We start from the raw sequence: 144,179 nt of genomic DNA on the forward strand, positions 1-144,179 counted from the left end.
AGTGGAGAGAGGAGGGTGCAGTGGAACCTTGGGTCTCCAACGTAATTTGTTCCGGAGGACTGTTTGAAAAATCAGATCACACCTGAGTGACCTGTGACTGATCACATGGGCATCAGCATGAAGCGGTTGTCGCGTTAAGAAGTGAATTGTCCGAGATGGGAAGATGTTCGAGAACCAAGGTTTGACTGTTTCAGGCAGAGGAAACAATACAGGCAAAGGCTAGGAGATGACAGAAGGACCGAATCTTCAGTGAAAGTGGTTCTGGGCAGGACGTGGAGAAGAGCACAGGTGGGAGGCAGGTGCTGAGCCACAGCCGACATCTTGTTATAGCTGTGTGCACGCTGTGAAGCACTGGGGTGTTATTCAACGAAGAACCGCTGCGAGATTTTTAAGCAGGAAACTAACATGACTTGCATTTTAAAACGATCAATTTTGGAGAATGAATTCAAGTGGGTCACATCTAAAGGGAGATAGTTAAGTGCTTGAATCAGTGCAGTGAACAGTGGGGAAGGGTGGGTGAACCAGAGATATTTGAGGAGTCAAGGGTGAAGCCTGGGTTTCTGGTGAGGACCACCCGGTGGAGGCGGCATCTTTAGTCCCGAGGAGAAATAGGAGGCTGATGCACTTTGGATCAACTGTCCTAACGGCCAGGGAGGGGCCAGGGAGGAAACGGGGATGCCCAGGGGTGGGCGTGCACGCCCCCTCACACGAAAGGTATGGCAAAGATGTGGGCTGGGAGTCCTCGGCACAAGGCCAGCGAGGGAGGGTGTGTGACAGGCAAAATTGCTTGGGGAGTGCGCGGGATGAGAAAACCCAAGGCCAAATTCTGAGAAGGCTGGAGTTAAAAAGCAGTCAGAAGGACTGGGACCCGCCAAGTCGCCCACGAATCCCTGCACAAGGAAAGGCTCAATAAAAGATAAACATTTCTTCAATCTGTTGAAGAGAGGGAAGGTTAGGGACAGGAGGGACAGACTGGCCGTGGACGCCAAGGAGAGAGTACTTTTAGAAGGCAGAGCCGGCAGGCACTTATCCACAGATGGGGAGGAGAAAGGTGATTGCAGAACTCAGCCCAGCCCAAGAAATCAATTTCCTTCCCCCTGTGCATCCCAGGAGCCTTCAGCTCTGAAGCCAGTGTGCCGCAAGGACGTCCTCTGGGTTAAGTCATCGCGGCCGTTCTGTTTCGTCTACTGAATGTCCATTCTAGCTCCAATCCTGTCCTCATATGTGACCTATTTCACCTCGGATTTCTTTGCTTCTTGGTCATCTCCCCGTGCTACGTATATCCTAGGAAATCTGCCGGAAAAACCCTTCAGAAAGTCTCATCACGGTCTGATCCAAGTGGCCATTTTACTTCATAGCCTGCGTTTTTAAAAGCTAGAACCTTGAGATTTAAGGCCAAAATATAAATTCTAAATTGCACTGCACACCAGAAACTAGTAATTGCCTGCTCCCTGAAGTTCAGTTGATTATTCTGGAAGAAATTTAGTAACTTTGGCCTGAAGCCAGTGAATGTATGACCTCTCCCAGACGACTCAATTTCGGACAGTGACGTCGTTGAGAGACTTCTGTTTTTCAAACATTTCATATATTAAGGGAAATGTTAGAGATAACTCTGTCTGAAATGCAAGCAATGTTAGGAGCTTGTAACAGGAAGGACATAGCTAATTAGTGTCTAGGAAATGAGATAATATCTTTTATAGAATCATCTGATATTGAGGAAACAGGGAATTTACAAAGGATAGGATGCAATGAAATTAACCAATGAGTGAGCCTTTGGGATCACTAACCCCCAGACCTGGACCTCACAATAAAGCTGTGGTAGATGAAGGTATTAGGGCTGATCTACCCAAGAGTTTGTTACTTTTAATAATTTTTCTTTTCAGACTCAACAGGCTATATCCTAAATTAAGCAGCCAAAGAATCAAGGTTGGTGCAAAGAACCATTCATGCATCGATGTTAGAAAACGACCTACTTTTATACGATTGAAGACTAAGGCACAAAAACCCTGCGACCACCTCCCACCCCCATCTAGTTCTCACTGCCGTGTCCCCCTAAGTCAGGGAGAGCCAAGCACATGAGAAGAGCTGTTACCAGAGTAACAACTGTGCCTGCTTATTTCAAAAGCTCAGTATCTAAGAAAGGGCTGGTCATACAGAAATCAAATGTGTGCTTGTCAAATCTCATCACATGGTGTACCCTTCACATTTCTGCATTTTATTACATTTAAATTATACTTCAATTTTTTAAAAAAACATGAAAAAAAAGGTGGAAAAGGACAAAGAAAAAATACAGTATCAGATTCTGTAGCTAAACAAAACTAAATAATTTACGTCTATTGTCCTTAACAAGGTCAGAAGCAGGAAACAATAAGCAAAGCTTATTTAAAAAAAAAAATGTGTCTGAACTACTTAAACTGACTACATTTCCCTCAGATCAACTAAGGGACTTCACTCCAGGATTTAGCTCTGGGTTTAGGCATTTCATGGTGTGCATGTGGGGAAGGGTATTAGATCCATTTATTTAAAATCCAGGCTGAAAAACAAACAAACAAACAAACAATCAATCCATGTCCATCTGGAGATTTTAGCGTATTTATTTGAAAACCAAGTTCTGTGAAAGAGTACACAAAACAGTCCCCCATCTCCTCCTCAACCAGGGATTCGGAGATGAGGCTCTCCAGCCAGTGCAGGCGCAATGGTACATGCAGTGAATAGCGGGTCTCCACACGAGCTTCCCCACAGGCGTTTCCAGCAGGAGCCTGGACAACCTCCTTCAGGTGAGCACTGAGATCCTGGGGGAGGGGAGAAGGAAAGGGGAGCCATGGTCATTCTTTCTTTAAAAATCATTTTTTTCTTTTAAACGACTAGCTGTTGAAGCCTAAAACTAGCCCCTAACCCTGCCTATGTGGTACTAATATGCCAGTTTCTGCTAAGATAGACTCCAGTTTTCCAACTTCTATTGGACTGAATGTTCTGTCCTTTTGAAAACTAACAAGAATCTCATTTCAGCTAAACACGGTTTTGCCATCGGGTAGTAAGTGCCTTGAGAGACTTCATCGGAAGGGTTCAGGGAGGCGCTGTGCAAGGCCGGACGGGCTCAGAGGAGTCAGTTCTGCAGAGGCTGAGCGCTCAAGGTTCGAACGCTGCCATGTGCTGGCTGGGGAAGCTCAGGAACCCACCAAGGTGTCCTGAAAAGAGAAATTCTCTCAAAGGGAATTTTCAAGAACAAGTTCAGACAGCAAGGAAGTCAGTATAAACCACCCTCTCTCTAAGGTCCAAACTGTCTCTCAGAGGCTTGAAAATGTTTTCCTACTAAAATGGCAGGGCTCCTGTCTTAATATATACATGTGACCTTCCTGTGAAAGCTCTCATTAATTGCTAGTCACTGTGTAACGCTTACGGTGCTAGATTTGCAACCTTACATTTAAATGTATTTTTCTTTTGTAATAAATACTGTCCTTACTTTAAAAAGTTGAACAAATTCATATTTGTCTGACAATGTATTGCTATTAGGGTGGAATTAGGGAGCCTTGATTATACATTTTTAAAAATTTATTTAAAACACTTAAAAAGATTTTATTTATTTTTTACAGAGAGAAGGAAGGGAGAAAGAGTGGCAGAGAAACACTGTTCAGTTGCCGCTCAAACACCTTCAACCAAGGACTGGCCTGCAACCCAGGCATGTGCTGTGACCAGGAATTGAACCAGAGACCTTTCAGTTCGTGGGATGGTACCCAACCCACTGAGCCAAGACAGTCAGGGTTGTTTATACTTTTATATGAATCTTCAAATATGTGAGGACCATTCAAAAAATGGGGGGAATATGAATGACAGTTTTATGAAATTAGGTCATTTCAATCTTTTGCATCTGAAGACCACCCCTTTCAATATTATTACAATACTGGCATTAATAATAATCTTTTTCAACTGGACAAAGCTTTGTGTTATAGTCTAATTGACTCCAAAGCACCTATATGCACTGTTAACTTTTTTTGTTTTTTTTAAAGATTTTATTTATTTACTTTTAGAGAGATGGGAAGAGAGGGAAAAAGAGAAGGAGAGAAATGTCAGTGTGTGAAAGATAACGTCGATCAGTTGCCACTCACATGTCCTCAGCTGGGGACCTGGCCCGCAACCCAGGCATGTGCCCTGACTGGGAATCAAACTGGAAACCCTTCTGTTTGCAGCCCGGCACTCAGTCCACTGAGCCACACCAGCCAGGGCTGCACAGTGTTGTATATATATTAGTTGTTCAATAGTTTCACCAAATAAATGAACGTTAAGGCTTTTAGTGCCAAAAGTATTGCCAAAGGAAAGGAAGAGAAGAATCACCGAGAAGTCTGGACCTGTGCTACTCTAAGTGTGATCTATGGACCAGCGCTGGTGCACAAACCGTAACTGATCTACAGCAAGGAGCTTTCATCAAAATGTAAATCAACTCCATTGTTGAGCAAACTGTCAGTTTAGCTGACTTCTTCTGGGTGAGCAGGAAGCAAGGCTTTTTTTGATAAAAGCAGCACTGAGCAGGTTTACATTCTGAAGCAAGCTCTCTACTTCCCCACAGACCTATAAAAAATGTTTGCAGAGTGGCTACTTTCAACAGCAATGGTAGTTCACTATAGGGTGGATTCTAAGTAGAGAGAAAAAGAAATTGGTGGTTACAATTTCAAGAAAAGATTTAAAAAAAAAAAAGGAGGTAGTTTTAATCCTGTTTAGGTAAATAGGGACTGAACACAAAAGAAAGGGAAAAAGTGAGACAATGTCCCCGCATAAAACATTTGTGAAGAACTGACAGACAATATTCACACACACACCTGTGGTCCTTAATCGTCAATATACTCAAATGGTTCTGGGGGCTCTGGCTCTTGCTCTTCCTCCTCGATTTTCGGGCCATGGGCTGCCACGGGTTCCACCAGCTCTTCAATGTCCTCACTGGTGTCCTTCAGAATGATGATGCCTCCGATGGAGAGCTGTCAACACAGAGCAGGGCACAGAGGCTTGAGCCCCGCTCACACCCCAGATTGCTCCGAATCTAGAGCGCATGTTGTGAAAGGGCACCTGAAGGCTGCCTGAATAATTTGGAAGCAAAGAGTTGGGATAAAACTACACTGTACTAGGTGAGCCAGGAAACCTGGGCGCTTGTGCCTGTGTGACACCTCACTGCTGACTTCACCCGACTGCTCAACTGTAAGAGGCTAAGAGCTTCCTGCCCTATTCTTTCAGGTTAGCCTGAGGCCTGAACGTCAGTGTGCATTACAGAGAATAAAGGTAACTGTCATCTATAAGGAGTATTTGCAAACTTAATCCAGTGGCTCAATGGATCAATCCAGTGGTTCAGGGCAGAATAAGTAGACTGTTCTAGTCTGGACAACGCATCCCAATTTAAGACCAGTATTTCCCAGGACAAGCCTCAGTCTGACTGCAGGGAGAAATGTTTCCTGTCCAAATACAGTACTCTAACACCACATTCTAGTACCACGCCTTGCTACTCTACTGTGCCTGCAGCATCATTATCACTTGGGAGCTTGTTAGAAATGCATGAAACTTGGCCCTAACCTGTATCCACAGAATCTGCATTTTATAAGTTCTCTAGGTGATTTGTATGTATATTAATATTTGATAGCACACCAGTCTAACAGATACTTTATTATTTGTGAGAAAACCATTATTTGGGCACAAAATACAATCTACAAATGAAAAGCCAATTTTTCTCCAGCAATTTCACGATGACAGAGAGAACAACATAAATACAACAGACATCTGAGTGTTTTTCACTTTAATCTACAAATCCTTGCGATGTACAACAATGCAGAGCTTATTAAGCCTTATCCCAAGCATATTAGCAGAAGGTAGATTCACACACTGAACTCTGGTGTGCTAATCTTATTCTGTTTGCTTGCCTGTGTGAAAGGAAATGGAAGGCTGCTCTCTGTAATTGAATCAGACAACAGTGGCAAGGCACATCTGGAAAAAACATATTTCTACCAAAGCACATTACTGGGAAGAAAAAGAAGCATAAGAACATTAGTTAAATGATTCTCATATGTATAAGCATCTCTGCAGTTCAACCTAATCTGATTTTTACTCATCAGAACTCTGCCCTGCCACGCTATACAACTGGTGTGCCTTCATGAATTTCTAAACTAGTTTACTTTTTGCAACGTAGACGTATCAAAGTGTATTAACTTAGAACTTTTGCCCTTAAAAAGTGTGCTTTTTTCCAAAGAGGAGTCGTTTTATGACTGGCCTCTACCTTCCCCACCAACAGGCATCCAAGAACGCACAGTGAGGACGCGCGGCCACTGCCCTCACCCTTTGTGGCCTGAGAGTTTATTCAAACCTTCTCGAGGACCAAATGGAAATGGATGTTTTACTAAACGTGAGAAAATACCCATGTTCACTACGGTTTGGAAGCATGGCTTCCAGTTATAACTGTGCTATTTCATGCTTAAGTTAAATGAAATAATTGAACTCAAATCTTGCAATATAATCAACATTTGAAAAGAACTTTTTATAGCTATGTGGTTTATCCTAGTAACAAATTCTTAGTTTTTATCTGTGAATGTCTTAATTTCACCTTCATTCTTGAAGAATAAATTTGTTGGATACAGAATTCTTGGTTCATAGTCTTTTCTCTTAGAACTTTGAATATGTCACCCTACTGCTTTCTGGCCGCGATGGTTTCTGACGGCAAATCAGCTGTTATCTTACTGAGGACCCAGGTACATGATGAGCTGCTTCTCTTTTGCTGCTCTCAAGTTTCCCTCTCTGTCTTTTAACAATTTGATTATGATGATGTGTCTCTGTGCGGATCTCTGTGAGTTTACTCAAACTTGGATTCACTGAGTGTCTTGGATATGTACATTAATATTATTCATACAATTTGGGAAGTTTTCAGCCATTATTACTTCAAATATTCTTTTATCCTTTTCTTTTTGGGACCATATTATCCCATTCTGTGATTGTCGGTATGCTGGATAGTCTTCTACAGGTCTGAGGCTCTGTCCATTTTCCTTCATCTTTTTGGTGTTAGTCATGTATGTGTACACACACACACACACGGCAACTCTTAGAAATCAGACCCTGCCCTATCTCTAGGGTATGCTGTTTTGTTTTGTGATTTTTCTGAACTACTTCTACAAAGTCTGTATTTTCTGGCATATGTGATTACTAAAGTCTCCACTCAGTTACTCAGTGTCAGCTAATGATTGGACAGGGATTTTCTTAAACACCTGGAACCAAAAAGTCTCCCAATCTTTGCTGAAGGAATATATGTGTTGAGGTAACAACTTCAACAGTCAGCCAGGCAATCGGCAACTCTTCCTTCACCTTCACTTTTTGCTTGCACAGAGGCAGTCTTTTGACTCATAAATGAACAAGCTACCTGTTTAGTTCCTTGTCCTGTTGCAACTTCCTCTGACTTAATTTTGAGCAAAGGCTCAACAATCATTTAATTTCTAACTAAGATATACTAGTTTCCTCTTATGGCTTCACAACATTAAGTATATATACTTTGCTATCCTTTTTTTTTTTTTAAAGATTTTATTTATTTTTAGAGAGAGAGAGGAAGGGAGGGAGAAAGGGAGAGTAACATCAGTTGGTTGCCTTTACATGCCCCCAGCCAGGGACCTGGCGCACAACCTAGGCCGGTGCCCTGATTGGGAATCGAACTGGTGACACTGAGCCACACCAGTCAGGATTACTTTACTATCTTTAATTCTTCATAATTGTTGAAAACACTGGGTGTGTTGTGTGCTTCAGGTATCCACTAGCTGTATACTTCTGTATCTGTTCTGGATATATGTAGCCCACTTCACTGTCAAGGGCAGTTTCCAGATGCTGTTTGAATACTTTCTCTGTAAACATGCCACTTAGATGAACTGGGTTGCAGATTAGACAGTGACCACATTTAAGGTGTCCAATGCTCATACTATCCATTCATTCATTCAACACTGCAGACCACGCAGTGTTAGGTGCTAGCAATGCAGGATTAACAGGAGGTGGGAGGAGATCTATTCTCTCCCTCCTGGCCTGACTGCCTGCTACTTAGAGATGTCTGGTGACCTGTCACCACTACCAAGTAATATTTACTAAGGATTACCATGTGCCAGACATTGTTTTAGGTGCTCTACCTATAACAATCTATTTAATCTTTACAACATTTTTAGAAGGTAGGTACTATCACCATCCCAATTTTACAAATGAGGAAAGTAAAACATGAAGAGATTAAATGACTTGTCTCAGCTACATAGTTAATAAATGGCAGAGCTGGAATACAGACTCAGTTCGGCCCAATTCCAGTTCTTTACCACTAAATACAGCTACTTTCTGTTCCTTGTCCTCGTGTCTTCCAACTGATAATATAGTCAGGTAAAACCCTGGCTCAGAACTCTACATAAGAGTTGCTTTCTACTTACTACCATCAGGGACCACCTTCAAGTTGATGAGAATGGGTTTACTTTTCTGTAAGGAACTAGAAATCTCATCTATGACATTTATGCCCAGGACCTAGATGTACTAAATGTGCCTACTAATGGCTCTCTAGTTTTCTAGGTGTAAGAACCTGGAAAATAAGATGTCATCATGCCCAAACGTCTGATCATTTCTTTCTAACATAAAACATTCTTAGAATCAATTAAATGACACGACAATCCTTTTATAATTATAAAATTCAATGCTCTTAGTGATTGTGTATTAACTGTATTGCCTTAGTTAATCTCTGCCACATTCCTATGAGTTAGGGATGACAATATTTACTTTAAAGTAGAGGAAATTGAGGCGAAGAAGCTCAGTACCTGACCTGAAGTCACACAGGCTGTCAGTAGAATCGGAATTCAAATTCAGGACGCCTGGCTCTCGAGTCCATGCTCCTAATCAGGACCCTGTATTAGCAACTTCTATGGCGTAAGCCTCTGGTAGACGAGGGGTGTTTAAAGGGTTACACAAGAATTGTCAAATGGGAATGGAAGGAAATGTTCTTTCGCTAACAAATTTATTAGGCCAAAGAGCTTTTTCGAATGCTTTGGAGATTTGTCCTTTTCTATCACCACTATACTGTCCTATGAATTCATGTTCCTTGGGTCCACAGCAGCCAAGGGCCACTGGTAACTTACGGGTTTGAACGGCTGGTATCTGCAGGTCTCTGGCATGGTCAGGACCTTCAGCTGGGCAGGCATAACTCGGGCGGGGTTATCCAGTAACTGGAAGTTTGGCTCAGGTTCTTTTTTCTTTTCTTTTTCTTCCTTTTTCTCTGCTTCATCCTAGAAAATATTTAAAAATATCCTAATAAAGGTTCACTTCTGTTCCATATCTCTAAATAATATTTGATAAATTCACTGAGCAACTATTAGGTACAAAAGGTAGTTACGATTAGATATTACAGAGGTACAACTAAAGTAATATCAGACTCGAAGGAGGGAGAGGATAACTCTGCTTGGGGGTAAGAATGATATTTAACTTGGTTTAAAAGGATTAGGAGGTTTTTATACCAGCAGAGATCAGGAAAAAAAGGTCTATTTAATAAATGACCCATTTTAGTTGTCATTTCTTCCAAGAACTCCTTCCTGATTTGTACTATGAAATATTCTATTCTTCCCATGAATGGACATAATTTCTAAAGTCTCTTACAATTAAAATTTTATGAGTCTTTATGTTGGGAACAGTTTAATTATTTAAAGGAAGCCAAGAGCAAGATATAATAATGTTTAAACTAAGGAAGAATCTGGACCATACAGATAAATCAACTCATATGACTACCAAGTTATACCTACCACTTCCATTTTCTCTTCCTCTTTTTTTTCTTTTTCTTTTTCCTTCTTTTTAGCCTTGGCAGTAATAGATAACACGGCCGTGGAAACCTAGAGGAAGTGAACAGGGTAAATCATGGCGACCCCTTATCTACACACAAATACAAATGTACAAGCCCAAAGATAACTCAGTCCTATAATAATATTGTTTTCTGGCAGTAAGCGTCATGAAAAGCAAAATAATTGAGGAATAAGTCATGACATTTATTCATGTAATTACTACTATGGGCCTCAGGAGAAGCTTTACTTCCAGAGGTTTGTGCCCAGTATGACTCTAATTTTTTTTGATCTGCAGCTTACCTTGGACGTGGATTTGCTACCATGAGCTTCTGAGATAGAGATTTGGGTGCTGTACCCTTTCTTACTTTACAGGGAAAGCACTGGAAAACATAAATTTTCTCCAAATTTGGTTGTAAAGATATTCTCACTGGACTGGATGCCCTAAACTGGTACCATACAGTGGGTGAGGGATTAGCTGGGAATTACTCTCCTTGATGGGTCAAACTGAAATCAAAGGTGAACCAGGACTGAAAGGCTGGGCAGTATTTTAACCTGACCTTGTTTCAGACCCAAAAGGGAAGGAGCTGAAACAAGATGTTGTCAACAAAAGATATTCATCACCCATCATTCTCAAATTAGGTCAATTACATAATTATCTCTATGTACAAAAAAATTTACAGAAAAAAATCAACAACTAGCTAATATGGAACATTATCTTGAGAGAAGGAACTATTTTCCTAAACATAAGTTATCCTAAATGGTAATTTTACTGAGAAAACTTCAGGGGTAAGTGCAGCTCTCTTTTACTAATATGTGAGGACACATATCCACGAGTATTCTCATACACTGTCGGTAGGAGTACAAATTGATTACATCCATTTAGAAAGGAAATTTAGTTAATACTTATAAAAATAATGTGCATTGCTTTTGGCCAAGCAATTCCACATCTAAGGTCCTAACCTATAGATATACTTGTACAAGTGCACAAATATATGTGTATGAAGGCTCTTGTTCCAGTTTCATTTTTAACAGTGATGAATTAGATATAACCTTGAATGTCCACCAGATAGGGCACTAGTAAGAAAAATCATGGTACAGACACAAAAAGATGCCTTTGCAGCTTCAGAAAAAACATGATCCACATACATGGAAAGTTTTAAAGAGAAATTTTTTAAGTAAAAACAATAAGAAACAAAACAGTAGAAAATAATCCTATTTGTGGTATGAAAAGTATTGATAAATACAGAGAAAACATCAGGAAGAATTCACAAATTGTGATTCTTGCAACATGGCAAGTGAATGACCAGGAGAGAAAAAAGGCTTTTACTTTATCCTCTTGTGTAATGCTAGATTTTACCATAAATATTACTTTAAGAATATTTAATTTAAAATATAGGAAGAAGTCTGGCAGGTTGGAAGGGTGTAAAAAAGAGGTCCGGGCCGCCTTGAGGCCTGGCGTAGGAGAGGGCCCCCCGGGAAGCCTGCCTGAGGACGGCGGCAGAGCAGGTGGGGATGTGTGGGGCCCTGCCCAGCCCCCTGGATTCGGATTCACGAGAGATGCTTGGAGCTGGACTGTCACTGGGAATGCTGGTCTGCAGACCTCTGCTTTCCTGAAAGACGACCTCTGGTAAGATGGTGGCATAGGCAGACGTGGCTCCCCTCTTTGCACGACCACAACAAAATTACAGCGAAAATATAGAACAGCCATTGCTTAGAACCTCCAAAAATCAGGTTGAAGGGGAGTCTGAGAACTATGGAATTAAAGAAACCTCATCCATCCAGACTGGTAGGAGGGGCACAGACACGGAACGGGCTGGTTCCATATCCATATGTGGTGGATAAAAATTCAGGAGGGGTATCCTGGGAGCAAGGGGCCCAAGTCACCCAGCTCAAGGTTCCAGTGGCAGGAAGGTAAGTTCCCACAACTTCTGGCTGCAAAAACCAGCAGGGATTGAGTCCATGGAAGAAACAGCTGGAGTCCCAAGCAGCTCCTCTTGAAGAACCCACACACGGACTCACCTACTCAGACTCACTCCCTCTTGAGCTCCAGCACCAGGGCAGCAGCTTGAAAAGCACCAGTGGCAGAGAGGGAGAAACTGAAGTGTCCGGCATCAAGGCAAGCAGAGGCCATTGTCCCTTTTTGGACCGTCCCCTTACAGAGCACATCCAAGCTGCTTTTCCATATGAATGGCTGGTCTTAGATCCTGTTTCACAACTTCCTATTATCCTCTCAAACAAGCAGCAGCTGGCCTCAGTGAGCCCCAGGCCCAGAACTAGCAGCCAAGATTCATAGCTTGGCTTTGCCTGGAAGTCTTCAAAGCCCAGCACAAGTAGCAGCCATCTTAGATTGCTCTATAACTCAGGGTGGGTGGCTCCGCGCAAAACACAGGTGGGGGCAGATCTTGGCCTGCACCACCTGGAAGACCCCAGGGCCAGCGCACCCAGTGGACAGCTACAGACCACTTCGGAGCACCACCACCCTGCCCCTGCACAGCTGATCCTCCACGGCGGGTAGAGGTTGGTGGTCAGCGGTCCCAGCCAATCCTTGCAGCTGACTGGCCTGGATGAATCCCTGCCACTGGTCTGCCAACAGCAACCAGGGCTCAATACAAGAGCGGGGTGCACTCAGCCCACACAAAGGGCACACTTTGAGTACCCAGCTTGGGAGACAGGGGAGGCTGTGCCACTGGAAACTACAGGACACCTACTGCATTAGGCCACACCACCAAGACAGTGATTCACAGCAGCTCTACCTAATACATAGAAACAAACACAGGGAGGCTGCCAAAACAAGGAGACAAAGAAACATGGCCCAAATGAAAGAACAGATCAAACTCCAGAGAAAGAACCGAACAAAATGGAGATGAGCCATCTATCAGATGCAGAGCTCAAAGCACTGGTTATAAGGATGCTCAAGGAACTTAGTGAGGACCTCAACAGCATAAAAAGGATCCAGTCAGAAATGAAGGCTATACTAACTGAAATAAAGAACAATTTACAGGGAAAGAACTGTAGAGTGGATGGAGCCAAGAATCAAATCAATGATATGGAACATAAGGAAGCAAAAAACCACCAACCAGAACAAGAATGAAAAAGAATAAAAGAAAAATGAGGATAGTGTAAGCAATCTGTGGGTCAACTTTAAGCAATCCAACATCAACTTCATAGGGGTTCCAGGAGAGGAGAAAGAGCAAGAAATTGGAAATCTATTTGAAAAAATAATAAAAGAAAACTTCCCTAATTTGGTGAAGGAAATAGAGATGCAAGTCCAGGAAGCACAGAGAGTCCCAAACAAGATGGTCACAAAGAGGACCACACCAAGACACATCATAATTAAAATGCCAAAGGCTACAGATAAAGAGATAGGAGGCGGGTGTGGGGAAATAGGTGAAGAGGTGAGGGGATTCAGAAGTATAAAGAGGTAGTTACAGGACAGCCATGGGGATGTAAAGTAAGTGTAGGAAATGGAGCAGCCAAAGAACTTACACGCATGACCCGTGGACATGAACAAAGGTGGGGTATTGCCTGAGGGAGTGGGGGTTGCTGGGTGGGGGGCGGGAAAGGGGGAAAAATCAGGATTGCTATGATAGCATAATCAATAAAATATAATTTAAAAATATTTAAAACAAACTCAAGTAAAACACTAAGTAGCTCCTATATATAAGTACAAATGTTGTTCACAGAACAAAGAGCATACCTTTTCCTTTTCTTTTTCTTTTGGTACTTCCAGAGGGGCAGGATATGCAAATGTCGATGGTTTACAGTTTGATTTATACTGAACTTTCGGCATCTGAAGAAATAAAAGAATTCCCCTCCTCCATTAAAATAATCGAAATCAAGATTTAAGTATTATATGCTCTTAACAAGCACACAAATAAAAAGGGATCCAGGCTACATGTTTAGTTACAGTGCTATTCAATTATGTCATCAATTCCTCCCTTAAAGGCATTTGTTTTCTTTCAGTGATTAGTTTTGAAGTGTTTTACACAACTACCTGGAGTTCTCTATACTTTCCTGAAGCTCTGTGCCTTTGAATAAGCATCCCTTTATCTCATCTTTACTGACCATGCACCTTGCTCAGTGAATTAAGCCCCACTTATGGTGTGAGCATCAGATCAACTAATACCTGTTTTGTAAAGTGTTATGTGATTATCTAGTCTGCATATCTTAACTTCCATTTCACTTCCTTGTACCACACTAAAAATCTACACTAGTTTGTATACAGTTTCCACACCATGTAATCACACCTTACAAGAGGCTAACATGAGCCTAATGGAAAAGTCTGCTTCACATCACTTATTTGACCAGGTTTAAAGTTCTCTTGCCTGAATTTTTGTTTATCCAGTTTGTACTGATAAAAAATGGTCATGAGCATCATATGTACTAGGACAAGAAATCCTATCTTTCCATCCGACTTTCATTGTAAAGAATGGAGACAGATCATAGAGCTGTGGGCCAAAGAAAAAAGTCCCTGAAGATTCTGTAAGATGTTTAACCACAATGTTAAAGGTTAGGGATTGGGAAACCAAGATTATTGTTTTGAGAGCTAAAACTGCTAAGTATTCACACATGTGAATACTTTAACACCTAAACACTTAAAGGAAAATTTGTTGAACAGCTATACTTTAAAAGAAAAAAATCAATTTCATAAAATACTCAATTTTTATCAGCCACTGCTTTTTTTTGCCTAAAAATTTTCCACTCTAAAAACTTAGAACATTTTAACAACAGTGATGGCCAGATTTAAAAGTTACTTAAAGGTAAAAAGGCCTCTGAGAGGAGGGAAGAGCAGGATGGCGACGGAAGAGCCCGAGGGCTGAGGAAGGCCTCAGCGCAAGCCCCGGAACAGTCATGAAAAAAGGGGTGGAGGATAGGGGAGGTATCACCTTAAGTCCTTGTTGTAAGTCACTAGTTTCTGTCAGATTCCTGGGACCTCACTGTTGGTCTTGTTTTCTGCCACTACCAAAGGGACATCCTCCTATTTTTTTTCCCTTTAGTAATAATCCTTTCTTCCACCAAATACTCTAGCATCAATTAACTCTGAAACATGTCCTTGTTGCAAACCTTCATTCCTTGTTAAGATTTAGTTTAGGTCCTTTTTGTTGCTTGCCCAGATGATTGCAATAGCATTGTAAGAGATTTCCACTTATACCAAAATGATGTTTCTAGAATGCAAAACCCATCATATTATTTATCTACATGAAATCTTCAGCTGCTCCCAGATTTTTAGTATTAAATAAAGTTCATCAGAGTGATCTATAAAGCCTTTTCATATTTTATATTCTGCCCCATCCTCTCTCAATTGATTTACCTAAGGTTACGAAATTAGTAAGAAAAACTTGATTTTGAAAACTTCTACTCAATAAGATGGTAACTCAATTTGAAGGGGAAATACTTTCTTGTACAATAAAGAACTGGATGCTAACTCACTTTTAAAATTTTATGAAAACACTCTTGAGCAGATGGTGAACAGAATATGGTGAGGAAGATACACCATAAAACTCAGGTCTCACAAGCATACCTTTAAGTCCTTGTTTAGGCCAATGACACAGGTAGGTGTATAGGCCAATGACAGGAAGTGTGAAAGAGGAAACCAGAACCAGAACTGGGTAAAGACAAGGACGCCAACCACAGAAGGCATGTGGGTGTGCCCAGTTCTGGACTGCAAGGAGATTGTGACATTATGACCACCTGTAGAAAAAGAGAGAAACCATGAACATGAATCCAACAGGGCAATAAAAAAGGTTTTTACGTACTGCACTAGGGAAGCGCTCGGTGATTATTTGAAGAGTACAGTTCATAAAGTCTAACACAGAGTTGCTGGAACTAGTTAGCCATTGAGCTATACAGGGTCTCCAAAACTAGAAGTGCTGTATCTCAACTGGATTCAGGGTAAATCTAGATCTTTCTATAAGGTAGGCATTTTTCAAAAACTAAGCTTGAAGGCATCGAAACTGTATATGCTAAATTAAATACTAATCTTTATTATACATTGGCTATTAATGTACTAATACAAAGTAAAGACCCTGGCCAGGTGGCTCAGTTGGAGCATTGTCCTGATTACGCCATGGCTGTGGATCCGGTCTCCAGCTGGGGCCCATACAGGAAGTAACCAATGAATGCATAAATGGGTGGGACAACAAGTCAATGTTTTTCTCTCTTCCTCTCTCTTTAAAACCAATTAACTAAAAGTTTTTAAAAATTTTAAAAATAAAATTTTAACACACATCATATTTGCAAGCAATAGCAAAGAGGCGAGAGGTAGATACTGTTTGCTTAGCTTTACTTTTCCTGCTTTAGTCATGTCTAAATGCAGAGAGCTCCAATACTAACTAGCTTTGTGACACTGGACAAATCACTTTCCCTCTATTATTATTTTTTATTTGTTGATTTTAGAGAGAGAGAAAGGAAAGGGGGGAGGAAAGAAAATGGGAGGAAGAGAGGAGAGAGAGAGAGAGAGAGAGAGAGAGTAAGAAACATCGCTTTGTTGTTTCACTTTTTTATTTATGTATTCATTGGTGGTTTCTTGTATGTGCCCTGACCTAGGATCAAACCCAAAACCTTGGCGTATCAGGACAATGCTCTAACCAACTGAGCTACCCAGCCAGGGCCCACTTTCTCTCTAAAAGTCTTTTTCTCCATTGGCAAAATGCAGGTTTGAACTTGAGTACTGGAACTACAACACTACCACTAATCAAAGAAATTTTTAATCTCCATTTCCTGATTCAATGGAAAAAAAAATTTTTTTTGAGAAAGCACAATACCTTAAAAAAAAGAAATCAGAGCTAATTCTAGTTAATCTGAAGTTTGGTCTGTAGAGAGGGCATGTGGCTTGGAACCTGACCTGTTGAGCTACCTATAGCCATGTGCTCTAGATTATCCCTTGAAGGAGTACAAAGAAAGTTTGAAAGCTAGTGAACAAGAGCTAAGATCCAAGCATCAGTTAGACAGCTGGATCTTCACTGGGCTTTTGTAACACTGAGATACTAGGAAGCTATTAGGGGTTGCAAACTGGAATGCCTTTAGGAACCAGTCAGGTAAACAAATGAGAAAACCTGCGCTGGAAGCAGTAAGGATGGAAGCAAACTGGAAAGTTCAACTCCTATTTAAAGAGGCCATGTTACTAGGGGTATAAATCTAGGGTCGCCAGGTAATTGTTTTTAAAAATAGATTTGAATCTGGATTTTATCCAAAATTTTGCAAACTCTGCTAGGCAGACAAAACAAAATGTGTTTAAGTCAGATCTGGCCCATGGGCAGCTATGTTGTAGCCTCTGGTCTACATGGTAGCATTGTTAGTGCTGAACCCCAGAACGCTGAGACACAAATACTTTAGTTCATATAATACAGCCTCTAAAAATGGGACTTGTCACCCTGGCTGGTAAAGCTCATTGCCCACCTGGGAACTGAAAGGTCACTGGTTCAATTCCTGGTCAGGGCATAATGCTGGGTTGCAGGCCAGGTCCCCAATTGATATTTTTCTCCCTTTATTTCTTCCTCCCTTCCCCACTCTCTAAAAATAAGTAAATAAGTAAGTAAGTAAATAAATATGTGTGTATTTTTTTTAGAAAGGGATTTGTGTGTGCCCAGTCACCTAATTTGAATTCCAGTTCTGGGTCCCCGTGGCTCACATTTTACTTCTCCTAATCCCAGTGTCTCACAGATGCCTTCGCGTTTTGCTTGGAGTCAGAAAGTGAGTACTGACTTCGCTAAACCAGAAAGCATTTGAAGTTTTTATAAGAGTTGGAGGTCTCTCCTCTAACCAAATTATCTAGATTTTCTTAATGCTCCACCACAGATATTTAAGATTTTACTGGAAAAATAATCAGGTAAACTTTAATTTTGTTTTCCAACAGGAATGATTTATATACACTTACTGTCTGCTGCACTCTTCCCGACTCTAACCCCCAAATTCACCAAATGCTTACTATATCCTGAGAATTTTGAACAAAATACTGAAAGAAAAAAAAAAAAAACTCCCAAGGAGCCTCCAGTCTGGAGAGAGAGCCTGAACTGGGATCATTGAAACAAGGCCTGAAAGTATCAGGGAAGACATGATAAACGCGGGCACTGCTGGGAACAGGGCGCCGCGCACGGGACCTAACCCATGGTGATGCCTGCGTGGGAGAGGAGGAGAGGGAGGAAAGGCTTCGTAGAGAATGTGATACTTGATCTGACTTTTGAAGCTAAATTTCCTTTTCTTCAGACTTAGAAACTAAACTAGCTTCTTGTTCTAATAGTGTGAGATTTACTATAAAAGGGAAAGTTTACACTATTGATAATGTTTACACAGTTCTAGAAACTTCATTCGTAAACCTTAATTTTGTTTTCTCCCTGAAGAGACCAAATCACTGAGTGAGTTCTAATAACTTCACTCACTCCTTTGCGGTTGTCCTGTCCAGGCTTTGTTACCACTAACTTCCAAGAGACAGACTGCAGGGCGCACATTTTTCTCACGCAGCTGTAGCGCTGCTTCGTAGCGGAGGGGAGGGGAGGGAAGGGTAGTAACAAAGGACAAAGGGATAAGAGAATAATTTTACGCTCATAACAGTGAACACAACCGTACAGACTTTTATGTATTAAACACTGAAACACCAAAGGTAAAAACTATTATAAATAAAAAGACAAATAGAGCGGAAGCATCATACTTGACTGGTTCAAGACAAATCAAACAGACACAAAAAAGTGGCAGGAGAGGGGCTGAAAGGAGGGGAAAGAGAGAGGATTTCCAGTAAAGATAGCAGAATACAGCTAATACATGGAATTCTCTTCCCCCAATTCTAACAAAAACTTTAATATAGTAAAAATCAGCAAACACTGTTGTTTACTACATGAACAAGTATAAAGCTGTAGTCTAAAACCGCAAACTTCAAAAAGTGGCAGCTAGAAGGAAAAAAAGGTTGTGGAATAGTTAAATGTTACCCCTAAATTTTACTTAAAAACTGATTATCAAAAGTAGCCAATCTGAAAAGGCTACATGCTGTATGATTCTAATTATATAACATCTTAGAAAAGGGAAATTAAAGCTATACAGATAGTAAAATGATGGCGGTTGCCGGGGGACTGCGGGGAGGGAGCGGGGGAAGGGATGGAAAGGTGGAGCACACAGAATTTTTAGGGCAGTGAAATTATTCTGTACAACGCTGTACTGGTGGATACGTGTCATTACGCATTTGTCAAAACCCACAGAGAGCGAAGGCAAACGTAAACTAGGGACTGATAAAATACAGTCATGTAGGTGTGAACTCTTTGTACAGGTACATAGCAAAAAGCAGCAGCAATTAAAAATGGTGAGTACTGAATCTATTTAAATATAAAACTAGGACTAAACTGTGAGAACTATGACTTCACAAGAGAATGTAAATGTTATAAACCATGAAAGCATAATATAAAAAAATACTGGACGGTGATGAAGAACGAGCAGGGAGAAATAATGGCATTTGGATGTCTGTGTTGTTTATTCATGGGAGAGAATTAATTTCATCGAAAGCTGAAATGGTTTACCTCTGTCTAAAGCATCTATGAAATATATTTTCCTTATTTAAATTTAGCAGCATGAAACTTTTTAAATTAAAAAAGAGAAAAACAAGTTGTACTTAACACTAAAATTTAAGCAGAAAACTCTCAACTTCTTGGAAAATTAAAACAAAAAAAAACTCCAGTTATGGATTAAAAGAGAAGAATATTTGCCTCAAAAAGTTAAAAAGAAAAAGCAAATAAAAGGTTTAAGCAAAAATAAAGAATGTAGAGTAACAAGAGTAGCCATCGGTATGTAAAATAGAAATCTCTAGCAAATCTAATCAAGAAAAAGATAAAATAAACCAATTAGAGAGTAATTAATAAGTCTTTTAAGGGAGATAATCAAAATTATAAAACAAGGACAATGAATATGGTTAAAAAACATTCAGCAAGTAGAAAACCTGAAAAGATTTAATAAAACAAACAAAAAAAAACTTAGCAAAAAGATATTTTCCCGATCTCCTTCACTAAAAATGATACACACACACACTTCTAGTTGATCAAGAAAAGAATGACTGGCATAAATATGGCTGACAATGTTTTTATGAAAAGACATACAGATGGCTAATAAACTTGAGGAAATGTTTATCTGATAATAGAACTACTATGAAAACCTTGAGATACTATTCTTCATCTCAGATTAGCAAAGATTAATTAAAAAATTATATTTCACATGGCTAAGGTACAATAAGAAATGGAACCACATACTTGTACAATGAAATAGGTGTGCTCAGTCTCTTATGCCCTAATGAGCTGTCACCAATAATGACAGTTAAGGAATATGTCAAATGAACCCCAAGTCTATTCTGTAGCAGTGAAGTGTGAATTCTGGAGCCTGATGGCATAGTGTGCTATGCATTTATTAGGCAAATATTACATGTATCTTAAAGTTTTCAATATCAACTTGTTTAAAACTGATATATACTAAGAATTAAAAAAAAAAACAACAAACCCAGCCAATACTGACTGACTACTTTACTAAGTGAAAGGCACTGTTCTAATTGCTTTACATGTATTTTTAATTCTCACAACACTACGAGGCAGACCTGACAAGAGAGCAGACACGGAGAGAGGACGTGACTTCTCAAGGTTACACAGCCAGCACTGGACGGCACTGGGGTTCCAACGCTCACAGCAGGCACTCTACTAAATTAGTTCTATAAACTGCAGGCACCAGGTTTTCTCCAGGAATAATTTTCCCCAGACTCCATTTTAACCACATCATACAGTTAACACTTAAAAACATTTACCTGCATCCAGTATTCCCTGGGCCAGAATAGCGCCAAACTTGGCCATGACATCATCATGTTTATCGTTGATGACTTTGGAATACAGTTGTCTGAACTGATTCACCTGAAGGAATAAGAAAAAGAATTACAGACTAACTCTATTCATTTGCTATGTCATTTTAGAGCAGAGCAAATAGGTTGCTCAAGTGGCAATGAAACTTGAGTTCTGAATTTCACAACAAAGAGAGGGCTATGGACCATATTTGAAAGCAACACAGTTCCAAGGTTGAAATCACGGTGTTAGGACTCTTCTGGTGTTGGAGCAGCAGTTTGGTCTTCAACCCTCATTCCACAGCAAATGACGCAGGCTCAGAGGAATGCTGAATACAACTTCATGTGGCATCGCTGTTAGTGAGCAGGCTTAAACAGCTCAAGGGAACAGTAAGGCTTTCATTGCACTGTGAATTACAGCTATTCTGTTTACCATCAACCTCACAGACTTTTTAATAGCATGGTCCTACAGGTCTACCCTAAAGTAAACTACACTTGAGTGAAGTTGTGTGAAGTACGTTTTGGATTAAGTGTGTTCACAGATAGAGTAAAAATGTATTATGTGTACACATTAATTTTTGAGGACATGTCACATTACTCTTAATGAAAAGGAACACATTCAAATCAAGCATGTGCTGACTCATTTAGGATGGGATTACTGGTAATTTTTGTTTGCTTCTTTATTCTTTTCTGCATTTTCTAAAACATGTATTTATATGAGGCCTCTCCGGAAAGTATCCAGCCACGTACTACGGAAAATAGAGATACTGAAGAAGATACAAGATACAAGAAACAGTGTACATAGGACAAGGATGCCTCAGTCCCCGTCAAAGGAGAGCACCTTGGGACCTCACACAGTTCTCCCAACCGCTATCAGCTGCCCTGTTGTATTTTCCTGAGTCTCACTGGCAGTCTGAAATCTCCTCCCTTCCAAAGGCCATTTTAGCTTTGGGGAAACCAGAGGTCGCAGGGCACCAAATCTGGGCTCTAACAGGTCTAAATCACCTGGATGACTTAATATTTTGCCACAACTCTGCACAAGAAGTGATACACGAGCAGGTGTGCTGTCATGATGAAGTTGCCAGTCACCAGTTGCCCATAGTTGTGGCCTTCTGAGTCACCTGAACAGTTTCCACGAACTGTCCACGAAGGAATGTTCAAGCTTAATGCAGCACTAGATGCAGATCTGTTGCTCTCCTGGCTCAGTCATTTTGAATGTGACGGTCACACAGTACACATGCTCACTCAAGGGCATCTACTGCACCCACTGACTAGTACAGTGAAGTTGTCATTGTTCATGTATATGGTTTCTTCTAGGCTGCCAGGATACATCGATATCACCACACAAACCATTTTCGTTATATTAACAATGGTGGGACTTTTTTCTGGACAGACCACGTGCGTGCACGTGTGTAAAATGTAATGTATACAAGGTATTTCATAGTTCAATAAGCATAGCTGTCTTACTATATAGAGGCAGTATCCTACCAGTCCTCCCATTATCTCTGCAACCTAAATGCTAACAAAATTATATTCTTTAAATGTGGTTCTCATTTTTATTCATAGGCAGCAACAGAATGTGATGGAAAAACGATGAACTAACTGCCACTATCTAGCATATAAGCATTAGTAAGCTACTCACTTCTCTAGGTCTTACTTTTTCTAACTGTAAAACCCAACCTGATTAGATCATCACAAAATTCCCTCCTAGTTTTAAAAATCCTAAATTTTGATGCTTTTATTCTGGTTCAACTGGTCAAATTCCTTTGATTCTGAACTTATTTTAGATGAACACTTACATTTCCTTATATAGGATGGAAATTTTATGTTGTAAAAGTTTATAAAGTATTTCAAGAACTTACAAAAAGGAATAGTGGACAAAGCATTGTATGTACAGTATAAGGAAGACTTTAAATATAAAATTGCACCCAAAACAACAGTAAAACACCCAGTAAAACAGAAAGATGGATTAAGAAATGAAAAGCAGCCCTGGCTAGTTTGGCTCAGAGGATTGAGCGCTAACATGTGAACCAAAGGGTTACCGGTTCGATTCCTAGTCAGGGCACACGTCTGGGTTGTGGGCCAGGTCCCATAGGGGGCGCACGAGAGGCAATCACACATGGATGTTTCTCTCCCTCTTTCTCTCTCCTTTCCTCTCTCTAAAAATAAATAAAATCTTAAAAAAAAAAATACATAACGGGCCTATCTAATTCATATTAAGTATGCTACTTTAAAAAGCTAATTTTAATCATTTAAAATTTTTCTTCACATTTTATTACTTATGTAGCAGTAACTTAATTCTCATGATTCTTCATAAAGAATTATTTTTGTAGGTTATAATAGTTTCTTAAATTTGGAAGTGAACTTCGAGATTACCTGGTATACTTCCTGTTTTACAAATGTGAAAATGTAAGTAAAATAGGTGAAATGATGGCTTCCTCGCCATCACAACAACTCACTGCAGTCATGGCTAGGATCATGATTTTCTGAGTCAATTTCATTGTTATAAATAGTATGCCCCTCACATAAAACAAAGTTGAATTTGCAGGAGAAAATCATATTAATTTCCCATTTTATATTATAATAATCATCTCACAGAAGAGGCAAATTTTAGGCAACTTTATGAACCATGCATTCTGCTGCATGATTATCTAAAATCTACCTTCTCCAAATTCATGCATTTTAAATATTCATCCTGTTTCTAAATCTATACCTTATGCTGTTGGCAAAAGAAATACACTCTTGGACGTAGAGAGAAAAGAAACGATGGGGAGAAGGGAGTCAAGTTTCTTGGAGTCATTTCTGCTGGCACTTGTCACCTGGCTATGTCTCCTCTTTTCTATATTTTAAACAAGATTTTATTTATTTATTTTTAGAGAGAGGGGATGGGAGGGACAAAGAGAGGAAGAGAAACATTGATGTGTGAGAGAAACATTGATCGGCTGCCTCCTGCACCGCCCCCAGTAGGGGACCTGGCTCACAACCAGGGGTGTGCCCAGACTGGGAGTCGAACCGGTGACCTTTCAGTTCACAGGCCGGTATCCAACCCTCGGAGCCACACCAGCCAGGGTTCCTCTTTTCTATTTTTTCCTGTTTTCCTGAATATAGAACTGTAGCTTCACATGAGGGATCAACTTTCAAGTTTTTCCCCCGCTCCTTTTTTTCTATTACATCTGCTCTTATGACTTGAGCTTCAGGTCTCATTCCTTCCATAAAATCCTTGAGGCCACATGAATTTTGAAATCCGGAATTCAGAAAGCTAACATGGTGAGTACACTATATTTTACTCAACACTCACAGTGGAGTGTGAAGGCAATATCTCATAATCAAACAAATTAATATTTCTGAAGCAACAAAATTCTTGAATGCCAAACACTAAATGGAATAAATTAATTTGTATTGGGTCAGGCTTTACAGCCAAGTGAATACTTAAAAAATAAGCAAATCTTTTAATTTTCAGAGCTTTTGGATTTTGGAATTGTCAATAAAGAGCTATGCAGTTACACTTTTTTTTAAAGGTCTCTGCTTATTTGACTTTTTTATTTATTTACTTTTAGAGAGAGGGGAAGGAAGGGAGAGAAATGTTGATGTGTGATACACCGATCAGTCACCTCCCGCATACCCCCAATTGGGGATCTGGCCCACAACCCAGGCATAGGCCCTGACTGGGAATCGAACTGGTGACCTTTTGGTTTGCAGACTGGCAGTCAATCCACTGAGCCACACCAGCCAGGGCTGCACTTGTAAAATTTCTTTGTGTCTAGTTTCCAAATTGCTTTCTTCAGTTCTGAATCTTTTGCTACACTCATGTCCAATGGATTTGCTATCATCTCAAATGTTGTCAACACCCCTAAAATGAAAATTCTTTATTTTTCAATATTTCTGTCTATGCTTTCATGATTTCCCTATTATCAATAGCCCAAATAATGTTTTTAGCTCCCTTCTCAGTTTTATTAGTAGTATATACCTATAGCCCTTTCTTTATATTACTACTGACACTATTAGAATCCAAGTCCCTCTCTTACGGGCAATAGTATGGTATTACTTACAGATGTGGTATGCTATAAAATATCACCATATGACAGCAAAATTTCACGCTCATATTTTCATCTTATGAAAGCCCACACATTGGCCGCAGAGACCAAGAAGGCAGGAGATCGGCTGCCTCCCTCAGGGACACCCGGGCCAAGGAGCTGGTGCTGGTGGTGTCCTTCACCACTGGGGGCCTCGCAGTGACTCTGTCGGCCTTCAGCCCCTACCACGGAGTGTGCCGCCACGATTAACCAGGCCACACCCTACAACTACCCAGTGGCTGTCCGAGGTGATGGGGACATGGCCAGTGGGGCGCAGCCACACCTCAGGACCCCCGGGTCCATGCCTGAAGTGGGCTGAAGAGACTGTGAACACCTCCACTGACTGGTGGGAGGCCCCTTCCTCTGTGGCCCTCAATAAATATGTGAAAACTGAAAATAAGTTCACACATTCTCTAAAGAAATATTTCTAGGATACCTTGATAGCTCAATAAAAGCCTAATCTACTCATACTGGAATTTATTTTAGAATCTCAAAAAGCTCATCAAGCTTGACCAAATAATCCAACTTCAAAAAAGGGAACCTGGTCAGTGGTGAAAGAAGTTTTCCTGTGGCGACCTCAGGGCAGAAGACAGCGGGTCAGGAGGAACATCAGCTCTACTCTTACACTGGTATTTTTATCTGATTCTATAGATGATACTACACACTTGTTCAAATAACTACTAAAGGCACATTTCACTTAAAGAGAAAAACAAAAGACAGATCCTTCATCAAGAGTAGAATAGGGTTCTTGACAGAAAATAGCTCCAACGACCTATTCTAGTTAATGTCCAAAGGATATTATTCCAGTTAAATGGTTCTGAGCCTCTGGTCTAAAAGCTTTCTCAATTGAGTGTTTAGTCACCTAGGGGTGTACACATGGTTGCTGGGTCTATGTGTGTGAGAGTGAGCAAGAAAAAAACTGGCAGTGGACAAGCAAAGTTGTACCGGAGTTACTCAAGCTAAGACCACAATGTGTAGAGCCAAGAGTTAAGACGGCATTCTGCAAAAGGATGTGTGATCTGTGTCTTGAGTACATAAAAACCTTCTCTTTGGAAATTTCCATTGTACATCTCCCAAAACATCTGAGAAATGTCCTGTTTTGATTCTTTTGAGGATGGGGCAATAGTTTTGATGAAATTAAGACTTGATCTTTGATTTTGAGGTGTTTCCATTTTATTTCATGGACTGGTTCACAACCTTGTAATTAGGACTCTGTAGCCTTCAGAACTTCATTTCAAGCTTGTTAACAGCTTTTTCTTCTCAGCAAAATGTTCATACCACCACAAAAGAATGTTCTCTTATTAGCAATTATCAGATAAAAGAGAGAGGATAGAAATTATAGTCCACAAAACTCTTTATCACGTGCTTAGTAGCAGAAAACAATGAAATGGAACTTTAGGAATTCATGATCTGAGCACAATGTCACTCTAAGGGATAGTGCTTCCTGAAAGAACATTTGATTTTTATACTAACATATGGTGGTCCTTTTGTAGTCTGTGGGGGTACATGCTTGACTTTCCCCACCAAGTTTACATTAGTGGCAAGGCCTACCTGCTTTAACTGTACTTCATCATTCTTAATACCTAAGATTCCGATACAATCTGAAGATGGAAGTGTGCCCCATGTATTCATTCACATCAGCTAAGACTTGGTTCAACAATATTTTATAGAATTACTAAAAAATACTAATTATTTAAACTGCTTTTTTATTTTTCTAAATATAAAAAAGTTTTATTTCTTTATTAGAATAAATGGTTGAATGTTTTTTCAACCTACATGGTCTACCCTACCCTTTCCCTATTCCAAAGACACTGCCATTATTGGTGCAGGGCTTATGACTGTAAAATCAATGAAATCCTAGAGCAGACTCAGGAAGATGGTAAAACACTAACTTGTTCACAAAACAAACAATGTGAAACTGACATGTGAGGTCACAGTGAATAAATACCTATATATTATTATTAGGGAAGATATATTCCATGGCCTACACTTCCTTCTTTAATGACATTACGATCAGGAGATCAAAAGCAAAACTAAAAAATGCAAAAGCTACTCATAGTCTAACTGATATATTTAAAACAGAAACTAGAAAAACATGAGGTGTCTGAAAAATGTTTATGTTCTAGAAGACGATAATTAAAACAAGATGAGAAGACTGATTCTATCTTTGCAATAGTATGGCTTTTGGAAATCTTAGAAATGATTTTGACAAAGAAAAAGAAGCACTGAATAAAAGGAAACAAAAATGATAGCAACTGCTTAGAAACTGAAATCTATTAAATAAAGTTCTAGAAAATGAGAATGAATAATCTATGAGTTCTGGAAATTTTTTCTTCTACCCACCCTGCACCAAATCAATACACTTTGCTGAAATGGAAGATGCTGTACTTCTGCTTGATGGGGCACAAGATGGTATGCCAATGTTTCCCCCTGCACTTGTTGTCAATACAGACTTAATACAAGGCTGTTAATTGCTCTAATTTTAAGTTAAGAATGAAAAGATTTAAGATTACTGCACAAGCTATCGCATTTACATAATATATATCAAACACGGTGATTTTTAGTACACATAAATAAGATATATGCATTTTCCATTTCTCAACAAAACAAGCTTCAGAGGGACCACCTGGAGAGCTTAATATGCTCAGTGGCCACTGTGCACTGACAGTAAGGGGCACAGCTATCGCCTGAGGCACCAGCAGACAGAGAAAAGACGGGTGAAAGGAAGAAGCGAGGGGGAAGGGAGAAGGGGAGGCAGAGAGGGAGAGAGACAAAGGGGGGTGCAGGCAAAGCTGTACTAACAGCCTATTATACTGCTGCCAGCAAGAAGGGCAAAATATGTAGGAGTGTTTCTTGGGACATATTTTGGTCAAGAGGAACAGAAAAATGTGCTGGAGCCATTTGAAACCCTGCTCAAGAGACCACCCAAGAGGGCACTGACATTCTAACAGAGAATCTGGACATAGTCCTTTGTAAACCGAGACTGAAAGATGGGTCAGAAAAGTCACGGGCCGCCTGAGTTTACACTCTGTGTCAAGGAACAAGCTATCTCACTGAATAAATTTTAAAATGACAGTAGGAGGCAGAAATTAAAGTTAGTTTTTTATGATTTCATCCACCCATGAGTTCTAATTTTTCAAGTATGGTTATACAGTAGAATCAACAAAGTGACCATAAATCTGTAAAAAATGCACTTAAAAGGTAAGTTACTAAAGAAAAGCCTGAGCCATCTCTATTCTAGAGATCTGTTTGCTCGCTCACCTTTGGACAAGTGATTTCCGTCTGCTGGATCATGATGAGAGCTGAAGCTATGAGAGCTCCTTGCCTCACATAGTTCACAGGGTCATTTGTCATTGGTTCTAGCAGATTAATTGCTTCCTGAAAGAATTAAAAAAACAGAACAGCAAACCCTTAAAGAAAGTTGATATAGCTGGATTTTTCAAATTATATACTGTCATTCTAAGTCAACATTTTCATCTGACATTGTAATAACAAGTTAATTTAAGACTAACTGGATGCCATAGTTTAGAACTGAGTATGCTTTAAATTTCAATATAATTGATGATGTGAAAAACTTGTAGAACATGAGCAGTACTGTCTTGAGGTGAAAAAGGTAAAAAAAAAAAAGTAAGAGAAAATAAGATTAGTTTGATAAGCATCTATTATTTTCCAGGCAGAGTGGTATTTTATATGTTATCCTATATAATCCTCTTAATCCTAAAAATATCAACAAAACAATACTAACAGAAAACAATCTTTGTGAACAAAAAAAGCTGTGTGTTAGAAGGGTTAAGTAATTTTCCCAAAGTCACATAAGCAGTAAATTCAGGTCAGTAAGACTCCAAAACCTGTATTAAGTTTCCAACTTACTTCAAATACTAGGGTATGGTAATGTCCTCGATAATTTTGTAAGACCAAATTTAAAAAACTAAATAGAAACAAACAAGAACAAAGATACCCCCCCAATATTTTACTTGCTAGAATAGTAAAAAAATTAAATCAAATAGTACTAGAATTGATTTCACAGTTACACTTGACAAGACCACATGTAATGGGAGTTCCCCAACATCATCATATACTTCAAATGGGATCAGTACTATGAAAAAAGGATTTCTTGACCAAATAAGTGGGAATTCCTGCATATTATATATTACCTCCTCTTGTAGATTCAAATGTATATAGTATATCAAAGGCTCTAGAATGTACAAAAGCTTCAGGAAGCCTCATTAAAGAAACCCCTGGAACTTGTTTTTCCTAACATTTGTCAACGGTATTTGACCAAGAACTCTTTCGCCCCATATAACTTACAGTAACTCCCTGTAGAACATTAACAATGTGGATTTACAGTCACGTGCCGCTTAATGCTGGGATATGTTCTAAGAAATGGATAGTCAGGTGATTTTGTCATTGTTGGAACATCAGAGTGCATTTATATAAAACTAGGTGGTACAGCCCGCTATTGTATGTGTATGCTTTTATATGACTGGCAGTGCAGTAGGTTTGTTTACACCAGCATCACCACAAACACATGAAAATGTGGTGGTGCACTAATCAATGTTACCATGGTTACAACATTGCTAGGTGATAAGAATTTTTCAGCTCCATTAAAACCTTAAAAAAAAAAAAACCTCACTCAAGGACTTGTTTATTGATTTCAGAGAGAGAGGAGATGGGGAGTGGGGGGAAAGAAAGAGGGAGGCAGACATCAATGTGAAGAGAGAAGTGTTGATCAGTTGCCTCCTATGTGCGCCCTGACAGGGCATCAAACCCACAACCTAGGTATGTGTCCTGACCAGGAATCCAACCTGTAACCTTTTGGTATAAGGGACAATGGAGCCACTGGCCAGGGACATTATAACCTTATGGGACCCAAACATCGCTATGTGGTTCATGACTGTATTTATTTGCTTTTAAAAATCAGAGCTATTAACAGATATTACACATACCAGCTAAGTGTTTTCTTTCTCCCCACTTTATTAAAAAATGTAATGACGTGTGCAGGGGAGTAAGTTTTTCAAACATTACTCATATAGTTAATATTCTTTATGTAGTCATGATAAAAATACAACCAAATTCCCGACTTACAAGTTAAAAGACACTAACTTGGCCTTTGAGGTACGTGGTATGACATCAAAGATATAACAGATGATTCAGGTTTTTAAGAAACAAAAATAATCAAAGCATCAAACTTCAGATAGGTATTAATGTGAAGATTATACAAACTATCTTAGAAACAAAGCAGACTTGTTTAGTATGAGTAATAAAAATTTTTCATTGAATTAACTTGTCAGATGCTGTGTCTCAAAGAACATTTGCTCCTAGATATTAAGTTTAGAATAATCTGGAGAGGGGAAAAAGAATCTAATTTACATAGAACTTACGAGGCCTGACATAGATGTCTACTAAAGACCTGAGGGGGAAACATTTGATAAAACATCCACGTATACAAAAGCCAATTTCTATAAACTGCGTTTTATATACCCAATGACATTTCTAATAGAAGTGAACATTCATTCTCATGTAAGAATTTCTGACCCAAAAGAAATGAAAACATCTAAAAAATAAAACTCAATGAGGGCAGAGACCATGTCCAACTTGCTCACCATCAAATCCTTTAATGATATTCCCTCCATCATTCATCTGACAAATATTTACTGAAAGCCTACTATGTGCCAGGTCTGACTTCAGATTCTAGCAGTGAACACACTGTTTCCAGGGACTTTACATTTCAATGAAGAGGAGACAGACAATAAATAAAAAAGGTGTAGAAATATGTCAGAGGGTGATAAGTGCTATAAAGAAAAACAAAACAGGAAAATGACACAGAATGAGAATACTGGATACATTTTTACACAATTCCTGGTACGTGTAGTAAAAAAATGCCTATTTTAATTCCTAGCTTCAATTATGTTTTATTTAATTAGAAGCTATTTATATCTAATTCCTTTTTAGAGAAAAAGTCAAGCGAATTAAAATGTAATTCCTGGAATCAATCAATAAACTAATAACCATGCTTTGTTTTATTTTAGTTTGAACAAAACATGATAAAAAAGTGACTCCTTCCCTCTGATGTCCATGCACGCACACACAGCACCACTAACAGAACGACCATTTTCCTGAATTCTGGAGCAGCCCCACCCTTGAAATAGGAAATTGTCTGTTCCCACTCGCTTGCTCTCTCACACACACCCAACTCTGTTAAAAGAGAAGTTCACTGAGGTTTGTGCATGCATGCCAGAAAAGGTAAAATTTGATTATGATGTTATTGCTGAGAATCAAAAATGCTTGTTATTTAAGCAATAGTGCATTTCTTTATGAATCTCATGATAGAATATGTTTTCAAATCACTGACTTGCCTAACCCAACTCTTAATCACTTTTGAGGGCTTAACAAATATCAGGTTACCTATTAAGTTTCTGAGGAGAAAACAGGAAAATAGTTAAAATGATTTGCTTAAAACCCAACAAAATAAAAAAAATCAAACTGAATTGATTTTGGTGGCCTCATATGAGAACCTTGATTTCCACAAGGTGATATCCACTAATTCTGCAAATTAAACATGTAAAATAACCATGTAAAATGACCAGAAGCAGTTTTTTAAAGAAAAAATACTTTATCTTCTTTTTAATAAAGAAATCAGTGCTTAAAAAAAAGTCAACAGCATTTTTGTTTTCATTATAGCCACACACATAATGTGGTAGTTTGTTCTTAAATGGCTCTGAGCCGTCCAACACAGTAAAGTAAGGAAGTTCTGGGAAGCTCTGTGAGGCAAGTTAAGCCTTACAGTTCACACCATGCTTGTATATTTACAGCTGTTACATAAGCTTCTGTGAAGGAAAACAGTCCGGCGCCAGGAAAGAGCTGATCGCACCGGCACTGGGCTTTACCTTGTTTCCTGTGCCCGCACAGCAGATACCGAGGGCCATGGCTGCTCCGTACCGCACATGAGGGTTGTAACTCTCCGACAACAACGAAACAACGCTGGGGCACTGCTCGGGGGTCCTGATAAGAAACAGAGAAAGTGAAGACAGTGTTATATGTTAACATTTTAAATCACGATGAGAGAATTTTAACCAATTTAAAAAATATCCTCACCCGAGGATATGTTTACTGATTTTAGAGAGAGGGGAAGGGAGTGAAAAAGGGAGAGAAACACTGATGTGAGAAAAACATTGATCGGTTGCCTCCCTTATGCGCCCCGACCTGGGACAGAACCTGCAGTCTAGGTATGGTTCCTGACCCGGGATCAAACCTGCGACCGTTTGGTTTGGGCGCCAATATTTTTTAAGTCATGGGAAACAACAACTATAATTAATAGAAATCCCAGAATTAAAAATCTACAGAATTCTAATTATTGGTACTAGAAATCTGTCTTCAATATTCAGAGAATATATACAAAGAAAGAGGAATGTATCAGTGATTCCTCAACCACAGTTTCGCCTGACAGAACTGCGGCCATCCCCTGTGCTTCCTCCGCAGCTGGGACCAACCATGGTGGTTGGGGGCACACACTGCTCTACACCCATTCTTCTATTTCCTGCTTACTCTGTGTTTTGTTTCGGAAGAAAAAAGTCATTTATAGAGATTCCGGGATGCTTCCATAGCTGCCTGAAAGATTTAAATCTCCCAACATTATTACGGTTGAATATTAAAGCTGATATCAATTAGCCTTGGTAAGGAGAAAATTCTGATTTTTTTATCTTTAGCAATAACTTTGGTGTTGATAAGAATAGAGAAATTTTTCTTTTGTCATCCTCTTATGTTTGTGACAAAGAAAAGAAACAAAACAACCCTGACTAATGAAGTATCCGACCTCTAAAAGACTGCCTCGTGATAGTGATTACCCTTGAGGGGCAGCAGGACCAGTGGGATAGTAACTAGAAAAAAAAAAGAGAGTTTATAGGAGGCTGCTAATGATCTTGAACTAGGTGCTGGTTACACAGATGTGTTCAGTTCTGAAAATTCAACAAGTTGCAGGCTAATGATGACGAGCACATTTTCAGATGTACAAGTCGTATATTATACTTCAATAAGATCTGTTTAAAAAAACTATCTATGTATTATATTGCAACAATTTTCTTTTTTAAAGAGACTATCTCATTATGAAAGAAAACAGTTATTATCTATAGACCAAGTCTACAATTCAATGCTGGAATTGTTCTCTAGCCTCAAACTCCACTGAGTGATAAATTCAAATTTCAAATGGAGCAGAGCCAAGTTTATGAAAAGTGTCTACAAAGGTGCAATTTTGCTACAAGGGAAGGTTGGATTATTTTGCTACAAGGGGAGGATGGACAACAGAGTCCATCACTCTTTCTTAAATGTGTTCTCAGTTTGACTAAGTTTCCCGTATGAATTATTTGGAAATAATACTAATGGCAACAATATGGAAAAACAGTTTAGTGTTGTGAAAAAAGTAATATATTGCCAAGCTGAAGATCTGGGTTCTAGCCTTAGCTTTGCAAATTTCTTAGTATAGGATATTAGGGAAGTCATTTACATTTCCTTTTCTGTAATTAGAGATTACTTTCCTTGACTATTTTGTAGAAGTAATATAAAAACAAATGAGCAAATAACTGAAGATATGCTAATAACTTATATGCATACCAAGATAAATAGTAAGTTATATAAGAGGAAGCCATGAAGTCAAAAACCCATGCTCAGGTTCCTGTTTTTGTCTATAAATAGTTGGGATAATTTAGACAGGTTTCAACTAACCAACCTTTTGGGGTCCCTTTCCTCCCAAAAAAAGAATGGGACTAGAAGTTCCATAAGGTCTGCTCCACTCTACAAAAATTCTATGGCTTCAATAAGAAATATTCCTATGAAATAAAAATGAAATTTAAAGTGACAGTATACCAAAGAGAGTTATTCTGCAACTTGTAGTCGACAGCACCATCATTTAAATTTTACTTTTCACTCCTGCTAGGCTAAGAATTTAACGCTCTGTCCATAATGTGATATTCAAAATCTCTGACAAACTCAAGCACTGTCTAATTATTTACAAATACCATTCAAGACTGCACAAGTGTCAAGGGCCAAGAGCTGAGACAGCCTTAGATCTACACTTCCATAAATTATTAGCACAGTGCTAGGTACGAAAGATAAAATAATTTTTATTTTATTTTAGTAAAAGACAAAGGGAGACAAACTAAACTTATATTTAAAGACTCATCCAACATATATTTTCTACTACGTTCAAGGCCTAATGGTAAACCACTGAAAAAAATATCAAGACCTTCACTGTTCCCCTTCCCCCTTAAGTTTATAATTCAGCTAAAGAATCAAAAGAAGGTAGAGTTAACAAGTACCTGTGAGTGTTACTTCATAAGGGCTGAGTGTCTTTTAATTTTATGTGCTTTGAAGTTCCCAGTAGGGAGACCACGTATAGGTCTAGGGAAGGCCTGCTTTAAAAAAATAAAACACACACTGGAATAGGTAACTAAGTTCTGATTTGTAGTTTCAATAAAATTTCTCGGCTTGTAGCTAACAGTCATCTTGCCAGTGTTAGTACTTGTACAACCTCCCGCAGAGCAGGGATTGTGCAAGGGCATATGCACAAGTCACTGCCACATCACCGGGCCATAAACTGCCCGTATGAATTCCGTTCTTTCAGTTTACTGGCTATAAGAAAGTGCTGTTTCTTTATTATTTTCTGCAACCTCAATGTTAAATCATATTAAAAAATCAGAAAGCTTTCAAGAATATGGCATCTTTTTTCTGATTTATCTTCACTAGAGGAGCAAAAGTACAGCACTACACGAATGCAGGCAGAAGGACTGTCCTAATCACTAGAGTCTGTCGCTGTGGAAGCTGGTGAGGCCATCAACCTCAGAGCAGTCCTTTGGTAGGATTATAAATTCATAATTCATTAGGCAAGTGCCACAGGACTAACATAATGACACAGGAGTTAAGAATATACACCTCCCCCCACCTTTAACTCCCCTGTATTCCCTACCAACAACAGATTCCAAATAATCGGAACAGCATCCTACATTTCAAAGTACCGACTGAACGTCATCAACTAAATACACCACAAACACCTCCAGCAACATGCTGGATAAGAGGAATAAAGAGTATGTCTCCCTTACACTGACTGCTTCTCCCACCATGACCATTCATCTCTGCACCCAGGAAACGCACTTCAATCATTTCATTCCCTCGCTTGCCACATCTAATCTGCTACCAAGTCACGTGAAACCCTTAAATCGTGTTTCTGTTTCTATTGCCTGTTTCAAGCCCCAATTATCTCTCACTGGAATACAGTGATTCCTTAAATTATTCTTTGGCCTCTTTTGTCTCTTGTCTTCAGGTTTTCTCTCTCTCTCTCTCTCTCTGTGTGTGTGTGTGTGTGTGTGTGTGTGTTGTGGTAGAGAGAACATGGGCTTAGAATCAGAAAGACCTTGATATCAATTCTAGAGCAGCCATTTATTAAGAGAGTGGCAATCACTAAATCTCTCTAAGCGTTAACTGTTCTATCCATAAAATGATACCTGCTCTACTTTATTCATGCTGGGGAGAGTTGGTAGTTTGGTACGGTAGAATACTATACTATAATCACTGAAATCTAGATGCATAACTGGCAATTGGGTCAGAATCCGGAATTTGGCTACTAGTATGCTATAGTTTGGACTCATTTTTATTCAGGGTTCTGACCTCCAGATTTTCTCACTAACCTTTTAGGGAGCTAATGGCACATAGAACATTTACCCCCTTGCCTCTAAGCAAGTGCGGGATATTCTAGAGGAAATGGTCTCACAGCAAAGAGCTTATCCTAAATGTATCTTAAAACATTTATTTTATGATACCTACTTGTTAAAGTATTATACTTAGAACAGAGCATTAACAATTTTGTGAGACTTAGGAAAAATTCTTCCTGGGAACAGAAATACTGGGAGCTTAATGTAGAGCTTTACCCAGCTGATTACCATAAAGACTAAAATAGGTTGTGAGGGCTATAAACTCAAAAGCACATAAAATTCTAAGTTTCTCAGTCAAAAAACAGTTCCAACTCTGACACATTCTTTAGGGAAGTGTTAAAAAAGGAATGACACATTCTTTAATAAATTAGCTTAGACATTCAATCTCAGGAGTACAATAAAACCATTCTCTGTTTACCTCAATTTTTCAGCAGGTAGCTCTAAAAGGAAAAAAGAATTTTTCTAAGCAACAACAGTAATGCAACATTTACTGAAAGCAAAACTGCACACTACTCTTTATCCAAACATAGACATGCATACAGTGCATGTATATATAAAAAATTTCAAAGTAACAGTCAATAAATAAATAAATAAATAAATGATAACATTATATCATCACCATTTTGCAACTTGGAATAAATTAATGGACCTCAGCATAATTATTGATGACTGTTAACTTCATAAAATGAGAAACAGCTAGACCTTATATGCACTGCTAGTCTTGCCCATCCAGAGAGAGAGAAAAACTGAAACTACCAATTTACAGAAAACACACATTATATTATACATAGGGATGTGATCAGCAAAATCCATTCTGTGGGAAACTTGACAGTAATAATGACCTGGTTTTTTCAACAAACTGCAAGAAGGGCAATAAAGCAAGAGGCAATGTAAGGCAAGAGATGGAGAGATACCTACAAATTCAAAGAAAATACACCAACTATTTAATTCTGGGGACCTGGCCCACACCCAGGTATGTGTCCTGACTGGGAATTGAACCAATGACCCTTTGGTTGCAGGCCGGTGCTCAATGCACTGAGCCACGCCAGACAGGGTTCTACATAAACATTTATCTCTTAGATAGTATCACAAAATAATTCCTTTAACTTGTTATAATATCCTTGGATTAGTGCTTAAACATTTGTTAAATATGCATTTAAATGACTAATTCCTGATCATCAATAAAAGCTCATCTGTATAGTTCCATAAACATATTTAGAAAAATAAATATCTAAAAATGGTTAAGTCACAGGAAAAATAGTGGATTTTGTTTATTGGGTAGAGAGCAAAAAAGTCTAATACATGGGAAACCATTTTATTAGCACAGAATGTATTATGTATGAGTTAGTTTTTTCACATTCTTATTATGTTTTGATGTGATGAATATAAAAGTATATTTACTCAATTATAAATTTGCTAGCTGGATTTGTTTTCAACAATGGAGCTACACATTGTGGAAATTCAGGCAACTTTTCCTGTTCTCTCTTATTTTTTGGCTAATTTATTTAAAAGAAGTGAATACCATCAGAGGTTAAAAGGTGGGGACATACTGATTTGTTTTCATCACAATATAAAAGAGGTACATAAAATATCTATTATCAGGATAATAACTAAGAGAAGAAAACAGTTTTGTTTCCTAAACATACTTTTGTTCCAAGAAACTCTATACCTTAAGCTAAACTTAATGTGTAGTTTTTTATTTTATCAGTTTAGTATTTATTGACTGTCTACTGCATATAAAGTACCACAAGAAAAAACCATACAGATCCTGCCCTAAGCTTTACAAATTTTGTCCTACCTTCAATATTTCCTCTTAACTTTAGAAAAACTAAAAAATTAGTATAATTTTGGACAAGCTTTTGGTATAATGACAGATTAATTTCTTTCTGTCAGATAAAATGGGGGGAGGGAACATCTCAAGGAGGAATGCAGATTCATATGATTTATACAAAGAAATTGCTACATCACGATAAAAAAACATGGCTCTTAACAAGAATCAACTAATGAATGTATAAATAAGTGTTTATTTAAGTAAGTGTTCTGATGATAAAAGTCTACTTCTAACAGCTGATTATAAGTGATTACTAAAGACCTGCAGTGTTAGGAAATCTACACCAAAGATATTTGGGCCCTTTAAGAACACAGACTATAATTAAAAATTCTTTGATTAAAGGACATTATTTTATGCTATCACTTATACTATAGTTTCACTGATATTTTAAAAATTATCTTAATAGTTCTTGACAAAAGCAGATACCATATAAGCAGATGTCTGGCAATACCCTGACAAAAACTGTCAGAATCACCCTTTATAGAACGATGGACTGTCGTAAAAAACTTGAAAACCAGGGGAGCTTACTGAAGGAACTTGCTGCTGCAGCAGCCTTGTCAGAGCGCTACGATGCTTCCGAGTGTCCGCCTGCACCCCCACTCCCCAGAACGGCAGTGGCGGTGAAGATGGCAGCACAGGTGGCAGGCTGTGCTCCAACAGGGAGCAAGACGGGCCTTGTTCGCACAGAACTGTGGTTGTGTGTTGCAGCCTGTCTGGTGGCTCCCTAACGGCCAGTGAAATATCTTGCCTTTGTTTTATCCAGTTGAAAGTGCTCCCAGCGCTGGAGCAACTTCCCAGATGACATCTGCTAAAAGCATTTAAAGGCAAAACTACTGGCCAGGGCAGCCTGGGGCAAGGGACAATAGTCAGGACAGGCTATAAACGGACTGAAAATCCTAGAAAGTAAGAGTGTGGGAAAGGACAGTTAAGAGCTTTCATTTAATAGGTCCCATATATACCAGGGGAATTAAAAAGACCACATGCACGCTCAGGATTGGACGCATGCTCAGGAAAGTCTGAGAAAACCCTAAACTTTCACCTCAGGCTCTGCACAAGCCAGGAGTGAAGGGAGGACAGTCAACGACTGGCTAAGTCCCGAAGAAGTGCCCCAACACAGAGCCAACTTGCAGAGACTGGGAGAGGTTTTTTCCCTTTCCTTTTTTTTTCTTTTCTTGGCTCTAGACCTTCAGGGAAACTGTGAAAACACTAGCTGACCACTAAGCTAATGGAACAAAAACTACAGACTTTTAAAAACTACTAAAAGTCACTAAACAACCTACAATTCACAACAAACATCAACAACAAACCCTTGGAGGGGGAGAGAATCGGATTTCTTGAGTTGCTAAATTATAATATCCAAAATGTTCAGTTTTCAACAAGATAATTATAAGGCATGAAAAAAAATAAGTACAGCCTATCCACAGGAGAAAGATGAACAGAACTGGTCCCTGAGGAAGCCCAGGTACTGGACTTAAATAAATTACCATATATACTCAAAGAGGTAAAAAACAAACAAAAACACACCATGGGCAAATACCTAAAGGAAACAGAACAATGTCCAAGCTGAGAACATCAATAAAGAGGTAGAAATTGTACAAAGAAACCAAACAGGAATCTGGAGTTGAAAAGTACAAAAAGTGAAAGGGTTCAATAGCAGAAGTGATCAGGCAGAAGAAAGAATCAAGTTAGGTTCATTGAGATTATCCAGTCTGAGGAGCAGAAAGAGAAAAGAATGAAGAAAAATGAACTGACCCTAAGAGGCCTGTGGGACACCCTCAAGCACCCCAACATACACGCAATGGCGGTCTCAGAGGGAGAGAGAAGGGCTCTCGACAGGGACAGGAAGAACATCAGAAGAAACAATGGTCAAAACCTTCCCAAGTTTTGTTGAAAGCAGAAACTAACAAACTCCAAGCAGAATAAACTCAGAGATCAGTGAACAAAGATGATAAAGACACATTTTAGTAGGAGACAGAAAATAAGTGACAAAGTAAAAAGGTGAAGTACTAAGAACAAAAATAGTAAACCAAGTAAAGGGTACTGGAAGAGCCAGGAGAGGAGGGCATACGGCCGCAATGACGAGAGCACAGCTTCACTGACAAGGCGGTACTGAAGCAAAGACAGGGAGGCAGCGAGAGAGCAAGCAAGCCATTTGGCTCTCTGGAGGGGGTGTGTATTAGGTAGAGCAGTGACTTTCACGTGTGCCACCAGAATTTTTAAAACATGCAGTTCCTGACTATTTAGTCAGGGGCACTGACCTCTTTTCCCTTAGATTGTCAAACAAAAAAAAAGGACAATCGCCAACACAGTAATAGCCGTCTGGTGTCAACGAATCAAGATTATACCTATTTTTTTTTGTCAGATTGGCAAAAAACATATTTTTTGGTGTGCTGCAGAATTTTAGCAATTAGTTTACATGTACCATGAGATGAAAAAGTTTGAACATTTCTGAGGTAGAGGAAACAGTGCATGCAAAGGTCTTATGGTGGAACAATGCTTGGCATGTTTGAGGAATAGCAAGGAAGTCAATGAATGGTTTGAGTGTAGTAAAGGCGGCAGAGTAGTTGCAAATAGGGCCAGATCATGCATGGCTTCATAGAAACTTAGGCTTTTACTATGAGTGAAATGAAGGGCCATCAGAGGATCCTTAGGAAAGGAATAATATGATCTGACTTTTTAAAAAAGGGTCATTTGGCTACTCTATTGAAAACAGAGGGCAAAGGTAGAAGACGACCAGATAAGAGGCTACCTCAGAAATCCAGTCAAGATATGATAGTGACTTGGATAAGGTAGCAGTAGTGAATGTTGGGGGAGGAGGGGTTGAATTGTGTGTGTGTGTAGTGTAGTGTAGTGTAGTGTATGTAGAACCAACAAGATTTCCTGATGGATAAAATGAAGCATACAACAGAGAAAGAGACTGGAAGGGTGGGTGTAACTATGTTTAACTGACATAAAGAAACCAACAGTGCAGATTTAGAAGGAAAGAGCTGAAGTTCAGTTTTGAACATTTCGAGTTTGAGGTTTTTTTGTTTGGTTTTTTTTTCAGATATCTAACAGAAATACTGAGTAGGCCACTGAAAATAAGAGTCTGGAATTTGAAGGAAAGGTCCAGGCTAGAGATACAAATTTGGGAATTACAGTATATAGGCAGTATTTAGAGCCATAAATGTGTATGAGATCACTAAGTACAGAGAGAGGGGAGAAGAGGTCCAGAAATGAGTCTCAAAGGAGCCCCAATATTAAGAGGTTGAGGAGATGTAAGAGAACAAGTAAAGGAGACTAAGAAGGAACAGTCAGTGAGGCAGGAGAAAATCCAATAGAGTGTGGTCTCGTGGAAACCAGGAGAAGAAACTATTTTAAGCAAAGAGAAATGATCAGCCGGTCAAGTGGTGCTGTGAAGTGGGCAGAGGTTACATCACCTCTTTTTACAAATGGCAGAAGTTAAAAGTCAGAGAAACTGGTTTGTCTGCAGTCTCTTAACCCTTAGGTATGTTGGTTGTCTCATTTTATGACCACAAAATAATAGCCATTAGCCTAGAAAAGGTGTCTTAACAAGTTTCCTGCAACAAGTGGATGAAAACCATACAATAAGAGTGAATGGAGGAAGAAAACTGAAGAGGGAGATGACGTCAACAGAGGACACGAAACTGAGGGGTCTCTGCACATTAAGAGGGTAGAACAGGATTTAGAAAAGATTCTGTAAGAAAAACAAAGAACCAGGATGGGGCGTTTTTGAAGCCAAGAAGAGATACAAATTTTAAGGAGAAAAGTGTAGTCAACAGTGCTAGTGCACAAAATCAGTAACTGGTGTTACTTAGTGACATTCTCAGAGTTGTTTTAGCAGAATGTTGGGGATGACGATCTGATTGTAAGGGTTGCAGACTTGGGTAGAAAAAGGGTAGACAACTCTTTGAAAGAGTCTGATAATGAAGGAAAGAGACTTAAGGGATAAAGAAAGGGTTTATTTTTCATTAATTGCAAATTAGAACATGTCTGAACAAAGAAGTTAACAGCTAAGAAACTGAATATTTAAGGCATGGATTCTGTAAGCAAAGAGGAAGATACCTTAATTCAGCACAATTGCGAATAATATAATAAAGAAGTCAGATCAAAAAATTAAGTGAAAGTTAGTTTGGAAAAGAGGAATGACAATATAATTCCCAAGAACAGGAAGAATAAAAATAAAGATATTCTGACAAGACAAGGTGAAATAAGATAGAACTTTCTGATTGGTCTGTCTTTCATGAAAGAAAGAGGTAAATTCAGTCATCAGTGGAGAGTGACTGAAGGAGTCTAAAGCGAACAGATTAAAATTGGAATATCTATGGTCACTTTTAGCTCTCTCACTGATCTTGACAAACAGAATGAGTAAGAAAGCAATTAAAAGAAAGAGAGAAAAAGAAAGAAAAAGGAAGGAAGGGAGGGAGGGAGGAAACCAAAAATATCTGAGTGCACTGCAGGCCCTCCTGAAGTGAGCTAGTCTTAGCCCTACCATGTTTGTATAACTATCAATATAGTTGTTTGTATCCCCATTAGATTATAATTACGTAAGTGTAAAAGATGCTTATCTTGTTCATCACTTTATCTCCACAGGCAAATGGAACTCAGCAAGTACACAGAATGAATACGAATACGTAATAGACAAAATCTGCATACTGTTAAAAACTCCTTAATAGTTTCTGTTTGACAGATATTATGACAGAGAGGTAAAAAAATGTCCTTGGCTGATATTTAAGTTGTCCTCGTAGGCCCATAAAAGACATTAGCCTGCCTTTTTAAGTCAAAATTATAATTTGTTCAATAAATTTAAAAGAAACGAGGCATAAAATTCAATATTTTATTTTAATTTTTTAAAAATTTTATTTATTTATTTTTAGAGAGAGGGGAAGGGAGGGGGAAAGAGAGGAAGAGAAGCATCGACCGACTGCCTCTTGCATGCCCCCAACTGGGGACCTGGCCCAGGACCATGTGCCCTGACTGGGAACTGACCTTCTCGTTTGCGGGACAATGTCCAACCCACTGAGTCACACCAGTCAGGGCAAATTCAGTATTTTAGAAAAAAATGCAAAAACTAGGTTTTTTGGTTATGTTCAAATTATAGTCTGAACCTTACCTCTGAGCTACTTTAATTAGAATTTATTTGGAGTTCTTGGTAAATGAGAAATTCTACACAAATTAAGCTTTCACGTATTTGAAATGTCAGTCTACCTTTAAGAATCATACTTTTGTATCATTTTGGAAGGGAATCTTTTTACAAATACATGTCACATATTCCTGTCACCCAAAACAGAACTGAATAAAGATGATCTAACTTTTTCTTAAACAACGTGGGCGTCACCACTATGATACCAAGTATTATATCACATAGCCTTGTGGAAGGCTGAGTTACATGTAAACTGTTAAGTCTCCATTCTGAGTAGACCTACAGATCTATAGTTTTTAATCCCTGTTTCTTCAGTTGACTCTGTTTGCTCTTATCAAAGTGCTTACCCAATTTTTAATGTTATCCTACTATCTCAAGAGTGAATTTATCACTGAACATTCTTTTGTACTGTTTAGTTTTACCACCATGTACAAATGTTATTTTCAGTAAGAGGAGGAGAGACAGTTTTGTGAGCGTGAGTGTAGAGCAAAAAGATTTGGATTAGGGATTTATAAGCTGCCTTCTATCTAATATGAATGAGATTTTAAAACACAGTTTACTTATTTGCCAACTGAGATATGTGTCTACCCTTTCTATTTATTTATTATTTAGTTTTCTTTCTGATTCTCAGCTATGCTTTTAGTAACTCAAGGTTGCCAAGTAAGTAGCTGTTCTAACTAGTTACATTCCTTTGACATTAAACTAATTAAAAAATTCAAAAATAAAAATAACCCAAGTACCAACTTGAACTACTTTAAGATTTTTTTAAAAAAGTGGTTAAATGTGGGTGAGAAGGGTTAGTACTAAGTATTAATAATAATGATTAGTATTTTTATAAAGAATACTTAAAGAATTTTATCTATAAACACAAATCAATGAAGGTATTTAATACAAGTCTCTTCACTGAAGATAATGGTGCTGCTTTTGTTCTGCAAACCCCTATCTGCCTGCATTTGCACAGACGCCAAATTGTGATTTCACAATAAAGCAGTATTTTAAAATATTTTCAGATTCTGAAAGAAAAATTCTGGCACATTAAATTCATCTGATTGTTGAGTATTATTACATTTGTTTCTACTCTAAAGTCATAGCAAATTTTTTTTTAAATATTGAATTTTAAGTTTAAAAAAGCAGCAAATATGGAATAAAATCTCAAGTGCTCAGTAGAAGGAAAATGAACTATTTTCCAATAACTTTCACACAAGCTAAGAAATATAAATTTGAAGCAGGAAAAAAGCATACAAATGTTATTGCTGATCAAGAAGTAATTAAATAATTTAAAAATACAAGTGGACTAGGATGACCTTTTAAAAAGGAAACTGAGAATGCTGAAGTTCTAGTACTAAACTAGTCTTATGATTCAGAGAAAACTTCAATAATAGCTGTTAAGATTTTTACACCCATTTTGTGAAATAAAGCAGAAATAAATTTTTATTACATATTGTATACTTTCCCCAATATATCTGTGATAAAAAACTACCAATGAACCAACTCTCAAATTCAGAGGCCATTTGTTTAAAAATAAGCAATGAAAAAGCTTCTGCTAAAACCTATGTATACATGTAGAATCCAGACCTTTCTGTGCTCTTCTATATAAGGCTGCAAAGAGAGCAAATTATGTTCCACAGCAAAGGCATAAAAAGCTGGGTAAGAAGCTTGTTTCACTGCTAGAAATCACAACTCTGGAAATTGCTATGGGGACCACAGGGCAGACTCTTCACAGATTGAAAGCTGTGGAATCGCTAGGTTGTATCTTGTTTTTTTCTCAAATGGGAAAAACAGCCCAGGGTTTATCCAAAACAAAACTATGTTAAGCTAAAATGATATAGCGTTTATTACAGTTCCCCAAATATTGAAGAGAGTTACTAATATAACTTGAATAAGGGTCATGAACTGGTTCAACATACTTCACTGGTGGCTTTATGAGTTATAATGAATGCTGCTACTCTTTAAAAATGAATATATCAAAGGGGAAATAATCTCCTTGGCATGCTTACAGCTATACAACACATTAGTTTCATTATTTTCAAGTGCCAGTGCTGGAGGCTCAGAATAAGTCAATGGGAGGAGGACTTCAGTCACAGCAGCAAGCAGGTCTACTGAGCAGATAAGAGAAATGAACAAGTAAGAGGTAAGTATTTAACAAACAGAGAGTTAATCTATTTTTTCCTTAAAAAATTGTGCTACCACGGCTTTCATTTCTATTTAGTAGTTTAAAAACCAAACTGAAAATTTTACCAATGTTAAGGGGGAAATTTTTAATATGGAATTTGTAGGTTTTATTAATAAATGGTACAATCTTCCTCTTAGCTTCCCCTCCTTTCCAAGGAAATTGGGAAAGTTAAGGAAAAAATTACTATTTAAAACAAATTAAAAAAACTGGTTCAAATGTGGCATAAAGTGATAAATTTCGAGAATATCTATTGAGGAAACATGCTTTCTTTGAAAGATGAACTTACTAAAAACAATTATTTGGATGTAGTAATACCTATTACTTTGTTTTTTTCTCAAACTAAAGGAATCCTAAAATGCTTTATGAAAATGACATTTATATCAGTATTAAGATAAACTTGGTCAAGAAAATAAAAACAAAAACTCAGCTACAAATAAAACTTCCTAGCTGGTAAATCATTTATTTAGACTTCAGGTGGGCTGAGAGTGCTTCTAGGTACGTGGCTAGTGCATACCAAGAAGTTCAATTCTGAACTATTTCGTGCTTTGATGTTTCTATTCTTCTGTACATATTTTACAGTAACTGTACCACGTAGCTTTTTATTATACCAGTGAAATATCAGGAATGTGTCTGTGGGAACTGGCTGCACTGTCACAAGTGCATAAGAGATGTATTGAGAAGGGAGAGGCTACTGAGATCAAATGTTCTAATTGTTTTTTTAATATAAAATAATGTAATCCATATATTTTATATCTGGGGGACCTCTTTGATGTTCAAATTCAAACATGATCCTGCCACTAAAGAAAAATGAGAAAAACTAATACTTTTTTTCCCCACAGCTATCAGTTTCTTTCACAAAGCCTTCTGAAATCTGAGCCTTTGCAGAACATTAAACACGTGGGCCTTACCTACAGACATGGACAGATGCATGTATGTTCTCATGTTAGAGAACTTGAAATTGTTTTTAAAGGAAGGAGTCAACTTCAGCTTCAAGTACTTGGCATGAGTACAATGCCTTAAAAAAGCAGATGACCAGCTTAGCTACTGACCATGCTGACCATTGTCTGGAACCAGACCAAATCACAGAAAAACAGTGAATGGCTTTCTCTTATAGAACATCCGAACAAAACACAATTCCTGAGCACATTCTGCAGAGCTCGTTTGGTCACTTAATCTCTTCTAACTGGTCTGGATTACAGACAGAATCGATACCAGAGGAAATGAAACAGATTGGCGAGGAACAGGGAAACAAACCACGTTGGGCAGCTCTTCTGATACTGATGGTGATAATACCCACAATTGGTGGAAACATCCTTGTCATTCTGGCTGTTTCACTGGAGAAAAAGCTGCAGTATGCTACCAATTATTTTCTAATGTCCCTGGCAGTCGCTGATTTGCTGGTTGGATTGTTTGTGATGCCGATTGCCCTCTTGACAATAATGTTTGGTAAGTATTTCACTTTGTTCCTGCCATCAAATCACAAAACTATGATATAATACTAGAGAAATGAATACCTATTTAATCTTTAAAGATGGATGTGGATTATTTAAACATACAGTGAGTAAACAGTTCATTTTTCATCATTTTTATGGTAGTTTTAAGAGCAGAAAATAATTTCTTAGAAATGGTTCTACTCCCTCCTTAGCCATCTAATAAAATAATTTCGAAAGTCACCTAAATTAGTAATATTCATAGAGATTCTGGAAAACATTACTAAAAAATTATAGTGAAGAACAGATATATACTTCAACTTTTCCATTACTAATATATTTTTTTTCCCTGGACAAAGTCATAGCTAGGACACTTCTCTAACAGTTATGTACTGGGTTAATTATTAATAAGATTTTTGATTCATTAAGTTTCAATTTAAATCAATAAACCTCAATTTAAAATTAGAATTATCCTAACAATTCTTTTTGTATCTTTTTATGGTTTGTGAACGTAGACTTAAAACACAATTCTTACACAGGCATCATGTTAAGAAAAAATTATGTTTAGTTGCTGAGGGAAATGGTTTGGCTCAGAGTGTCCCATAGATGAGCCATGTATTTAATTTTTGTGATTTCTGACCACCCATGTCCTTGATATATGTAATAGAAATCAGACCTATAGGTTATTAGAGTAAGTGAACAATACTTGAGTTCTTACAGGAAAAAAAAAATGTAGTTTGATACTGAAATCTTTGTTATAATAAAGATATTAAAATGATATAAATAGTTTCTGATTGATGTATATCACTTCTAGTTATAAAATTTGAGTAAACACAAATAATTCTACTGGTGAATTATGAGGACTCCTAAAAATCAGCATTAAGAGGATATTTAACTTATTCAATGCTTGGCATAAACTGATTCTGTTCATTAAATGCTGAAGAAAAATGATTATCTGTAAGAGAATAGGGCTTCTTGGAATTATGTTTATATGGTGAAGATAAAATTATTTCAGATTGCCTGGCCAGGTGGCTCAGTTGAAGCACTGTCCCATACACCAAAAAGGTTTTGGGTTTCATCCTGGGTTTGATGCCCAGTCGAGACGAGTATGAGTTGCAACTGAAGATGTTTCTTTCTCACATCAATGTTCTCTCTCTCTCTCTCTCTCTCTCTTTCTCTCAAATCAATAAACATATCCTTAGGTGACGATTAAAAAAAGAAAAATTTCAGGTTATAGAAGCAAAGTCTATTTATTAGCCAAACTGCGTATTAGGAAAGTAAAGAAAAATTGTCACTCAAACTAAAATATTCAGGTTGAAATGTTAATTTTATAATTATAGAAAGATATCTAAAATTAAGTACCTGACCTCCAAAATATAATCGAATGGTGATGGGCTGAATCTTCCCATTCTAAGTCAACACTGATCCAGGCTTTAAATTCTGTGGCAGAGCAAGCAGTGAATAAGGTTCTACCATTTTAACAAATTCCCTAATCATTCATACTGTCTTTCTAACTATCATCATTGCTTTTATAAATGTATAATCTTTTGAATAATCTAGAGCTACACAGAACCATGAAAAATAAAGAAACCTAACTCTAAAGGAGAACCTAAACAATCTTAATTCTTTAAAGTTTAAAAGAAATACAGTAAATGAGGATTATATAGGGACATTTATGCATAGTTAATAGAGATTGTATAGGTATTGAATTCAAGCTTTTATCTCCACATACACAATAGTAGCTTAATGTGTAAAATCATACTCAATAAGCTGTGCTTTGCAAGGCATATAGAAAATGTTAAAAGGCTCATCTCATGCTATCATAAAATTTAATTGATAGGTTAAATAAATGAGATTAAATGAGTTATACAGGAGTGAATTTTAACTTTAAAGTCCATGAGTCCATAAATATCAAACATATACTATATGTAAAATACTGTGATAGATAATTACAAATTATCAGCTAAATAGTTAAACGATCTGAAAAGGTAAAGCTCCGTTGTATTAAAGTGACCATCAAAACTCAAAAACAGGTAAGAGAGAGAATTCCATGTATTCCACAGGAAAATAGTAGGTATTCAGCCACTGAAAACTAAGTTTTTATTAAATCTGGGGCTCAAGATATTCTTAGCAATAAAAGTTAGGAGGAAACCCAACATATTTTAACATATGTGGAATATCTTTCTATTTATGTCCTAAATAATATACGTATTTTTAATCACATTACATTCTTTCAAAATAAAATCTTTCATAGCCCCAAACACTTTTATTATCAGTAATTAAGCTGTATAAACAGGGTTACATTTTTAAAAAATGAACTAACCTGGGAACTTAACCATTATTTAACACTTTATTGCATTCATTCATTATTAAAAATATTGTATTTCTATGAGAAAGTATATTAAAAAAATGCATGCCGCCCTCTAAAAACCTTCAAAAGAATGCACTCATAAATGGGGAATTGTACATATAAGAAATAGGGACCTGACTTCAAACACTAAGATTTTTTGACAGCCTTTCACAGGTTAACAAATAGTAAGACTTTCTAAATTAATGAATTTTTAAGAATTTCTAACTTTTAAATGGCAGGAACAGATTTCATGTATTTTCCCTCATTACAGAGATAATCCTCAGAACTGCAGAAGTCTGGAGAAGCAAAATTATCTCTAGCTCTAAAGATATAAAAAGTTACCACTATGAATGATGAGTGACTTTAATCCTAAAGTAACATCAGAACTTTATATTAGCTAATATTCTAATAAAATTAAATTTCAAAAAAAAGGAGAACACTGAATTTTAAAAAGTGGCTCTTATACTGAAGAATATTTTATCCCATCAGTGACTTACATAACATTTGTTTATATGGCTTGAGTTCTTATTTGACCAAGATCGTGACTCCTGGCATAACGTGGTCTTGCAAATAAGTGGCGCTCTGTCAACTTTTCTGTCATTTCTCCCTTTCTGGGAGTACCAGACTCAATCTTTACCACACAATTCTAGTTTTTTACTGTTTTGCTTATAATTCCTAAAAGCCACATTTACAAATTAGTAGTTTATAGTTTAAGTCTTAAAAATGCCTGCATCAGAAATAATTGAGTAGGATACAGGAAACGGAACATCCTATGCCAACATAAAAAAAAGGACATTTATAGTTTAAGAACTTCTCTAAACTTTTCCTTTCCTCATTAAATAAATAATTTGAACTATAAGGAGAAAACATACATCATTTGGTCATCCACTGGTCATTACTGGTTTATTTATATCTTAAATTTTAATCCATGACTCATGATCTATAAGTTGAAACAGTATGTGTGGTACAGCTGAAAGAAGTATATAAAATGGCTAAAGGATGGGGGTTTGAAGCAAGACACCCAGGCTTTGAATCCTGGCCTCCTGTGTTGGCTTACGAAAGTCACATAACATATCAGAGAGTTCAATCACCTTGTCTGTCACGCGGGTGTGCTAAAGCTTACACTGCGGGTATCCTGTAAAATTGTCAAGTAGGGCCCAGGACATTACAGGCACTAACGGTTGTAAAGTATTATATTAGCACAGTATGCGAAAGGATTTACACACTTAAGTGATTTAATTTATATGTGTGTCTGAACTGAGATGAAACAGGTGTCTAATAGTACAATTAAAAAAAAAATCAGTTATTCATTTATGCAATGAAATGCTGCTCTACCTAATTCTTAAATGAGGGAGCAAAGCAATTAAAGGCACTTCTTTTCGGAAAGTGGAAATTTTAAAGACCAAGAATAAAATTTCATATTAAATCACTTGAAACATTTAAAGCACGTATCACATCAGACATCTAACCCCAGAGTATTTCATATACTCAAATGTAATGGAAAAACAAAAACAAAACAGGGGCTTCATAATAAAAATTAAAGTACTTATCAATGTTTCTCTTTTCTGTAAAGATAGAAATATAAAAATTTGAGATTAAAAAATGTATACCTGAAAACTATGTCCTTTCCAGACATCAGGATGACTTATGATTTATGCTCCAATCTGTTCACAAACTATTTACGCTCCAATCTATCTGTGCTCCAATCTGTTCATGAACTATTGACCTCTATGAACTCTACAGGCACAGCCCTCTAAGAATAGCTTTAAAAAATAGTCTTTTAAATCCTCAAAAGGGAAGTATCCTATGCCCCAGATTTATAGATTAATGCAAATTACTTTCTAAACTAATGATATAACTCAGCTTTCCAAACTAAAAACTTATCCAAAGGGTAATAAGCAGGTTTGAGATAAAATGAGTCAAATCTCACCAAGAAACCATTTTGATTTCTTGTTAAAAACCAGTTTCTGGTTGAAAAAAATTCAGATTTTTACACCAGTTACAAAGCAAAAAACCAACACACCCAACAAACAAACAAAAAACAGGCATGCCAATGCATATAAATTATTTATGTTTCTTTGCCATTTATAAAAATAGTTAAATTCAACTTTAGTAAAAGGTGTATTTTCATGGCAATTAAAAGTTAAACAGTTAAACATATTTCTATACCCTTTTTTTGAAGCACAGTTTTAAGTTCAACTGGATGAACATACTGATTTTATACTGATGATATGGCTTATTGTTTCTAAGTAGGAGTCTTTTAATAGCTGGGAAAGTTGGCTAATTTCTGTCAAACAATAATAGTAGATTTATTGAGTGCTTTCGATATACCAGACATTGTTTTAAACACTTTACATGTATCACTGCATTTAATTCTCAAAGCAGCCCTATAAAAAAAATCATCATCCCCATTTTACAAGAGAGGACATAAAATAGAGACATGATTTGAATCCAGGAGAACAGACTTTTGAATTCACATTCTTAATCTCTATCACTCTACTCTCTCAAATACTGAGAAATTCAACAAAAGTGTCATATTTGGCAAACAGCCAACATTTGTATTTTAAATAACTCTAACAAGAGGGTCATAGAATTTCCTCTAGGGACAAATGCAGAATCCAGTATATTTTCTAAAATTATTTCATATTAAAGGATGCAGAGTGCAGCACCTGGGTCTGAACCAATACATGCATACATTTTTGAGATGACTGCCAGACCTCTTTTCTGAGGAGGTATCAGACCTAAACCCATGCATATGAGATTGCTGAATCTTGCTTGTTTGGAAGACAAATATAAACTTATATAACTCAATGGCAATACTACCACCCTTTTGGCATGGTTGCATTTAAAGTATACAAGTCCTTATTTTAAACAACAAAACACTTGTGCTACTAACTTTTTTTTTGAATTTTTTCCAAAAACTTATTTGAGCCAAAGAAAGGATACACCTGGAAAGCAAGACCTCAACAGGTTGAGAGACATGCTCCCTATGCTACTAATATTTTAGGTAGCTAATGAACTATCTAGATCTAAGACTCATTTAAGACTTGTTTTGCTTCTATAATTATCAATTTCTAACTATTTCAGGCACCCATAGAAATGCCATTATTCAAACTTTACTGAAGTTAAATTCTTCGAGTTTAATTTGAAAGTAGATGGAGGAAAAAGGTGAAAAAAGGAATTTTTTCCCAGAGAAATTTTGTGTGTTTTCTTTTTGTAGCACAAATTCTATATAATTTAAATGTTTTCCTTTCTGTCTTAAGATTTGATGAAAAAGTCAAATTTAGAGCTCCAAAATGGCAGTAATTTTAGTACAAGTTATCTAATCACTTACTTTCCATAGACTGACTCTGACATACTTTTCTTTCTTTTTATGTAAACCTGCAACTGTTCCATTTTAAATAATATGTTCTTATGGAAACAAGCTGGACATAATACAACAAACGATATTATAAATCCTTAAGACAAATTAAAACTCCTAATAAAAGCAAAACTTTGGAATAGTTAACCTATTTTAACATACCAACTGCATCTTTTAGTTATTCTGAATAGTAAGAAATCTTTCCTACCTTGAGCCTATGAAATTAATATTAACTGAAAAGATACTTTTAGAATGAAAGTTATCTGGACTAGAAAAAGTCCCTTTATGAACTGAGAATGTCTAGAACCGTTTTTATCATTTGTATAAATTCTTAGTTACCTGAATCTATTTAGGCCATTAGAGAAAGCTTTTTTCTTTTTGCTTTGTATAAAACACTTCTATTAATTTAATGCAGTCATCTGTTCCTGTTACGTTAGTTTCATAAAAAGTCTATTCACTAGTATTCTATGAAACTTGGAATCATAAGCTTAATCCTAAAGATCTCTTAATCCTAAACCTCACAGTCTCTTTCTTTTTTAAAGAAAATTCTCTACCATGTCTCAATATTTCTACTGTTGTCAATAGGAAAGCATTGACTCAACAAAATTCCAGTGACCTGAATGGATTTTAATACCCACTTTCTGTTCCAAAACTGAAGTTATAAAATAAAATTCTGATGGAAAATAAGGCTAACAAGGCTTCATATGCTTAATTAAATCAGCACCAAAGAGCTTTCCCTTTTAGCTCACGATTAGGAATATGTGGGTCAGAGAGATTAATTCCAGACACGTGTGTTTTCTATGAGAGTTCTATTGTGGCTTCCTGCTCATGGCTCCTAGATTTATGACTAAAATTTTCCAGACCTTAATTTTAAAAAATATAATCTGTAATTAGAATAGCTAAATAGGCAAGTTTAAATTATTAACCCATTAAAAAAGATGATACAGAGAGAGCACGCATTTAAAGAAAGGAAGCCTAAATATGACATTAATTATCTGCCTTTTACAATCCTAATTATGATCAGTATCTCTGGATGTAGCTCTAGACTTGAGTCTTCTTCTACTCCCTACTCAGTCCTAAAGCTAGAACTTCAGGACAGTTCAGAATGCAGCTTCACTTTAAGTTCCCACTGCAAAACCCTCAATCATAAGCAGACCACTGGTTTGCTTAAGCTCAGGTCAAACGGTGCCACCTCTGACTGTCAAAGGTCCTTTCCCACTAATAGAAAATCTGAATATGACAGCTAAAAGGAAAAAGATTTAATTGATTAGATTCTTTCTACACACAGATTTCTTTGACACTTTGAGGGGTTTCCTAAAATTTCCTTTCTGAGGTATTCTGAGTACCTACCCTTTGTTAGTAAATACTAAGCCAGACACAACTGTTCCCAGAAAGTCTTCTAAAGCAGTGTGTCTCAAACATTAATTACCCAGGTGTAATTTGCATACCAATCACCCAGGTGTCTTGTTCAACTACAGTCTGATTCAGCAGAGTCTAAAATGAGGCCCAAGAACCCGCAGTACTAGTAAGTTCTCAGGTTATGCTGATCCTTGCTGATCTGAGGAGCACACTTTGAACAGCAAGGTTCAAAAGAGTATTTTCAAGTTTTATGAACAAATGCTTCCTCTCATATTCAAAGGCTTAAACTGTACCTAAAATTTATTCACCTGCAAAATCAGTGATGTAATTTCTAAGGTCCCTTCTGTTCAGTGACTCTATAATTTATTATATCCATCTCTTATCCCCACCCCCAATTCAGTGAAGTAAAAATAATATGATTGCAGTAACTTACTGAAAAGTATGAATTATTCCTTCCATCTGATGCTTTAATCGTTTTTAAAGAAGCTGCTGAACACTGAACCAAGTACCAAGCAATAATTTATCCTTCTGAACAAAAATCCATACCGATTTTGTTATTGTTTCTAAGAAAAAATAAATTCTAATATTCCTATTAAGAATGTCACATACCAACTCTGGCAGCAGAAGGTACCAAAAAGTGGATTTGTGAACCTTGCTAACTTTTTTTGTGAAGTATCCAAATATTTTTCACTGAAATCCTATTTGATTCTTAAAAAAATATATTCGAGTCTCTAAAACTTTTTCTAAACTGTGGTCTCTTTTGTTTTGGTCTAGGATGCTAACCTCTCTCCACCCTCAGGCTTCTTGAGTGTAAACAGTTTACAAAGGAAGGGCCTGTTGGTGCTCTGAAATCCGGAGAGGCAGCTTGGTCCCCTTTCAGTTACCCCGATCATCTATGCCTGTCAGAGTTAGAGACCCTTGAGAAAACCAGAAAGAGAAAAGTAGTTTATATTTTGTCCGTGGACATATGACAAACTGTACAAAGGATTTAGATAATCTCATACATAAGCCATTTATTCTATACTGGAGTAACAGCAATTTCCAAAGTGTCTCTGTGACTGTGTGTTTTGGTAAAATGGATTCTAACTGAAATATTTTAGGGAAAAACCTAAAATAAATTTTAGTTTTGAAACTACAAAACTGTATGTAGTGGGGCCCTGACCAATGTGGCTCATTTGGCTGGGTGTAAGTTCCACAAAACAAAAGGTCGCTGATTTGGTCCCCAGTCACACGCATGCCTGGGTTGCAGGTTCAGTCCCTGGTCAGGGTGCGTACAAGACCACATTGATACTTCTCTTCCTCTCTTTTCCCTTCTCTAAGAAGAAATAATACCTAATTTTTTAAAAATAAAACTGTATATAGTGAGTATATGTATAATAGTTATCAAATCCCTATATGTGTGGATACTTGTCTAAGTAAATTTATTGGAAAGCTATGTAGAATATCTTATATCGAAAAACTTAAATTTTAAAAGTTAGTATTTCTACAGTGCTTAAGACTGTGTGAGGTATATAGTATGTGTTTTGTTTTTTTTTTTTTTAAAGTAAGAACTTGTTAAATAAGTTAAGTGCTATGTCTGATCCTGAAATTTTCTTTTTAAACCAGAAGTTTGTAACACTTGTTATCTCCAGAGCTTGAGGTGAATGCCGGGCTATGGAAGGACAACACTCTACTTTTCTTCAGGATAACCTGAAGCCATTCCTTTTACAAACTTTACTCAAGAACTATTTCTGTCAAAAAGAAATAATTTCACTTAATTTTTCACCAAATGAAAGTTTGCAATAAACAAGGTTCATGCTGCTATCTATTGCTAGAAGTGAGCCCAAATCTCAGACCTCACGGAGAATTTCATTCTAATCCCCTTTGCCACAGTAGGCTGCTTCCTCCATATGGTAGAAAGTTTTCTTCTTATATAATAGCTGCTTAAAAATAAATTTTATTTGCATAGCAAGGTTAAGTTCCAGGTGCAACATTGTGCAAATTAAACACTTTTTAAAAAAATTTATTGATTGGTGGGGGAGGTTGAGGGAGAGAGAGAAAGACAAACATCAATCTGTTGTTCCACTCATTTATGCATTCATTGGTTGATTCTTGTTATGTGCCCTGCCCAGAGACAGAACCTGCAACCTTGGCCAACGGGACAATGCTCTAACAAGCGAGCAACCCAGCCAGGGCGAGCATTATGTAAATTTTTAAAAGACCCTAAAAGGAGTAGACAAAAGAGCAAAGGTCAAAAAGATGCTAAATTCCTGATTTAGGAAAAGGTTGTAATTATAGAAACAAAAAATGTATTTAGAAGGTACCATGCACAGAAATATATTTAATAGCACTGATTCCATTATTTGAAGTTAAACATTACCTTGTGGAGTTTAAGTCATTACATTTCAGATAGCTAACAAAATGGTTAAAAAATATGAGTACTTTGAAGAAAAACTGCAGATTGAAGGTTGCCATTTTGCAGAATATTTTTGTTGTTTCTTTCTTTCAGAGGCTATGTGGCCCCTCCCACTTGTTCTATGCCCTGCCTGGCTATTTCTTGATGTTCTTTTTTCTACTGCGTCCATTATGCATCTCTGTGCCATTTCAGTGGATCGTTATATAGCCATCAAAAAGCCAATCCAGGCCAATCAATATAACTCACGTGCTACAGCATTCATCAAGATTACAGTGGTGTGGTTAATTTCAATAGGTATGTGGGGAATGTCAGGGTGGGTGTATGTAGCCTTTGGTTCCATTTGGCCTGGAGAGTAACAGGCTGGCAGGCCATGAAACTCAGCATGGGAAGGCAAGGCAGCTTCCTTGACACGCCCTCACCGGCTCCCGTGCCATTACTGACTCATCATACAGCTTCTAAACCATACTATCCGCAAAAATGTGAAAAAGCAGAAAAGCTCATGTTCTCAGAAAAAACCATCTTCACGTTTACTGAAATATCTTCCTGCTTTGATTTTGTCATGCAGGAAGGGTAAGTCTGAAACCAGTTTTCACATTTGGTAACAGATTATTAAGGTCTAGGTAGCATACAGAACCCCAAAATGATACTAAAACAACAGTAACAAGAAGTATCTTAAATCACATCAAAGAAAATAAGTAGGAAAAAAGAAAAAAAAAATCTAAGCATTTTATATGGTGGTATCAAAGATCATAAATTTATCTTGGAAGGAAATATATGTACATATTAAAAGGCAGTAAATGTCCTGCTTAAGTGTTTTAAATGTTTAATTAGAAGCTTTAAGAGATGTAAATGATGTTCAGAAATGATTTATAGAAAGAAATAATATTTCTTCTAAACTGTCTTATGCCTTTGTGCCCATCTTTAATCTGCAACAATAGCTGCTATCATATAGCATCTTAGCATGAAGTGCAGCATGAGTAACTCAAACTCCTTATAAGTTAATATCAGAAAAACAAACAGATTCACAATTACTATGATCATTCATAGTCTGATGAGCAGATTCACTTCTTCAAGGTATAAAAAATTTAAAGAAGAAAAGAAAATCAGGAGAGACCTAGGATGCTAAAAGGAAAGCAAGAAAAAGATACGACGTCTCTCTAATCAGAATAGGAACACTGGGGCAAAAAAGCAAGACAGTGAAATTGACCTTTTATTCCCGAAATAATGATATCAGGGCCAAACCTCTTGAAAAGTCTGGAGTTAAAAGTAAGCAGTATTACTACTGTGGCTTGGGAAGAAAGTAGGGTCAAGAAAAAGTCTATTCGGAATGGAGAGATTTACAAACAGTGAGAAAAGGCTAGTTTGGGGGGCAGAGGCTGACTGACAGCTGGAGAGGCTCTCCAAAAAAGCAGCGGGGGAAACAGCATGGGAGATAGTGGGTGACAAATACTGAAATTCAAAGTGAAGAGAAGGAAACTTAAAGTAGTTCATGTTAAATGACCCAGAGCTTTTGTTAAGTTCACTGCGATGAGGAAGAGGAAAAGAGAGACAGGGCGAGGTGTGTGTACTGGGGTAGGGTGGGGAGAACAGGCAAAGCCAGGAAGAAAGTAAGAGAAATGGATTCTTAAGAATTGAAACATTTGAAACTGTGAAATATGATCAAGCCAATATATAAAGAGCCTGCTGGTAGATACGGTACCTCAATTAAGGCTGAATAACATGAATTTATAAGCTGATCAAATGTTTATGGAGTACACAGGACGTGCTAGGCACTAAGACTACAAAAATGAGTAAGAAAAAGGACTGCTACACTCAAGGAGGGGGAATATATTAAGTAAATTAGACTAATACAAAGTTATAAGTATGCAGAAATACAAAATATAAAGACCTCACATTTATAACTTTGGAAGGGATCTTACATATTTACTTTTTCCTTTTGTAAGTAAGGGGAAAACCTAGAGATTTTAAGCAGCCGGCTCAAGGGCTCTTACAGCTTTTCGGCACCAAGGCCAGGGTGAATGCTCTTCATTGCATCACTGTCTTGTAGAAACAATGACAATTTAGTAACTTAGTAAAAGAAAAAGCAGATGATGCGTTAGTTCAGTTTTTAAATTCTGCCAAGTGCTGAAAAGAGCTCTCTTTCTTCTGAATTTATGGTTATCCTAGGTAATGCCTGGCAACAGTAAGATACTTAAGGGAGAATAAGGTAAGGGTATAAGAAGTACAAGTAGAAACTAAAATGTTTCTGTACTGACCATCAAGCTGGTTGAGGAGGTAATGTGAGCATTATGAGGTTAATAGAGTGTGAAAAAAGAGAAGAAAGGATGGACTAGAGACCAAGATAACCGAAAGAGATGTTCTACAGCAATGAACAGCAGCAGGACAAGAAAGGAATAGGTGAGGTCATGATTTTAGATATGGGATACTTTTAAATGAACTTATGAATGGCTTCAGGATTACAAATAATAATAATCAGAATCGAGAAGTTCAAGAAAATAGAGTTAAGGTGGTAGAAGGGTCATCAGTGGGATGAAGTCATGAAAGATGATAGCAAGAGAAGAGTGGAGAAGACGATTATGACAAGGAGCTACTGAGCAAGATGGACAAATATCCTGGAGACTGGTAGATAAATGGAGAATAGAGTGGTATAAATTGATCAAACAGGCCTTAAAAGGAAGTGTTTTGGGGGGAAGGAACAGACGAATGTTTACCTGGAAGTAAGAGGGTAGAGCAGGGGTCAGCCAACTTTTTCTGTAAAGGGTAAAATAATAAATATTTTAAGCTTGCTGGCTCTTTCACAGCTATTCAACTGCATCAGAACAAAAGCAGCCACAGAAATACATAAACCAGGAGTACATTTGTGTTCCAATAAAATTTTATTTACAAAAACAGAAGGCAGGCCAGACTGAGCTCTCAAGCTGTAGTTTGCTGACCCCTAGTGTAAGTATAGAGAATCCCCCTTCTGGTGGTTTTCCCGTGAAAAGTGGAAAAAGTATGGCCTCCGAGAAAGGGTTTAAGGAAAACATTCTTGTCAAGGGCTCTTTAGCTGCCATAAAAAGGCTGTACAGACAGCATAGTACTTTTAGATTCACAAAACAACACAAGGATTCTAGAGGTTTCTAAAGATTAAATTCAAGACTTATTTTTAAATATCTTCTGTTTCAAAAGGAAAAGGATTCAGGCTAATAGTGTGTTACTTGTCTTCATAATAAGCTACTTCACCAAGCAAGGTCAAATTTAAATATTTCCTTTATGGTATTTAAAGTATTAGAAAGTCAGCACGAGGAACAGTTCTCTCATATCTATTAGAGGAATTTAACCCGGAAAATAAATTTCACGATTCACATACTCTCCAAGTTTTAAGTAGCATTTTTAAAAAACAATGAACTCCTTAGTTTTCCCTAAGAAGTAAGAAGTAAAAGATTAAAAGACATTCGCAAACATCAAAAAAGAACTATCTGTTAAAAGGAACTGTGTAACATCAAAGATAACAGATACTGATTCAGAATTAAGATATTGCATAAACATACTGTGAAGTCTCTTAGATCAACGAACTACACTGAATATTAAGATAAAAGGAGCTTTTCTTTTGATTTCCTCTTCCTTAACCTGGGATAGATCAACAAACAAAATAGCTAATGAGAAACAGAGGATAAACAAAGACATTCTCTACTATTTCATGAACATACTATAGCGTTAGGGAAGCTTTATTTTTAAGCCTGAAATCACTAAACAATCTCTATTTAAAAACAGCAGGTTGGTTTACTTAGGTTCTACTTGTCAAATCTTCCATTGATTAAGTGTTTGACAAATTCTGCATTGTGGGTATCAGAAATTACAATACACTAACCACAAAAAGTCACTAAAATCAACTCTAAAAGGACCCAATCTAAGAATCAAAGATCATAAAATTAACTTAGTTTATCTTGTTTCCTCTTCCTTAGGCATTGCTGTCCCAGTCCCTATTAAAGGGATAGAAACGGATGTGAGTAACCCAAATAACATCACCTGTGAACTGACGAAAGCTCGTTTCGGCAATTTCATGCTCTTCGGCTCCCTGGCTTCCTTCTTCACACCTCTGGCGATCATGATCGTCACCTACTTCCTCACTATCCATGCTTTGCAGAAGAAGGCTTACTTGGTCAGAAACAAGCCACCTCAACGCCTAACATGGCTAACTGTGTCCACAGTTTTCCAAAGGGATGAAACGCCTTGCTCATCGCCTGAAAAGGTGGCGATGCTAAGTGATTCTAACAAAGACAAAACTCTGCCCAATTTAAGCGATGACATACTTATGCGAAGAATGTCCACAGTTGGAAAAAAGTCATTGCAGACCATTTCAAATGAACAGAGAGCCTCAAAGGTTCTAGGGATTGTGTTTTTCCTCTTTTTGTTTATGTGGTGCCCCTTTTTTATTACAAATATAACTTTAGTTTTATGCGATTCTTGTAACCAGACTACTCTCAAAATGCTCCTGGAGATATTTGTGTGGATAGGCTATGTCTCCTCAGGAGTGAATCCTTTGGTCTACACCCTCTTCAACAAGACATTTCGGGAAGCTTTTGGCAGATTCATCACCTGCAATTACTGGGCCACAAGATCAGTAAAAACTCTTAGAAAATGTTCCACTAGTATCTTCCGAAATCCAATGGCAGAGAACTCTAAATTTTTCATAAAACATGGAGTACGGAACGGGATCAATCCTGCCATGTACCAGAGCCCACTGAGGCTCCGAAGTTCAACCATTCAGTCTTCTTCAATCATTCTACTAGATACACTTCTTCTCACTGAAAATGAAGGTGACAAAACTGAAGAGCAAGTCAGTTATGTATAAAGTGGCACAGTTTTCATCTAATGTAACGATGAGTAGGATGATGACGCAGATATAAATGTACCAAGAATTATATAAAGAACTTAAGTCATTTATCATATCTCTATAAACTAAGAGTTATGTATTAAGATTATCCAACTATCTTTATTTGGACACAGTTACTCCATGAAAAAAATAATTTTGACCCTGACTGGTGTGGCTCTGGTACTTTGGCATCATCCCACAGAGCAAAAGGTTGCTGGTTCAATTCCCAGTCAGGGCACATGCCTGGGTTGTGGGCTTGGGAGCGTGCAAGAGGCAACCTATTGCTGTTTCTTTTTCACATCTGTGTTTCGCTCCCTCTCTTTCTCCCTCCCTCCTTCTCTCTAAAAATAAATAAAATCTTAAAAAAAATCATTTTGTACAGCTACAAATTAAAATAATCTAGCACTCTGATTAAATGTTAAGGTATTCAAATAAAATAAAATAAAATAAATGAATAAATTTCAGGCTTAAAAAATAACATCTTCATAACAATTTATTTAGTTCCTACTTGTATGCAAAGCTGTGCTACAAAGGAAATAAAACAAAACAAACAAGCCTTACCCTGGTCTTCAATGCCTTAAAAGCATAAGGCATAACAACAGTGATAAAGGAACAAAGGACTAACAGTAAGTGTATAAAATAAAGATCATATCTGGAGATAAGATTGCCTTTAGAGTCTGATTTAGTTCCATGTAGTCAGTAGTCCTGACTTTGCTTTGATCAGGAAACTGCCTTGATGGAAGGAGTAGGGAGGACAGTAGGTGTATATCACAGAAAATAACAGGATCTTGAACTGGAGTTGTTACCTCGATCCAGGAATCTAAACTTTAATGGTCTCGTAAACTGAGATCATGTTGCCAAAGCCTGACCGAAGACTTGGTTGAATTTCAGGCACAAAATTTTTACATTTACCCTCTCATTATTTCATTTTGGGAATAAATCTAATCTGTATCACTTACCACCTGATTGATTTTCTCTGCCCCTCAGTTTCCTCATCTACACTTCACAGGGTTCTTGTGAGGGTGAGTACATGTGGACGTTCTGTAAATGGTAATTTTTTTTACTTTTAATATTTTACTTTTATGCTAATCTCATAAATTTAGGCAGAGGGGGTATGCAGTGAAGACAACACGTTTTTGTTTTTACTTTTCAGGTTGACCCATTTTTATACCTCAACCTACTGTTCTATTGCTCCCCCTTCTCCATGCAACTCAACTTAAGAAAATTACTTCAAGAAATATGTTGGCTATTAAGAAGTCCAGCCTAAGTAAACCAGGTATATTCTCTAAATGGCAGAATCATTTCCTACAACCGGGTTCCAATACATAGCTCTTACAGGTTCCATGTCAGCTGCCAGAAAGAGTAAATCTAACAAATTTAACTCCTAACTCACCAAAGCTTTTGTCCCCACAAGTCTGAGATTTTTCAGCAGCATTAAGGGTAGGCTATCTCAAATAAGAGGCAAAACAATTTGTTCCTAAAAAACAAAACAAAAAGCACATTCTTCTGTTCTGGTTCTAGTCTTTAATATTTGGATTTGGCATATGTTAATAAATGCTTATATCCTAAAAAAAAATAATAAATAAATAAATAAATAAATAAATAAATATATGTATAATATTCTTGCCAAGTGTTGTAAGATTTAAGTTTCCAGATATCATTCTAATAGCATTTCAAACTGTATCTTATGTGTCCTGAAGGCATCTATAATTGTTTCTTGAAATCTCAATACTAGAAATGGCAATCACACTGGCAAACTCTACCCTAAGAAATCTCAAGTGAAAGGACTATCTTCCCACACGCTCTATATTGCCTCCAAACTTGTGTGCTTACCCCGCCCCCCGACATTAGCTGGATTTGACTGTCCTGGGTAGAGCTCAGCAAAGCCTAAAAGCAGCTCTTGGGAGACATCTGCTGCTGAAACTGGGAATTGAGCACATGTGTGAGCTACAGGAACAAGGGCAAAATGAATTTTGTTCAAGAGCAAAGACCAGTCAGGTTAAAAAAAAAAAGAAAAAGTTTTCAATTATCTCATTAACTTCCTATGTGGCAGAATATGCACACAAGGCCAATGATTTACATGACATGAAATATAAAGTCACTCAACACGAGAATTAACAGCTGACAAGAAACATAACAAAGAAAGAGACTATCATGAGTAGGATTCTGTACACAAGCCACTTGCTAAGAGTACACGTAGAAGATACGGTTCCCATACTAAAATTACCTAGTTGCCCGATAAATTTTTTTTTAAACCCAAATATCTCTGGATGACAGTAATAAAATCATTTGTTTTTGTGTTTGAATTGTGTCTAAACTCTAGAGCAAAAGTATGGGAAGATGAGGGTCACAGCTTGGCTAGAATGACATACCAGAGATGACAGGAAGGAACTACAACTATTCAACTTTTATTTTGCTTCTTCCATCTTTTCTCTCAGGAGAATGATTTTTAGATCAGAAGGATAAAAAGTAGCCCTGGCTGGCGTGGCTCAGCGGATTGAGTGCTGGCCTGCGTACCACAGGGTTGCCAGTTCTATTCCCAGTCAGAGCGCACGCCTGGGTTGTGGGCCAGGTCCCCTGTGGGAGGCACGTGAGAGGCAACCACACACTGATGTTTTTCTCTCTTTCTCCCTTCCCCTCCCTCTATAAATAAATAAATAAAATCTTTAAAAAAAAAGTAATGTGAAGATGGATCAAAATGCAAAGTCGGCAAAGAGAATGTCTGCTTAAACGAGTTCAAGTCTCTCAGTTAAATGAACCTCCTGCTAGAAAGAGAACTTGTCAATGTAATTATGGAATCACTGCTGACAAACTTGAGGAAAACCAGAAAGTGGCAAAGGTACATAAAGGACGGTAAGTGGCTAAATAAAATATTTCAATGTTCAGAGAGAATCTTTTTAAGAAACAGGATTCGAAAAGTTAAAATTGTGGAGTCTGTTGCAGGTCTTTCAAAAAAAAATATACAATAGCTTAATACACATAGGTTTTGTTAGATCTTAGAAAAGATCTAAGAATCAATGAACACTTGAAACATCCACTGATTTACAAAGAAACAATAAGCAACTAATCATACATCCTGTGTTTGGGGTACCAGGCTAGCAGATTTGTGTCATACTTTGTCTTTAGAATTTAGTGAAGGCTCTCTAGTGTCTTTGTGAACAAGTTGGACAGATGAAGGTTAGAGGCTAATTGGATGAACATTAGCATCTGGCTGAACAAATCATCCAACAAAACTGACTGGTATAAGAAGAAACCAATTAGCATGAGACATGGGTCTGTGCTTTGCCGTTTTATTCAACATTTTATCCACAATAGGAAGAAAGTATTTTATATCTTGCAGTAATTGGATAGCTTCCTAGCTGGGATATGATGGAGGAGGTCCTGTAATGATCCACAGTGGATGTTCAGTAAGTATTTTTCAGTTATATCATAATCTTTACAACAGAGGTTCACTCCCAGGACCTCAGGGAAGAAAATCTACACCACAGATTAAAGGAACACAAGATGCTTGACTCATCTAACATGTACCTGGGAAACTTATTTTATTGTGTAATTTCACCACAAATAAGCTGTAACAAGCAGTGTCCAAATAGAGCTTGAGAAGTACTTTTAATTTTCCTTTATTATATTTAAGATAAAACAAAATAGTGGTATTTGAGATCAGAGCTAAGCAGACAATGGGAACTACTGGAAGAAGTACTATTGCATCTACCAACACTATTAAAATTACCACTATCACACACTTAAACAGGACTTACTACTGCCGGAGCCTGTCCTAAAGGCTTTAGATAATCATCAAAAAGCATTGTTCTCAAATAAGTACTAATACACACCCATTTCACAGACAAGGAACCTGAGGCTCCAGGAGGCTAAGACACCAGCCCAAAGTCACTCAGCTAGTAAGTGGCAGAGCCAGGACTCAATACAGGCGGAGCCAGCGTTCAACACAGGATTCTGAGTGTGTCCTCTTAATCACCACTATGTTCTACTGCCAAGAGCATCTCCAAATTTTCAAGTCCAAAATAATATCTTTATATCTGCAAACTTTTTGCCTTTTTACATTTAAACAAAGCCTATTACCTTTACTTTCATGAGAAAATTTCAAGAGTTCTACAAACCTGTGTAGGAGATGGCACCACATCTGAATTACCAATGTACACGGGAAAAGGAGTGCCGAAGGTGTTACTCAGATTTAAAAATTAATAAGGAGAAATGTTATGAATAAAGAAAAATAATAAAGTCATTTTACTCTTTCTCAAATAGGCTGTCAGAATTCCAAGACATACTTGCTTCTTTTTCAGGTGAACAGTATTAATCTTACTATTAAACGATCCTCACTCTGAACTTAGATATATTCCTCAGATATGAGTTTCTGTTTAGTTACTGACTATAAGAAGAAATGAAATATAAATAGAATTGGAAGTTAGAGATTATTACCTGAATAGAATGAACCCAAGTGATTCCACTGCTGCCCTTCTGACATCATCATTAACATCGCTTACCTAGGAAAAAATTTAAAGGACTGCATTACACCATGCATTTTATTACCAGAAAAAACTGATATGAGGCCCATAATATCATTCAAATGTAAATCAGACCTTATTAATATGTTATTCCTTTATTAGAAGGTCCTTCCCTAATTTAGAAAAACTCATCTGAGAATTTCTTCATCTTGGGGCTTAGAAGTTTTAAAACTTGGTGATGATTAAGATTCAGGGCTATTTTCTAAAGCCTATTCTAGCTGCATCATGGCTTTTGTGAGCTACACTGAACATCTATTCCTTCAACACTATTTTCAAAAACTTAGTCCTAAGGTTCAAGCAAAATACAAACATTTAGAATGTACCAGGTTCTGCACTGATAAAGGATAAATTACTAATAAATACTGTGGAATATGGGTATCCCTGGGAAGGAGGAGTTAATGATGGTTTAAAAAAACCCTTTCTGCATGGGAAGATGACTTTGGGTTTATCTTCTCCCAGCACCATGAGAGCAGAAACCTACTGAGTTAAGATGCATGTGGAATGCCTGCTGTGTTACAGGCAACATTATTTACTGTTGATAAGCTACATCTGGATTAGGAGGACTGAGTGAAAAAAGGCTCTTGGAAAACATGGGCATTGGCTTTCCCGTGTATGTGTCTCTTGGAATAGACCATGTCCCTTGAGGGTGCCTGAAAGCTAACTTCACAGGCTGTAAAAACAAGTGGTTCCTATTGTTCTTAGCTTTCCTAGTCCTAGGGTGGCTGCACACACTCACGTGGTCTTTTCTCTTACAATGAGGGTGCCCCTTGGAGTAGGGTTTCAGAAGTTGCACCTGAATGACTTTAAGGACTTTCATTAATACTGACATACTGTCATCCTGTCCTACATCCTTAAGAAAAGCCAAGCGAACCTGGTGCTAGGATATGGCTGACTGTATCCTATGAATGAGAATCTGAACCTGAGACCACAGGTAGTGATTGTGTGGCACAGGTGCTGCACTCATCTAAATACTCAGGGTTCCTCTGCAAATTTTCCTTCCCACCCCATCCCCAAGAAAGGTCACAGTACTTACAGCAACATGTAGCAGGCGTCGAATAGCTTTGTTGTTACCTGAGCCACAGTAAGCCATGGCTACGGTATACATTCCCGATCGTCGCAGAATTGGGTCCTAAGAAAAAAATTCAACATCAATCACCAACTTACCTTTTCAAACAGTAACCTCTACAGACTAATGGGAATAGCTGCATGCACTCGGAAAGTTCATTGTGAGTTAAAAAAGAACTCAAGAACTCTTTTGTGGTTCATATTTTCTAAATGAATGGGGAAATAAGACTAACATGAGACGAATTAACTGCTTGCAAGTCCCAGAATTCTGTGCAACCTGCCTGTCCTGCCTCACACATTTTAGGAAATATAAACTCAATATCAACACTTACTGCCCCATGACACCCAACTTCCACTTATCAAATGAACGACAAAGAAGCTTGCTTCTTTTCTACATTCTAACTTGCTTTTGCTTTATCATTTAATTAAGCCTTGGGCACTGAATACTGAGTGGAAGAGATACAGAGGTCTGATAGTTGAGCAAAATAGTAGTTTTATCAGTAAATTATAACAGTGGTTTTTAATCAGATTATAGAGGACAGTATTACCACTGAATACTTACAATAACCAATATGACTGTAAAAAGTAAACAAAAGGCAATGGGAAAAAAATCTTATCCAAATAAGTAAAGGCTGGCACTATTTTTTGATGAAAAAACAAAGTAAACTATACCTTATTAAATGATTACAAAATCATCTCAAAAATACTATTCCCAAAACAAATCAACTTATAAATTTCTAAAAAACCTTTGAGTTTCCTTATTTGAAAATCAGACCTGAAGTCTTCGTTAAATTTAAAATCCTCAAATTACTCCTATTCACATCTTTCAGTGTTTTTCTTTTCTCAATTCTATTAGGTTTTATGTATCTTGTGAAAAATTTTATCAACAAATGTAGCTAGGTATTTGAAGGGAACAGAGAGAATTTCCAATGAAGCTACTAAGTGTTTTACAAACGGAGATAGCTGGAAGGTGAAGGAGTGTGGGAGAAGGGGATCCATGATGTGTACCTCACCTTATCGCGGCACAGAGATTCAATGAGAGCATCGGCCTCTTCCATCCTCCCGTACATTACTAGTGCGATGCCAACTGCAAGACCACGCAGAATCTTCTCATGTTGAGTTTCTTGTGCATAGCCGACCATGTCCTCAATAGCCTGTGCATTTTTAGAGCCCAACATAACCAAACCTAGGGCCAGGCCAGCTGCTTCCCCTACAGAGTAAAAAGGAAAATATTAAAGAATAGGAGCTATGTCTGTAAACTCAATAAAACGTACCTTATTGGAAGTGGCATATTAGCCTCAACTATCCAAACAACCATTAGCTTCTGATAGCATTTTTTCAAACCATCTGATAAAAGGGAGGGTATTTTACATGCAAGTATATCCATATATTTAGAGCTATTTTCCTTTTAAATCTTGACTGAAGGCACCATAGAATTTTATAGTAATTTCAAAGGAGTCATTATGACATTGTTCTACATTATCACCAAAGAGTATGGATAGCCCCATGACACAAGTAGATCAGTAATAAATTTCTATTTACAGAGGTCAGTTGTATGGTGAGACACATAGGATATACCATTTTTAAAAGTCTGTGTATCACAAAATACATTTTTATGATGCTGACGAATGGGGAAAAATCTACTCCTTCAAGTAGAAAAATGTTAGATTTTTAAGAGGCTATGAATTATAGGTACAAAGTAAATATTACAGTTACATTAAATAATCCTAAAATTTGTTGTCTTTAGAAAGAACCACTTGTTACCTGTCACTGCATCATCCTGGTAAAGGTTTGTTTTTAGCAAATCATACACATCCTGGCGTGCGGTCCCCATAGCAGCCAAACCAAGGCCCAGACTGCCACCATGTCGAACGATCTAGGGAAAAAGCATGGCCTCCATTGATCTGGTACCTTGTACTTAAAATTCAAACTTCTATTCTGATTTCAAAGTATGTTTTAATATTAAATATGTAGAGCAGTTTGCCTAGTTAGAATGATCAAAGGCTTTGATGATCAGAAGGCCAGTGGAAACCTGAGTAGTGCTTTAAAAAAAAAAAAAAGATGCTTGCTGATGCAAACCAGTGAGTTGAGAAGTGAAGAAAAGAAAAAAAATAGGGACTACAACTCTTTTTCCATACATTTGTGTAAGAGAAGAAAGATGACAACTAAGAGGAAGAAGCGAGCGCCAAAGGCAGCTTTTGTTAGGGTAGGTGAGACCTGAATGTCCTTATGGGCCCGGGGGGCGGGGGGGGGGGGGGGCGGGGGGAGGCCAGGGGAGGAAGGCAGCATGGAGGGAGGCTAAAGAGGAGAAAAAGGTATCTAATGGAATATGGCTGTGAATAAAGTTGGATAAAATGGGGTCAAGAGCAAAAGTTGGTCTTTACTTGAAGGAGGACACTTGGTCTTGTCATTTTTGAAAGCACAGTATCCTTTTAGGGGTGACAGCACCCCAATCTTGCTCGAATACTCCTCCCTCTCTGATGAGTTTTGCTGGGACTGTCATTTAAGAAGCTGCCACCTCCTCTGGCCAAAGTGTTGGCCTATGACCCAAGATAGGCTGGATGCTCCTCTGGAATTTTAAACTTTCTTAAGCAGAATGACCCAGGAACCAAAAATATTCAAGCTCACTCATCTTGACAGTAAGGCCCAGAAGAGAAAATTCCATTAGTTCCTGCAATCTAACTCCCCAGAGCTGCCCTGGCCCTTAACCTTTGCGAGAAGTGGCTCCTCAGGTTCTCTGTTAATTATATAAGCTACTTCCACTAAACTCCTTGTTTAAGTCAGTCACAGGTTGTTTCTGTTGCTGGCAACCAAAACACTTTGTCTGATAAAGTGTTTACCTGAGACCAGAGGAAAGAGGTAAAGGCATGTGTCAATGTAGGTAATAAGGTCTGTGGTTAGGGGGCTTACGAGCTGTGACAGATGTTTTTGTTGGCCACAGTCTTTTCACTGAAAAGGGATGACAAGTTTTTTGGCTGACTCCTCTACTCTCCTTAAAGTTTTCTAAAAGAGCCTACTCTAACATAAACATTAAAGTCCAAAATTCTATTTCATGTCCAAAATTCTAAAATAAGACAGGGCTACTTAAGCTTTTCCAAAAGTTTACATTTTAAAACTTATCAAAGATCAAAACAAGCAAGAATTCTGATTGCCAAGAGAGTATATGCAATTTCTTTGGGCTTTAGTTTCCTGTAAAATGATAGGATTACACTGAATAATCACTAAGGTCACTTTAACCTTATAAGACTATAAAGTGTGGGAATGCAGTGTATGTTTTGCAAATACCAGGTACTTAATTTTGCTTGTTACCAGATTTAAAGGATTGAGAAACATAATTTTAGCTTAAAGAGAAGGAAAGGAAATTAGCTTTTAGGAAAAAAAAACTCTATGAGAACAGCACTGTTTTGGGTATTCCAAAATATAACAAAATTTCTACTCACTAAAACAGTTCAGCAAATACTATGTTTTCCTGAACTACTGGAAATATAGTTTCCCATTCTTACACTTACATCATTGCTGGCGTTCTTAAGCTGGTTAAGCAGATAGTCAATTATATCACCACCATGATTGGCATGAATGAGACCTAGCGCATAGAGACCGCCACCTTCCTGATAGGCTGATCCTGGAGAGGTGTCCTTGGGGAGATAGGTTGCCATTAACTGTAACGCTTCTTTTTCATGACCCTGTAAATTTGAGCCACAACAAAGGTATCAGTAAGAAAGTTAAAAAAAAAAAAAAAAAAAGAGACCTAACATTTTCTATGATGAGTACTTTTCTCCTGCATGTTCACGTGCTGTAAGAGGAGGAGGAAATGGGGCTCTTTCATATAACTTTATCACTTGAACAAGACAAGAGCCTTTAAGAGACTCAGTCATATCCTGCTTAGAAACAAATGCTTCAATTTTTTTCCCTTTTTATAGCATTTCCCAAAATCTCTCTTAGACTACGCACATAACTTATTGCAGTTCATCCTTTGAGAAAGGGCTTAGCTAGTTTTCACAGGAAAAGGATCCCTACCTTTTATTAAAAGTAAACACATATACATGAACTTTAATATCTTATCCTTCTCTAAAAGAGGACTGCTTGAACAAAATGTGCTTGTCTAAAAGACCCATGGGCAAAGCCAAAGTGGGGAAGGACTGAGGGAGGGAGGTGGGGGTGGGAGAGGCAGGGGAAAGTGGTGACGGGTAAATGGAGACAAATGTATTTGAATAAAAATAAATAAAAATAAATGTACTTGTCAATGAATTATAGTAAATTTTTATTTTTCATTAACTTCAGAAAAACTGTTCTGTTCTGATGCCTATTCACACTGATCAGTGTACATTACCTTGTGAATTACACCCAAACTGGCTGTAGCTGTAAATTTTGCCCAGTTAGTGGCTCTGGCCAACCATTCCAAGTTATCTCTGTAAGAAATGAAAATGAAGCAATACTGTTGAAACAAATGCCATAAAACTTTTTAAAATACTAAAGTCAAAGCATTAAAAATTTACCGTGAGCTATTATATATCACTTCACTTTATGAATCTCAAATTACTGCTGATTCTATTTTACCTCATAAGTTGTTCTTAATATTTTGAGGACTTAAAAAAATGCATAATATGTAATTCTACTATAAAAAGCAAAACTATATTAAATTTCTGAGCTTAATATATTTCATTCAAAAGCCAATACTCAAGCCAGCTATGAAGAGAATTTTGCCTTAAAACAAGTAGACATGCAAAAAAATATATATATATATACATATATATAAAATAACAAAAATAAAATTAAAAATTCAGGACTGGCAGGCAGGGCAAGTTTCCCACATCCATGCAACAATGTCAACAGAGTCTGTTAAAGATGACTGTACAAAGCACAAACTTTCAAGTATATTTACCTGAGAAACTGGTCGCTGGTAGTCCCACAATGCATAAAAGAGTTTGCTATAACAGTGGCTGTGTGACATACAGAATTCCGTACTGCATCCTTACAAAAACAAAAAGATTTTTATCATTGGCAGAGGATTCATATATACTCTGAGTATTCGCCCATGAACACACAACCAGAGTCCTTATTTTGCAGTGAAACATGAATACACTGAACTTGTAAGTAATGGATTTTGGCTATTTCTTTATAAAGATTAAAAATAAGCCAGTCAAATAGAGCTTTATTTGTGGTTTTAACTCGAGGCCATCAGATTTTAGGTTGGTTAACGTAGGTCGTAGATTTTCGAGTTTCTAGTTTCTGAACAGTGCGCCTCGCCATTTCTCCAAGCCCACGGTCTCCAGGGGGCTGAGGCAGCCTGAGGAGCGAGGCTGTGCCTCTTCTGGCACTGCCCTCAGCAGACATCCGGGATTCTGTGTATTTTTAGTTAGACTATATTATAAAGATGAGTTTCAAACAATTGTTTTAAGAGCTAAATATGTAACAGTGCCTGTCATTTGTAAAATTGTATCAAAAGTTTGGTGAAGCATTCTTACATATGCTTCAATCAAACAACTGTTTAGTAATGGAATAGTATACGAATTTAAAAATATAAATCAACAACCTTAGGAAAAACGTACTAGGTAAAAAAGAGAGGGAGGATTTTTTCATGCTATATATCTTTTCATATTCAAACATTTTTTTGAAGCAGATAAATATGTTATCTGTCCAATAATTAAAATTAATATTAATAATTGTTGTAACCCAACAAGGGTTACAACAATAAGGTAAGAACTTCTGTTCTTCAGTTTACAGTTCAGTGGGAAAATAGACAAATAAACTATACATCAATGTACTGACTGCTTTTTGTCTGAACGCTACATGTATATATTAGAATAGAGTTAGCTGAAGGACTTCCAGTCAAGATGGAGGCATAGGTAGACATGCTTTGCCTCCTGCCCAACCACAGAAAAAATTACAGCTAGATATCAAAACAACTAGAGCCATCAGAAAACCCAGCTGTATGAAGTCCAATGACCAAGGATTTAAAGGAGCCACATTCATCCACATGGGTAGGAGCGGTGGAGTCATGGAGATGGGCGGAGAGGCAGTGGCAGCAGAGGAAGGAGGCACAGGCAGTCCCACGTTCATGTGTGGTAGATAAAAATTGGGAAGGATGCCTCAGGAACCAGCGATCCTGGTCCCAGACCAGACCATACAGCCCAGGGTCCCAGTGCCAAGAAGATAAATCCCTGTAACTTCTGGCTATAAAAACCAGTGGGGGTTGGGGTGGCGGAAAAAACTGCCATATTTTCAGGTAACTTCATGTAAAGGGCCCACAGGTTCTTAGAAGGTTCACAAACCCACCCATTCTGGGATTCAGCACCAGGGCAACAGTCACATATGGGGGGTGGGTGAAGTGACGGAACGGGGTGAGTGCTGGGCAAACCTCCAGAAGCCTGGCAGCAGCACTGTCCTCTGAGCCCTCCCCCACCACAGAGCCACGAAATGGTGAAGCAGAAGTGAAATAAAGAAAAATCTACAGGGAACCAACAGTGAAGGGGAGGAAGCCAGGATTCAAATCAATAATTTGGAATGTAAGGAAGAAATAAGCACTCAATCAGAACAGCAAGAAGAAAAAAGAATTAAAACAAAACAAAACAAAATGAGGATAGTACAAGGACCCTCTGGGACATCTCCAAATGTACCAACATCTGAACCATAGGGATGCCAGGAGAAGAGGAAGTGCAAGAAACTGAAAACTTATTTGAAAAAATAATGAAAGAAAACCTCCCTAATTTGGTGAAGGAAGTAAGACATACAAGTCCAGGAAACACAAAGAGTCCCAAACAAGTTGGACCCAAAGAGGATGACATTAAGACACATAATTAAAATACAAAGGTTAAAGATAAAGAGAGAATCTTAAAAGCAGCAAGAGAAAAGCAGAGAGTTACCTACAAAGGAGTTCCCTTAAGACTGTTAGCTAACTTTGCAGGCAAGAAGTATTCAAAGTGATGACAAGCAAGGACCTACAACCTAGATTACTGTATCCAGCAAAGCTATCATTTAGAATTGAAGGGCAGATAAAGTGCTTCCCAGACAAGGTAAAGCTACAGAAGCTCACCATCACCAAACCTTTATTATATGAAATGTTAAAGGGACTTATTTAAGAAAAGGAAGATGATCAAAACTTTGAACATTAACATGGCAACAAATTTACAACTATCAACAACTGATTGCAAAAAAAACAAGCTAAGCAAACAACCAGAACAGGAACAGAATCATAGATATGGAGATCATTTGGAGGGTTATCAGCAGGGAGGGGGAAAGGGAAAGAGGGAGAATGGGGGGGAAAGGTGTAGGGATTAAGAAGCATAATCGGTAGGTACAAAACAGACAGGGGGATGTTAAGAATAATATGGGAAATGGAGAAGCCAAAGAACTTATATGGACAACCCATGGACATGAACTAAAGGGGTGGACTATTGGAGGGAAGAGTTCCCCCCATTGTTACTTTTACACAAATTTATTCCCTTAATCAGGAATAAAATGCAACAAAGAATTCGATAAGAAATAAACATAAGTACTTATATTCAACAAAGAAATATTTTTAAGGAGCCTCTATTATAGATGAATTTCCTACCTTTGTGTTTTTTAGAATCATAAGATCTGTGTTATTATTTCGTATTAAAAACTGCAGATGTAACTCAATAGCCATTTCACCACTTAAAATTTTAATCATTTTCAAAGTCTGATCCTTGGGCTCTGGACTCTGCCAAAACAAATAAACAAAGAATGAAAATTCATGTATTACTAAAATTCACTACACCAACTTTATTTTAACAGCCGTAAATCAGTGAAATTCATAGTTGATACATGTAACACTCATATTTTAACAGAAGGATTTAGAAAACTCATGTATAACTTATTTATTATATGCTATGGAGATATGATACAAGCTTGATGAAAGAATGCAATTTATTCTGAACTACCTTCCAATGTAAACTATTTTAGTATTTAAAAAAAGCTGTAAAAGAATTACTAATCACTGATAATATGTAAGAAAAACTTTTATACAGAGCCAGTTTGTACCTCGGGTGAGAAACTACCTAATCCAAAATGAGAAATTCAAAAGAAGCTTTAATCAACATCTACATGACCTTATGAATTACCAAACCATCAACAAAACTATCCACCCAGGGGAAGAGCTGAAGTTTATATACCTGAGCATCAGAAACCAAAGTCCTGATGAAGGAAAAATTTATCTCCATTTACACTGCTACTCTAATACTTAGACAACTCTTCTATACTCCACAAATACTAAAGAAAACAAAGACAATTAAACTGTCCCCCTCTGTGAGAACTTGCCATTTATATAGAGGTCATAGTTTTTTCTCTCCTTGTGACAGGTGATTCAGAGTTATTCTGAGATTTTATTCTTTGGTAAGAATCTTAAGATTTAATTTCATCCAAGTTAGGTGCTGTCTGGAATCAGTCTTTAAAATTTTACTTTCTACAGAAAATCCATTTTTTAAAATGACTTTGTTATCAAACCTAATAATAAACTTCCATAAAAACGGGTATGTAATGCTTTAAAATAATCTACAACATACTATGGGAATATGTTAAACAGCATCCTCAACTTGAAAAAGCACACTTACTGCTTCTGGTGTCTTTCCTACAAGCACACTACCAGTTTTTTCTTCTGTTTCCATTGACTCACTAAAATGAAAAGAACCAACAGTTACTAATTTGGTAAATGTCTTCTGGATAGTATGTGTGGGCAATATGTCATCAGCCTGCAGATCTGAACCATGTCCAAATTAAATATTTTACAAGGAAAAAATGTTTAAGCACTTCATAAATATTGCAGTGAAGAAACAGAAAAGAGTCTAGTAAGATGAAGGTGGTCCAGGTATTGAATTTCCTCCAAATACATCCATAAATATACACAAAGCAACTAATAAGGTTAGCAAAATGCATGAGCAACAAATAAAGAAAACCAGGTGACAAAGTATCCCCCAAATTCCCAAAACACAGTCAGGTGGAGATACACCACCAACAGGTACAAGCCCACTTTGAAGTGAAGCAGTTGGGTTGCAACAGCTCTTAAAGCTAACCAGCCAACACTCTCTTCTAAGTCGAAGCTGAGTATAGAATTAGAATTAAAAAGGAAAAAACAAAGGAAAAAGAAGGCCCAAATAAAAGCAGGAAAGGAAACAGAGCAAGGAGATCTCAAAACATGAGACACCATTTGTGTAATACTCCAACCACAACAGAAAGGGAAGTTCCAAAAGGCAGTGAAATGAAAAAAACTATCTTAAATGAGCCTTCTTTGTAAAAATTTAGGAAAACGAACTTCAGGGAAGATAAGCCACAGAAAAGGATCAAAGTAAAATCCCACAGAGCATTGCAAGAAAACCATTTTCAGAGAAGGTAAAAGATACTTAAAGAATTACACAAGGTGTAAAAGAATATTACATATCAGAATAATTCAGAAATGAAACAGACCTAGGAAAAAATTAGAAATGAAGGAGGAAAAATGATCATTTCAGAAATGAAGATTAATTCAGAAGGAACATGAGAGCACATAAATACAACACAAGAAAAGGTGAAGAAAAAAATTTTAAATCTAAAAGAAACAAACTAAACGCTGTCCCCTTAAGATCGGGAACAAAGTAAAGATGTTCACTCTCATCACATCTATCTAATAATGTATTCGAAATTCTTAGCCAATGCAGAAAAATAAGGGGGAAAAGTTATAAAAATTATAAAGTTCTAGTAAAAGTTATTTACTAGAAAGTAAAATTTCTAGTCTCAGATGAGATGATTCCTATGTTGGAAATTCTATGAAAGGATCTATAAAAAATTTACTAGATGTATTGATTTAACCAAGGTTGTGGAATACAACATTAATATACAAAAATGAATTGTACTTCATATATTAACAAATAATTGTAAATTGAACTTTAAACATACCACTTATAACAGCTTCAAAAGCATAATATACCTAGGAATAAATTTAAGGAAGTATGTGCAAAATCTCTGCACTGTAATCTACAAAGCACAGCTGAGAAAAACTAAAGAAAACCTAAATAATGAAGGAGCATACCATGTTTAAGGATTAAAAGGCTCAATAATGTTAGGATTTCAATTTGCTCCAAATTGAAGAGATTCAACACAATCCCAGTACGAATACCCACTGACCTACAGAAATGCAAAACGCTTACGATAGCCAAAACAATCTTAGGGTCGGGAGAGTCATAATTGTAGGTCTTCCATTACATAATTTCAAGACCTACCATAAGCTATAGTAATAAAGACACTGTAATACTGATTCAAGGAAAGACAAATACATCACTGGAAAATAGAGAAATCAACACACACTGTAAACTGGTTTTTGTCAAAGGCTCCAAGGCAATTCAAGAGGGAAAAGATAAGTCTTTTAAACAACCGGTGATGGAACAAAGAGACACTCTTATATTTAAACAAACCATTTACTCCCACCTCATACCATATACAAAAAATTAAGCTGAGATCTACCATAGACAGAAACATAAAGCCTAAAACTACATAGTTTCTAAAAGAAAGCACAGCAGAACATCTTCGCAACTATGTGTTGGCACACAATTTCTTAGATGGGATCCCAAAATGGAAAACTGGATAATCAAAAATAAAAACTGCTTATCAAGATACCACTAACAAACTGAAAAGATCAGCCAAAGACTGAAAGAAAATATTCATAACAGTATCTGACAAATGACTTGCATTAACATCACAATGAAACGGTACTTTATACCACTGGAATAAGTACTATTAAAAAGACTGATAACTTCTGATGTCCGCAAAGATGTGGAACAACTGGAATGCTCACACTTTGCAGTTGGGTGGGTAAAATGAGCAATGATGTTGAAAGTCTGGCAAATTCTTACTAAGTTAAGCATATGCCCTGTGATCCCGTTATTCCACTCTCAGGTATTTATCCCAGAGGAATAACAACACCTGTCCACAAAAGGACTTGTATAGGAATGTTCATAGCAGCCTTGTTCTTAGTAGCCAACAACCAGAAATAATTCAAATGTCCATCAGTATAAGAATAAACAGCCCTGGCTGGTGTGGCTCAGTGGATTGAGCGCTGGCCTGCAAACTGAAAGGTCGCTGGTTTGATTTCCCATCAGGGCACATGACTGGGTTGTGAGCCAGGTCCCCAGTTGGGGGAATGCAAAATGCAAACCGACTGATGTTTCTCTCCCTCTCTTTCTCCTTCCCTTCCCTTCTCTCTGAAGATAAATAAAATCTTAAAAAAAGAAGAATAAACAACCTGTGGTATATTCATACAATGAAATGCTACTCAGTAATAAAAAGGAAACAGTTACTGATTTGCCCCACAACACAGGTGTATGTAAGAGACATTATGGTGAGTGAAGAAAGAAGAAACAGAAGAATACATGTCATAGGATCCCATTTTTATGAAGTTCAAGAACTGGCAAAATTATGGTGATAGAAATCAACACAGCGGATGCTTCAGTGGCATGGAGTTGACCTGGAAGAGCAGAAGAGAAGTTCCTGGGATGATGCTAGAGGTGATGGTTACGTAAGTGTTTATATTGCCAGAATTCACTGAACTATATAATTGAGATGTTTGCATTTTACGATATTTAAATTATTATTCAATTAAAGGGAAAAAATTGAAGAGCAGAAAATGACTCAAAAGTGACACACACAGAAGACGGGCAAAGAAAATAGAACTTACATAGAACAAGAGGCCCCAAAGAAGAAAAATAAAGGGAAGAAAACAAATACTAAAAACTAAAGTTCAAGAAAATCTTACTGAGGCAGGAGTATGTTCAGTATTTTGAGGACCAGTAAGAAGGCCAGTGAGATGAGAAGGAAGGAAGGAAGGAAGGAGTAAGAAGCAAGTAGCAAGGTGGCTATGGGAAGGGCAGGCTGTGCATAGCCTTGTAGGCCGCTTTCAAGACTTACAATTTTATATGAAACGTTCTTAGGTTTCAGAAGGATAATTCTCACTGCTAATGTGGACAACTTTAAAAGGAAAATAAGCAGGCACAACAAAGACGCACTTATGGTAAACATTTTTAGTAAGTGGCCTAAATGTGCACAAAAATACAGGAAAATAAAATTTAATACTGTATCAGCCCAAGACATGTTTATTTAGTTTCAATGGAAGGACAAAAGAGGGAGAACATTTATTTCCAAATATGTAACTTAAATCTCAATTAGATGGCACACATGCTTTCAGGGAGGCCCTCCCTGTGAGAAAATCACTTTTACTTCTTTCCAGAGGGTCCAATTCTTTGGTTTTCCTTTATGTGCCTAGAACAGTACAAAACAGAACAGCCTTAACAAAACTTTACAACCAATGAAAGATACTTATACCTGTCTTTCTCTGATCCCGGAACAGTACCCGTATTGGTGGATCCAGGCACAGAAGCAATAGGGGTGCCAACAGTTCGAAGATTCTGAATCACAGATGACAAAAACTGCTGGCTAGCACTTTCATACAAATCAAAACAAATCTGGTAAGCCATGAGGAGGTTGTCTTCCTTCACCAGTTTTTCTAAGATATCACTCACAGCCTGGGGATCATCTAAGAAAATTAGGCACTGAAATGCAGATAAAGAACAATTACATAATAATCAGACACTTTGTTTACAAGATACTTAGAGTGACAACATACAGGAAACCTTAAAATGTAAGCACAGGGAAGCTGGGGCAGACTAACCACCTAGTCTAGCACTCTATTTCTGACCCTGGCACTAGAAAATGGCATCTGCTTTCCATAATAAAATTCATACAAATTATACTTACAGCTCCTAATATCATGCCTGGCAATTAGCCATATTCAATAACTGGTTGGTGAATGAATTGTGGCCTCTTTAAATCTTATCCATAGTTTACATTTAAGTGCTCCTTAATTTGTAATTTCTGCTTTACCATAAATTTTAGTAGTCAGTCACTCATTTAACACACATGTATCGTGCTAGTCCAGGACAAGACGCACCAAAATGACCATTTTGAAGTATTGTTCTAACTATCCTTATCATCTGCCACATGTTTTAACAAAATTATCCAAAAATGTTAGAACTTTTAAGAATTTAAATTTTCTTATTCCCTTCAGTAGCGAATAACTCAATTTTAAAATGAAAACATAATCAAAGTTAGTACAAATTAAGAACAGGAAATAATGGAAACAAAATAAGTGGCAAGTAAGTGGGGGAATGGCTAAGTAAGGCAAAAGTATAGCCACTAAATGACTACTGCCTAACCAAGAAAGAGTTAGAACAAGTTTGTGAAGAGTCAGGTTATTAAAAGAAAATGTTAAGATGGCCCTGGCTGGTGCGGCTCAGTGGACTGAACGCCAGCCTGCGAACCAAAGGGTCTCAGGTTTGATTCCCAGTCAGGGCACAGGCCTGGGTTGCAGGCCAGGTTCTCAGTTGGGGGATTATGAGAGGTAACCGCACATTGATGTTTCTCTCCCTCTCTTTTTCCCTCCCTGCTCCTCTCATTAAAAGTAAGTAAATAAAATCTTTAAAAAAAAAAAGTTAAAATGAGGGACCTATCTGATTGAGATGCTGTTTGCCTCCAGGAAATGGAACTTGGGAGATAGAAGAAACGGGTGGGAAAAAGAATTTTCACTGAATACTCCTTGGTTCATTTTGAATTTTGAATCATGTGAACATATTATTACCTTTTCAAAAATATTTGTTGAAAATATAAATTTAAAAAAGTTTTAAAGGCACAAGGAGTAAAAACAGTTAAAATAAATAAAATTTCCTTTGAGGAATAAAACTGAACTACACACAACAGGAAGAGGGCAGAGGACAACTTTTTTTAATATACATTTAAAAATAACTTTAAAAATTATTAAAGACTACGTAGAAGCAAAACAAAGAAACAAACAAACAAAAACACCTCCCCAAACCTATATAAAGAAAACTTAAAGGAAAAATGTTAAAATGTTAAGTTGACTTTGGGTGATATAAATGTGGATATTTTTCTTCCAGCTTTTTCTGTTTCAAACTTGCCCCAAAAAGCATGTTAAAAAAGATGCATTAATCTAAATTTTAAAAATGCATAAAGTATGGAAACACATGAGAACATATTTAACAATGTGTGATAAAATACTATGCTCTAATATACAAAAACTTATACAGTATGATAATTGTTAAAAAATAAACCTATGCAGTATGGAGTTACCTCAAAAAAATTAAAAAATGGAAATGCCTTTATTACCCAGTGATTCCATTTCTTAGGCTACATCTGAAGAAGCCTAAAACACTAACTCAAGAGAATATATGCACCCCTATGATCACTGTACTACTCGACCATAAAAAAAGGGAAATCTTATCCTTTGCAACAGCATGGATGGACCAGGAGAACGTTATGCTAAGTGAAGGAAGCCAGTCAGAAAAAGACAAGCACCGTAAGATTTCACTCGTAAGTGGAATCTAATGAACAAAAATGAACTAACAAGCAAAACAGTGACAATCTCATGGATACGGAGCAGGCTGACAGCCACGGGGGGGTGGGGGGTAGAGGGACTGAGCAAAGCAGACCGAGAAAACTCTCTCGGACATGGCCAACCCGAGTGCTGTGACTGCCGGGGACGGGGGTGGGCGCCGCAGAAGGCGGCGGTGGACAAGGGTACGGGGGGTGTATTTTCTGCACTGACAGAAGTTTTAAAAAACTTGCAAGCAAATCCATACATGAAAAGAGATAAAGAAAATATACCCAAATGTTTTGTTTGTGTTTGGGTAATGAAACCAAAGGTAATTTTTACACTTGAAATTCTTTTTAGAATGACGTAACATAGGTACAATTTTTGTTTTCTTCTTCCTTTTTTAACCTTCATCTCCAAAATTTCCTTAAGTGCTTGGATTATTTTCAAAATAAAAAAAAAGATACACAGAAAGAATGAATGTAACAAAGTAAGCCTTTAGTTTTGTGAGATTCAGTTTCTTCTAGGTAAAAAGGAAAGCAGACTACCATATTTTGCCATGTGTAATGTGCACCTTTTGCCCAAATTTTTGACAGGAAAAAATGGGTAGTACTAATTCCACACCTATATCAATGTTTTTAATTGTTTTATTTATGCTTATGTGTTAAAAGTGTAACTCTAGAAAGCAATAACCATATCCGTATGCAAAATAATACCCTGGAACACAATAATCGGTTTTATATATAAATAAGAAATTGAATTAAAAAATTAAAACTAAGGTTTTTTTTCTCTTTGAAAGTATATTTTATTGATTATGCTATCGCAGCCGTCCCATTTTTTTCCTCCCCTTTTTCCCCTCAACGTTGTAACACCCTCCCACCAGCACTCCCCACCCCTTAGTTCCTGTCTATGGGTCGTACATAGAAGTTCTTAAAAACTAAGGCTTTTTTCCCTGAAAGTTAGGGCCAAAAACATAGGTGTATATTATACACCATAAAATGCATTACTGCATTTTAGCTTCTCAGGGCTCTTGTGAAGATCAACTGAGACATATGTATAACACCATTACAGTAATGTAATGTAATAAAATGCAATACTATGTATAGTAGTGAGGCACAACCCAGCAGTAGAGTGTAAAGTAATATAATGCAATTACCTGACAAACATTGATAAAATCGGGTTTCTCCAAGTTCATGTAGATTTTAACTAGAACTCTTAGTACTTTATTCCGAAACTGTTTGTTTTGCATTAAAGACATGCAGAGCTTGAGGCTATAAGCTAGCATTCCTGAGACATCATTCTGAAAGAAATAATTTAAAGATACATTATCTGATCACTGAAGTATCATGTTTATTTAAAAATCAATTATTTAATCTATATTCTTTAGTCAGTCTAGGCAGCTAGAGATTTAAACCCTTTTAAAACGATAAAAACTTTAAAAATTTTAACCATTTCAGATATAAATCTTAAAAGGAAATTACGTATTTCTCTGTCTTCATAATAAAATGGTTTGAAAACAACTGAATATAGAGTGGTCATCCACGGCCATCCAGGACTATAAGAGGATAGTGTGCTATGCTAAAAAGATATATATAACTAACTGTCCATATACTGAGTGGCTATATTTTTCCATTGTGTCTGCTGAAGTCTTTCTGCCTACAATCTTGCTACAAGAGTCCTTCATGACTTACTGCCTATACTCTCTGGCCAGGAACATAACGTGATAAAACTGTTATTGAGCTCTGAGTGACTCAAGTTTTGAGTACGGCCACATATAGCTGGTGGAAATTTCAACCCCAGACTATGTACATTTCCCTTATGGTTCTACAGAGCATATCCAATATCTGTGACAGCAACCTATAAAAGACCTTCAACATAAATAAGCGTACTGAAGAGCTATAGGGGTATTTTTCAAATAGCAGGATGTGATCCATCAGTGTCTCATGAAATCAACTTAATAGGCTAGCTTTTTAAATGAAATATAATTTTAAAATATCGGTTATATTATAAGTAGTTAAAGTAGGTATTGTTTCATAAAACAAGTTACAGCTATATGAGGACATACACTGGGATATAAAGAAAGAGGCATTTCGTACTCTGCTTTACTTTTTTAAAAACATTTATCAACCCTCTATCTTATATGGTAATTAATTGCCTGGTTGCCTATTCCTCCAATGGATCGTTCCATTTGGCAGGAACTTGGTTGGCTGGTATCTCCAATGCCTAGAATACAGCCTGGTACATAGCTGGCACTCAAAAAAAAAAAAAAGTATGTTGAATGAATGAAAACAAGTATTTTCATTCTATTCACATGAAGACAAGGAGAGGTTACAACTACACAAAAATGAAACATAGTAAAGCAAGGCCCAGTCCATCACATTGGGTGGTTCATTCGTTTACTCAAATAAATATTATCACTGCTACTCAACATTACCTTGGGCTTTGGGGACACAGTGTGTGAATAAGGTACAAAGTACCTGTTATTATGGAGGTTATAATTTGGTGGTAAAGACAGATATTAACTGCCTAATAACATAGTTAATTACTATAGTGGTAAACACTATGAAAAAAAATACAAGGCTCCAACAGACTAATAAAAGAACTGGATCTAGTCTTTGCAGAAGGGGTTGGGGAGAGTATGGGTGGCAAGAATTGATGGAAGGATCTGTAAACAAGTGACAGCTGAGCTGAACTCTGGCTCATAAATAGGAAAAGGCAGGTTAAAGGAAAAAAGGAAAATAATTTTGGCAGAGACAATATTTTCGGCAAGGGGAACAAGGCAGGGTACATCTAGGAGCTGAGAAGAGGTCAAATAGCTGGAGGGCAGACAGCTACCTCGGGGGAAGGATAGAAGCGGGCCTGCAGGCCAATGTCCACCTAACTCAGTTTTGTGCCTTTCTGACACTGGTTGGTGATTTAAAATTATCATAATTACTGCAAAAAAAACCCCAAAGCAGGACTCCAGTTTGTAGTTTTAGCCATAATAAACACAATAAAATAGCAGTTTAAAAATACAGTCTTCTTAAAAAGGGCAGGACAATTAATTCAACTTCACCATGCAAGACTTCAAAGGAATAAATGCAGTAAGATTAACTCAAGTATTTAATGACCACAAAACAAAGCCAAGGTTCTTGTATCAATTATAAAAATAAAACATTAGGCAAAAGAGCACCTTATTATTTTCTTTTCACCTGATTTGGATGAAATTCTCAGTTTTAATAATTTGCTTTGCTGACTCCCCATAAAAAACACGCTCTAAATCACACCATCCACCTACCGACTCCAGTATGGTCTTCTCAAAGACATCCAGTCTTCGTGTCTCCAGAGCGATGCCGATCGCCTGCTTGTACTTGTGATCATCTAGACATCGCTGGAACATCTTATTCACGATGCCTTCCAATCTCTGGTCAATTGGTTTTTTTTCTCCTTCAGGCAAATCTGCATTTTCCACACATTGTTTGGTGTAGTGATCAATGCATTTTGCTATGGGTGAAAATAAAATTACTCTGATCACCTTGTAACTCAGGCCAAACTACTAGAAAGGAAAGGACAATGCCAACACTTATCATCATAAAAACGTATGGGATGACTACAGGGTACTAAGCATATTTCAAAATTCTTAAATGCTCTAAGTTATACACTTAAATTTGTTTACAATTTATACTACTTTGCAATTACATCTTAAACTTTTTAGGAAAAAAATAAGAAAAAGGAAATTTCCCTAGGCCTTCTTCCACCTTCGTAAGGAAGATTAATAGCCACCCATTTTCAATGACATATACAATTGTATCCTCTCTGTAACTTTAAAGAGAAGAAAGGGTGCAAGGACAGCCGCAAACTATAGCTCCAGTAAAGAGAAATGATTTGAACCAGCATAAAGAACTGCTGTCCACTAGATGATCTATATTTTGGGGGAAGCAAAGGACTTTTATAATCAATACACCACATTCAGGTAGAGCTAGGCAGGTCCAGGTACAATTAATAAGAACAAAGTGCCCTGGCTGGTGTGGCTCAGTGGATTGAGCTCTGACCTGCAAACCAAAGGGTCACCAGTTTAATTCCCAGTCAGGGCACAGGCCTGGGTTGCAGGCCAGGTCCCCTGTAGTGGGTGCATGAGAGGCAACCACACATTGATGTTTCCCCCCCTTCTTTCCCCTCTCTAAAAAATAAATAGATAAAATCTTAAAAACAAAACAAAACAAAAAAGTGGCCATCACGAAGTAGACCTTAAACAATTCTGGTTGCAGAAAATCTTTATCAGACCTTAATAGAAGCTTTTTTAATCAAATACAGTTAACTGAGAAAACATTACCCCTGCCCCATTAAGAAACAACCTTGAAAATATACAGGGAGTTTTAGGGAATTTTCCTTAGATAAACTGAGAGGAAAAAAAATGTACAACCCAGTTTTAAATCTGTGCTCTCTCTTAGTAGGGTTTGTGTCGTAACTGTATTCCAGAATCATTCCCAGCAGAAGTCTTATATAACTGGGAGAAGATTTACTAGTCCGGAATTTCTGGATGTACTGCTTATGATACTAAGGCAATAGGAAACCTTTCCCAATTTTTATTTTGTATATCCTCTCACAGATCCCTCTGCCATTAAAAAAAAAAATTCCGTTTTAATAGTCTATGAAATTTTCACATAAAGAAAAGCAAACAGACCTAGACTGTTGAACAGTCACTTTCTACAAGTGAAGACGATAATGTTCAGAGACATGGAAAGCATCTACCACCAGGCAGCCCCACATAAACCTATAGTCCTGTTTAAAAGCAAGATTTGTAAAATGGCAGCATTGCAAACATTTGCAGACCCCTGTTGGAAAAAATTCATCAAAAAAATCCTTCAAATAAGAAAGAAGAGGTGAGTGTAACTCCTTACTTCTAACTTAAGTAAAGTGCTCTAGCTTCAAATGATATTTATGGTTGATTCTTTAAAACCATCTGGCCCTGGCTGGTGTGGCTCAGTGGACTGAGCACTGGCCTGTGCACGGAAGGCCACTGGTTCGATTCCTAGTCAGGGCAATGCCTGGGTTGCAGGCGAGGCCCCCAGTTGTGGGGTGTGAGAGGCAACCGGTCGATGTGTCCCTCTCCTATCCACCCTCTCCCTCCCTTCCCCTCTCTCCAAAAGATCTTTGAAAAAATAAAAAATGAAACCATCTGTTCTTTCCATAGGATCCACAAATGAAAACTCCAATGAGAGTTCAACAGCAGTGAAGTTACTTGGAACCTTTCACACTATCACAGCAAAATTTTACTAAAAATGTGAAAACAGAATCCTACTTAGACCTTCAGGGACAGTTGAAAGTACACCTTGTGTAGCATTTCCTAACTTCTGAAAGAGAATATCAACTTTTTCCTTTTAAGAGTTCAGGTCAATAATTCAGCTTTCCTCTTAACCAAGAATTCAAAAAATCACCACACTCCAGACAGAGAACACATCCTTGGACTCTCTGGAACTATGATCTACGGCTTGCTCTTCATGAGGACATGTCTGAAGGGTATGCAGTCCCTTCTTTCATCTACTAGATCAGGAGTTTTCAAATACTTTTTGAAGTTATCAAATCTTTGAACAAACTCATACATAGCTGGTTCAACTTGCAAAACAGAGTAATGATTTTCAACTGGTATGCTACAAGAATTTTTAAAACATGCAATACCTGACTATTTAGTCAGGGGTACTGATCTTTTTTCCCTTAGATCATCAAATAAAAAAAATGACAACAGCCAACACAAGAGCCATCCAGTATGAGTGCACTATCTTAAACTATAAATATGTATTGATATCCATGTATCTTACTGTATATAGTTGCATCTTATTGGTCCTATCACATAATAAGGTTGTGTTTAGTTGGTTAAATCTTGGTACCAGAAACCCTTATATACAAGTATAGGTACTTGATTTTATTTAAAAAGTCACTTTTAGATAATTACTATTTTTTTGTAAATTAATCAAAATTATACCTATTTTTGTCAGCTCGGCAAAAAATATATTTTTTGGTGTATCACAGAATTTTGGTAATTAGATTGTGTGCCACGAGATGAAAAAGGCTGGAAACTGCTGAGATAGAGAACCAGAAGCCTTGTCTATGTCATCTCTTTACTTCAAAAATAAGCAAATGAGAAAGCAATGGTTACTAGAAGAAACAGTATGGATTTTCAAGTAAACCTGGGTTTTAAATTCTGACCCTCCTATTTAATAGCCATGTGTGTTTACCATCTTGAAACTTAAATTTTCTCATTTGTAATACAAGGCTGGATCACTCCTCAGAGAGCAGCTGTGGAATAAACCACAGTATGAAGCATGACTGGCCGAGTGCCTAGCACAATGGAGAGACACAATAACGGTTTCCTGTATTAGAAATAACTCCATATAAATTGCTATCAATTAATTTGTTACTAATAATAATCTCATTTAATTTTTTCACATGTATGCCCAATCGGCCAGAAATAACCATAATCACCAACAGTTATCCTTGTGTTAAGTTAAACTGTTTCTGGATCATTTCTTAGATTCATTCTTAAAATATTTTGTGAGGTATCTTCATTACTACCCTTATTAATGTTATTGTTTATTGTGACAAAAATAAAGCACAGAATTGAAAATTAGATCTAAAAACTCAGCCTTCATAAAATTATTATAGAAAGATTATTAACTTCCAATTAAAATAAAATTTGGCAACATCAAAAATAATTCAGGGAAAAAAGCGCTATACGCACCAGAGCAAGAAAGAAGCCGACAAGATAAAGCTTTAGCAGATGAATATAATTACCTATAATAGTCTCCACATACTCAGAGTTATCACTGACATTGAAGAGGTCACCTGCTCCAAGTGCATAATTCAGAGACTCCTCAAAAGCCCCCAGGTGATAAAATACTTTAGATGCCACTAAGGCCGCAAACTGCCGACTCCGGAAACCTTCATCTTCATACAAAACTTCTCTGAAAGAATAGGAAGTATAGGCCTAGTTCAAACTGTGGTTTTCCTTAAAAATCCCAAAGTCTAAATATTCAAACCACAATTTAGTAGCAGCAAATTTATAAATGAATTTATAAACCACAAGACCCACATCTACAGGTAAGTGATAAAATAATTTCTTACATTTTGTCTACAGACTCAGAAATTTCTGCCCAGAAGTCATTTACAACTGCATTCAATTTGTGTAGTGCAAATTCCTGTAGAAGATAAAACAAAAATTCAATTTTGAAACGGACTCATCATTACACATCTTAAAAAGATAGTTTCCAACAAATCAATGACAAAATTGTCATATTCAACTAAAATCTTTCATCTATTACAAATATAAAAATTTACCAACTGCCTTGTATTTTCTCTTTGGTTTACACAGAAGGAACAATTTTCTTATGCTGTTGATAAACTGAGGGGTGGAGGGTGTTCAGGTGCCAAAGCGAGGTTGCCTTAGCTTTGCAAAACTAGGGAAAACCACCTGCTGGTCTCAAAACACTGTCCTCTGGGCCTCGGGTTCAATGACTGGGCAGAGGCTGGGCAGGATGGCCATTTTAAATGATGGAAGATATACAGATAACATTAAATTCAAAGAGCTTCAGTTAATTTTGTACTACCCCCAGTTAATTTTTCTTTCACTCATACCTTAAGCTGTGGTTCTTCTTCATCCAGAAGAGAAATAATTCCAGCTATAAGACAAAAGGTATAGCATGATTATAAAATATATTCCAAGAGAGACACTAACTTGGTCAAAAACATGATAGTTGGAAAAAATAAGTATTTTTCTGAAGGGTGACTTCACTAGAGGAATAATTATTTTTCTTTAAAACTGCAAAGGTTTATATTTCAAAGTTTAAGAATTAACTGTTATCAAATCCTCATTAACACTACTCACATCATACTGTTTGCCTAATTCACTGGTTTTCAAAATGCAATCACTGGACCAACAGCATTAGCATGACTTGGGAACTAGTGAAAAATGCCAATTTTTGGCCCATCCCAGATCTACTGAATCAGCAGTTGTGGGAATGGGGTCCAACTATGGGGCCATTGGCCTTCTTTGCGATACTGATGCTCGCAATAGTTTGAAAATCAAAGACCTAATTTACTGACCAAAACAGGAAACTTTCCCTTAAAAACTTAGAATAAAATTACTCACAAAATTATATAATTATATACAAAAGAAGGGAGTTATTTAGTCATCAACACGTCATGGTAAAATATTTTAATTATTTCACAATACCTATACAAAGGTGTCACCTTCGTATCACAAATAACCCAGGTTTTGTTAAATGATGAGCAATCTTACTTATTCTGACTTTAACTACCCAAGTAGTGTTTCCCATATGACCTTGAGTTGCTACCACTAACAGTGGAAAGTGAACAGCTGTCTTCTCAAAAAAAACCCCAACAAAACAAGGATAAAAAGAAAGCACCTTAAAATATAGTCATATGTAAAAGGGAATAGTGAAGAGGGGGAGGGAATTGTCCTTAGACCTTAGACCTTTCTGTAAAGAAAGCTTCAGCAGTCTTTACAGAGCCATATAGGAGAATACGAAATTTAGCGAATGCTAGCTAGGGCGTACCACTTATTCTAAAAGCATAAAAGCAGATAACAAGAACTTTTTGGTATTCTACATTGGTAAACAAGTGCAGGAGAGACTGAACTGGCTGCATGGAAAGAAGACAAATTAAAGAGTGCAATCAGTGGGGGGGACGGCGGGCACTGCAACCTTGGGATGTGGAAGAGCTGAAAACAAAATGCTTTAACTGTGAACAGATCATAAATAGAACACTTCATCAAAGTACTAAAAAGGCTACCCCAATACCTATCACCAACCAATAATGTGTTCTGAACTGCTTTTACCAAAAGAGGTGATAGATTTTTCTATCATTTCCTGTCTTCACTTTTGATTAACCTGTCACACAGTTCTGGCTTAGAAATGAAGGCCCTGTCTACAAATACTCTACACTCCGTACGCGAGTAACAAAACAGCACTGTCCCTTAGGTGGGGGGTGGGAGAACAGGGAATGGAGAAGGCTAAGGATGCTAAAACATCTCACATAGGAAATCAGATATTACCTAAAATTGCTGCATCAATTTATAGCAACGTTTGGATATTATTCATAAATATGGAGATATGTTTCCAAAAAACCAGCTTAAAAGTATAAAATGGCTGGCTCCGGGGCGAGGAGGGGAAGAGGGGCAGGAGACCAGCAACAGCCCCTCTCAAGCCGCCCCCTCCCTCCAGCACACACCTGTTCTCTCCCCCCCCCCCCCCACTCCCTTCCCTTGTCAGCCTCCAGAAAAACTTAGCCTGTGTGATGGCCTCTTCCTCAGGCCTGTGTTCTCAGTGCCTCACGGGTAAATGAAGCAATAAACTGACCAATCCACACCAGAACCACGTTGCTAGCCTGTTTAGCACCAGGGACAGATCCTACACCAGCGTGAGAGAAAGGATCTGACAAAAGGTTTGGAGCAGAAGCTGATCTGTAACCCACGAAGTGTAACAAATGATAGTAACAAATACACCTTAAAGATCCTTCCTCCTGCCACACTCCAGAGGTTTAAATTCTTTGTATCATGCTCCCCCCAATGCTCTTTGAGTCTCTACTTCAAATATGCTACTCTAGGGACTGATTTCTTCACTCAAGACATACTTTTGAACTGCTAGGCTGTATTTTAAGAATTATGAATACCAGTTTCCTGTCCAAAATTCTACCAGAGAAAAAGACAGTAATCAGACGAGTAAACAAACAAAATCATTACAGAACTGTGATGAAGAGAGGAGACAGCTAAGGGGGAAGAAGGGAGGTAGCATGTTTTAATGAAATGATCAGGGACAATTAACATTTGAACTGACAATAAAGATCGAGAAGCTAAGGGGAAACTTGAGGACAGGAGCCTAGGAAGCAACGGAACGCGCAGGGAGCCTGAGGCAGGAGAGAAGCCGACACAGCCAAGGCACAGAAAGGCCTGTGCGCTTATTAGGTGCAGGGTGCAAGGGAGAGAGCAGTACAACACAAGGCAGAAACCACCCCATGAGGCCTGTGCTTAAGGGCCTGGATTTTACTCTAAACACCCAGTAAAGCACAGGAGGACTTTAAGGAAAAGAATGATAGTATGCGATGAAAGTTTTAAAAAGAATACTCTGGCTACTACAAGAATGGACTGCATGGCCCAGGCCAGGTGGTTTGTTGGAGCATCGTCCTGTAAACCAAAAGGCTGCAGGTTCGATCCTGGGTTGGGGCTCATGTGGGAGGCAACTGATCGATGTTTCAGTCCCATATCTATGTTTCTTTCGCGCTCTCTCCCCTTCCTCTCTCTCTGAAAAAAATCAACAAACATATCCTCGGGAGAGGATTTAAAAAGACTGTGTGGAAGTAACGGTGGAAATACAAAGTTTCCAGGCTGTTACCATAACCCAGGCAAGGGGTGAGGCAAGCTTTGGGCTAAGAAGCAGTGGTAATGGGTAGACCTGGAATAGAATGAGGCCTTCATCTACAGGTGGCAAGACACTTCGTGCTTGCTTTATTTTTAGAGAGCTGGCTGGTAAAGCTCTTCCTTTTACAATATTAAGCTAAAATTCATCTCCCAACCATTTTTATCTCTTGGAGACAAATGTCTAATTCCATGGACAGATGACAGCTCTTCAAATCTTTGGAAATGACTTATGTCTCCCAGCATCTCCACCAATTTCTTTAAGCAATCCTCATAAAAAAATGGGGTTCTGAGCTCCTTCCAAGTACAAGTTACTGCCCTCTGATCACCAGTTGTTTAGAACAAAACATTTGTGGGACAAGTGTAGAGTAAAGCAGGTGGAGAAAAGGGTATGTAGCAGGCAAAGAAAAAAGCACCGTGGCTGTGGACAGCTCTAAGCAACTCCATCTGCAGCGAAGGCGTTTAAAAGTCGCCACTCAAACTTGATTTCTATCGCTTCTCCCGTTTCGATCGTCATCACACGAATGTACGCATACGACGGTTAGGTAAGTGTATGAAACCTGCTCTGCACACCTGTGAGTCCCTTCTCCAATGCAGGATACTATTTACTGAGCACCTAGCCTCAAAATACCACAGCCTGCTTCTTAGCATAATGCTGTCTTCACCGAACGCGAAGCCTCTCTGGGTGCTTAACGGAAGACCCTTGCAGCAGACCCAGAATCGACTCGCCTCAAATGTGATTTCAGGTTTCACTCTAAGAGTGGAGCTGAGCCAGGTCCACAAGAATTTGCATAGGAGCTGGACCGCCTTACAGTCCAGCCGCACACCGGGGGTCTTCCCATCCCAATCACCTGCTAGTAAGGACTGGGATCAGCCGGCCCCACGTGGCCCATTTCGGGAGAGTTAGAATTAAGAAACACTCTCCGGGTCGGAGAAGGGCCCAGGAAGCCCCTCCGGGTCGGGGCACGGGGGTGTGGCGGGAGGGATGCCGAGCGGGGCGACCCAACGCGATTCCCCCGAGCCCAAGGCGGTCGCGGGGCCCGCAGGGAGAACCGGCCACACTGCCAGTCCCCGGCTCGGGAGGGGGCGTTGGGCAGCGAGCGGCCGCCTAGGCCGGCGCTCCGCCGGGAGGTGCCCAGTCACCGGCCCTGACTCAGCTTAAAGCCGGCGCAGCGGCTCCTCCCTTTTGGAGCCCGATGCGGTCACTCTTACCGGCTGAAGTGATCATGGCTGCGCCCTGCACTCGCCCGCCCGGTCGCTCTCCGCCTGGCGCCGCAGCGTATCTGTCAACTCAGGACCCGCGGGCTCCGCCGTGCCTCCACACTGCCCTGGTGCGCTGCTCAGTCAGTCGCCTTCTCGGGCCGCCGGCTCACTTCTCGCGCAGGACCCCGCTCGACCCGGTCCTGCCCACCGCCCCGCCTGCCGCTCAGCACTAGTCCTCTGCCGGTTTACACCTTCCGCGCCGCCACCGCCGCCCTGGCTCGCGCGGAAGGATACACGGAGGGCTTCCCTGTTTTCTTTAACCCTCCTCAAGGTCAGAACTCCTACGTCTTGGGGGACACTCTTCTGCACCTGGGATCAGGCTTCAGAATAGGCACCCCTAGAAAGAGGCCCCCCTATACCGTCACCCGCCATTGCTGAGAAAGAGAGTTGAGGGGAAGTGAGAATGGTGCTGGCGACGCCACCTGCTGCGTGGGAGGTCTCGCTGCAGCGCTCTCCCAGCCAAGCCTTTGGGGGTTAAGGACGTGGCAAAGAGGGTTTTCTTTAAAAAGCGTTCATCAAAAAAATTTAAAAAGCAGAGGCCGTCTTCAAAACAAATTCCCACAGAAAGGCCTTTATTATAATATGGAATCCATTATTTATTATTAAGTTGAACAATGGAAGTTCTGTATTTCCGTTTGGAATAGTTAATACTGTACGTTTACGTGACTTGAAAAATTGTAACTATAAAAAAATATACTTTTTTGAAAAGTATTTCAAAGAGGAGAACAAGCCTTCCAGTTTTGCTTCCCATATGCCCTCTTCCTCCCTTCCCCCATAGCAATGAGTTCTTGATTTTTAATGTATCTTTAGAAATCTGAAATGGCAGTTGTGATCACCGTGTACAGTCTTATACCAGCTTCAATAGCCAATTTACTTCAATAGTACTAAGAAAGCATTGACAAATATTAGTGGCAAATGATGGCATTTTTAAGCCACTAGCCTTTCACTTTAATTGGACAGCAATTACTAAAGCTTATTTCTCAAAACACTGTAACCTAGCCAATGTTTTGTGGTTGAATTACCAAATTTTGGTTGATAACACATTTGAGTGTACATGTGAATTGAAAAAAATACAGTATTCTTTAGCAATGGTTGTTAAAATATATTAAATATAATTATTAAACACGTTTGAAGACCCACGTAGCTCAGGTTGAAAGGCACTTCCCTTTAAATAGATTGAATGTTTGGGACTATCATTTTACAGAGGCACTTTGACTGTTACCTCGCATAGACACTCATGTTCCCCAGACTCCTAAAGGAATAAAAAAACAAATGCCAACAGATAATGGGTATGAGCAAAGCAGAGTAACAAATCCTAGCTCAGCAGGATGGTGAATCCCAACCGACACTCAGGGATGTTGCTCTCCCACCTGGATGGCTGCCCACCCGTGGCTTCTCCCTCTCCATCCTGTTCTGCACTCTTTAATAGGAGCAACCTTTTCCAAATTCAATTCTGACCACTGCTTCTGCTCCTCAAAACCCTCCGCCCCATCTTGGGCTCTGTTCTTACACTTCATCCTTCCGTGTTTCTTTCCACAGCTGTCTCCTCACTCCCTGTTCTCCCCAGGAGAGAGCAATGCTTTCAGTTGCAAAGGACAAGGTGGTGGCCCCTAAAACATACCCCTGCAGCCTTGCCCTCTGTCTGCAGCACTAGACTCACACACCTACCAGACATCTCTGCTTGATGCTCCTCAACGACCTCAAAGCTGCACGCACTTGCCGGTGCCTCCTCCCCCTCCCCCCCATGCCTCCTGCCTTGGTCTCAGTGTGGTGAAGGGCATCCACCAGCTACAGAAGCAGGACCCTGGGAGGCACCCTTGACTTGGTCTGCACCAGATCTGGTCTCCCTATTCTCTCTCACACCAGCCCAGTTCCCATGTCACTCCTTTACTCACTGGTCATCTCCCCCTCTTCTTTCCCTGGTACAACAGCTTCCAACAGCCTTGACTTCCTGTCTACTATCTCAGAATTCTCCAGTCCATTCTTCACAGCCAGCCAGAAGCACTACTGGAAACAAGGAAGACCAGGACCCTCTCCTCCCGGCTCCTCCAGGGCTTTCACCCCACCCCACGTACCCTCCATCTTTATGCCCACTCCTCTGCCCTGACATGCCACGCTCCAGCCACCCAGAACCACTGTGACTCCTAGAGCAGCCAGGAGGCTCTGTACCTTGTCTCTGACCTTGATACCTGCTCTTCAAGGTTCTCTCCTCCTCATCTCTGTCTGATATGACTTGTCTTGGGTCCCCCTCTAGCAGCACCTCCCCCACGAAGCCTTCCTTGACTATTCTACCGTGTGTCCCCTTACAGCCTTTCCCCCACTATAGCTATAGTCATGTCTCTTTGCCCATGTCCCAGTAGAACAAGGAAGTACTCAAGGGCCCAGCAACTTCTTATTCATCCCCTGTAGTAACTAGCACAGTGTCAGGCACACGGTAAGTGCTCGATAAATGTTCGTTGGGTGACTGGATGAACACAGGGTCAGTGAGCTATTGACACAAGGCCTGTGAACTCAGACCTAGATCTCTGAAACCTCTGCCCTCTCCAAGTCTCTGGAACAGGCTCTATTTATTTTCAGAGAAGATTTAGGACACAGTAAAATCACAGGAAGAATTCTTATAAACAACTGCCTCCCTCCAATTTTAGGAGTGACACAAAACGCCTTAGAGCCCAGATGAGGACAGCTGTGGGCTCACGCAGGTAGGGGCTTGGACGGGGCCTGTGTGAGGGTGAAGGGAGGGAACCCCCAGCAGGCGCTTCCTTTGCCCGTGTGCCCACCTTGGGCAAGATTGACTCCTAAGTTTTGCCACTATTTTCGGGACTTCCGCGCGGCGCCCTCTAGTGGGCAGAGTGCTCTACAGAAGGCGAGGAACCCGGGATGCGGCACGCGCCTTGCTACCACCCTCTCACACCCCCAAATTCCTAGCCTCTTGCCATTTAAGTCTTGGGTCTTAGGAGGGCTCGGCCCAACTGCCAGGAGTCGGGCTTGATTGCTTTTTGAGCTACAGCGCGATGAGGTGAGAAGAGCAGGCGTTGGAGCCAGGCGACGCAAATGAAATAATCCCTGCTCTGCCACCTAGCAGCACTGCGGCGGTGAGATCACCCGAGCCCTGTCACGGCGGGGGCGGGCCCAGCTACCTGGCAAGACTGCTGTGAGGGGACGTGCTCTCTTCCAGGGTCTGGCATACAGCAGTGCTCAATAACCCCAGACCTTTTGTCACCGGGGCTGGCCCCGAGGCTGGTGCTTGCTCCACGCAGAGCACGCATGCACGCCACATGCTTTTAGAATAAAAACATTTATTCTTGGGAGCAGAAATGCGAAATGCAGCCAGTGACAGGGTCCTCCCTCCCGTGGGTGGGCGCTTGGTGGGAGGGAAACGCCCGGCCAAGGCTGGAGGTGGCCTGGGTGCACTGAGGTGCAGAGAGACCAGAGAAGCCGTTGGAGACGCTGGGCTTTCCTCCCTCTAAGGTTGGTGTTCAGGAAGGGAACTCCTCTCTTAAGCAAGGGAAAGGGGGCCTTGAAAGAGTTAATCTTGGAAACACTGTTGTCCCCTCGCCCACACCCACGCCCACGGACTGGGATGACCAGCCAGCTCTGGGCAAGTGGCAGGGGTAGGAGGAGCCACAATGAACCACCAAGGCAGGTCATTGTCCTGTTCCCTCGCCACCAGCCACAGACGCTATGGAGCCCTTGAAATGTGGCTAATGCAACCCAGGAACTGATTTTAAATTTAATTTCATTGCAATGTAAAGACCGATACCCAATTAAGTTATAGGAAAACCCTTAAGTATATTTGCAACAAATTGAGGATGTGAATTTAACTGTAAATTTAACAAAATCTAAAGACAGACCAAGTATTTCAGATAAAAATTGAATCTCTGAATTGGGTTGTAGGCGTAATTCTCACAGGATTTCAAATATGCAAATGTCTCGTTAAAATTGTTTTACATTCACAGATGAAATGATGTTATTTTGGACATATTGAGCTAAATAAAATATATTATTAAAATTAATGTCACCTATTTCTTTTTGTTTTTCTGACGCGGCTACTAGAACATCTAAAGCTACACGCGCCTGGCATCAGATTCCTCTTGGGCAGGGCGGGTCTCGACTCACCAGAGGTCCTGTTCCCTGTGACCGCCCGCTCAGGCCTGGCCATTTGGCCTGCTGCTCTGTCTTACCTGCTCCTCAGTGCTGACTGGTGCCGAGGCCAGACCAGGCACAGAGGCTGAAGGTGAGATCCACTCCTGTCAGGGAGCAAGGCACTGAGAGCGGCTGTACTGGCAGCCCCGATCCTGTAGGGGGCAATGTGCCCAGGATTGTAGGTGGTTGGAGTGAGAGGCATCTGGGGCTGGGCAATGGTCCGAGGCAACGCCCTGGTCTGACCTTGGCAGCCAGTGAGAGAGAGAAGGGACTCAGGGGGACAAAGCAGAGCCCCCGTTTCTACAGCCAGGACTCAAAATGAGCGCTTGGTCACAAGGACGAAGCCAAACACCTAATTACTGCAAATAAGTGCAGCGCAGGACAGCAACAAGCTTGACTTGAGACTTACCGTCTAAACTGCTACCTGAGGGTGTCTGAATTTCACAGGTCAAGCAACAGGCAGGTCTGCAGCAGGTGCCCTGGCTGGGGCTGGGGAGTTCAGGGTGGAAGCCAGGCAGGGTGCCCCTCTGTCAGCCCCAGACAGTGCCCAGCCTGGGTTTGGACTTGAGCTTGCTCACTCCGGGCCCCTGTGATCCTGGCAGGGTCCCGCGGGGAAGGCTCTGCCTCTGCTCCCAATTAGGCAGCCCAAACATAACGCCACCGGAGGGCTCGGGCTCAGGGGCTAAAGGCACCGGAGGGATTCCTACAGGATCCTGGCTGCCCACCCTGCCTGGTACCCCATTTCCCTTGCACTCCAAGACTATACAAGGGGCAGGCAGCCCAGGCCAAATTCCATGTCCGTCTTAATCCCTGACTCACTAAAACACAAAACCAGGTCAGCAGGGGTTGTGCGGCCCTTGGGTACAAACCACCAGCTCCTCCTCTGTGCTGGCTGCGTTTGCTGCCCAAGCAGGACCCAGCGCAGGCCTCCTGACCATCGGGCGCCAGGCTGCGCGTGGCTCTGCTGCGCTCTGAAGTAGAGGCTGCTTTTGAGTTCATGTGGCTGTCACCTCCCTTCCCCAGCGACACTGGGTCCTGACTCTGTCAGGGTTAGGAGGGGGTTTGTTGAGGTCATGGTTTCGGGGGGCTCAGCCCTGGGGCCCTTTGCAGGTTTGCCTCAGTTTTGGCTGGGCAGCCGGGGAACTCCTCCTGTGGGGCTGGCCCTGGAGACAGACTCTTGGAGAGGAAACTGACACATACATTACAAAAGCGCTCTCTGAGACCCAGTGGAACCCATGTTCTCTCGGTGAACATGAGCGTGTACACACACCGACATGTACCCCCATTGAACGCCAAGCTAAATCCTATCTTTAAAAATCTTTTTAAATATTGACTTTCCAACTCCAGCCAATAAAGCTGTGGAGAGAGGTCACTCAGGGCAGGACCAGGGGACTTTCAGGCCAAACTGTTTCAGAGGGTCCCACCATGAGCCCCCATACTTGGCTCGCAGGGGCTCCTGCAAGGAGCACCTCCAGAGAATAAAGGGGGAGACCCATCCTGTGTTTGCTTAGACCGCAGTGAGGTGCTGTTTGGCTTTATTAGATCCAAGGAGTTATCCGCTCAGTCAGAAGCACTACGACTGCCACTTTACCAAGATTAGTACCCCCGGGCCCAGACTGCGACCTGCCAGAGGCCCCTCGCCCACGGCTGCTGCTACCACTCACCTAACCCGGGGAATCCACCCTCAGACAGGCCCATCCCAGCTGTCAGACCTTGTACATGGCCCTTGGAGCGGAGACCCACCGCCACGGTCCCTCCCGGCACCTAACTCTTCTGTCTGCTAGAGAAGAGCGACTAGTCTGTTCCTGAAGGCACGGCCGTGTCTCACGGAAGCCAAGATAGGCCTGGAAGAGCCTCAGTCCCGTCTGCGTCAGTCGGGAGGCAGAACCTAAAGCGTCGTCCAGAAAGACCTTCTCTCTTCAACTATTCACAGGAAATACTGAAGGTAATGCAAAAAATGTGCAAACCACCCGTTCTTTATACCTGAGGCTCGGGCACTCGGATGCCCACCAGGACCGGGACCAGGCAGGGGGCCTATATAAGTGAAGGGCAGTGGGGGGGCTTGGGAGAGGGGCCCAAGTCGGGGGGTAGAGATGATGGCACGCGCCATCCTCCACCCAGAAAACAAGCTTTTTAATATGTGCAATCTCCTAGGTTTCGAATATTGACAATGAACTCCTAAGTTTTTAAATACAGCAGAAGCTGCTGCCTTGTGGCTTCTGCCTTAGACAATTTTCTAACTTAAGAAAAGCTCCCTCCCTGCCCCAAATAATACAAGTCTAACCAAATCATTACAAAGAAATTAATGGATAAATAGAAAAAACATAGCAGCTTCAACGACACCAGTCCCTCTACTTTAAAACAAAATCAGCAGTAATTCATCGAGTTCATTCTTGTGTAGAAGGAAGCCAGACGGGTCCTTCGACTGGTGAGATAGCTTTGCATTATTAAAATGACACATGCTGTCAACCCACCGCAAATCAGGTGTCCTCCGACCCGGCCTCCCACCAGCAGGGATTAGGCCCCCTGTTGCAGAGGCTGAGCTGAGGCATAGAGCATTAAGGGGTGGTCTTTAACATTGTCTCTCAGCGGCAGAAGGTCTCCCATTCCACATTTTGGCACCAGTCACACAGAGAGCAGAAATATCTCGAGGAAGCGACACAGCGCCTGGCAGGATGCTGGGCAAACGGCAGGCACAACTGCACGTCTGCTGGGTGCATCAGGCGTGAATGAATGAAGGTAGCCTCTTCCCTGAGGGAGTACTTCCTGCGAGGGACAATCAGGAGCTGTCCTCGCCATTCCAAAGGCTGGCTTTCTCCAGGGGCAGGTGGGGAAGACGAGGGAGGTAATGAAGAATTCCCTCTCTGAGTGAACAGATGGCCTTGCTGGCTTTTAAAGGAACATCATGGATCCTGTCTGACTCACGGAGAAAAAAGGGATTCAGGCACTCAGCACTTCCGGGCTGGGTCGGCTTTGACCCTGGGGTAGGACCTGAGATTGAGAGCAAGTCCTATGCCCTTGCATTAATCCACAACCTAACTTTCCTTCTCTTTGGTGCTGTGGACAGTTCCCAACATCCTTATTCTTAAAGGACTTGGCACTGAAGATCAATGTCAACATGAGGAAGAAAGAAAGACCTTTCTTCTCACAGGTGTATAAGGCTATTTCTGTCCTGGGCCAGCAGCACACGGAGCTCCTTGACTCTGGTCCCTCCAGCCCAGGTGGCAGTGCAGTCTTTATTCTGGCTTGTTCAGGACCGATGGTCCAGGAAGCCCAACCCTCTCTGCCTGGGAGACTCTTCCTAGATTTTGACAGGGAGAAGACATGGGCTCCTTCAGAGTTTCTCAAAGGTGCCATGACTGGCATTTTGAGTGGAGTAATTCTATGCTATTAGAGTTTGTCCTACGTAATGGGAGATGCTGCTACATGCCGGGGGCAGCCCGCATTTCTAGTGCTGCCTGCGGCATGGGGATAGCCTGGTCATTGACAGAGTGACAGGTCCAAGACCCGCCTCCCCCTCTATCTGATGATTTCTGTCTGGTCCACAGTTCTTTCCAGCCGCACCTGAAATGATGGATGCTCACACATGCAACCATGGGACACCACAGCACCACAAGGCCTCAAAGTAGACAGCCATCAATGGCATAGAGAAACCAAGGCACAGAAAGAAAAAAACCATCTCCTGACCCAAAACAGCGTGACCAAACATGAGGGGAGGACAAGTTCCCAGATGGTCCGTTTTCCTAGGTCCGGCTTCGCTTCCTAAGTCCCGCCGCCTTTCTGGGAAACGGTCCATGCAACCGCTCCCTGGAAGGTGGGGCCTTTGTACTGCCGGCCACCCCACGGTCGACCTGGAGACCTGGGGGCTCAGTGATGAGGAGTCAGCCCGCAGTCCTCAGGTCAGAGCTGGGCAGCCCGGGGGTCCAGGCTTCATCTCGAGTCTCCAGCGGGCTCCGCGGGAGCGTGGCTGGCGCCGCGGCAGGCACCTGGCGCCTTCCCGGGATCCTCACAGTCTCCGTTGGGAAGCACGACGGTCAGCGCCAGCTCCTCCTCGGGCTCCCGGAGGGTACCTGGAGCACAAGAGAGCGGGTCACCCCATCCGAAGATCAAGTGTGGCAGTAAGTGCGCTAGGAATGAAAGGGAGGAAATTGGCTCCAGTGACTATCTACTTAAAACAACGACAACAAAATACGTATCGAAAGCCTTAAAAATGCACATACCCTTTGACCCGGCAATTTCACTTCTAGGATTATATCCTAAGGAAATAATTAGGAGTAATTAGTGGAAATGCTGCAGCCATCTTGCTACCAGAGCAAGGATGAAACAACGCAAGGGTGGCCCTGCAGAGAGAAGGACAGGACCCGAGTCCCGTTGGCCGAGCCTGTGTGCCGGCTCCTGGTGCCAGGGCACTGTGCACCGCTCGCCCGCGCCCTGCACACATGGCCAGTGCTCTGCGGGCATTGGCCCTCTCCCTCCCTAAGGTCCCTGTGCCTAATCCCCAGCCCCCGGCTCTCAGAGGCCAGGAAGCCAACGCACTCACCCTGAGCTGGGCCACCGGGGGAGGTTGCGTGTGGGTCCTTCCTCCGGCTCCAGGGACCCCAGGAGAAGCAGGCCAGCAGCGCTGGGAGCCCGGGTCTCTCCCAGGCTCCTTCCACTAGAAGGAACACAAAGAGCCCGGGACAGCAGGTCAGACGCTGCTCAACACGACTGAGAGATTTTCTCCTCAGAGAAACAAGGACTTCGACAGTCAACTGCCCTAGTTTCAACTGCCCAATTAAAAACAAACATTCTGATTGGCAAAAGGGGGTGAAGTTTTTGTACTTAAAAAAAACAACCAAAAAGAAAAGGATTGCTTTATATATTTATACGTATTACACCATTTCATTCTCACAAAAACCCTGCGGTGTAGGTACCATGTTGGGGAAATGGCAGCGACAAGAATGACATGAATGAATTACAATGACGTAGCACTAAAGAAAATACGAAAGGAGCCGTAACTTCCCCCTGCTTTTTAGTTCAAACTATTTCTTAATATGAAGAGACTGAATCTCCTTTTGATAATCGCACACAGAACTCTTATACATTGATTCTAGTTTCCTAAGAGCCCCAACCATCCTGCAACAAGGAAGCTGCGACAGTTAAAAAAAAGACTCCAGGCAGCCAAAACACAGAAAACCCTTGTTTGTTTTTCTTTACTTGGGGCTTATTTACTCTTAATTTGCACCCAGTTCTAACAAGATTGGATTCTTAGTTTTTCAACCCAAAGGCAGCTGGGTTAGGTATAAACTGGGTAAAAGGGCATGCCCAAAGGCAGGCAAGCGAAAAGTACCAGAATAACCATGAGGCAGCAAGGAAGGAGACTGGGAGACTTCAAAAAGCCAGACTCGATTGCTAACAAAAACCTTAGCAACGGGAATGTGCAGGCGGCGCTGCCCACTGCAAAAGCCTGGAGGAAATTGGTGGACAACCAGCTACAATTACACTCATGACCTGAAGGCATTAAGGAAAGGTATCATATTGTGTAGTATGCTTTTTATAAAAGTAGAAATGAGTTTAACTTTGTAGAAATTTATTCACATCTGAAGTGTAAACATTTCTTGCGTGAGACTTTAAACAAGGATTCTGCATGCTAGGCAGGTGCTGGGACATGGGAATCGAGCAGTGATTAAACTCATAAGGGAAAGTGACAAAACCACGTGGTAAGGGATTAGAGAGCAGAGGTGGGTTTGGGGATTTCGCTTTTGAACTTGCAAAGGAGTAAGTGGGGGTTAGGGAAGGCTTCCTGGAGGAGGAAGTCCAGTTCTGAATGACGAGATGGGACTGGCCAGGTAAAGAGGCAGAAAGAAAAAGCTTTTCATTCCGGGCAACTGCAACATGTGCACAAAAGCTTAGAAGGTCAGAGAAAGCCTGGCTCTGGGGAATTAAAAACTATTCCTTGGTAATGGGAAAGGGCTCAGAGAATTTTCTAGGCACCATTTCATTGTGCGGGGTGGAAAATTTCCTCCCAGGGGGCCAGGTCAACGAACGGGCTGGCATCCACTGTCAGAATGACACCCAATCTCAGGCCATGCCCCGCCCATTCAGCGTGCTCGTTCGGACTTTCACCTGAGGCAGCGGAAAGGGGTTGGGGGGCGGGGCGTGACGTTTAGGCAGGCGCTACAGCTGAGAGGGATGGCCTCCATCCAGGCAGGCCAGGCGGGCAGGTATGTCTGTGACATCAGCGGTACCAACTCGGCTTGCTGGAAAAGGCCCCCCTGCAAGGGTGGCATGTCTGGGCTGATAACACAGCGGTGCCCCGGAAGGCAGAGCACGGCCTCTGTCTTCACAAGGAGTCTTGGCAGAGGCCGAGGGGAAGGCTGGAAGGCTTGGCGAAGAGCAGGTTGGGCAGGGGGGTGGGGGGGGGCGTTGCGGGGTTGGCAGGGAGTGCAAAGAAGGCTCGCGCATCTCCCAGCTTTGCCAGATCCAGCTATTCTTCATATCCGTATCTTACTGGACACTCGAAAGCTCCTGGGAAACCTTGCGCACCAGGATGGAGGAGATTCTGACCCTTCTGCCGATGGCAGCCGAAAAAGACCCTCCCTGTCCTCCCCACACTTCCGGAGAGCGGGAAGGGAAGGGAGGGAGACGCAGCAGGGGCTGCACAATCAGGGCGGGTAGCCAAGAGGGACTAGAAAATCCTGTGCCCTCAGTCAGCCCCTCACGCCCTCGCCCCACACGTCCAAGTCCCGGCATCTGTCCCTTGCCTTCTTCCTGCGACCCGGTGGCGCTGACACACTGGAGCTTCCGCCACCTTCGCATCCCCAGCTGGCCAGCGTCCCAGGAGCTTCGGGCGCCACCAACCCGCTCCCCCGAGTCCCAATTCATTCCTATTTCCGCTTTGAAACTTGCGCAACCCACGGCTTTCCCATCTCCCCTCAGCTCCCAGATCTTTGACCAGCCGAGCCCAACTCGCTTGTTTGTCCCGTCGGCTTTCCTAAGTCCCTGTCTCCCATGCACTCAGGATCCTCATTGGACAGACTGGACCCCTGGCCCGGGGTCTGTTCCGAGCTCTCTGGGAGGCTCAATGCTAGGCGCCTCCCCGCTCGGGGCCAGTTACCTCGGTGCAGCAAAAGGGGTGGGACTAAAGAGTTGCAACTTGGGGGCCTTCCCCCAGCAGCCGCCGCCTGCCCGCTCCCCTCCCCCCGTTCTCGGCGCCCCCTCACCTGGTCGTGCGGGACCGGCGGCTTGCAGGGCTCTGCTAGCTGCCGCCTGGACTGCCAGGCTGGAGGTTGGGTGGCCGGGACAGTAGGCGGCCGCCTGCACCGGGCCCCCCGCCTGGCGGCCGAACACGGTGCGTAGCAGCGCCTCCAGACGCCGCAACACCGGCGCCACCGAGTCCTCGGGCCCGGCCTCAGCCACCAGCACCCCGACCAGCGCCGCGCCGGCCGCCCGCCGATCGCGCACATCCCGGAGCATCTCCCGCAGGCGGCGCCGCGGCTCCCTGGCGGCCAGCGACGACGCGCGGCACAGCACGAAGACGAGCGGCGAGTGGATGGCGCGCGCCCTCGCCGTCCCGGGTGCCCACCTCGCCCGCGGCGCGCCGGGCCCAGCGCCCTCGGCCACCGCGTTGCCCGCCTTGCCCGCGGCTTGCTCGGTCGGGAACACCGCCCGGGCGAAGTCCCGCAGCAGTGCGCGACTCTGCTCGCGCTCCCACAGCTCGCCCACCAGCAACACCTGCCCGCGTCCGCCCACCGCCTCCACCAGCGCTTGGAAGGGAGGCTCCCCCGGGAGCGCTGGCCGGGCCGGCGGCGCCTCCAGCTCGCGGTCCATGCTCGCTGTCGCTAGTCCTCTGCGGCCGCCGCAGCCCAGCCGCCGCTGCCGCTCTGTCCTGGCGGTGGCGCCCGGCCCAGGGAGGACACGCCTCCGGGGGCTGCGCCCGGCCAGACCCCCAACACGCAGGTCGGGCTCTCCGCGCCCCAGGCGGTAGCGGGGCCGGGGGCAGGGGGCAGGGGGCAGGGGCTTTCTCCCCAGCCCTCTAAAGGGTGGCGCCTCCCACAGTGCTTGTGGCGGGTTGGGAGCAGGGGCAGGGGTGCTGTCTGAGCCGTTCGTTCACCCATCCATCGGTCCATTCATCCATCCAACAACTTACTGAGCACCTACTAGGTGTAGGGCAGCAAAAAGGGGAGGAAGACAGAAAATTACCAAGTGAACAAATACTCCCTCACAAATTAGATCGTTCTGAGACCTGGAGCAGATCTGCCTGAGAAGTCCACGTGGTTTGAGGAGAGGCACTGGGGAGTCAGGGCCTGCCCCTTCCTGCTGCTGTGGAGTGGTGATGGCGGTGGGCGTTGGAGAAGGGGGTAAGGAGGAGAGGAAAGCGAGGAAGCAGGGCTTCTTCGGTTGCTTCTGTCACTTAACTCACATTTTGGGCCTTCAGCATTTAACAAAAACAAATTAAGGGCTTATTATTTCGACAAATACTAATTACCGGCAGGGCACTGCCCTTGGCAGGGGAGAGCATACACCGAGAAGGCTGAGGGCACTGCACCCCGTGGGGCAGAGGGTCTGGGGGCAGATGTGGGGCACTGAGGGGCACTGAGCTCTGTTCGGGGGAAGGAGGAGTCAGGAGGGTGTCAGTAGGCCAGTCCAGAAGCAGGAATGCATTTCCTTTAATGCTAAGGGCCCAGGTGGGTTTTGTCCAATAGAACATTCTGCAACGATGGAATGTTTGATATTATCTGCACTGTCCAATGCAGCAGCCATGAGCCCCGTATGGCTGCTACTGAGCACCTGAAGTCTGGCTAGTGCACCAGAGGGGCTGAGCTTTATATTTTATTTTATTTAAATTGCACGTGAACAGCTGCATGTGGTCATTGGACAGCGATGACTGAGACTCTTTATTTCCTCTCTGTTAGGCAGTATAAACCAACAGTCCTTTAGGCCAACAACATGTTAACACGCAGCTCTCCCCATTAGCATATAACCCCCAGTCTGCTCTCCTGGTTACCCTGTGTCCTGCCCCCTAAAAACTGTGCTGAATGTGTAGGTCCATTCAATAAAACAAAATGTTTTTGAGCACCCACTGTGTGCAAGCAGCGGGCATGCACAAGCAGCCCTGCCCTAGGTCTGATCAGCAGTTGTTTGAGCCAGTGTTTAGCAGGGAGGACCCCATATCTTTGTTGGGACTATAGTTAATAGTGCCTCTTGCCATATTGTGTACTGGCTTTGCCCAGGGCCGAGATGCAGAAACTTGGGAGGGAAAAGCCCAAGAGTTGAAGCAAGAAGCCCTGGGCTGCAGTCGGGGTTGTGTCTCTGCATCGGCTCAATGATTCAGTCGCTCACTGTATTTACTATCGCATCTGTGTTCCAGGCAGCTGGACGGCAGAGGGCTGAGGAAGGAACACAAAAATCAGACTGACTTGAGATTTCTGAACAGCAACACTGGGCTTAAGAAAGAATCGAATGATATTTTTAAAGAGTCAAAGAGAAAGAACTTCGAACTTGGGTTTTGATTTCTAGCTACATTAGCAGGTATTTCAAGGATAAGAAGTTTCACCACGCAGAGCCCCTCTTTGAAACCACTGTTAGAGGAAGCACTGCAACAAGAGAGAAATAAATGCTGTCGGCGTGCTCAACAATCGTGAGCAAGAAGGATTACATCACTCATTTCAACGACGCTTGTCTAAGAAAATGGTGTGGGGCCATGTCAACCAAGCGTGGCCTGAGTGGGCGTTAGCTGAGAGGGCGACAGAGCCGGTGGGGGTCCTGTCAAGTGAATGGAAAGGGACTTGACCCCGTCGAAGTCACCCCTTTGAGGGAGAGAGGCAGGCACAACAGCTAACTAGGGGAGAACTTTCAGCGGTGCTGTTATTTCTGTCCTCCTTCACAAAGCTTGTCTAAAACCCACACACTCTCTTTGCTCCCTGGCTCTAACTTGCAGGTCAATGATTCCAAACTTTCCAGTGATGGCGTGGAGGATGGACCAGAGAGGGGGTGGGTGTTAGGCAAAGGTCAGAGTCCAGGGCCAGTGAAGGTTATCTTTTCCTGCATTATTTACATGGCAAAGGTTCAGGTATTGAATTAACAGGACACTACAAAGACCTTCAACAAAAAGGCCATATGCCAAGAATATTTCTCCCTCCTCTCTGTCCATGCCCTAGAAAACATCGGAAGACAAATAGGCCTTTTCTGAGTTCTCTGGTTTTCAATAAAGATATAAAGTGAAAGTAGGAGTTCTTTTTTTTTCTTCTTAAAATCTCATTTAAACCCTGTAACAACCCTTGAGGTAGGTACTATTGTTATAGCCATGTTACAGATGAAGAAGTGGAGATTCAGGAGGGTTAAGTTTCTCAGGATCACACAGCGTTTGTGATTGCAAAACTTGTGGGCTAACTCACAAAAAGGACAAATCCTGTATGATTCCACTTCCATGAGGCCGCTAGAGTAGTCAAATTCAGAGAGGCAGGACCTAGAATGGTGGTGGTTAGGGTGTGGGAGAAGGGGAGAAGAGGGAGTTATTATTGAATCAGTGCCGAGTTGCAGTTCGGAAAGATGAGAAAGTCCTGGAGACGCGTGGTTGTGATGGTTACACAACAACACGAATATACGTGATGCCACTGAACTGTGCACTTAAACTGGCTAATGTGGTAAATTTATGCTACATATATTTTACCACAGCTGGAAAGAAAAACACAAACCTTTGAGTTAAGCTACTGGACTTGACTGCCTTTCTAGAATGGAAGGAAGGAAGATGGAGGAGGAGATGGAGGAACGGAAGGAAAGAAGAAAGGAGAGATGGGTTTCCTTATTCATCTGTTCAACAACCACTTAAATACCTACTGTGACACAGTCGCGGTTCTGAGAGCTGTGCGGAAACGTCGTGGTCAGTGAGCAAGACAGGCTAAGATTCTGTTCAGTGCCCATGAGCATCTTAGCGTGTGCATGTAAAGATAGATAAATCATGTCGCGGGTGCGAGGATGTTAGTGATTATTTCTACCAAGTATTGGCTACTCGCTGCATATCTAACACGGTGCTAAGCACTCTGCCTGTATTCACACCGCCACCATGAGATAACTGCTATCACTCCTTATCCCCACCATCAGAGGATAAAAAGGAGGCACAAAGAACTTGCCCATATTTGTGTAGATTAAAAAGTATCTGTTTCAGCACAGAGCTGGGTGCATAAACAGGAGGGTTGGAGGCTTCGCTGGTAGCTCTTCCTGGCCAGAAGCCCCGAGGCAGTGCCTTTGTGGGACCCTGCGCAGGTGGGAGGTGGGGGTCAGCGCTCCGCTGATGACCTGGGGACCCATTCTGTCCCTCTGCCACGCCCACAGCACAAGGTGCAGGACGTGAAACTAGGATTTCTGAAACAATGTACCTCTCATGTCCACTCAAGCCGAACTTGGCAGAAAGAATAACAGAAAAGCGCTGATTTGGAAAACAAGGAATCTTGGTCTAGTTGCTGGTATCTCCTTTCTCCAATTTCCTCTCTCCCTCCTTTCCATCTTCCTTCAGCCTTCCTCTCCCCTGCCTTTCCCACCATGCAGATTTGTTTTAGATTAAAAAAAAAAAATGCTATCCCTGGTAATAGCTGTCTTGCTGATACACACTCCTTGTCTAAATTCTTTCACGCAGCTAAGGAGGATGTAAAAAGTTTTTCCTGAGCCTGTTGGGTTTCGATGGCTTTCAGTTCAAAATAATCCACATGCCAAAGGGACACATTGTGGGGTGGGATATTCCGCTCCCCTACATCGTCTACACATCTGCCTGGCCAGGGCTGGCTCCCTGCAGGGCACTGGGAATGCCCGTCCCTGTGACAGCTGGTTTGTGCCAGGGTCGGGCATCTCAGTTCCACCTGAACTGGAGGGTGTCGTAAATGTTTACCAAGGCTGGGAGGAAACGCTGCGAGCCACAGGCCCTGGCTTAGGCCCCTAGTGTGCCCACGCCGGGCCCAGGATGGGTCAGCAGTGTTAGGAGGAGAGGTGGGCGGGCGCCCCAGGGCACGCCTGTCCTGGCTGAGGCAGTTGGGGAGGCAGGGGGCAAACCTCCGTCAGCAGAAACCTAAGCTCACATTGTGCCTGAGCTGGCCTATCCCAGCCCACCCCCACCCATTCGCCAAGGGGCACCTGGCAGAGGAGCCGGGAGGAGCAACTACAAGAGCCCGTATGCAACGTGGTGGGCCAGCCAGCTCTGCTTGGCGTCCGGGAGCAGCGACAAGCTCTCCAGAGCAGGAACAGCATTTCTACACCTTCAGCCCAAGGCCATGTTGGCAAAAGGCAGCCTCAGCAGGCAAATTTGGAAAGGTGCCTGTGCCTGCCACCCCGCCACGGCCTCAGGGTGGCTTCGTGGGGGTCTGGCAGCATCTGAGTCTCCACAGAGCAGGGAGGGGGTCAGCGGCGGACCCGTGCTGTGAGGACATACGGCGGTGACCTTGAAGCCGCTCCACTTGTTTCTCCCTTAGCATCTGCCTGGTCGGAGCCCGTTACAGCCTGAGCAGCTGCCCCAGGCTCCCGCCTCTCGGGAGAATGGCGCTGGCCCAGAGTGGCCAGGGAGTGGCCGTGTCTCTGAGAGCGGAGGGGGGCTTTAGCTCCCCCAGGATGGGAATGGACCCACCTCACCCATCCAGGCACCCTTACCAGTCAGGCCCCTCGAGATCAGAGTGGGACAAAGGATAGTCATCATGGAAGGCATCCCCATTGCTCAGCCAAGGCTCAGAAACGGCCCCCTCCCCCGCCTTTACAGATGATGAAATACAAAGTCAGTGGTGTCCATAGCGGGAACCTGAGGGCCAGCGCTCACCGTGGCTCCCTGCCCTTGCACATTTCTTTCTGTGCACATTCTGCAGCCCTTTCTTCCCCTGCTAAGTGTGCGTGTTTTGGGGATACGGGCAGTGGGTGGCTTCAGGATCACCGTGTACAAGGTGCCTGGTGTAGTCAATACTGATCTTCTGATAACATTGCCTGCTCAGTCCAGCTCCCTGCCAGCCCCTCTCCGGCTGAGAAAGATGAACCAAGGGCTCAGAACGGGTGCAGTGAGAGCGTGGAAACATGGGTTTCACGCCCAGATCACGCCCTCAGTGGGACCCTGCAGGTGGAAAGGCTCCGGTGATGACTGGCGTGGAGGCTGCTCAGCTCGCCAGGCTCCGGTTGTGCTGAGTGAAGAAGGCCTGTGATGGTGACCTGGCATTAGGGGCGACAGCGAAACCCTCACCTCATAGCCCAGGAGACGCCCCTTATTGCTGGTACGGGCAGCTGGAAGCAGTGCTCACCAGCAGAACTTTCTGTGCTCATGGAAACGTCGCTCTCCAGTACAGTAACCACATGTAGCTGTTAAGCACTTGAAGTGTGGCTAGTGAGACTAAGGAACTACATTTAAAATTTTATTTTATTTTAATTAATTTTAAGTCACGTTTAAATAGCCACACGTGGTTAGAGGCTAACATTTTGGATGGCACAGGTCTAGAGGGTGTGCTATCATCATTTTTTTGCAAAGCTGATTTCCATGGCCTTCTTGACAACTTGGCTGACATTGGTTCTCCACCTTAGACAGTGACAGGACAGGGGCACTAGCTGCGGCAGACACCGTTGGTTTCCTACTCACTGTCATGCTTACAGAGCCCTGATTTTTTAAAAGAGGCAACGGGCCCAGGCTTGTAACTAACCACAAGTAGATGAAGTCATCCTTGACACTGACGTTCCTCTTTACCAGCGATTGGTCTTAGGGTAGGCATGTGACTTAAGTCCAGCCAGTCCCGCACAAAGAGGAAGTCCCTGGGGAGACTTCCGGGAAAAATTTCCTTCCTGACTATGGCAGGCGAGTAGCCTTATTTGCCTCATCATCTTCCTTCTTGCATGGGAATCTGTTGTGTGGACTCGCTATTCGGGGCTATGGCAGCCATATTGTCATCATGAGGGAAAGGCCAAGACAATTCATATTTTTCTATGAATTGTTAACGATACGTGGGCAACCTCAGGGCACCCATGCTCTATTAGAGCATCCGAGGCATCTCACCAAGCCTAGACGTGATAGCGCCGCTGTGGCGGACCACCACGGTGTCTTGTAAAGCAGTGACGTGGTCAAGGTCCATCCAGCCCAGAGCCCAGAAGCAAAATGGAGGAACCGTCTGCTGCCCACTTTCTCCCGACACTTCTGCACTGGCTGGATGGGAGAGCTCCGCAGAACTGTGTGAGGACTCATCCCCCCGCCCCTACACACCCTCACTCATTCACGGCATACCAGCACCTGTGCTCCTTCCTAAGCTACGGTCTCCCTTAGATTTACTCTTTGTTGAGGAGGGGCCTCCAAGGGCTTCCCCTGCTCCCTGCCTGTCGCAAAGCCCACACTTGTTGGGTCACAGGGCCAGTGTTCGGATTCTGCCTGAGGTCTGGGTATGTATTCCAACTCCACGCCCAGGCATTGGAGAAGCAACGGGTTCAGGGTTCCACCAGGCCTACTGCAGGTGAGGCTGCCGTCCACTCCATTTATCACCCAACGTGGTGGCGTTCTGGTTCCCCAAGTACGAGTGTTCATTCAGAACTAGTGTCCCAAATCTCCTGAAAGTTCCGGTCCATTCCTTTCCCCAGGGCACGGTTTCCCTGAACTGCGGTCAGATTCCCTGCGGGGAAAGCAGAAGACAGACAGAACACAGCCGTACCTTGGTACGCATCAGCTTCAGAGCTGGTCAAGCCCTGTACTTGTAGCATTTTGACAAGAAAGAAAATGTTTCAGCACTTGGCACTTGCTAGAACTCGTAGGAGTCACGATGCCACTCCGCAAGAGAAAATGCTCCGTTGTGTTCGGTGCTCATCGGTCACGAGTTCTGGAAAGAATTAACGACGTGCACTGAGGTACCATGGTGTGTGTTTGATGTTATCACATGGTCTTTTCTTAAGAGGACCCGGTACCCATTTAATTCAAGGGACTGTGAACTGACACATCAAAGAAATCACTCTGTCACTCTGGGATCTCCAGCTGAAATCAGACAGACCATCTTGATGGCAGTATCTCCCCAGTGACAATCTGCTTGGGGGGCCAACCCTGGCGTCATTGCTGGCGGCCCCTCAGGGTTATGCTGTTGAACTGCAGTCTCAGCTGCAGCTGCTGTGGGTTGACCACAGGGACTTTGCATCACTCCTTCACAATTCAACGTCCTTGGCAGGAGCCCCCGATTGGCTAAGCTTGGGTCACATGACCACAAGCTGTACTTGTTATAAAGAAGCTGGGGTGAGAATATGTGATTCCCAGTTGGCTTCTATAGGGAGGAATAGTAAGAGCCTTGCCTTTCACCTGCCTTAAATGCTGTCTGGCCAAAATGTTGGTGACTTTTATCTTCACTTTTTACTCATCTATGTCGGTGGGCTTTCTTTCTTCCTCACGTTTTTTAATTGGCGTATAATTGACATTTAACATTATATTAGTTTCAGGTGTGCAACGTCATGATTTGTATAGATTGCAAAATGATCACCACAATAATTAATATCTGTCACCATACAGTTACACTTTTTTCTATAATGAGCATTTATTACAGGTGTAGTTTTTTTCATTTTTTTTTCTAAGATTTTATTTATTTACTTTTAGAGAGAGGAGAACGGAGGGAGAAAGAGAAGAAGAGAAACAGCAATGTGCATGAGACACATTGATCAGTTGCCTCGTGCACGTCCCCAACCAGGGACCTTGACTGCAACCCAGGGATGTGCCCTGACAGGGAATCGAACTGGCAACCTCTTGGTTCACAGGTGGTGCTCGATCCACTGAGCCACACCAGCCAGGGCTACAGGTATAATTTTCAAAAAGGAGTCTGTCTTTTGTATATTTTTCAACCAACCAGTTCCAAGGTTATAATTATTATACACGTTTGGCAGGGAGCATTAAAAATGGTTTAGGGGCCTGAAAGGTCAGGAACGCTAGCCTAAGACCTTGGGGACTCGGCCATTGCTGTGTGCAGCTGGGTCTGACATGGCCTGCCCGGGTCCTGCCTGGGTGGCCTCTCTTCAGGCTCCTTGACTTTCAGAAGACTGCTCCCAGCCCAGCACCTGTTCAAACACTGGGGCCTGCACCCAGCCTGCAACAGGATATTCCGGGTCCTTATCAGGTCAGAGCTGCAGGCCCAAGCTCATGCTCGTTTGCCATTGAACAAAGACTTGGTCGAGCTAAAAAACATGTGCGAACTTGTCTGAACGGCAGTCACGCAGGGATTCCTGCGGGAGCGCTCTAGTTCTCGTTGGCATTTATTTTGGGATTGAATGCTACACCTTGGATGGTCAGGTGCTTTCCGCCCCTGGAAGGGCTGTTTGGTTTGAGCTGACATCGAGTCACGTGATTGACTTAAATAAGGGAGACCGTCAGCACCGATCCCATGACACTCATTGTTTTATTCACCATAGGACATTTTTAGGACCTTGTTCACTACATTACATGGGCTCTCTGGATGAAAGCATGCAGAAGAAATGCCTTTCTGGTCTTGGAATTAAATACTGGATTTATTATTTTATCTAATGGACATTGTGAGGAGTGCCGCTGATCTTGTTTCTTTCTTTGCATGGGCTACCAGGAAGCTCAGAATCAGATTGTGGCCCATAACTAGCAAGTGCAGAGGACTCTCAGTGCAATCATTTTGCATATTAATCATAGTCCTGGCTTCACATTTCTTCTAATCTTATTTTCCCTCTTCCTAATGTCCTATGTGTTTTTTAAAATAATTTTTTATTTTTCAATAGATATTATATTAGTTTCAGGTGTCCTATTGTGATTTTTAAATGAAGTGTTTTATTGACATATTTTGTAAACCAGTTTAAATTTAGTTTAAAAATTTTTTTTAGTCAGGACAAGATAAAAATAAAGATACACATAAAGTATTTTAAATGTTATATTTTCCCTTGGACTGTTATACTGAATTCTGTGCCATTGTCTAATCTTGGAAGGTCAGAGATTTTATTCAGTTCGAAGTTTTCATTTCCGTCTTTGAGACTAGTCATTTTGTCACCACTTCTGTGGTTAATGCGGTAGAAAGAATTGTCATCTACTTGCATAGTTTCAAAACTTTTCTTCCATCTGACATTACCTTGATACCTGTACAGTAATTATGAACTTATCTTTATTCTCTGGAGAGCGGAATGGGATTCAGAGATTCATGTAATCATGTAGTTTTATAATCCTCTAAGAAGAATTCTTTTTCTTTAAGATTTTACTTATTTTCAGAGAGAGGGGAAAGGAAGGAGAAAGAGAGGAAGAGAAACATCAATGCGTGGTTGCCTCTCATGCACCCCCTACTGGGGACCTGGCCCACAATGCAGGCACGTGCCCTGACTGGGAATTGAACCTGCAACTCTTTGATTCTCAGGCCAGCACTCAATCCACTGAGCCACACCAGCCAGGGCCTCTAAGAATTCTAAGAATTTCAAGTATTTAAGCGCACGCGCTCTCTCTCTCTTCTCTCTCTCTCTCTCTCTCTCTCCATGGACCTGGGACACCTCAACATCAAAAAGTCACTCTTTTGTCTTAGAGGCAAACTTGCAAAGGCCAAACTGCTGTCAGTGAACCTCAGAAGAGCCTGCAGTGGCCTCCAGCTCCCCTGGCCACCAGCAGATATGCCAGGACCTAAAGCCTCTGTCCTTGTTCACAGAAGAATATATAGATTCATCATGGTGTAATTCTAAAGGCAGTGATCACAAGCCTCTTCTCAGCATGTTTCTTATAGAAAAAAGAACAACCCAGAAGAAAAAACAATGAAAAAGAAAAAAATACTGTCCAGTTTCTTATTATTAGCAATGAGGGGGTGAGCCTTCCAGGTTTTTAACAAAATGCTTGTTATAGGTAACAAACATTTATTGAGAGCCCAATACGTGTAGAATGCTGCTTTGTGTCCTGGAGGGTAGCAGTGTTCCAAATGTGGACGAAAAGGGGATTCTATGGGAAGTCACCTCACCGGTCGGTTTTCGTTACTGGGCAGGTTTGTGGGTAGTCACACCCCAGGCATATAAGTTCTTTAGTAAAAAGCTTATCTTTGCTTTAAGCAGGGCCTGTCCACCGTTTCTGGGCATCTAGTTTGATACACCTTTCTTAGAAAGGTCTCTATTGAGACACCTCAAGTGAAACCACCCTCAACAGAACACATCATTTTATCTGTCCAAGTCCTGCCTTGCTTTCTCTTGCCTTCATGGAATCTTCCTCATGTTCTCTCCTCAATGTGAAAAGCATAAAATAAGCTGCGAACTATCATTCTAATGAAGCTTTTTTTCTTTTTTCAGTCTACCGAGACCTTGCTTCCAGGTTAATACTTTATTTGGCTCAAGTAAAATCTTATAAAAATTCTTTATAGGCTTGGATGTTCGTTTGTGAACACAAACTAGCCAGTCTCTCCTCTATACTCCTGCTACAGATCTCACAGCTCATTACACATCTAAACAAACGGGGTCACACAGCACGTGTTGTTCTGACATCTGCTTTTCTACCTGGACCATAGAGTCCGGATATCCTTTGATGTCAACACCTGTGGGCTGATATTTCCATTTCAAAAAACCAAGCAGTGTTATGTATATGATGAACTACGCTTTATTTTAACCAGCGCCTAATGTTGTGAACTTTTATGCAAGTATAAAAAGCCTTCCTATGGACAGCCTTCCACATACAGGCTGTGCACTGGTCTTATGACCTCAAGGTGTGCCCTTATATCACCCTCAGATGCACCAACATAGAAAAAGGGCTCCAAGTCGCCCATCATCTTTCTGCTAGCTCAGTGACTTCAGCTCTTCCTGGGTAGCGTTTCTGTGTTTTAAGTGCTTTTAGATCAAAATAATCCTTATGCCAGCCCTGACCGGTATGGCTCAGTTGGTTGGACACTGTCCCTCAAAGTGAAAGGCCGCTGGTTTGATTCCCGGTCCGGACACATGCGCTCGGGGCACGTGCCTGGGTTGCAGGTTCAGTCTCCGGTGGGGGAGTGTTTGAGAGGCAACTGATTGATGTTTCTCTCTCACACCGATGTTTCTCTCCCTCTCTAAAAATAAAAATCTTTAAAAAAATAATCCGTATGCCAAAGTGGCGTATTTTGGAGTGTCATATTCCACCATCTTTCACAGCCCCGGGTGCTGTCGGCGGTCTTCACACAACCACAAGGAAAGTCGGTCTCCGTGTGAAGCTGACTTTGTGGACATCACAGTGGGGAAGAGGAAAGAAATGAGGCCTTTGGAGTACGCCCACCGCAAAGCTGGCTCTATCTGTAGACTCTACAGGCCGCGCGCTGCTGCTCCCCTCGCCGTCCACGCCTGAAGGAGCCAGGATCCCGCTCCTCTGAGAGTGGGTCTGACCCGCATCACGGCCAGCATTCACCAAGCAGCACTGTGCGCCGGCGCTACGCTGAGCCCGCGGTCCCATTTGATTCCTCGTGACACAGATGACGGGACACCACGCAGCTGTTCAAATGAAGTGTTGCATGGAAAGACGTCCATGAGAAGCGAGAAGAGCAATGGCATGTTGTGAAATCCTGTGTCATCAAGGGAAAAATTTCCACTTTAACCTAGTAGTCTCTTGTTTGGGGGTGTAAAAGTTAGCGAGAAGGGAGAAGGAATCCTGTCTTCTTCAGTAATCTCAACTTGAATCTCATCTGCCCCTGAGGGAGGGGAGGGCGCCCCCCTCCTCCAGGGCCAGCCCCTGGGGAGGAAAGCCGGCTGGCAGCACCTGCAGCAAGGCCGAAGGGGCCTAGTCTTTCAAATGCCAAGGTGGGGGCTGGAGGCGGTATGGGGAGGGGTGTCGGGGGGCACCGACAGAAATACAAGGCTTAAAACACCCAATGCTTATGCACACGTCATCCCAAAGGGGGTCCATTCCTCGGGGGAGGGGCTGACACTAGAACCTCCTAGTCCAGTGGGGTGAAGGGAACAGGCAGACAGGACCCCTGAAGTGGGGGGTTTTGCTCATGAGCGCCGCGCACATCACTGGATTGGAGTGTCTGGTGGGCAACGAGTCTGTCTCGTGGAGGCCCCTGTCGACCAGGACTAGCGTAAGCACCAGCGCAGGGCCGAATGAACGAGAGAGGGAAGGGGGCCAGGCCAAGTCGAGGGTGAGACACAGACAGCAAAAATGGGGGCTTCCCCTGGGCACACCGCCCAGGAAGTGCCGCCCTAGAGACTGTGTACCCTCCTTGCTGTTGTCAACCCTGACTTTACAGCTGGAAGTTCTGCTTTCCGGCCAGTTCAGGGTTTCTCCTTTAAATGTAAATATTATTTTTAAGGAGTCCCCAGCCCAGGAAAATCTTGATATGCTTAACTGCTCTCAGTGGGAATGTGCAACTTTAAAGTGTTTGAAAAGAATCGACTTCTGAGGAATTTGCATGTTCAGAAAGCTTTCACCAGAGGCCTGGTGATGGAGCTTGTGAATGGAGTCTTTCTGTATTCGCTGCTCCGTGTGAACGGTATGGGAGGAGTGAGAGAAAGGATGCAAATTGCGCTCCCCTCCCTGACCGCCCCTTCCCGTGGCTGCGGCTGAGGGGGACGGGCAAGGCACGCTTGCCAAGAGCCAAGGAGGATTCTGGGATGTGTGTGCTGAGTCTCCCCTGCAGGTTTCCAGGGAGCTGGTTTGCATGAGGTAAACATGCATCCTGATTCCCAACACCAAGGGCCACTGTTCCGTGCTCTGCTGCCTCCTCTGGCCTCGAGGATGGGGTCTTGTGGGGAGGGGCAGAGTAGCTGTGGGGGAGGAAGAAACTTCCTCTACTCTTCTAGGTTCTTCTGGCTGGTCTAATATTCAAATAGGCATAAGACAAATTAACAAGAGAAAATGACCAAATTTAATTCCATACATACATATGGGAAGCCCACATACATGAGAATCAGAGACTCTACCGACTTGGGAGGTTCAGAGACCTCCCAAATGAAAAGGAGAATGAGGTTTAAATGGTATTCTGAGCAAGGGATGAGGTCAGGCGCCTGGGGAGTCAGAGGGCAGAACGGTCATTCAAAGGGGGAAGGTCATTCAAAGGACAATAAGAAGAGCAGATGTTCAGTAATTAGAAGTTTGCTTCGCTTTATAAAAAGTGTATAAACGTTATCTCTGGTAATAACTGTTATTATGGACAAGGCCCCAAATTTGAATTCATTAAGGGAGAGGTAAATGTTTCTTGTGAACCCGCAGCATCTGTTAGCCTTCAGCTCAAAAAAATCCACATGCCAAAGTGGCCCCTCTCGGGGAGGTCTGTTCTGAATCCTTTGTAGCCCAATGGGCAGCGTTGGCTGGGGTGAAGCCTGGCCCTTCGTTTTTTTGTGTGGGATTCAGCCCCACACGCAGATGAGCTCCTTTTCCATCTGTTCTCACTTCAGTGGGGACCTGTGGCGGCTACAGCACAATTCTTGCTGCAGGTTCTGTGTGTGTACCTGGGACCGAAGAGCTGGGGGTCCAGGCGTAGAACTTCCGGTTGCCCCTGGGGACCCATTAGCATGCAGCGGCCATTGTTTCAGGCGAGTTCATTCTAAGACCAGCCTATGCACTAGTCCAAGAAGTTACCCTGGATTTTACTTCTGATATTAAGTAACTAAATAAGGTAATAAGTGGATAACCACCTAGCAGAACAAAATGCCTCCACCTGTGGCCTCCTTCCCCTTGAAAAATGTTACACTATACCCCATTTTTCTTTCTTTCTGTCTTTTCTTCCCTTTCTCCCTCTCTCCATCTGTCCCTCTCTTCCTTTTTTCTAATTCAAGCAAAGTATTATTGACTTTCCTCTATCTGCCAGCCACTGTTATTTGAGTTGGCGATATTTGAGTGCACAATACAATCAAGAGAGCCCAGGCTGGTAGAGCTTACAGGCTGGAGGAGGGAGACAGGCGAGAAATACTCCCCATAAGCAGTAAGTGAACTTCACAGCAGGTAGAAGGTACTGAAGGCCGCAGGGGAGGGGAGTGGGTGGGGTGTGCAGGTTAAGCAGGGTGGTCAGGGTGAGCGTCATTAAGAAAAGGACATTTGAGCCAAGAATTGAAGGCCAATGTAGGGGAGAAAAAAATAACTTTTTCTTCCACCCTTCAAAGTTCTCAACTGGGGCTTCTATAATAAAAAACAAATTAATATGAGAAAAAATTATACAAACTTATCTGAAATAAGCTTTTAGGGACATGGGGGCTTTCTTAAAGAAATGAAGACCTGAAGAGGCTCTTAAACCTGAGCATTTCGATGCCAGTTTGATGATGATTGGAAAATGTGATAGGACATAAGGATGCTCCTTTCCTCTGGGTGTCGGGGGTGGGGCACCTCTCACATGAGGGGCATATGACCTGCTTCAGGGGAAGGGCACAGAGTCCCTCCTGCACCTGCTGTGTCTCCAATTCCTTCAGCTTAAGGCAGCCGAGGGTCATGTGGGGAGGTGTGGAGAGCAGGACCAATTACACGGCACTGGTCCCTTCGAGATAGCATAGAGTACACAAAACGGAATGGAGTCACATATGTCAACCAAGATGGCCGTCAGTCAGCCACGATGCTTTGGTTCAAGAAGAAAACTACTTAAGTAATGCTAGACACATCTGGCAAGGAGATATACCTACGATACCTGCACAGGTGACCAGAACAGCTGTATATGCAGAGCGGGACCCATAGATAGGCTCCTGGGGAAGTTCCCCACTTGGCATCAGGGGAACCAAGACACTTATCAAGAGACCCAGAAGCATGGAGCCCACCACTCTCAAGGTATAACCGAGGCAGGCTCCGGACCACTGTGGAGACAGCCGAGCTCCACGACCCAGAGCGCTGCTCCACGCCACGCTGCTCTCCCTTGGCATCGGCCACCGGAGGCTCTGCCCTGCTAGACTGAGGACTTCCCCTGCCCTGTTGCCCACCTGGCTCCGGAGGTCCTTCCTTGAAGGAGGCTGACAACTCCCTTGCCCACCGTGCTGACTCCCGGACCTGAAACTGAGACTCTGGGATTTGGGTTCATCATCCCCCATTGGTTGCTGTGTGTGTGTGTGTGTGTGTGTGTGTGTGTGATATTCCCTCTTAGATTGTTGGAGTGCGAGTACGATATTAATGTATGTTGATGTTCTACTTTGAGAAACGTGCGTTCAATAAAAGCTGAGTGAACAGCATAGTTACCTTGTGTGACTCTTGTCTATTCCTTGGTGCCGGGCTGCTGACAGGCAGCCAGCCGAGCGGTTGCCCGGCTGCCTTACTTGACAGACTATATCGCGAACATCTGCTGGCGGCAGGAGGGTGCCTGGCACTGGCTAGAAACAGCAGGGAGCTCTAGCTGGAGTGGAGGAGGCCGGCAGCACAGGAAATGCAGTTAGAGGGGAACAGGGGCCTGGTACGGACCCAGCTCTTACCCTGAGATGAAGAGACACTGGTGGATTAAAAAAACAAAACAAAACAAAAACAACTTTCTTATGGAAAGTTTCACAAATAGGCTGACAAAGTTTCTCTCTTTGAGCTCACGGCTCCTCTAGACCTTGACTTTAGTCTGTATCCTTGGCCTGTTTAGTCCAATTTCAATGGGAATTCTGTTGGATCAGTTTGGCCAGAATCTACCTTTGGTATCCAACCGCATTCCTCACCCTTCGCCCTGACCTGCTTAGTTAAGTGTCCTGTTAAGTCACTTTAGCCAGAACCCCTGCCGGGGCCACCATGTTTCCTCTTAGTAATTTTCCATCCACGGACCGCACCCGGCTTCTTGGCTATAAATCCCCACTTGTCCTTGTATTCAGAATGGAGTTGGTGCTAATTAACATGCCAGAAAAAGGAGCTAAGTATCTTCAGTCAGAGGAGTGAGACAGACCAGAGGCAGCAGCTGCGGGGCCCTTCCATCCTGACCTGCAGGACAGGACCGAGCATGACCTCACTCCTCCCGGAAGTCAGCATTTTTCTTTGCGAGGCTGGCATCCCAGGAAAGGTTCTGGTCACTCCAGGGGTGCCCTCTCCCAGTCTACCGGCACCTGTTAGGAAAGGAAACCCTGGGATTGGGAGGTGGTGGGTGGGCTCTGGGTTCTTGGCGACTGGCCCGGCCCACCTGCCCCATCACACCTGCACTGTTGCTTCCTGCCTTCCCAAGGGCCGTCCTGCTCGTTCTAGCCTGAGCAGCGTTCAGAGGCGCAATAGGTCACAGGGGCTCTGTGCCCGCCTTTCCTTGAGTTCAGGGCTGCCTGCCCCCCTCTTCACATCCCCTGGCCTTGCCTGCTGTTTTAGGCATTCTGGGCCTCCAACATCCGCCGCTGCATGCCTTTGCCTGCGGTCTTCCTCTCTAGAGCGGCTGAAAGCGCAGGGGAATGAACCACCTCCCTCCCAGCAGCCCGTAACTGCTGACTGGCAGGACGGGCGTGGACACCGTCCCCCTTGGGCGGGATTTTTCTGAGCTGCGCGCTCTGTTCCTTAGAATTGCCCCAGCAAGGTTAAGCTTTGGTGGCCCTCAGTGGCTGCTGAGACTGTCCTTTCTCTTCTGTTTCACATGTCTCTTCCTTATGGTATTTCCTGGGGTCACCTTGAACGAAGACCCTGCCTCAGCTGCTCAGGAACGAGGCTCTGGCTGAGCGCAGCTAAGCCATCAGGACAGAGCGCAGACTGCGAGCTATGCCTCCCGGTCCCTGTGCCCCGCCCCCAGCACAGGTGCAGCATATGAAGCCGTGTCCCGTGTCCCGTGTCCCGGGTCCCATCCCGGAGGCGAGCATCCCTGGCATGGCCTTTCTTCCCCAAGGGGCGGGGCTGGAAGGGAGCCAGCACCTCCCTCCTGTTCCCACCGGCAGGGATTACCACTGGCCGGGAAGTGGAGCTGAGTAGTTATGTGAGATGTTGACTGAAGTTGTATAATTCCCGCTTTCAGAACGGGAAAATCGGAAACAGGGTGTTCCGTGAGTGTGCGAGAGAAAGCTGCCTTCACTCGGGTCTTCACTCGGGTCTTCACTCGGGTCATAGCCGCCAACAGGAGTGGCAGGGTCCCACCCTGGTTTACGGGGGCTCAGAAAGTCACCAAGCCACGCCCACCCCCGTATGGCCCTTATCCAGCCCTTTGCCAAGTCCAACTTTTCTGTGTCTGGGTAAAACACACTAAAGAAACAGAATTCTTTTGTTGTTGTTGTTCTATTTTGGTGACAAGAGAGGTTCCTGCTGGAAACTGGATCTGTAAGAAAAATAAAAGTGGAGCCATTGGCTGACACAGTCCTTCACGACACCAGAATTCTGGGGGCTCTGCAATTTTACCACCTCGTGGATGACAGTTCAGCAGCTAAGGTCGGCCGGTGGAAAAAGAAATTGCTTAGGGTTCAAATGTCTTCCATTTCTGCATCCACTCTTCCTTCCTCCAAACACAGCCACAAGGAGGCCTTGGCTTTCCTTCAGGCTGAATCAGGCTTATGCAAAGCACCGGCAAGCCCCTGGCTCAGTTCCACACCCCTGCCCCATGGTCCACGCCCACCCCCGGCCCCTCCTAGGCTGCGCTGGGGAGTTCAGTGCCTGCAAGGAGAGGAGAAGCAGCCTCTTGCTTTGACTGCCTCATTATTCACTGGTGGGATGCTGAGAAGGGCACCAAGCTTTAGGAAAGAAAGTTCTAGAAATATCTTTTCCCAGAGAGTACACTTTGCCACTGTCACCAGATGGTTTTTCACTGTGTGGACTGAGAAGGACCCCAAGCTGCCTGTCTAAGAGAGTTTAAGAGCTGAGCCTACAGAACCCAGGATGACGCAGTGTGTTCCCACAATGCGCTCCCCACCCCCAGGCGCTGACTCTCTCACCCTCAGGGTGGCTAAACCTGCTCCTCCAGCCTCTAGGCCAACGGGGGGTCGCGCTTTGAGGTTCATCCTGCACCAGCTCGGCTGGGCACACACCCGCCCTTGAAGGCACTCTGGGCTGCTGTAGAGAGCGCTGCTGGCTGCTCCCCCCAGTCCACCCTCACTTACTTCCTGGCCAGGGGCCCCTTTCAATTGGCTGCTCTGCTCCTTTGCCCAGCCTTGTCCTCGACAGAAGCAACCCCAGCCCCAGCCAGGGGAAGAGAGTAAGGATGGATCTAGACAGATCGAATCCAGCCAAGATAATTCGACCCTTATGCTATGAATTTGCTTAAGAAGGGGCATGAGACCCAATTCAGGGACTCCCCCCGCCAACCCAGTGAGAGAGTAAGTATGCCGGGGAAGGGTACTCCTGGGAAGAGTTTCTTGGCTTAAGAAGAGACAAAAGGAGGAGGTGGCTTTTTCCCTGCTTCTGGAGGTCAGGAGATGAGGCTGTGATTCTGGTAGCTTCTCCAGACATCGGCCCTTCTCTCAGCCTGCCCTCTGCTGAAGGCGTGAGAGCAGAAAGCTGAAAAAATCTCTCCCCAGCTCTCTGATGACAGTGTTGACTTGAACCCGCCCTGACACTTCCCAGCTGTCCTACTGGGTGTGAGATAATTTCCCTGTCACCATTTTGAATGAGATTTTCTGGAACTTCTACCAGGTAATCAAACTCATAATCCACTTAGCAAATCAATCTTCTAATGCCTCCCAGCATTTAGAAACCTACCAATGCAGGGGTTCTGGAACCTTCCCCATGCCCTGGGAATACTGAATGCTGAAGGGGGGCGTGGCCTGAGCCTGCCTGGCCCCAGAACCTGAGCTCACACTCGTGGACTCTGCTCTCGGGAGACTCGAACAAAACGCTTTAGCTCTAGTACAGCCTTCAGATCGCCAGCTGCCACCATCCACCCAAGCCCTGTGACCAGGCCCCGCACGGTTGCACAGCCCCTCATTTAATCCTCACAACCGTCACTCTTGGAGGTGCTTCTTCTCCCCCTTCAGGGCTGAGGCTGACTCTCAGTGTCCCCTAACACTGAGCTACCAGGTAGCAGGGTCCTGACAGAACCTACAGCTCGGTCTCCAAAGCCAGTGTCCTTCTAACCACTGCCACGGTGACAACCGCAACTAGACCCTCGAGCTGGCCAGCTCCGCCCTCCAAGCACCTTGCCTCCTGCTCCTGACAGCTCCAGGGCAGGTGTTGTGATATTCCTTATTCACAGATGAGGAAACTGAGGCTCCCACCTGCTGTGTTTTGTGAGGCTTAAGGAGCTCCTATTTGGATGCGGCAGGGGAAAATGGTGGTGGGTAAATGGAGACAAAGGTATTTGAACAAAAAAAAAAAAAAAAAAAAAAGAAGAAGAGCTCCTGTTCTTTCTGACACACTTGTCCCTTGATCAGGCCACAGAGCCCTGGAGCAGGTGCTGACCTCCCACTGGAGCTTATTTTCTGGGTTGGGCTTTCGAGGCCCTTTGAGCATCTGTTCTCACCGTGTGCCCTACTGCGGCTGCTCCCTGTCCACGTCTGTGGCTGGTGGAGGCCTGGGGGTGGCTGAAAGGCCGCCATTATCCCTGCACCATCTCTGTCGTCACTTATGAGGCACTCACTGTGGGAGGACTTGACAATGGGGACAATTGTAGCTGCTCTTGGTGCCTGCCCAGATCCCCTTCTGGGCTGGAGCGTTCTTTGTCCAGCTCCCGGGAGGTGTGCACGTTGGCTGCTAAGGACTCAGAGCTGCCCCTTTCCCCAGAGACTTGTCCTCAGCCAAATGGGAGCGCTTTTCCGCAAAGACAGGCACCCCCTCCCCCCACTCCCATTGCCAATGCTGAATGACAGACTTGCACAAAAAAGCCAACCATCTTGCTTCAAGGTGAGACCATTCTATGGTGTGATTCACGCTCCAGAGCCTGCGTGGGATCAGGCTGAGGCTGGACATCAGCTGACCTTGTCCTTGCTCTGCTCCTTCCCTTGACCTCTCTTCCCTCCCTCAGATCCTTTTTCCTCAATAAACCCAGAGCACTCGGGTCCCTGTATCAGGCTCTGCTTCTAGGGAGCCCGGCCCGACACAGGGGAGGTTTGAAGACGCTGGGTGAGGCCTGCTCCTGGCCCTTGCGCTCTGGTTGTGGAGAAAAGCAACACACACACAAAATAGTCCCCCACAACACAGGATGGACTAGGCTGGAGAAAACTGAGATTCACCAGATGGGAGGACTCACTGGAGGTGTAGTGGGGGAGGAGGGCTTCATGGACGAAAGAAGATGAGGCCATGAAGGACACGCAGGCCTTGCAATGTTGGGAGAGGGCAGAAGCTTTCTAGGCAGGAAGAAAGTTCCAAGGAAACACCTTAAGATGGGTAGGAGCTCAGCCCTCACTTTTTCCACTTCCTCCCGTCTGGTGCCTGTGACTAGGGGAACCATCCCAGGCCAGTGGGGGTTTGGGGAACTCTGTTTTGACAATCCTAGTCATGGATCTAGCATTGTCCAAGAGTGAGCAGGGCTGCTTGAGGGAGACATGCCAGACCACCGAGTCCCAGAAGGACTCACTCTGTTCTCGAACTGCCCACGGGAGTCTGGGAGGCGTGGTCCACCGCAGAGACCTCCCCGCACAGAGAGGCAACGACCCCCCCAACAACCCCGCACGTAGGGCTGGCAAGTGACGGGGCCTGGGGATGTCTTCTGCCCAAAAGGCCGTGGGCATGAAGGGGGCCCCATACCTGCTGGACTGTGCCTGGGGGGTCGTTCACAAGGACTCAATGATGTGGTAGGCAGCTCCCAGGGCCCCCAGAGCCACGGCTGCAGTCCCGAGAGTTCGGAGCACGCGAATCACGAGGGCTGGAGTGTTTTCTTGTAGGTTTTCTGCAAAGCAAAGCAGAAAGCCCGCAGGTTGAGGGAAGCTGGGCTTCAGTGCCTGTCGACGGGAAAGGGAAAACTGGGGGGAAAACTGCAGGAATACCCATCCCCCCCAAGGGAACACAGCTCCCCCGACCCCTTCCCACATAGCCCAGGGTCTGAGGACTGGCTGGTCTGGGGCGTCCGCTCCCCTGGACATTCAGGGAGCCAGGTTACGGAGGTGGTCAAGGCTGCTGTGCACCAGGCTCTGGCTAAACACCTCCCACCCCATGTCTCCTCAAGCCTCACAACAGCCCTGGGAAGGGGGCGCTGCCGTGGAGCTCCATTTGGCATGAAGAACCGACAGAACACCCACCACACCCACCACAAAGACAAGGAAAATATATGCGTATGATCATGGTTGTGAGGAAGGCTTTCACAACTGCAATATCCATTTTGATAACCATCGCCTTATAGCAGCGGTTCTTATTGGATGTGAGTGTTTTTGAAGCCAAGGGCCAACATTCCACTCTCCTGGGAAATGGAGAGACTATGGAAGCAGGTGCTGCATTTGAACAGAGTCTGTCTTGCTCCAGCTGGACCGGATCCCTGCCCCTTCCCCCACACTTTCCTACTTCTGAGCCTGGCTTTTGCCTGTTCCCCCATCGAGAATGCTCCCCCTTTAAAATAAGCCCTAGAGGGCACAAAGGTCCTTTGAGACGTGGTTGACACGACACAGTGCCCCTGGGCCCCGTTCAGGATGAGCCCTCCCTTCTCCTGGAGCTCTTCGACCACTCCTGCAGGACATGGATCGTCTGGCTCGCACCTTAGTTTCTAAATGGACACGTCTTAGCCTGCTGTGCAGTCTGTACAATTTTTAAGCGTGAAGTTCCCTGTTCTGGTTTCTCTCCTAGTACCTAGCATCCTGTGCAGATTACGCTTTCCTACCTGTTGGGTTTAAAGGGACATGACTCTATGGCACCACTTGGCACCAGATGGACAGAACTGTGAAGTGTGTAGGAGGACAGTTAATAATGGCGAGTGGCCGGCAGGTCCTTCCTGACCCACCTCCCAGGTTGCAGACTATTGTTAGGTCTAGGCATGTTCTCCCAACACACCTGGGTATTTGTCTCTCTTCATAGGCCTAAGAGGTGGTGCTTTGCGAGCAGGGGCAGGAGAGGGGGCTTGGTGGGGGGGGGGCTGGGAAGGAGAGCAGGAGGAAGGTGGGGGATGAGTGGGCTCCGCTACTGGGAGGGGTATGAGTTTCCCGAGGGGAAGGCCTCTCCCACGAACATTGGTGAGGCCCTGGGTACAGGCGGAGCTGCTTTGGGCCCAGAGCTGGGGGCAGGCGGAGGCCCCTCTCCAGCCCCAGCACACAGCCTGGCGCCACTGGAGAAGGTTCCACCTTGTGGTTTCTAGGAAGATGGAGAGAAGGCAGATACCTTGGATGATGCTGAGGGTGGGAGGCTGCCCCGCCATGGACAGACCAGCCTGGGGACATTGTTTCCTGTGGGGGCTGCTAGAAGTACCGGGGACCCTCTGTACAGGGTGGAGGTCTTGCCATTACCGTCAGGGCATGTGAGTTACAGTCAGTATTTGTGACTCAATTCCAGGGGTAATTCATAGGCAGGCCAAGCACCTAAAGCACGGAAGTAGGGTGACGGACAAACAGCATTTAATTCCGAACCTTCTGAGAGACATGGCATTTACCAAGGGCCGTGAGGGGGTGTGCCTGAGAAAGGAGGGGGAGAAGAAAAATGAACCCCCCCGAAGAAGCAGTCCCTGGTAAGGAAGAAAATCGGCACCTGTCCGTGCAGGTGGGGTACCCTGGGAGGGGCGGGCCTGCTCAGAAAGGGCCGGTGCCACACCCTAGGCTGTGGCCACCCGGAGGGAGGGGCTCTCCTTTTGGCCTAGGGATCCTGAGAGGGAGGTACTCGCGACTGCAATATCGGTGCCCAGGGCAGAGCCCGGCCCCGGGAACCATCCGCCCCGAGGGCCCAGCCCTCCACACGCTCCAGAACCTGTAGAAGGTGAGGAGGTTTGGGATTCCTCTCCCTGGCGTGGTCAGCCAGGCCCGAGGCAGAAGGACATCGAAGATGCGGCTGTGGCACAGGCCCAGGCGACGCCAGCAGGCAGAGCTGCCAGGGCAAGTGGTGCAGGAACAGAAGGGGCGCGGGACTGCCTGCGTCGGAGGCCCTGGTGGACGGAAAGGAGAGAGATGAGGGGCCCCGCTGCCTCCAGGGGCGGGGGAGAGCCTGGGAGACACCAGGGAGAAACGAACTGTATGGGAAACTGGTCCTTTTGGAGGCTGCCGCTCCCTGGGAATGATCAAACCGCGATGCCCCGCACGCCCGTGGGGCTCCATACTGCCCGTCATTACGCATCTCACTCAGCGGTCAGAACAATCCTGCGCAGGGGAATATGGTCACTCTCAGTTTACAAATGAGGAAACGGAGGCTCAAAGAATATTCGGAGGTGCCCTTGGAACGTGTAATGGAAGAAGGGGGCCTCCGTTCAGGGTTTCTAACTCTCAATTCAGTGCTCTCCTCAGGGGACGTGCAGGAAATGGTGGCAGCCGATGGCCGCCCACCCCCAAGCGGTGGCACTGGGATTCCTGTCCCTGGAGCTGCCACGCTCCCTTTTTCGGGGGTTCACTGGTTTGTCCAGAAGACACCCGCTGCTCCAGTTTACACTCCTTAAGATACTTTCCCAGATGTAGCTCCACTTGTCCTCCTGTGCAGTGGGTCCCAGCAGGGCTGAGAGATGGCACATAATCCCCTCCCCTTGCAGCTAACTGCCACTGAGGCTCCCTGAAGCCCGCGAACAGCCTTGGCGGACTCAGCGCACCTCCAGCTTAGGCCTGCCCATGACAGAGGCTCCTCCTAGACTGGGGAAGGAAGAGATTCTAAAGGCAAGACTTTTTCTTTGTTCTGTTTTTAGTTAATTTTTTTTTTGAAATGGCTATATTATTCCCATGTTCAGTGGTTTTTTTTAGTATACTCACAATGGTGTGCAACCATCGTCACTATCTAATTCCAGAATATTTTCATTTTCCACCAAAGCAACTCCGTACCCATTAGCAGTCACTGCCTGTTCCCCACTCTTCCCAGTTCCTGGCAATGGACTTGCCTGTCCTGAATATTTCAGAAATAAAATTACACAATATGTGGGCTTTTGGGGGGCTGGCTTCTTTCCCTTAGCTTAATGTCTCTGAGGTCTGTCCATGTGGTAGCATGTGTCAGCATCTCATCTCTCTTTGTTGCCAAATAACATTTCATTGTACAGCTGTCCCAGCTGTTGTTGATCCGTTCATCAGTTGAGGGACATTGAGTTGCCTTCACTTTTTGGCTTTTGTGAATTATGCTGCTGTGAACCTTCATGTACAAGTTTTTGTGTAGATGGATGTTGTTAATTTTCTTGGATATATACCCAAAAGTAGAATTGCTGGGTTCCGTGGTAGGTTCATGGTTCGCCCTTTGAGGAGCTGGCAGACTTTTCCACAGCAGCGGCACCTTTTTACACTCCCTCTAGCAGCGTGTGAAGCTTCTGATTTCCCCACAACCTCACCAACCCTTGCCGTTGTCCATCTTTTGATGAAAGATTATAGTCATTCCAGTAGGAGACGTGTGTTTTCTTGAGAATGTTATGAATGTTGAGAATGTTAGAATGTTTTTTGCGTACACAAGATTTGGACTTTAGAAAATGGCACCCTTTACTTAAAGGCCCCCATCCCTTACCTCCAACATTCCCTCCATTCTGGCTCAAAGGGAGGATGTTCTTTTGACCGAAGAGTAGGTGTCCATTGTAACCACCAAAGAGCCATCACTAGTTCCTGCTTTGCCTCCTCAACAAGCAGAACTCCTCCCTGGGAATGAGTTACGTGCATTCATTCAAAGACTTGGGAACGTAAAGTTTTGCATCCCAGAGATATCAGTTCTAAAGGTCCCAATCAAGAAACGTTTAACTCAGTGGTTAATGATCAGAACATCTGCAATTTAGAGTGTAAGACTCAAAACCATTTCCAGATGTTAAGAAGGGGTTGATTCCTAGCCACAGAAATACCGTGTCAGGATGACACCTTGGATACACTCACACCTCTTGTTTATTTTATTGTCCACACCATCCCAGGGGGCATGCTACGGCCTGGGGAGCCTGGCTGCTCGGGACCACGGAGCCACGGGCACTGGCTCACAGCAGGTCCTGGAGAGGCTCAGAGAAGGGCGTTCCTCCTCCAGGGGAGACCACCAGCCCTCTCGGGGTCAGACGGTGAGGGCTGGGGTGAAGAGTGGGGATTCTGGAGTCAGAATAGACCAAGGTTCCCCTCAGTGCTGCCAGTGCCTGCTTGAGAGCAAGTGGCTTGCCTGATTTGTTTGGGCCTCAGTTTCCTCATCTATAATATGGAGATGATAATACTAGAATGTCCTTTATAAGACTTAAGTGAGAAAATGAACATAGACGGCTGAGCTGAATGCTGGATACACAGTAAATGCCTGGTGCAGGGGTTAGTTAAACTATTACCATCATTAGTAGTAGCAGTGATGTTCACCAGCCCACCTCCTGGACGCCCCTTGCACCCCCTCTCCACACTCCGATGCCCGTTCAGACTCTGGCTACCCAGGAAGATGGGGGCCCACTTTTTCTGCACGGCCATTCCACTGTCAGAACTAATTGTTGGAGGCTTTTTAATGTTGAGCGGAGAAACCGGCCTCTGTCTTCCACAGGTGATGTTGCCAGATTTAGCGTCTAAAAACACAGTGCGCCCATGCAATATTTGGGACACACACTAAAAAAAATTTTTTTATTCATGTGTTGTTTGTCTGAAATTCAAATTTAACTGGGTGTCCTGTATTTTCCTGGCAGCCCTATCCACAGGCCCTTAGCCAGGCAACTGAGGACAACATGGAAAAACGTCTCCTCACATCTTCCCCCTTACAGACAGAGTTCCTTTAACTCCTTCCACCAAACCTCACACACCAAGTGGCTCTTGCCTTCCCCTACGTCTCTCATCCCCAACAACCTGGACTTTCTTCTCTGGATTCGATCATCTGTCTCTTTTCTGGCATATGAGGGTAGCCTGATGACTACGGAAGAAAGCAGTACGGCCACCTCCCTCATCCTGAACCATACACTTGCATCAATGCGTCCTTGGTGTTTATTTTTGAGCGGTCTCGTGGCACCTCATTCCTAATGAGAGTGCATTACCACTGAACCACGTTAAAGGTTAATATGTATGCGTGGCTGCCTCCTTCAGTTGAGTCTCAGCACGGTGAGGCATGAGAACACCCGGGAATCCTGGTCTCTTGGGTAAAAATGAAACCCAAAAACCCCTCCCAATCCACAAGCACAGTTCCAGAATACACATTAACCAGGCACCACTACCCAATAAGAACCGGCTACCAGGGTAATAACCCCGGGACTCCAGCGGCAGAAAGTCTAGAGCTGTTGAGGTGGAAATCTGCCCACCTGTTTTCCTGGATCCAGGGGACGCCTTTGGGCCAGTGTTCTGAGACAGCAGGTCCCGAGCAGACCGGCTGATTTCGGGAACTGGGAGGGCCTGGGGCACGGGCGGCTGCGGGGTGGCGCCCGGGCTGGGCGGCTGCGCGGCGGACCCCGAGCTGGACTGCTGCTGCAGCGTGGAGTTGGAGCTCTGCTGCTGCTGCGGGGTGCCGTCCGAGCTACTGTGCTGTGAGGTGGAGCCACGGCGTCTGGACTCTGCCTTCTTCTTTTTGCCCTTCTTCATGGTGGGTCCTCCCGACCTCAACGTGGACCTACATGGAGCTGCCTGATCTCCCGGCTCCCTCGTGGAGGGGCCGTTTGCCCCTGCCCTGGGGGAACACTCTGGCCGTCGGCTGGGCCCGGGCACCACAAAGAAAGGCCACCCACACCCTTCCTGTGAGGTCACAAAAGCCAGGGTGGCTCCTATGGCAGTGCCCTGGGGATAGTCTCCTCTGCTGCCACCAGCCTGCTGTCCTCCCTCTTCCCTAGCTACTGGGATGGGCAGAGGGCAGCTGCCAGCATCCTCGTGGGCTTGGGTTAAGCCTGGCCGTGGGACCTGCGACACCCTCAAGCCTCGTGATTCTGCCACCGGAGGGCCTCCTTCCGGCTCCTCTCTGCCGGCGTGTTCCCAGGTCCCTGTGTGCCATCCACTCTAAGACACACTGGCCACGGTGCTCAGCTCTGTCCCTGGTTTCCACATAACAAAAAACCCAAAACCAAAAGCCAAAGCCCCAAAACAACTTCCCCATGCATCCTGTGTTTCAGGTAACTTTACTGAAGATTTGGGGGTCCATGGAAAGCCCACGGCCTCCTACCTTTTCCGCTGTCCCCCTCAGATTACTTTACATAAAATAGCTTCCCTGTTCTTTCAAAACCTTCCCTCTTCCCTTGTGGGAAGGGGCCAGCGGGGTCTCCAACTTTGATAAGAACCCTTACACTTGGCAAGAGAATTTCTCCTAAACCCGTAACAGCTGTTTGGAAAACCACATTTTTCTCACACTCATTGCGCCAGCCACAAGACTACTTTTCAAACCCCAAACTTGTCAAGTCAATTAGGAGACTATGGATTTTTCTCGAAGTTAACAGTGTGATTTTCTTTTTAGGCTGGGAGAGAAAAAAAAGCACTTTTAAAAGACAACCTTAAGCTTCCCATTTGACTCCAACATAAAATGTGTTCACATTAGGGGACTCCACTTTTGCCACAGACGCATCAAAAGGTGGGTGAGTATTCCACTTTTAACCCCTGGCATCTGGGGGGTCCCACTCCCGCCCCAGGATAAGGTTGGGTAGGCCCAGCGAGGAGCAATCCCCACGCAAGGCCAGGCCCGATGTGAACTGTAAAGTGACAGGCAATGTTTAGTGACTCCAGAGCCTGAGAAGACCTTGTGATTCTCTTTCTGCAGAGGAGAAACTGAGGTTCAAGGTTAAATGTCTTTTCCAAAGTGCTAAACTTGGCAGTAGCAGGGTGGGGCGGCATGGAAGGGGCTAAGTTCCTGTTCAGGGCTCTGTTTTGGACTCCAGAAGGCAACAGGGAGTTAGATCATTATATAGGCCTTAAAATCAATGAGTTAAAAAAAAACCTCTTGAGTAAGAGAATTAAAGGAAAAGAAGGCACGAAGGATGAGAAGTGAAAGGAAGCTCAGCTCCACAAAGTTGGGTTGAATTTGGTTGAGCCTGGGTGTGAGGAGGTTCAGGAAACAGATGAGGCTCCACGAAGGTGGCAATTCCCTGAAGTCAAGAGCCATGGGTCCCTCAGGGGACTCACTTAAGAATCAGAGAGACCAGAACCTGGTCAGGACCTCTGTCCAGATTTGGCAGGCAGGTCCCACCTCCTAAGGTGTTTATCTCGGCAGAGCTCGATTTTAAGGCCCCAACGGGCTTTTGACTGAGGGCTGCAACCTGGTTCATATCAAGGTTTCTCAGCCTTAGCCCCAGTGATGTCGGGGTCAGATCATCCTTTGCTGTGGGGCTGTGCTGTGCATCGCAGGAAGATTAGCAGCGTCCCTGGCCTCTGCCCTCAAGATGCCAGTAGCAACTACTGCTCCTTCCAAGTTGTGACACCAACAATATCTTCAGGCAGTGGTAAATGTCAGTGTGTGTGCGTGTGTATATGTGTGTGAGAGAGAGAGATGCCCTGGTTGACAACCACTCTTTACATGAATTAAATAAGTGCAGACACACATGGGTAGATGTCCTGGTATGAATGAAAGGAGTGTTCAATATTCCACTTCGCACCAAGGAAGGGCCCAGAAAGCAGGTCCCTGTCCCCAACGAGAGCAATGGAAGAAACACCGAGGGCCGGGCTTTGGGAGGAGTGGGAGTTTTTCTATGGCAAGTGAAGAAAACATGTGTAGGTTCTTTGGTCAGGATGGTCCCAAGATGTGTGGTGACGGGGTGGGGGGGCACTTGTGGGGTAACAGGGAGGGCCAGGATGGGGAAGAGTGGCACAGTCACAGAGTCACAGTTCTTCTCAAGAACATCTTCCACGCCCTCCGCCTTCCGGCTGGAGCACAGTTTCCCGGCCTGAAGTCCGACTCCCCTGTCGAAGTCACGGCCCACAGTCCCAGGTGGATTCTTCCCGAGTCGGGCTCTAGCCCGCCAGGAGCACCAGAGGTCTGGTGAGCACGCCTCGCTTGCCAGCACGTGCGGAAGCCCACCCCCTGCATCCAGCCCCTCTCCCTCTCTGTCATCCAGATCCATCTCCAGGGCACTCATCACCTCAGGAAGCCTTTCTCAAGATCTCCAACGGGAAGCCATGTCTCCCTCGTGGAGCCCAGATCACATTCTGCACGGTATTACAAGGGCTTCTACCCTTGTCTTCTCTTACGGTCCCCACTCCCAGAGTATGGAAGCCGGGAAGGCCCAAAAGTCTGGAGAAAGGGCTCCGTGTAAGCTGCTTGAAGGAGAGGGTAGGAAGCAGGCAAAGGAAGTGTTGATGAACAGGGTGGGTGTGGGTGATGGGGGACAAGGTATCCTGGAGACCGCATCACTAAGGGGCTGTTTTGAGAGGTGGTCTGAGGTTTTCTGGCCTTGGCTGAGGATTGTGGTTGGAACAGCCCATAATCGAGTGCTCTCCTAACCGGGCACGGCAACCATGGAAAAATCTTGTGGCGCATTCAGGAGCGTGAGAAGAATGAGGGTAAGGGGAGGCAAAGTTAGGTCGTCAGCGTAAAGCCCTCACCAGACTGTCCCTCGTGGCTCTGACCCTCTGGGTGCATCTTAGGCACACAGAACAAGTGTGTCAACATTTGTCCTGAAAGCTCGCATCTTAGGACTGGCTGTTACTTCAGATACCAACTGGCCTTTGGCCCCCACATGTCAGGAGGGCAACTAGTCCATAGAAGGCACAACTTGCTCTGGGGACTAGCAGAAGAGTGGCAGAGCCTCTAGTGACCTGGCCTTGGACTACCCTGCACAGAGCTCTTCCCCCATCCCCACCGCTGCCCCAGAGGGGCTTCTGGAGACGGAGAGCACATGGTGTCCCTGCAAGAGCCCACTACCCTGGACCCTCAGACCCCCGGACTAGCCGTCTGGGGCCACAGTCCCGGGTTCGCCGCAAGGGCTGTGAATAAGACTTGGGCAGTCGGCCGGCTGCTCTAAAACAGGACCTACCTTCCTGAGAGGGCTGTTGTGAGGATGGGACGTGGAAAACCCTGAGGACAGAGCCTGGCGCACAGTGGGCATGCTGTGATTGGAATTAGGTTCCCTTGGAGGAGGAGAAGGAAGAGCCAAGCAAGGAACAAGCGGCCGTGGGGAGGGGGGTGGCTCTGAGGCCCGCGAACTCCCAAGTCTGTGCCTTACAAGGGCTGGTTCCCAGAGGCGAGCAGGGAGCAAAGCAGCCGCCGATGGGTGGGAAGCGTAACTGCAAATTAAGTGAATTCGAATGCTCTTGACCCCAAATGGCTCAGTGAGGACCCCATGGGGACAGAAATCTAGGTCACGTTTACCCAAACGGTGTAAGTGGAAGCACTAGGAGAGGGACATCAGGGACTAGCAGGAGGGACGGGGCACAGGCGTCCCTCCGTATTTGAAGTTTCCCCCCCCGGAGGCCGCTGCCGCAGCCTGACGCTCCCGCCCCTCGCCTTCAGGCCCCTCACCATCCGTCTGAGTCTGTCGATCCACCAGAGAGACGCAGCCCCGCGCCGGGGCCTTGTGCGCTCCGTTGGCGGCGCGCTGGACGTCCAGGGTACCCTCGGGGCGGCAGGGGCTGAAGACGGCCGTGTGCACCTCCACGGCGGGGTTGTGCGGCGCGAAGGCGCTGCACAGCAGGGTCTGCATGAGGCGGCGCGCCTCCGACTCCTCCTCGCGCCGCGGCTGCACCACGATCCCGACCAGCGCGGCGGGCGGGCGGCGGTGCCGGGCGCTCACCTGCTGCAGGAGCAGCTGCAGCCGCGGCAGCTGCGAGCGCAGCGCGGGCACGCGGCACAGCACCAGGAGTAGCCGCGCGCCGGGCTCGGGGGGCTCCGGCGGCTGCGGCGGGTCCCGGCCGGCAGACGCCGGGTCCTCCGCGGCCCCAGAGCCGGGGGCCCCGGCCGGAGCCCGAGCTGTGTCTGGCTCACACTCGCGCGGATCCTCGTCCCTCAGCCTGTCGTCCGGCAGCTTCTGGGTGGAGCGTCTGGACTTGGCGGCCGGGCAGCCGCCGCTGTTCGAAGCCCTGTCGCCCGAGCGCTTGCGGCGCCTCCTGGAGGAGTTGCTGGAGCTGCTGTGACCGCTTGTGGCCCGGACGGACGAGGGACCGGCGGGACTATTGGTTGGGGCCTGCTCCAGAGTGTCCTGCAGGGTCAAGCACGGCTCCTCCTGCGGCCAGAGCTCGCCTAGCAGCAGCACCTGGCCGCGGCCCTCGATGGTCTGGGCTGGAGCCTGTTGCTGCGGCTCGGCCTTACCGCCCTGCGGAGCCCGCTGTGCCCAAGGCTCCATGTCGGTCCCGCTCCCTTGCACCTCTGCGCCCGGGCCTTCCTTGGTCAAGGGAAGAGCTGCCCTTCCCTGGAGCATGTCACAATACCCCCCCTGCGCCCTACCTCTTCCTGTCGCCACGAAGGGTCTCTGCCCTCTATTTCTTGGAAATTTTCCAACATAGGGAACTCGCTTTTGGGTGCCTGTGCAATGCCGGGTGTGGTTAGTGTCCTTATCACTGTGTGTGTACTCGGTGTGGAGGGGACAAATCCTTTCGGAACTCTTATGCGCACGTCTCCAAGTAAGGCAGATTTTTTGTGAGGCCAGGACATTTAAGAAGCAGTGGGCCTGGATGCTGGATGCACCTGGAACATGTGACAAGTAGTGAGGACCACAGGCTGGTCCTCGGTGGCCGCCGCCTGAGAGGCAGGGCCTACCCGGACTCAGCCCCCCTGCCCTCTGGGAGATCTGGGAACCAGCCACCCAGGCTATTGGAAACGGATGGGGCTGCAGGAGATTTTTTTGGGGGGGGTGGTGTATGTGCCTCAGTTTCCCTTTCTGTGCTTTGCTTTTGAAAACCCAGTCTCTCCTTCCTGTGTTTCTCCCTTACTCCTCATATGTCATTGTTGACACTTCTGGGTGGCCCACAGTTTAACCAATTCTGACTCTATCTACCTGGAGAAAGTGCCAGGTCCCATAGGTTACGGGCTGGGTCCCGGAGAACTGCCCCACGTCCCCCTTCAGACACCAGAGTCTACAGTGGGTCGGACCCATGGGGAGCTTCCCACAACCCCCTCCTCAGGTTTGATTACTTTGCTGGAGTGGCTCATAGGACTCAGGGAGACAGTCTACTTACTGTTTACCAGTTCATTTTAAAAAGATACAGTAAAAAATACAGATGAGCTACCAGATGGGAAAGAAGAGTAGGGCATGTGCACTGGGGCCCTCTCTGGGGACACCACTCCACTGGCACCGTGTTCGCCAACCCAGAAGGTGTCTAAACCCCAGCCCCGCGAGAGCTTCCTGGAGCTTCCTCTGCAGGCAAGGCCAGTGGTTAGCTCCAGCGCCAGCCCCTCCCTGGAGGATGGGGGTGGAGCCAAATAGTCTAAGCTGCTTGTCATGTTTTGGTCTTTCTGGCGACTAGTCCTCATCCAGGAGCACCCCCCCCACCCCCCCCACACACCCTGCAGAGAACGAAAGTCACTTCTACCACCCAGGAAACTCCAAGGGTTTTAGGAGCTGTGTGCCAGGAACCAGGCTCAAAGACCAAATATGAGAACAAAAGATGCTCCCAGTGCTCACATCACACAGGGAATTACAGGGGTTTCAGGAGCTCGGTGTCAGGAACTCCAGGCAGAGGCCAAGAGACATTTTCTTTTATCTCACAGGGTACCAGGGGCCTGTCAAAGTGCCAGGAAAGACCCTCTGGAAAACACAGCACAACACAATAAAAAACATTAAAACTCCGTATTCGCCCAGCACACGAGATGAGCAGAGAGCCCTGGGGAGGGGGCCAGAGTGCCCGGGAAGCCCCAGTGACTGGGAACTCGATGGCGGGAAAAACATTTCCCTTCATTAATTTTTTTAAAAAATGAGCTTAACCAAGTTGTTTCAAATTATTTTAAAAAATACCCTGGCAGGTGTGGCTCAGTGGACTGAGTGCCAGCCTACCAACCAAAGGGTCGCCGGTTCTGTTCTCAGTCAGGGCACAGGCCTGGGGTGCGGGCCAGGTCCCCAGTGAGAGGGTGTGAGAGAGGCAACCACACATTGATGTTTCTGCCCTTCTCTTCCTCCGTCCTTTCCCCTCTCTCTAAAAAGAAATAAAATGTTAAATTTATTCTGGAAAATATAAAAATTGAAAACTCTGAAAAACAAGCTTTCAACCAGACTCCTGCTAAAAGCTCTAGAAGCCCCAGGCCAGGGATCCAGAAAACGGGCAAGGAGCCTGGGGAAGGGCAGATAAAGGTGCAATGACTTCATTATCAAGAGGCCATTCATTGGGCTGCTTCTGTGTGCTGGGTGTTTACATACGATACCTTTACTGCAGCCCAGGAATGGAGAAGGCCCTGTCTCCAAGTTACCAACGCAGAAATCAAGGCTCAGAGAAGTTAAGTGACTTGTGCAAATTCAGTAAGCAAGTGGTAGGTCTGGGATCTAAACCCAGGCCTGACTGTCTGTAAATTGTACGTGACTGCCAGGACATACTGTCATGCGTGCTACAGCAATCTGAGACGGAGAGGTGGGGCTGACCCTCTGTCAAACCAACTTCTGAGGCTAATCCTGAGTGGGGTGGGGGAGGGGCTACAGGAACGGAAGGAGAGAGTGCGGGGAGGAGGGCAAGCTCCCCACTTGTTTTGGGCGCCCGGGTTGCAAAGCATTCTGGGTACACCGTTTTAAGGGCACAGCAAGTACAGATTGGGAATATCTATTTGTTCAAACCAAATGACTAGTCTTTCTTGGCTTCCTTTGAAGTTTGTAACTTTCAGACCAAAAAAAAAAAAAAATTAACAAAATCGAATGTTTCCCTAATAAAGGGACATTGAAAAGAAAAGACTCTGGGAAGAGGACAGAGTAGTCTTTTTTAGCATTTCAAATCTCATAAAAGCTCATATCTCCAGCTCTGGAAAGTGAGGAAGTTCCTGCTCAGATAAAAGGTTGACTTTGTAACCCAGGGGCATTCACAGGCTCAGACTGGGGTCAGCTTTCAGGGGCCTTGCAGCCCTACAGCCACCTCAGTCTAATGGCTCCTTGTGTAATTAGTGCACCAGATCTGACATGTGATCCAGCCGCACCCTCCTGAGCAGCAGATTGGCCCACCTGCCCTCTCCCTGCAGTGACACAGCCTCCCACACTTCCTGCTCACTTAGTTCAGTCAACAGAGGTCTGGAAACAGATCGCCCCCAGCCTTGTGCCTGTTGGCACCACTCGCCCCACTATCTGGTTGCTATATTGTGATTCCCTTGAAGATTTCATTCGAGAGAAAGATTGTGGTGATCATGCTTGGGAACCTTCTGAACAAGACCAACCTGAGCAATGTTATGGCTAACTTTTTAAAACATTTTTTAAAATTATTTAAATTGGTAATATGCATGCACAACTTGAAAACAGACATTGTGGCTTCTGGTTTCCTTTCTTGGATCACTGTGTCTAGGCGGAGCCAGTTGCCACGTTGCGGGGACATTCAAGCAGCCCTTCTGAGGGGTTGGCATGCAAGGGACTGAGGCCCCCTGCCAACAGCCACTGAGGGAGTTTCAGTCCTAGCCAGTCATTCAGATGACTGGAGCCTTGGCCGAGGTCTTGACTGGCACCTCATGAAAGGCCCCGCCCTACTCAGCTCAGCTGTTTGCTAACTTCTGACCCTCATACAGTGTGTGAGATAATCTTGTTTTATGCCACTAAGTTTTGGGGTAATTTGTAACATAGCAATAGGCAACTGGTATCATCACCATCTCTAATCTCTGTTCCACCTATTGGAGAAACACCGCTTCTTAAAGAAATGGACTCTTAGAAGTGATGTACAGTAGCTACTGTAGGTCTGTGGTAGGTGGTGTAATGGCCCGCCAAAGGTGCCCACGTCCTAATCCCTGCAACCTGTGAATATGTTAGGTTCCCTGATAAAGGCGAATCAAGGTTTCAGATGGAATCATGGTTGCTAATCCTTGACCATAAAATAGAGAGATTTTTCTGGGTTATCCAGGTAGGCCCCGTGTAACCACACCTAAAAGGGAGGCAGAGGGGTGCGTTAGATGGAGATGCGACGATAGAGGAGGGTCAGAATGTTGGCTTTAGGGGCCTGCAAAGGGACCATGAACCAAGGAAGGTAGGCAGCCCTGGGGAAGCTGGAAAAGACAAATAAGGAAGCTGTCTCCGTCAGCTCCGGCCGCTGTAACAAAATACCATGAACCGGAAGCAACAGAAATGTATTTCTCACAGTTCCGAAGTCAGGGAAGTCCAAGATCAAGGCGCCAGTGAGGGCCTGCTTCCTGGACCTCAGACACCCATCCCCTTCCTGTGTCCTCACACCGTGGAAGGGACAAAGCATCTTTCTGACGTCTCATATGTAAGGGCACTAATTCCACTCAGGAGAGCTCCACCTTCATGGCTGAATCACTTCTCAAGAGGCCCGCTGCACATTGGGATTCGGTTTCAACATGCGGGAATGTTGGGAGACACAAACGTTCAGTCTGTGGCGGAAATGGATTTCCCCCTCGAGCCTTCAGAAAAGAACACAGCTCGGCCAGCGTATTGCTTTGAGCCCAGTGAGAGCCGTGTTGTATTTCCAACTGACAGAACTGTAAGATAACAAATTCATGTTGTTTTAAGCTGCTACGTGTGTGGTAATTTACAGCAAGAAGAATTTACCCAAGGTCACATAACCAGGAAGTGGCAGAGCAAGATTCAAGTGTGACCTGAAGCCCACCCTTTCCCCCATCCCACCCCAGCTCCCAGATAGTGGAGACTCACCTTTCCTGCTGCAGAAGGAGTGCAGGGCGTGGTTGGCGGAACTAAGTGAGCAGGAAGCGTGGGGAGCGGGCAGGTGGGCTAATCTGCTGCTCAGGAGCGTGTGATTAGATCACATGTCAGATCTGGTGGACTAATAGAACAAGGAGCCGTTAGACTGAGGAGGCTGTAAGGCCGCGGACATGAAGCTATAATCAGTTAAATAGAGCACCCGGCACAAATAACACCCCTTTTTTACTACAAAATCATTTATTACAAAATCATAAGCATGCAATTCTGCAACATAACAATATCACATTCAAGCACACTATATGACATTTTAGGGGAAACGTTCAAATTGCTGTCCATCTCGTGCAAGATATTCCAGCACCCTGCCAACCACGCTCAAGCAAGCCTGCTTACTTCTGCCAGACCCTGTCTTTTCCTTTCTCCCCTTCCATGCTTTCTTTATGTCTTTATCTTGGCGGAGGACTCCTATCCCCTTCCAGTTTGGGGCTACCCAGTTCGAGATGATTTTTGCTCAAATAAACTCTTAAAATTTTTAACATGCCTTAGTTTATCTTGGGACAGATCCAAATGGCACTGCACTATCTCCCCCAAGGGAAGGGCCACGCCCCTTCCTCTCGTGTAAAAGCACCCGTCATTTAGTTGACATGTATTTTGCCTGTGATGTCCAAGCATCTTCCCCAAGGACACAAAGTGACTGTGATAGGCAGGCAAGTGTCTTGTCCAGGCAGAGGTCCCCCTCTAGTGGGGAAGAGAACAATGAATCTTCACACCGTCCTGATCACCAGGCCCATTTTGCAACGGAGGAGGCTGCGGCTGAGGAATTCCAGGCCACGGCCAAGACTGTGCAGCGATGCGGAGTCAAGGTACCACGGAAGGCATTCGACCCCACAGTCAGATTCCTGTGCTGGATCCACAGTGCCTGCTGCTCTCTGGCATTGCGGAATTCAGACCGGCACCTGTTACATGTGCTACAGAAGGCCCGAGGGTAGAGAAAAGGGAGCTGCTGGGGAAGTGCTGGGAAGCAGAGAGAAACCAGGGTCATGTGTGCTCGGAAAAACAAAAAAGAATAGGGGATTAGGAAACTGTGATGGCCTCCAGATGTCTAAGAGTCTGACTCATGGAAAACTGGGTGTTGAAAGAACATTCGATGTCATGAAAAGTGTTCATGGGATATTGTTAAATGAAGAAACTGGATTGCAAAACAGTTTACCTTATAGAGCCCACTTCTTCTTTTTTGATAAAAATGTACATATAGGGATGATTTTTAAGAAGCTATGTACCTGGCTGGTGTGGCTCACTGGATTGAGTGCTGGCCCAAGAACTGAAAGGTCACTGGTTCGATTCCCAGTCGGGGCACACGCCTGGGCTGCGGGCCAGGTCTCCAGCTGGGGGTGTGTGAGAGACAACTGGTGTATCTCTCACATATACATGTATCTCTGCCTCTCTTTCTCCCTCCCTTTCTATCTCTCTCCAAAATAAAATAAAATAAAAATAAAATAAAAAAAGAATAAGTAAAATCTTAAAAAATAAGAAGCTGTGTAAATACACTTCAGGATGTTATCTAGAGTGTAACTAGCTTATGGATATAGAGTTGCCAGATTTAGCAAATAAAAATCAGCTAAATTTGAATTTAAGGTAAAATGTGAATAATTTTTTAGAACAAGCATGTCCCATGCAATTTTTTGTTGTTTATATGCAATCCAATTTTAACTAGATATCTGTGCTTTATCTGGCAACCTGATACAGGGATTTTTTTTCCTTTTGTTTATCTGTGTGTTTATAATACTCTTGTATAATATGTAGAATATTAATACAGATATATTATGCATTATAATATATTATAATATGTATAATATTAATACATAATATTATATGTATTAGTTTCAGGTGTACCACAGGGTGGTTAGACATTTATAGACCATACAAAATGATCATGCCACTAAGTCTAGTACCCTTCTGAACCACACCATAGTTATTACACTATTATTGACTATGTCCAATACTTTTGAAATAATAAAGGGAACCAACCAAAGTCCTGCCTTGTGTAAGGGGATCAGTTAGAGGTGTGCTTCCTCGATTTCCACTTAAGTAGAAAATAAATTGGCCCTCCCACCTGCGCCCAGGTCCCTGGCCGAGATGCCTGCTCGGGCGGACCACCAGGTGGCGCTGCCGGGCTGCGGGTCCGGAATGCCCTGCAGGGATCGCAGCTTCGGGGAGCGGGAAACAGTACCTCCTCTCGGATCCAGGTGGCCCTAGGGAGCCCCAGGGCAGGGCCCGGGAGCAGGAGGAGCTGGGCACGAAGTCGGAACTCTATCTCCAAAGCACATCTTGTGCCCCTCTCCTCTGCAAAGTCCTCCTGCGTGTCCTGGTCCCTTTCCTCTAACTAGACCCCAGGCATCTCCCCATTGATACAGCTCACGTTCCTCCAGGACGTGACTTGATGCCGCCTTGGGACACTCAACTGCGAGCAGAATCCAGGAGGGAGGAGGGTTTCAGTCCCCAGGGAGGGGAGGGTGTAGCTGCCAAGGAGAGAGAAAGGAAGGTACTGGGCACGTGTGTGGAGATGATCAGAAACTGTAGGTGGCTGATGGGCTTGTGTGCACACCTTGGCACAGCATGTGCTGAACAAAGGAGAAGTTCTGTAAGTGTTTTTCATCCGATCAACAAATACTCGGAGCCCCTCTCTGTGCCAGGCGCTGGGCCTGGTCCTGGTGATGCCACCTCTTCCCTCCTGGAACTTTTATTTTGGTAGGAGAGAGAGAAACAATAAACAGGTAGAACAATACTATAGCTTATTATACTGACTTGGTGTTAAGCTCTAGAAGAAGATAAAGCAAAGCAACGGGCTTCTCTCTAAGGCTTGCGCCGTGCCGGGTGCAGGCTGGCCATAGAGCAGAGGAGGGGGAGCAGGAGGAGGGGCAGGGAGAGCCACTGCCATCCTCCAGGCACAGCCAACAGCCCTTGATGCCTTGCAGAGGGTCTCTTGAAGGGGAAATGCAATTCAGGGAGCTGCCAAAATTATGGACGCCGCCTGGCTGGAAGTAGAAAGGTCCAAAAAGGAGAAGTTCAGGTCCCTAGTCCCTGGGGCCTCTGTGGGTAGAACAGGGCAGGGAAGAGCTTCAGGGTCAGCCCATCTGGAAGGGAGCTGTGGAGAGAACAAGAGGGAGACGCCCAGAGCACATCCTTGGAGCAGAGGTGGGGGAGTGTGAGGTTAATTTTATGTGTCAATTTGGCTGGGCCACTGTGCCCAGATATTTGGTCAAATATTGTCCTAGATGTTCCTGTGAAGGCAGTTTTCGGATGGGTTCAAAATCAGTAGACTCTGAGCAAAGCTGATTGTCCTCCAAAATGTGGGTGGGCCTCGTCCAATCAGGCGAAGGCCTTAAGAGAAAGACTGGAGAAAAGGGGAGTCCACTCAGCCAACTGTCTTTGGACTCTAACTGCAGCATAAACTCTTCTCTGGGTCTCCAGTTTACCCTGCAGATTTTGGACTTGCCAACCTGCAGACTCCCGTGAGCTAACTCCTGAAAATAAATCTCTCTCTATACACTCGCCCTGTTGGTTCTGTTTCCCTGGAGAACTCTGACTGGTACAGGGAGCCCCAGGGCCCTGACTGAAGTCAGCAGACCCTGAGTGTCCTCTGAGACATTCAACGTTTAATGAGCATCTGCTGTGTGTCAAGCTTTGTGCCAGGCACTGAGTGCGGTGACTCTCTGCACATGGCTGCCCCCTGAGACTCCAGAACTAGGTGGTGTGGGCCTCTGTCTGTCCCTAACATGACCTTGGATGGATATTTGGCTCAGAGGGAAGGCACTGAGCCTGGGCAATGCACTGAGAAAGCCCTCTCTCAACAGCTCACCCCAGAATTCCTCTTGGTGGGAACAATCTCTGGGAAAATACCATAGAGTCGCCTGGAGTAGAGAGACCTATGGACGTGGGCATCACTCCCCTGCCTCCCTTCTTTCCCTCAGGCCATTGTCCAGCACCTGCTCTGCCTGGCTTTGCACATGCCGCTCCCTGGCCCATTCAAGGGCGGGGTCAGCGTGGGGAGCGGAGGGGTGCGCCAAGATTCCTTTCTGCATTCAGGGCACTTGTAGTGAGGGCGAATCCTCCATGAGAAGAATGAGTGGCCACACACATGCCTGTAACTTAGGAAAGCTGACTCTAAAATCTGGACATGAAGAAATAAAGAAGAAAAATCTTATTTCCTTCTTCCTTTTCCCCACCCCCATTTTCAAGCTAGATCTGCTGCAGGGTCAGGGAGACCCTACCTGCTGCACAAGGCCACAAGGGGATTTTTGCTTTTGAGCTTCAAGGTCTGGCTCTCAGTGGTTTAAAGGATGTTCTTGAGTGTGATTCTGGCCAGAAAGATTTTTTTCTTTTTTTTTTTAGCTTCTTGTACTGACTTTCGGACTTTCCACTCACAACTCCCCACCCCCATGAATCTGGGAATTCACGCAATCCCAAGGCTAGCATGCCAAGGCCGTGAGCAGGGGTCATTGCTGAAGGAGTGAAGCCTGGTGTTCAGCATGGAGGGGGCAGCCAGCAGGTGCTTGTCAAGTGTTCAAATGAGATCAATGCCCAGAGCCACTGGGTCCGATGGAGGGTGAGACAGCTGGGGCCTGGGGTGGCTGGCAAAGGGACCTCAAATCAAGGAGCTTGCAAATAGGGCCTGAAGATAGCCAAGAGCGGATATCCTTTTCATCCCTGGGAAGGGGCTTGGGGCCCACCAGCATTTCCCAGA

General features: G+C 43.0%; 4 protein-coding genes across 4 annotated transcripts; 1 reads left to right on the plus strand and 3 right to left on the minus strand.

The window, feature by feature from the left end:
- Positions 1-2,580: 2,580 nt before the first annotated feature.
- Positions 2,581-92,022, minus strand: PSMD1 (proteasome 26S subunit, non-ATPase 1). The gene is made up of 25 exons (XM_054571627.1): positions 91,851-92,022; positions 87,842-87,885; positions 87,332-87,405; positions 87,002-87,171; positions 83,508-83,713; positions 81,387-81,530; positions 78,169-78,395; positions 74,433-74,493; positions 73,415-73,543; positions 70,745-70,833; positions 70,193-70,271; positions 69,372-69,545; positions 67,627-67,738; positions 66,876-67,072; positions 65,831-65,926; positions 64,712-64,776; positions 31,565-31,679; positions 27,939-28,055; positions 20,575-20,677; positions 15,328-15,497; positions 13,504-13,596; positions 9,771-9,857; positions 9,114-9,260; positions 4,815-4,970; positions 2,581-2,792 (listed from the first exon to the last, which is right to left on the minus strand). Exons 1-24 carry the CDS (start codon positions 91,864-91,866, stop codon positions 4,824-4,826), a joined length of 2,862 nt encoding a protein of 953 aa, XP_054427602.1. The 5' UTR covers positions 91,867-92,022; the 3' UTR covers positions 2,581-2,792; positions 4,815-4,823.
- Positions 45,607-60,294, plus strand: HTR2B (5-hydroxytryptamine receptor 2B). The gene is made up of 3 exons (XM_054571637.1): positions 45,607-45,970; positions 55,513-55,713; positions 59,364-60,294. The coding sequence occupies exons 1-3, from the start codon at positions 45,622-45,624 to the stop codon at positions 60,251-60,253; spliced, it is 1,440 nt and encodes a 479-aa protein (XP_054427612.1). The 5' UTR covers positions 45,607-45,621; the 3' UTR covers positions 60,254-60,294.
- Positions 92,023-97,540: 5,518 nt separating the features above from the next.
- Positions 97,541-103,853, minus strand: CUNH2orf72 (chromosome unknown C2orf72 homolog). The gene is made up of 3 exons (XM_054570676.1): positions 103,247-103,853; positions 100,585-100,698; positions 97,541-100,114 (listed from the first exon to the last, which is right to left on the minus strand). The coding sequence occupies exons 1-3, from the start codon at positions 103,851-103,853 to the stop codon at positions 99,975-99,977; spliced, it is 861 nt and encodes a 286-aa protein (XP_054426651.1). The 3' UTR covers positions 97,541-99,974.
- A 17,191-nt stretch (positions 103,854-121,044) lies between these two features.
- On the minus strand, positions 121,045-130,316 carry SPATA3 (spermatogenesis associated 3). Its single transcript, XM_054570686.1, has 4 exons — positions 130,040-130,316; positions 126,598-126,772; positions 124,462-124,603; positions 121,045-121,105 (listed from the first exon to the last, which is right to left on the minus strand). Exons 1-3 carry the CDS (start codon positions 130,314-130,316, stop codon positions 124,498-124,500), a joined length of 558 nt encoding a protein of 185 aa, XP_054426661.1. The 3' UTR covers positions 121,045-121,105; positions 124,462-124,497.
- Between the last annotated feature and the right edge of the window lie 13,863 nt (positions 130,317-144,179).

Source organism: Pteronotus mesoamericanus, unplaced genomic scaffold (genome assembly GCF_021234165.1).
Source record: "Pteronotus mesoamericanus isolate MK-2021 breed Mesoamerican mustached bat unplaced genomic scaffold, CSHL_Meso_final contig_1018, whole genome shotgun sequence".
Lineage (NCBI taxonomy): Eukaryota > Metazoa > Chordata > Mammalia > Chiroptera > Mormoopidae > Pteronotus > Pteronotus mesoamericanus.

What these genes read in the sequence shown, in the direction of transcription:
- HTR2B (XM_054571637.1), top strand. Translation starts at nt 45,622, where the DNA reads ATGGCTTTCTCTTATAGAACATCCGAACAAAACACAATTCCTGAGCAC. An exon ending in CCTCTTGACAATAATGTTTG is followed by an intron (nt 45,971 to 55,512) that starts GTAAGTATTTCA and finishes TCTTTCTTTCAG; the next exon opens with AGGCTATGTGGCCCCTCCCA. An exon ending in GGTGTGGTTAATTTCAATAG is followed by an intron (nt 55,714 to 59,363) that starts GTATGTGGGGAA and finishes CCTCTTCCTTAG; the next exon opens with GCATTGCTGTCCCAGTCCCT.
- PSMD1 (XM_054571627.1), bottom strand. An exon ending in TCTGAGTCTGTAGACAAAAT is followed by an intron (nt 87,172 to 87,331) that starts GTAAGAAATTAT and finishes CTATTCTTTCAG; the next exon opens with AGAAGTTTTGTATGAAGATG. An exon ending in AGGAAGAGAAAATGGAAGTG is followed by an intron (nt 9,261 to 9,770) that starts GTAGGTATAACT and finishes AATATTTTCTAG; the next exon opens with GATGAAGCAGAGAAAAAGGA.
- CUNH2orf72 (XM_054570676.1), bottom strand. Translation starts at nt 103,853, where the DNA reads ATGGACCGCGAGCTGGAGGCGCCGCCGGCCCGGCCAGCGCTCCCGGGG. An exon ending in CGCCGGTCCCGCACGACCAG is followed by an intron (nt 100,699 to 103,246) that starts GTGAGGGGGCGC and finishes TGTTCCTTCTAG; the next exon opens with TGGAAGGAGCCTGGGAGAGA. An exon ending in CCCCGGTGGCCCAGCTCAGG is followed by an intron (nt 100,115 to 100,584) that starts GTGAGTGCGTTG and finishes CTTGTGCTCCAG; the next exon opens with GTACCCTCCGGGAGCCCGAG.
- SPATA3 (XM_054570686.1), bottom strand. Translation starts at nt 130,316, where the DNA reads ATGAAGAAGGGCAAAAAGAAGAAGGCAGAGTCCAGACGCCGTGGCTCC. An exon ending in CCCTGGATCCAGGAAAACAG is followed by an intron (nt 126,773 to 130,039) that starts GTGGGCAGATTT and finishes TCCGTCCACCAG; the next exon opens with GGCCTCCGACGCAGGCAGTC. An exon ending in AACCTCCTCACCTTCTACAG is followed by an intron (nt 124,604 to 126,597) that starts GTTCTGGAGCGT and finishes TTTGCTTTGCAG; the next exon opens with AAAACCTACAAGAAAACACT.